This window comes from Ipomoea nil, unplaced genomic scaffold (assembly GCF_001879475.1).
Source record: "Ipomoea nil cultivar Tokyo-kokei standard unplaced genomic scaffold, Asagao_1.1 scaffold1509, whole genome shotgun sequence".
Taxonomy (NCBI): domain Eukaryota; kingdom Viridiplantae; phylum Streptophyta; class Magnoliopsida; order Solanales; family Convolvulaceae; genus Ipomoea; species Ipomoea nil.
In genome coordinates, this window is record NW_017617937.1 from 142,469 (window position 1) to 283,653 (window position 141,185).

Here is a 141,185-nt window from a genome sequence, read left to right on the forward strand (position 1 = left end):
CCCAGTCCACGAAGCCACGAGAGCGCTTCTTTGACCGCACAGGCCTCCGCCATTAGCAGATTGTGATTGCAGACCAGCCGGTCGTTCCTTGCCACCACGAAACATCCATCGTGATCACGGATTGCCGCCCCGAAGCCTACGCCGTCAGCCAGAATCGCCGCATCGACGTTACATTTCAACCAGTGCCGCATCGGTGGCTCCCAAATCGCACAATTATCACTAACACGATCTCTAACAACTGCTGGAGTATAGCCTTCGTACCATGTAGAAATCAACAGTCAGATATGGTTGCACAAAGCATCCACTGTCCACACTTTGTTTCGCCACACACTATCATTCCTTGCCGTCCACAGCATCCAAAAGACGGCTGCCATGTGTACAACTTTCTCCTTGTAACTGGCTAGAGATGCCTCAATGAACGCCTGGATAGAAGCGCCCTGCAGCACGTAATCACACTCCTAGACTTGCTTTGCAAACCAACACCCCCCAAGCAAGTGTTCAATTGTTTCGTCGTACTGCATGCACAACGGACAGCCTCCCCCGATCCAAATCTGCTTCGTTTCAGGTTTTCACGGACTGGTAGGATCCCCTGAGCGCACCGCCAGAGTAAGTTGCGTACCTTAGGTGGAACATGAAGTTTCCAGAGCTTTTCCCATGCATGGAACGACCTAGGGATGTCGTTCAGATGAGGACCAGCTGTAAGGATCTTGTACCCATGACTAACAGTATACGCCCAATGAATGTCACCCATCCAACGCCATGCATCCGGCAAGTGAGCAGCTATGAGGGTTCCCACTGTAATTTCTGTATTTGTGTTAAATATTGTGTCTAGATAATATTTCAGTATGATTCTGTTTGAGTGATTGACTTAGCACTGTCGTAGATCAGTGAATAGTCTTGGTGCGGAAATTAAATCAAACAGAAAAGACACAAAATATTGTTTACCCAGTTCGATACAGTGTGTATCTACGTTTGGGGGACCACCATCAGTGAGTCCAATCCACTATCACAACAGCAAATCAAACAGACGGTAAGAGAAACCTTCTCACCCAATATGTGTTACACACCACACGGTAATATCCAATCTTTTGAAAGCTATAGAGGATTGTCGAGCTCGGAGATCCGTGCTTCAGCGTCCAAAGTCCCTTTGGAGATCCGTGCTGTTGCTGTCCGTCTCGCTGACCCACTCACCACTGTTCCCACAGTTGTATGGAATACGGTCCACTAATTTAAGCTCTGTAGAAATTCTCCCCAAGAGTCTTGTTAAACTCAGATCATCAATGGTGTCTTGAGAAGATGATAACTCAAAGTATTTTCTTTGTAATTCGTGGAGAGAGATTTTTTGACATTCAAATCTTGAAAGATATTTTTTGTAAAGCTCCTCTCTATTTTTTTTCTCTCTCACCTTTTTCCCATGTAAACAACTAGTATATATAAATCTTTGAGACTTGGATGACAAGTAATCTTCTACGGTTTCCTTGTAAACCAAGATTACTTGCCATTTTTCCTTTTTGCCAATCCTGACTTCATCAAGAATGGTTTCTAAAATCATCAATATGGTAACTGCATTGCTGGTCATAAGGGCTGCAAAATCAACAGCTAATTTCTAAAACTCGACTGGCGTAGTGACTGTTCAGCAAGATCATCACTCAGTGACGGTAACAGACACAACTTGACCTAACTAGTTTTGCCATAATAATTTGCCAATTACAAGTTGGGGTTTACAAAATTTAAACACTAACACCCACAATTCTGCGTACGTCTGTTTTGTTGAAGAGATCACGGAGAACTTCCGCATCCCACTGCCCATGTGCATCCATTAACCCGCTGACGGTAGCCTCATTCAGAGCTTCCACACGGGTGGTGTCTAATCGGATGATATTACAAAAATGTCTCTAATTTTTTTTTTTTTTTGGGGGGGGGGGGGGGGGGGGGGGGGGGGAATTTGGCTAGGAGAATTTTACTTTTAATTTTATATATATATATATATATATATATATATATATATATATATATATATATATATATATATATATATATATATATATATATATATATAGATATAGATATAGATATAGATTATCTTTATTTTCTACAATTCAAAGATTCCTTACCTTCAAATTCATTAATTAAAGATGGCACGCCGTATCAATAGCAAGGGAGCAGAATTCCGTAGCGGATCATCTCGCATATTACTCCAGAAATTTCCCTCCTGGAGTCCACATTTTGAACTCACCACCGGACGATATACTGAGCTTCTTAGAAGATGATATAGCTGGTTTCCCTTCATGGAGATTTATGTATAACTCTCACTAATTCTGAACTGTAAATATTGGGTTTCCCCCTTCTTTTCAAAAAAAAAAAAAAAAATTCATTAATTAATTTTTTTTCATTAATTAATTATATTACACTATCTTGTAATTAAATATCAAAGTTATAATACAAAATATGTTATATATTTATTTACTAAGTATTTTATATAATTATATTAAATATTAATATTTTGTTCAATATTTTCACATGATAATCTACGACACACATCTCACAACACATAAAACATGTGAGGGGGAAACTACTACTGCCAAATATCAACAGGCCGGCGTTTGCAACATAATCTCAATCATATACACAACAAGGCAAATCTAAAACTTCCTACACCATAATCTCATTGCATGACGCTGACATCTATACTATCACCAATAACCCAATTGACATACACACTATCAATAAAAAGAAGAGGACAAGTACTAAAGATGAACACAATGACAATGCTAACCAAAAGAGAATTAAGAAGACTTAGAAAAATTTAAACCAAAAGTAGTATTTATTTAGACTATCATTTGTAGACTATCGTTATTACAAAGTTGCAAACATTTATTTTAGTAACAATTATAATCAATCTATCATATTGTAATACCCAATTTCTTATAAATGCAATTATGCTTAAGTTTTATTAAGTGAAGTCAACAAGTCAAAGCTTCTTATTTTGATATTGGATAAAATTACCAAATCACCCTTCTTTACCCTTAAAGGTTAAGGAACCACATGAGTCTTGGATAAGCATCATATTTGAAAGAAGACAAGGAGAGCTAATTAGAGAGAGTTAGGGGAAGGGAAAACCTTGAAGCTTGGATCTCCATCTTCTTCAAGCTTAGATCTCTAAGATATTGGGTATTCTAGGTGAGTTTAACCTCTATCTTTTACTCTTTATGAGTGGATTTATCTTTGGAGCCCTAAGATTGATATTTGAAAATATTAGGGATTTTGACAAGGAGTATTTGGGCAAGCTAAATAGCTAAGATTTGGATGTTTTAGGTAAGTGTTTATTCCTCTCAAAACTATTTTTACCCTATACTATAAATTAAGCTTGTGTTCCGAATTGTTATAATGAAGCTTGAGCTGCGTATTTTTGGACTAGAAACGTTGCTATGTAATCTGGACTGGAATTGTTGTAAACTGTGTTTCTGGACAGAAAGTATGGTCTTATTTAATCTGAACTGGAATTAACACCATGTGTAGTGATGGTTGAATGGTTTATGGCTGCTGTGCTGGTAGCAGTTGGTCCAGAGTTCGAATCTGCTTTGCTAAAAAGGCTTTATGTTTGTTTTATATACGTAATATATGACTTATGTTTGTTTTATATATGTAATATATGCTTACAAAATGAATTATTTGTTTAAAGTGAGACTTGAACTCTTAACCTCTTGCTTATTAATTTAAGTTTTTTTTTCCAACTAAGCCATTTCAATCCCTTTGAAATTACTTTGGTTTAATAAATCATTCTATGATTTTTAAAGAGTTATGTACTAAGAAAATTATTATTTTGAGAATGATTTATACCTTGCATATTTCTTAGTTTGATAAACTTATTATCTATTTTGGAAATAGGTACTTTGTTACGTGATTTTAAAGAAATGATTTTTGCTACATCGGGCTATTTGATTATAAGAACTATTTGGATCATTTGATAAAACTCATGAGGCAACCTACATTTTGTTGTTTGTTTTGTTTGGCTTGGAACGTTCCTAATTGCTCATTCTGAATCGTCGAGCTTGACTCATTCCGAATCGTCGAGTCTTTTGAATTATTTGTTGGAACGTTCCATCCGGCTCATTCCGAATCGTCGAGCCTGGCTCATTCCGAATCGTCGAGTCTTTTTGGACCATTATACCAATAATGGCATGTGCCACAAAATATAATTGTGGTTGTAGGTTGCCAATGGGTCATATGTTAAGGAATGATTTGTGCTTTTGAAAGTCTTTTGTTATGAAATATTGTTGATGCCCATGTAGCTAAAGTTTCTTGTTTTGTGAGCTTATGTATTGTATGATGGAGTATATTATGACTTCGATATGGTTTAAAGATCAAGTTTTGCCTCTAGTTGTTACTCTAAAGCTTTTTGTATTATATTGGGGTTACTTGATCCGGGGTTGAGAGGAGTACCACTTACTGGGCATTAGCTCATTATTTGTATTTGTTTTTCCTCATGTTTCAGAGTAGTTAAGGACATGTGAATAGCACGAGCACAAGTGGTGGGGTCTCGAAGGTGACTTTTGGAAACTAGGAGACTTAGTCCTACTATTGGAGCTTATCACAGATTTTTGTTTCTTTTGGATATTCCCGTTGACCCTTTGTATTTTGGTAAACCATTGTGCTTGGTTTTGGTGCTTGTAATGCATTTTGTCATGCTAGTCTTGATTGTAAATATTTAATAGTGGTGATTTGGTGAGTTTTTGGGAAGAACTAGTTGTTTATATTGGCCATAAAAGTGAGGAATTGTTATGTATTAAAGTGTTGTTATGAAGGTTCCGAGAGGTATATATGGCTAGGCTTCGTATTGTTACAGGCTTTCGTGTAGCGATACGGCCGGGTCATGTCCTAGAAGCGGGGCGTGACACATATATTATCTTGAATTTATATACTTTGAATTACTAATTTAAATAAAAAAAAAAATCAACATTCAAACATTCGTGCAATACGCGTGAAAAACTGGTATGTACATATGAGGCAATGATTAAATAAAAAGTGGAGGATTATGGAATTTTTGAATTTTTCAGGTTCCTTTTGTTTTCTTTCCCTCTCTCTTTTCTCTGTACAGTTTTGGATGATGTTCTAAGTATATGATCACAAGATTCATATGAAAATACACTATATTTTATAACATGTTATCAGCACGAGACTCTACCTAAACGATCTCAAAACCTTCATGATTGTCTCATCATCATAGATGGCCAGCTAGTACAGTTTTCCTTAAACAAAGAAATAAAAAACAAAACAAAAAAAAACAAAAAAACAAAAAACAAAAAAAACAAAAAACAAACAAACAAAAAAAAAAGCGTTGAAAACCACCAAGAAAACCTTCTTCACAATAACATGTGACGTCTCCGCCGTGAGCCACCAGTCCATCGCGGCGGACCTAGACGAGACGATCTTGATCGGGAGGTCATCCTTCCTGTACTTCATGCTGGTCGCGATCGAAGCCGGGAGCCTCCTCATAGAGCCGATCCTCAGTTTAATTTCTACATAATTGTTGAGTGGCATTATAATTTAATGTGTATGCTTATTTTGAACATATATGATTGCGTACACTTTTAAGTACTTCATATGTTGCGATATTCTTTCAAAATTTAAAGACGGAATATTTTTAAATCTTGTTGGACATCATACATATGTCAAACAATATAATCCCTTATCCACATACTTATTTTATAAAACATGTGTGAAGGAAATATTGCTAAATTATCTGTTTTGTTTTGGTGACATCCAACTTGATATACTTTTGTTTTATTTTAGGGACATCCAACTTGATATACTATTATTTTAAATCTAAATGTGATTCATTACATATCGTGATTATAGGCAGCGAATTTTATAAAACTAAATTCACATAAAAGCTTCCAGAACTAATATTCCTTCTCAGTAATCCTAAAAGGTAAAACAGTAGATTTCCAACAGCTCGGACCTCTAAGCTTTATCTGATGCTTCTCCTTTTGGATATTTTAACTTTGCAGCATGGATGAATGACTTATCAAGTTCTCCCATTCTCTTAACACAAATGTTGGCACAAAAGTCCTTCAAGCCCAATCATAAAAAACCCAAAATTTGGAACATTAGTCTCTACAGAAGCATGCAATAACACAAACCAAATCACAATGAATAGCTCGGGAACATTCAGCTTGTTCATTGAATCATCTGCAACATGATTGCATCCATTCTTCTAACATTCAGATTGTTCATTGAATCATCTGAACTGTGTAGCGAAAGCACTTTAAAGAATGGGAATTAGCATAAAGTGGCACATAACTCATCTCAGTAAAGCATTGCATCCATTCTTCTAAAATTTCAGATACCAAAAGAATAATTTGAAGAACCAAGGATAAAAATAAATAAATAAATATTTAAAAGTAGGGAAAGTACTCTATCATTTCTATGGAACTAAACTCAAAAAAAAAAAAAAAATGGATATACAAAAAAAGAATTCCGAAACAAAAAGATAAAAATAAGGCAAAAAAAGACATTGTCATTTGCCAAGCGCTACATGCTCTTGTCCACTTCATGGTTAAATGGCAATGGCACAGACTTGAATGCTCGATATTTTCCAACATTATTCAGATGCTCATTCTCCAACCTGAACACCCAAAAACACACACCATTAACAGACCTTCTCAACAACCTCATATTCATATTGTTATTTATTTATTTTTTTTTTTTGTGTAACGAACGAAATCGCAGCCACTATCTTAGGGTATGCACAGATAAACTCGATCTTGTAATCCCAATTGACTAAGGATCACAAGGAGGTGAATTATACTATAAAAGACTAATAGGCCACTCTCATTGGGGTTGAACTTGCAACATTGTAGTTAACAAATCAACAACTTAACCAACTTGAGACACATTCATACTGTTTTGTTGGCCTATGTGACTATATACTAACCTGAAAAAGTTCCAAATGCCGCGGCGGATGATTTCCAGACAGGCAACAATGGCAGCCGTGGCTTTACTATGGAGGAACGGAAGATTAAAACCCAGAATCAGTTGCATCCATAACAGCCTCAAAATGATGTTCACCACCTGCATTTGGACCAGCAAAGAACATGAAGATTTCAAGAAAATAGACTACCATTTTCATTATGGTTTTCTTATACTTACAATTGCAGCAAAGTAAACAGCCTTGTTTGGAACAAGGAGCTTGTCCCTCAACCAAGGGTTCTTGGAGTTCCTCTGCAACAAACCCCAATCTCTAACAATGTCCCAGTACGTATTGGCGATGGTCGTGATCCCAGAAAAGGCTGCTGCCAGGACTCTCAGGGCTGTTCCTTTCTTTTGCTCATACAGTGTTCTTAGCACCAGTGCAGCCACTGTTGTGAAGTACTTGAGACCATTCAGCCCTTGGCTATTGTCTTTCTCCTCGAACAAGCGACGAAGGCACTGCATATCAACACCGTACCCATGCCAATTTATGAGTTCTTGAATCTTTTTAATTAGTTGTTAACCAGGCTGGTTATTAGCTAGCATACCTGAAGTAACCGAACAACGAATGGGATTGCTGCTACAATTATATAAAAGAGTTTATACACATCACTGTCCTGACATGTGTTTGATCTTTGTCTGAAGTTTCCCCATCCATAGTAACAGATATAGAATTCAAAGCTCCTGATGGCCTGAACCTGTAACACAAGATCAGAGCGGTTAATGATGTTTGTAGACATTAAGGTTGATGGAATCTAAGGCTAAAAGGAGGAAACCTGGCTGGTAAGTTGATCTGCCAAGAAAAAATCAGGCAGGGTCACCTGTAAAAACAGGAAATTTCAGATTGTCTGAACATTAACTTTAAGATTCTTATGGTCTGTTCTAAAATGTGCAGATTGGCATACTTTAAAAAGAGGAGCACAGATGCAGTGCCAGGCGCATGTGATGAGGAAGAAACGACTTGATCGATACATAATGTTGAGAGGGCAGAATGTTATTATTAGCAGAACCTGGAAATGACAAAAGTAAGAGAATTTTATGGTCAAAATAGAAGTTCCATAGTACAATGTTAAAATGCAATTAGGCTGCTAGACTTACAGAAATCAGGATCAATGGAACCGACTCGGTGAGCACATTATAACTTCTTGTTACAGGGTCCATTTCCATATCCAAGTGTGACAGTACAGCAGCCAAAGCAAGCACAGAAAGGCCTGAAGCAATGAGGAGAACTTGTCGATAACCAAGTTCTGTTCCTTGCTTGAAGCCAAATATAAAGGGGTAATTTATGCGGTATCGCCTCCAAAAGTATATGTCCCCAGCATACATGATCATATGTAGGACAATAAATCCAAATAAACTACATAAATTAATTGCAGATTATTAGTAATTTGTTTGGTGTTCATACTGCATATTATACATTATCAGAATTCAGAAGGCAAGCAGGGAAAGGAAATAAGACAGACAGACCTGTAAAGTGGAAATATATTTTCCATAAACTTAGCACTCCCCTTGTGTTGAAGAAGATTTCTAGCACGTATTAAAACAATAATAGCTATAACTAATGCTACTGAACAGCCCGAGAACATGCCTGCAAGACAAAAACCGAAGGGCTCTTTAGCAAGTGTTTGCTTTATAATTTAACTCAGTTAGTTTCACAATCTCACCAAGAAAAAATGCGATTCTGTGCTTCTCGCGCTTCACATGAGGCCTTAAAACACTCATTCCTTTCCTTCTATTTCCATTGGCAAAGTGCTTTATGAATGTGGCTTCTGTTCTTTCCATCAGTCTACTAACCTGGGAATTGAATGGAAAGATGGAAAGAGAACCAATATGTCATTGCAGGTCTAATCTTAATCTGAAAACGAAATCCATGCTATGAAAAGCAGACAAACCTCATCAGAGCTTCCAAGATTAGACTTATCAACCATCTCTAGGTATGACCTTGAAGCTTTCCTTGAAGTGATCTATACAATACAAACATGAAAATGAAAGCTGAGCAGAGGTTGCAATTAGACTAATTAAACCTCAATATGATAATGGGGGGATATATATACATATATACCTTGTCATACTTCTTCATGATCTTGGAAAATGCCAATGTGTTCAAGAAACTGGTGCAATGAACAACAGATTTTTTAAATGAATTCAGTGTAAAAACAGTCACTCCATAAATGCTGATCAGAAAATGCATTATTATTATTATCACAACTCACCAGTAACTCTTGAGAAGTCTAAGCTTTCCATAGAACTCAATGAATGCTGTTCTCAATCTTTCTTCAGCATTCCTTAGCTCGGCCCGGTTGTACTTGAGTTCAGAGTTTGATGCCTTCAAAATGTTCTTCAAAGTGGAGATGGGAGTTTCAGGCTGGATGTTGACTCTTACGTCGTTCAACACGTGTAACGGAGCAGGCCTGAAATCTGTGAAGTTGTTAGTCTTCTCTTCTTCAATAATCCTTGTGTTCTTCTGATCATCCATTCCTGCAGATGTTCCACCATCTTCTACACTCTCTTCACCACTCATCTCAATTTCTTGTATTGCATCCATATGTGACTGAGCTTCAATGACTGCAGAATCTCTTGTCTGGGCGCCATTGATATCCACCGGCACCGAAGGTTTTTCTACGACGAACCGGAGAGCTATAAGTGCATCCATTTGCTTGCTTAGCTCATCCGCCTCCTTCCTCACTTCCTCCACCTTCTCTCTGTAAAACCTAACAACTTTATTGAATTCATCGTCAAGCCTTCTGAAGAACACCAGATCGTATTCTCCTCCGGCTTCTGACGACATAAGGAACACTGTTTGGTACTGCGGCGCTCCAATAATCCCTTCCTGCTCCACAGCATTCACCAGTATAACTTCATCTTCATGATTGCTCCTGGGAGTGCCTCTAGGGCTGCCCAAATTCGTCAACCCGCTGAAAGCCCGGTACATGGACACCCTTCTCTTCAATGAATTCTTGCGCGTTGCCGCGGTTCGCCGCTGGAATCTCGAGATATCTTTGAGAACTCCCTTTAGAAAGTTGTAATCCATGTAGGCTTCCCCCCATTCTTGCACCATCTGGGAAGCCAGTTCCTTCCCGAACTTCATCTTTTCGCAGAGAGCAGAGCAGAAATGGCTGTCCACTACGTATATGTTTCTATCAATACTACTTTGAATAAGAAACTATAATAGCTGTTGTGTAGCTATCACATTTCCATATACATACATCTATTCATATGGACATTCGTACAAAATAAAATCTGTTTTCTATTTAGAGATCACACGTTCTAATGATTGCCCATAAAAACGAGTAGGGGTAGGTAATATTTAATGTAAAATAATATGGAGCAAAAGTAAACGGCCATTTTTTATTTTTGTGGCTTCGTTTCGATAAATAAATGAGATCCTACCAAAATCACAATCTTTATAATAAATATAGTATTTTTTTAATAATAAGGTGCTAAAGTGTTTTTGTGCGCAAAGAAAAACAAAAAAATATATTATGGAATAAATTATAATTATTATAATAATAATAAAAATAATAATAATAGTAGCTCAGTGCAGTAGCCCAGCTTGCACAGCATAAATCCGACCCTGCAGTTTTGATTAGACATTTGGACCTGATGGATAAGTGCAAGAACCCCGTCTACATATGAAAAAAAAAAATACATGTACTCTCTTTTTTACTCTCAATTTCTACTCTCTGGACAAGGTTAGTTTGCGATTAACAAGGACGGATGTAGCTCTGCCAGGAGTTGTTCTACTGGTTGCGGTGCAGACGTGGAGTCATTAGGAACAATCACGAGGATTGGATCATGGGGTTTCAGCGTAATCTTGGCGATTGCTCTACGAACGTTGTCGAAGCCTGGGCGATTCTCTTGGGTCTTAAAGTGGCTTGAGAGTCTAATCTTCCAAACGTTATTATTTAGAGTGACTTACCAAACATGGTTAAATGAATTAACAACCCTTGTCCGCATGGGTAGCTCAACTGGTCATAGAGATGAAATTTTGGAAGAATGACCAGGGATCGAGTCTCACCAGCGGCAGTGTGGGAGCAACCTCTCAAAGTAAGGGGGACTCCTTGTGCGCAGTGAGGCCATATTTTGCGGGAATAGAACCAAGTGACGGATTGACTGGCGAAGAATTATGGTCTTAACCCTGATTTGACTCTGTTTCATTTTTGCATATTTTGCGGGAATAGAACCAAGTGACGGATTGACTGGTGAAGAATTATGGTCTTAACCCTGATTTGACTCTGTTTCATTTTTGCCCGAACGCCAACCTTGTGGGTTGGGTTCATAGGGATCGTATCGGGGTTCCTTTTGCTCGTGGTGATTAATTTTTTGTTTCGTCCCCCGGGGCTCCGCCCTTCCCCTTTTGTAAAAATTAAACAAAAAAAAACTTTTACTCTCTCCCACAAATTCTTAATATAGACACTTTTTGCTAAGATTACATGATGAAAAATCCAATTCTTGTTTACAACATAATGAAATAAAAGTGAGGTAGTATATAATTTGGGAGTACATGTAGTATAACTTGTTTACATATAGCATGGTTCACCTATGGAAAGATGATATATGGACTCTCGTAAAGTAAAATTTTTAAGCAGGAATTTTATTGGTAAAAGAAAAATAATGATAATAAAAGTCATCCTTGTTTTTTTGTATGGATCAAAATATTACATGTCAACATAGAGTAAAAATTAAAATAGAAATTGTAGTATTACTTTAACTTACACCTTATATATTGTAAATGAAGCGGCCCGAAATTGGGCTAAAGCTTTTGGTATCTTTTTCTTTTTTTGAGTAAGTTTTTGGTATCTTTTTTTTTTTTTTTTTTTCGTATTATTGATTCTATTATAATGTAATAACCTATTTGATGTAGTAAATATGGGGATTTCTACTCATTCGGAAGGTACTAAAGATGTTGTAATGTGACAATTCAATGACTAGTTATAAATTATATTCTTATCCACTCACACGGTGCAAAAACCAAGTCTAATTAAAGTCCTATTAATTTTATAAAAGATCTTGGTTTCATTCAAATGTCATTTTAGAATCATTATTTTGTCATGGATGGTCTCAAAATGTCTCCTAGCTTTACATATAAAAACTCGTTCAACTACTCCCTAGACCATCAATAAAATAAAACTTTAAAAAAATACTTTTTAATCCAAAAGACAATTAAACAAACAAAAACATAAGCAATATGTAAGGAATATAAGAATTAAAATAATATTCAAAAAAATAATTAATAATGATATATGTGATGGATTTAATTACCCAGGGTGGACCCGAATTATCAAACCCGGTTAAGAACGTAAACAATAGAATGATAGAACGACGTCATTGCAAGGTCGCGGGGACCGTATATTGTATTAAATATCGCTAATAAGCTATTACAATGAAAGTAGTGAACATGTCTCAATTGGACAAAGGATGGGCCTTTTATACAAGCCACGAGCCTCCTAACTGCCCGCCTAACTCGAGGGAACAGTTGTCCCCCACTTTGACCGCGCCCGGTCCGGAGACCGGGCGACGCGGCCAAGGTCGGATGCCGACCTCGTGCCAAGGTCTCACGCCGAGGTCTTGTCGAAGTCTTCTACCGAGCTCCTGCCGAGGTTGCTGCCGAGGGCCTCACGCCGAGGTCCTGTTGAAGTCTTCTACCGAGCTCCCGCCGAGGTGGCTGCCGAGGCCTTGCGCCGAGGTCCTGTTGAGGTCTTCTGTCGACCTCCCGCCGAGGTGTCCGCCGAAGCCTCGCGCCAAGGTCCTGTAGAGGTCTTCTACCGATCTCCCGCCGAAGCGGTTGTCGAGGTGTCCGCCGAGGTCCTGTGCCGAGGCGGGCAGATTGGGCACGTAACATTGCCTCGGGGCCCCGTTCTTGCTCCGTGCTCTCGGGTTGGCCCGACTCCATTCGTAATATATCCATCAATATATATCCCAAAATTATTTACACTATCCATGGTTATCATTGTTGTCCTGTTGGGATTATTATAACTGATTCAAATAACCCTATACTACTTGATCACGGGGCAATCCAAAACAGTGTATTGATGCCTATGGAAGAAAAGAAATAATTAGTGATTTAATTAGTGAAGGATTTAAAATGAATGAATCATATGTAATTAGAGGATAATTGACTAAATATTAGTATAAAGAAATTATGTATATTAGAATATATTATTACCTTGTATAGTTAGAATAATTTTAGTAACTTAATTATTATAGGTGTTAGTAATTTAGTATAAATAGGTTCATTGTATATAAATATCAAGAACCAGCAATTATAATGTGAACCGTGGTCCACAAAGCTTTGTGGCACGGAGTCCAAAAATGGTGTCGTTTCTTTAAGTAAAGAAATGACGCGTCATTACAGTTAAAGGGATGCGCATGTTTTGCGTATTGATTACCAACTGAAACTACAGTGTATCTAAACTGACACTGTCTCACGTATTATTTTTATATTATCAAATGAAACTGTAATTGAATTGAAATGAAACTGTAGTTGTGTTAAAATAAAACTGTAGTATATATAAAATGAAACTGAATAACATTTCACATATTTGAGTATGTATTGTTCAATGAAACTGTAGTTATATTGAAATGATAATGTAGTCGTGTTTTAATGAAACTATAGTGTATATAAAATAAAATTAAATAACATTTTCACATATTTGAGTGTATAAATATCGAATGAAACTGTAGTTATATTGAAATGAAACTGTAGTTATGTTGAAATGAAACTGCAGTATATACAAAATGAAATTGAATAAAAGAGTTACTTTTTGTGGAACGGTGCGAAACGAGTGCCGTTTCTTTTTATTAAACAAAACGATGTTGTTTAGAAGCTCGGTGCACCGCGTTACACGATATAATTTGCCACCAGAAACCATTTAGAAAAATATATTGTTATTAAACTATTTTAGCTATTCTACTTGGAGCCAGAAGCCTGCTCAAAAGATTTTCTATCCATTACGGTCCTATCTAGGGTCGTAACATGTATCCTACTAGTTTGCCGGCTAGTCAAAATAGAAAACTCATATGATTAAAAAAAAAGAAAATGTTACATGTACTCTCATTTTGTACTCTCAACTTGTACCCCCACACACAACAACATTGATGTAGACACTTGTATTGGGACCTACATGAAAAAAATAACTTATCAGAATTTGTCACATCAGGGAGTAAGATTATGGAGTACATGTAGTAGAACCCATTAAAAAAAATAGAAAACTCATATGATAGATAGGTGGTGCCGTGGTGATGATAGTAAATGAGTAAGAGCATCAATATCTGTGGTTATTTGGGAGATTATGGCAGAGAAATAACTGACAAATTAGAAAGGGAATGTGAAAGAGAGGGGAAATCAGTTCATCTGCAAGCTTGAGATATTGGAACAGTAATTTGAAGTGACAAGCTGAAACAAACCGTTAGGCGCATCAGGCGCGCTGAGACTTTCTGTATTTTATTTTATTTTTTAAAAACAGTTGTCTTTTATTTTATTTTTTTTTCTCTCCCCTCCCATGTTCTCTTTCTAACAAAACTTACAAAAATTTCTTAAAAATCACAAAATATCTCCGTTATTATGGATAACATAGCGTAATTGGCTCTTGGGACGGCATAGCGCCACAGCGATTGGAATAATTCTGTTGTGACTCGGTTTTCTTGTCTTCTTTGTCCAAAATACTTCTTCTTTAATTGACAGTCCACGATTTGGTGGCCGGTACAGGCGTACAGCTGGTACACCTAATAATGTAAGTTGATAATTGATATGGACGGGCGAGGAAAGGGGTAATTTCAGTGTTTTTTTTTGGGAAATAAAAACAATTCATTAACCATAAATATAAACGATTATAACAAAACTCGATAGAATGATTATTCATTCTTTACAATCTGACATAAAAATATTTTTTCTAATTCAACTATAAAAAATTTAAATCGCCGACTATTTCACAAATTGAAAGCTTTTTACAAATTGAAAGTTAAGATCCTTGTAGGAACTTAATGCTTCTTTAGAATCAACAATGATCTTGCTAAACATAGACAAGACTAGATGAAGAGTCTTGCACATCGTACTCATCTCCATTCTTCTATTCATTGACAATATTCTCTTCTGAAATGTGACCGATTTATCAGAGGGCAATTTATTGAACGAGCTAAAGAGCATATCATAGTTCAAAGACGTTTTTTTATTGTCATCTTCGTTGCTCAAGATGAGTTTCGTATACACCAAGACCATTTTTAATATAACATGCTCCATAAAAACCTCGTCAAAGAAACGAAAAGAAGAAACTCGTCAAAGAAACGAGATGAAATTAACAAAGTCTTGATAAAGTAAGAGAGTGAAAAAGGCAAAGAAAACAAGCAATCGTTACGCGTTGGACCCGTGTCCAACATGCTTGCTGGACACGGGTAACAGTGCCGTTAGGCACGGCACTGTTATCTTTTTTTTTTTTTTTTTTTTTTTTTTAAATTTCAGACCGCTTCGTTATAGGAGTATATGTTCATAATTTTATTACTATATGTTAATAACTGTACATTCATAACTCCAAACTGTACGTTCATAACTCTATAACTGTACATTCATAACTCCATAACTGTACATTCATAACTCCATAATTGTACATTCATAATTTTCGAAGCTCTATGTTCACAATTTTAGAGCTCTATGTTCATAATTTTATCACTATATGTTCATAATTGTAAGTTCATAATGTTAGAGCTCTGAGTTCATAATTTCATAATTGCATAACTGTACATTCATAACGGCATAACTGTACATTCATAATCCAAAAAAAAATAACGCCGTTAACAGCAAAACGTGCGCGATTTTTTTTTTTTTTTAATAACTAAATGACGCGTTTTTTTTTTAAACGACGTCGTTTTGGGCACGTGTCCACAATTCATTGTGGACACGGGTCCAGTGCATAATTTGCCGAAAACAAAAGATAGGCAAAAGCAAAAATGGTGATGAATTTAATTAATCCGGGTAGACCGAATCAAATAATCCGATAATAAAGAAATAAATAATAAATAATAAATCATAAATAATAAATAATAAAGAAATAATGATATGAAAAGATAAGATATTGAGCTTGAGCGAACAAGACTCGTATTAATGAAGAGTGTAATGAGATTACAAGATGCCATTGAACATGATTTGTAATGCCTAGGGGTTTTGGCGAACAGAGCTTTCGGTAAACTACTCGTGTTCGTGTTCGGTAAGCGTTCGTTTATTAAGGTAAACAAACATTAACAAACAAAATTTAAAGCTCGGTTATAAACGAACAGAGTCTGAACAGTTGTAAGCTCGTTTGCTAAGAGATCGTGAACGAGCTTGTTTGTGTTCGTTTAGTAATGTTTGCGAACAAACTCGTTTAGTGTTCGTTTAATAATGTTCGTGAACAAACTCGTTTGTGTTCGTTTAATAATTGTTTGTATTCTCTTTGTAGTTGTGTTACTTGTTTGGTTATTTTTCATGAATATATATTATTTCTTATTCACGAACGGAGTGTGATCATGAACATGTTCATATGTTTGGTTATTAAGCATTCACAAACATGTTTATGAACCTGAATGAACATATTCGTAATTATTAATGAACATGTTTTTCATGAATATATATTATTTCTTATTCACGAACGGAGTGTGATCATGAACATGTTCATATGTTTGGTTATTAAGCATTCACAAACATGTTTATGAACCTGAATGAACATATTCGTAATTATTAATGAACATGTTCATGAATGTGCTTGTTAACAAGTATGTTTGTGAACGTGTTCGTTAATGTTAATGAACATGTTCATGAACGTGTTTATTGATGTTAACAAACACGTTCGTGAACGTGTTCGCTAACGTTAAGAAACACTAATGAACGCTTAACAAACGAACACGAACACTCCACAAACCTTAACAAACGAACACAAACAACTTCCGTTTGTTTATGCTCGGTTCGTTAACAGCCCTAGTAATACTGAGACAATGCAATATTTATACAGGACACGAGCCAACAAACTCCCCTAAAAGTCATGGACTCATGGTAGACCACAAGATCAAGTCGAAGCCCACCTAGTAAACCCACGAGACTAAGTCAAGGCTCATCATTTTGGGCCTTGACCGCTCAGACCATCTTCTTTGATTTGTAGCTATGCACTCCTGTCCTCCTACCGTCGATCAACTCCTATTACAAAGAGTAAACTGTGCGAGCCTTTGCCCTCTATGTGAAACTTTCGATGAAACAGGCATGCATATTTTCATGGAATGCCCATTTGCTATATACAATTTTGGGCATCACCCTCCACCATATCATCCCCTCCATTTCTTTATAATCTTTTATCTTCGGACCTTAGTTGAATGAACATTGTCGTTTACTTTCAACTAAGTTTCAAGAAAAAAAAATGGTTATGCTATGATTTTTACCCTCAATGTCTTATATGAGGACGGACTATAAAGATTGTGTTGCAGAAATGAGAAATTGATTTTTAAAGTAAATCATTTAAGATTAAAAAATTGAAAAATAAAATAGTGCCTAGCACTTCTGGGTGCTTATTTTTGTAGTGGATTATTTGGTGCCTTAATGCACCTTCCGATGCTTTGTTCATTCGTTGCACCATTCGGAACTTGGATGCACCTTTTGGTGTTTTTAACAAAAGGTTTGGATTTCTTGGTCACGAATTTTTGAAATGCATCATCTGGAATTCATCATTCGGTGTACCATTTTGATAGCGTATTAATCCAGATCAATTTTTCAAAATTAAAATCTATTAATTCTGGTTTAATTTTATTATATGATTGGTAGAGAATATACTCCGATTTCTCATTCCCAGGACCTGATCGGATTCAGACTGCCTTCTCAGACCCTTTACTGACCTGAAAGCCTCGCCTGGCGGACTAGACCTAAAAGACAGTTGGCCTTTTTTTTTTTTTTTTTTTCTTTTTGCATTATCCAGTTATGAGGCGTTTGGTCCATTAAAACATGAGTTCTACTATGTAGACTCCCAAAATTTTACTCCCTCATTTATACTCCTTGAGGTGGCAAATCAGGATTAGTTATTTTCATCATGTAGGTCCACAGAAAAATGTCTACATCAAAAGCATGTGAGAGGGAGTACAAGTTGAGAGTTTAAAATGGGAGTACACTAAGTATTTTCCTTAAAACATATATGTTACTAAATGACATGGCAATATACAAAAAAGAATTCCAAAAAAAAAAAAAAAAAGATAAAAATAAGACAAAAAAGACATTGTCATTTGTCAAGCACTACATGCTCTTGTCCACTTCATGGTTAAATGGCAATGGCACAGACTTGAATGCTCGATATTTTCCAACGTTATTCAGATGCTCATTCTCCAACCTGAACAGCCAAAAACACATACTATTACCAGACCTTTTTAACAACTACATATTCTTTTTTTTTTTTTTTTTTGTGTAACGAGGAAAAGCGCAACCACTATCTTAGAGTATGCAGTTATGCACGGGTAAACACGGCCATGTGATCCCAGCTAGCTAAGGATCACAAGGAGGAGAATAATACTATAGAAGACTAATAGGCCGCTCCCATTGAGAGTTGAACTTGTAACACGTAGTGTACATGTAGTTACCAAATCAACAACGTAACAAACTTGAGACATATTCATACTTTTTTGTTGGCCTATGTGAGCTGTGACTATATACTAACCTGAAAAAGTTCCAAATGCCACGGCGGATGATTTCCAGACAGGCAACAATGGCAGCCGTGGCTTTCGTATGGAGGAACGGAAGATTAAAACCCAGAATCAGTTGCATCCATACCAGCCTCAAAATGATGTTCACCACCTGCATTTGGACCAGCAAAGAACATGAAGATTTCACGAAAACAGACTGCCATTTTCATTATGGTTGTTTTATACTTACAATTGCAACAAAGTAAACAGCCTTGTTTGGAACAAGGAGTTTGTCCCTCAACCAAGGGTTCTTGGAGTTCCTCTGCAACAGACCCCAATCTCTAACAATGTCCCAGTACGTATTGGCGATGGTCGTGATCCCTGAAAAGGCTGCTGCCAGGACTCGCAGAGCTGTTCCTTTCTTTTGCTCATACAGTGTTCTTAGCACCAGTGCAGCCACTGTTGTGAAGTACTTGAGACCATTCAGCCCTTGGCTATTGTCTTTCTCCTCGAACAACCGACGAAGGCACTGCATATATATGAACACCCATTGCATGCCAATTTATGAGTTCTTGAATCTTCTTAATTAGCAGTTAATCAGGCTGGTTATTAGCTAGCATACCTGAAGTAAACGAACAACGAATGGGATTGCTGCTACAATTATATAAAAGAGTTTATACACATCACTGTCCTGACATGTGTTTAATCTTTGTCTGAAGTTTCCCCATCCGTAGTAACAGATATAGAATTCAAAGCTCCTGATGGCCTGAACCTGGCTGGTAAGTTGATCTGCCAAGAAAAAATCAGGCAGGGTCACCTGTAAAAACAGGAAATTTCAGATTGTCTCAACATTAACTTTAAGATTCTTATGGTCTGTTCTAACATGTGCAGATTGGCATGCATACTTTAAAAAGAGGAGCACAGATGCAGTGCCAGGCGCATCTAATGAGGAAGAAGCGACTTGATCGATACATGATGTTGAGAGGGCAGAATGTTATTATTAGCAGAACCTGGAAATGACAAAAATAAGAGAATTTTATGGTCAAAATAGAAGTTCCATAGCATAATGATAAAATGCAATTAGGCTGCTTGACTTACAGAAATCAGGATCAATGGAACCGACTCGGTGAGTACATTATAACTTCTTGTTACAGGGTCCATTTCCATATCCAAGTGTGAGAGTACAGCAGCCAAAGCAAGCACAGAAAGGCCTGAAGCAAGGAGGAGAACTTGTCGATAACCAAGTTCTGTTCCTTGCTTGAAGCCAAATATAAAGGGGTAATTTATGCGGTATCGCCTCCAAAAGTATATGTCCCCAGCATACATGAGCATATGTAGGACAATGAATCCGAATAAACTACATAAATTAATTGCAGATAATTAGTAATTTGTTAAAGTTTACGCACTGCATATTACACATAAGGCAAGCACACCTGTAAAGTGGGAATATATTTTTCATAAACTGATCACTCCCCTTGTGTTGAAGAAGATGTCTAGCATGTATAGAAACAATAATAGCTGCAACTAATGCTATTGAACAGCCCGAGAACAAGCCTGCAAGACAAAAATCGAAGGGCTCTTTAGCAAGTGTTTGCTTTATAATTTCACTCCATTAGTTTCACAATCTCACCAAGAAAAAATGTGGTTCTGTGCTTCTCGCGCTTCACATGAGGCCTTAAAATACTCATTCCTTTCCTTCTATTTCCATTGGCAAAGTGCTTTATGAATGTGGCTTCTGTTCTTTCCATGAGTCTACTGACCTGGGAATTGAATGGAAACATGGAAAGAGATCAGAACCAATATGTCATTGCAGCTTTGCAGAATTGCAGGTCTAATCTTAATCTGAAAACGAAATCCATGTTATGGAAAGCAGACAAACCTCATCAGAGCTTCCAAGATCAGACTTATCAACCATCTCTAAGTATGACCTTGAAGCTTTCCTTGAAGTGATCTATACAATACAAACATGAAAATTAAATCTGAGCAGAGGTTCCAATTAGACTAATTAAACCTCAATATGATATATATACCTTGTCATACTTCTTCATGATCTTGGAAAATGCCAATGTGTTCAAGAAACTGGTGCAATGAACAATAGAGTTTTTAAATGAATTCAGGGGAAAAACAGTCACTCCATAAAATCTGTTCAAAAAATATAATGCATTATTATCACCACTCACCAGTAACTCTTGAGAAGTCTAAGCTTTCCATAGAACTCCATGAATGCCTTTCTCAATCTTTCTTCAGCCTTCCTTAGCTCGGCCCGATTGTACTTGAGTTCAGAGTTTGATGCCTTCAAAATGTTCTTCAAAGTGGAGATGGGAGTTTCAGGCTGGATGTTGACTCTTACGTCGTTCAACACGTGTAATGGAGCAGGCCTGAAATCTGCGAAGTTGTTAGTCTTCTCTTCAATAATCCTTGTGTTTTTCTGATCAGCCATTGTCGCAGTTCCTGCAACCTCTTCACCACTCATCTCAATTTCTTGTATTGCGTCCATATGTGACTTAGGTTGAACGAGTGCAGAATCTCTTGTCTGGGACTGGGCGCCATTGATATCCACCGGCACCGGCACCGGCACCAGAGGTTTTTCTACGACGATCCGGAGAGCTATAAGTGCATCCATTTGCTTGCTTAGCTCATCCGCCTCCTTCCTCACTTCCTCCACCTTTTCTCTGTAAAACCTAACAACTTTATTGAATTCATCGTCAAGCCTTCTGAAGAACACCAGCTCGTATTCTCCCCCAGCTTCTGACGACATAAGGAACATTGTTTGGTACTGCGGCGCTCCAATAATCCCTTCCTTCTCCACAGCATTCACCAGTATAACTTCATCTTCATGATCGCTCCTGGGAGTGCCTCTAGGGCTGCTCAATCGATTCGTCAACCCGCTGAAAGCCCGGTACATGGACAGCCTTCTCTTCAATGAATTCTTGCGCGTCGTCGCCGGAGCAGATGATTGCGCCGCCGCGGTTCGCCGCTGGAATCTCGAGATATCTTTGAGAACTCCCTTTAGAAAGTTGTAATCCATGTAGGCTTCCCCCCATTCTTGCACCATCTGGGAAGCCAGTTCCTTCCCGAACTTCATCTTTTCGCAGAGAGCAGAGCAGATCAGAAATGGCTGTCCCAACTGCCCAACCAAATTCCAATTAAGATTCAACTACGCTAGCTGCTGTGTATAGTACCTATCACCTTTTCAAATACATACATCTATTTATATGGACATTCGTACAACAGAAAAACTGTTTTTTATTTTGAGATCAGACGTTCTATTCTGAAGATTGCCCATTAAAAAACGAGTGGGGGTAGGTACTAGGTAATATTCAATGTAAAATAATATTTCAAAAAAAAATTCAATGTAAAATAATATGGAGCAAAGTAAACGGTTTTGATTAGACATTTGGACATGATGGATAAGTACAAGAACCCCAGTCTACATATCGAAAATAGGATGGATAAGTACAAGAACCCCAGTCTACATATCCAAAATAGGAAAATATTATGAGCCGTTTGATAAATAGTTGTTAGTTGATAGTTATTAGCGGGTTGAGTTAATGAGTTTAACTAGTTAATAGTATTAGTTTATTGTAAAAATATCGTTGGTAAAGTAGCGGTTGGCTGATAGCTCATTACATACAAACTTATTTGGTAATGGCTATTAGCTTGTTAGTTGATAACATTAGTTGATTATCAAAAGGTGTTTGGTAAATAAGTAAATTAGATGTTAGCTGATAGTTGTTTGGTATAATTTTTTTTCTCAAAAAGTTAATTTAAAAGTTGCTTGGACAGTTTTTTGAATTTTAGCATTTTGAAGTTTAAAAAAAAAAAGAACTAATTAACCAAACACTTATCCTGCTTGGTAAATGGCTGTTAGCTGTTAGCTAATTGGGTTAAGTAGAATGTATAACTAGTTGATAACATTAGGTTGATTGTAGAAAAGTGTTTGGTAAATTAACTGCTTTGTATAATTTCATTTCTCAAAAAATTGTACCGTTTTTAAAAGCTTTTTGAATTTTAGCATTTTGAATTTACAAAAAGCTAATTAACCAAACACTTATATTGATTTTTTAACCAAGTCAAACAAATAATAGTGGTCAAATAAGTCCTAAGCTAACTATTTTATCAAATAGGGCCATTGGTTTTTTAACCAAGTCAAACAATTAATAGTAGTCAAATAAGCCAAAATTGGTTGGCTAATATTTTACCAAACAGGGCCTAATGCGTTTCTCATAAAGCTTATCGATAAAAGCTACTTTGAACAACTTTTTGAATTTTAACATTTTAGAGTAATAAATTGTTACAAAACAAACACTCATATTGATTGTTTAACTAAGTCAAACAACTTTTTACCAAAGAAGGTTATATGTGTTCTCCTATTTTTTACCCCCAATTCAATTTTTACTCTCACATCTACATTTGTACTAAACCCACATAAAAATAAAAAAAATAAAAAATAAAAAGTTGTTTATCCGTGTTTGTCACATCATGAAGTAAAATTTAGTGAGTAAGATTTGAGAGTCCATGTAGTAGAACTTGAAAATACTACATGAACTCTCATTTTTTACTCTTAACTTCTATTCCCTCTCACAAATTTTTTATGTAGACACTTTTCTTGAGACCACATGATGAAAATATCCATGTCTTGTTTGTCACATCATGGAATAAAAGTGAATGAGTATAATTTGAGAGTACATGCAGTATATCTCGTCTATATATAGCGGGATTAGCAGGTTTCACCTATGAAAAGATGATATATGGACTCTCGTAAAGTTAAATTTGTATGCGGTGATTTTATTGATGAAAGAAGAAGAATTATAATAAAAGTTTGGGTTTTTTTTTTTTTTTTTTTTTTTTGTATGAATCAGAATATTACATGCCAACATAGAATAAAAATTAGAATAGAAATTGAGAGTACATGTAGTATTATTTCAACTTATACGTAATGTATTGTAAATGAAGCGGCCTGTCAATCTACTTGAGCATAATTCTAGTTGACCAACCACAGGATCCAACTATTTGAAGTTTATGATAACATTTAAGATCAATTGTATGATTTGATGCTGGGTGTTCCAATAAAAATTGGGGCCCTGTGCAATATTTTAATTTGAGACATTTTCTCCAGTAATTTCTATATATAAATAATAGCTGTTTAAAAATTTGTATCAAAATATAAATACTGTATAAAAAATACATCTAAAATTTTATTTAAAAAGTGAAATGCGATGTGCACATTTAGACGCAAAATCATCTATCAAACTTTTGATATCAACTTCTTCCAAAAGCTCATTTTCAATGGACATTAAAGCTATTCCATTGATCTCTCTTGCAACACACTTGATCATAATTAAGATTTCAACAATTTCAACTTTCAAAAACTCCTTTCTGCAGAGGCAACAGTAATTGCGATAGTCAATAATATTCGATATACAATGGTAGCATTTGGAAAACAACCCATCTGATTCAATAGTGACTTCAATATAATCATTGTCCCTATCTTTTCTTTCGATAAAATCTCTCTAAGCAATTTTCACTACAAGAAAAATTGCGAATCACGACGGAAACATTGCGAAGGAACATAATCCGTTGCCGATTTGCAACAGTTTTTGCAACAGAATGTGTTCCGTTGCAATTTCATGATGGAAATGGTGACGAAATTCAATTCCTAGCGATTTTTTGCGCAAAGTGAATAAAAACTCGAGAAACTTTGGCACCCACATTTTGGTGACGAATTTTGCGACGGAATTAAGTCCTGTCACCACAATGACGACAGAAAAGGCAACAATCGATATTTCTGTCGCGATGTTGCGACATAATCGGCGACAAGAATGAATTCCGTTGCGATACTCCCACATAATCTTTCTGCCAATAAATTGACGACGGAGGGTGACAACAGAAATTGCGACAGTTATTTTTTTCCGTCGTGAAAATATTTAATTTTTAAGTAAAGTTTATTTTCGCTACAGAATTGGACAACAGATTCAATTTCGTCGCAAAATGTTGACATATTAGCAACAAAAAATGCGACGCCCTACATGTCTGTCGCGATATGGCAATGGAATTGGCAACGAAAATTAATTCTGTTGTGATGTTTGGCCCGAAGAGAGATTTGACGTTTGAGGTTGGCGACGGAACTTATGACGATCATTCTTTCCGTTGCAAAAATATTTAATTTTTTTAAAAAAGTTTATTTTTGCTATAGTATGGGACGACGAAATCAATTCTGGTGCAATATGTTGACACATTGGTGACAGAAAATGTGACGCCATACATGTTCGTTGCGCTATGGAATACAAAATTTATGACGGAATACAAAATTTGCAACGGAAAAGTTAACGACGAAATCGTGACAATAATTATTTTCGTCGTTATACTTCATGACAGAAATACGCAACGAAATATGAGTTTTGCGACATAATATTTTTTCACGTGATGGCGACAGAAAGAAACTTTTCCGTTGCAAAAATCGCGACGGACTTGCGATGGAATTACTTTCGTCGCCTACTTTGCGACGGACAAATTCCGTAACCATTTTCCGTGGCCACAGCTCGCGACGGATTATTTCCGTCACGAAATAAAATATGACAAGCCTTGACACAGACAGAATGGATTCCGTCGCAAAAGTATAAAAAATTCCGTCACAAAACGTAATTGGTGACGGATTTTTGGGTTTTCGCGACGGAAATTTTTCGTCGCAAATTGCGATTTTTCTTATAGTGTTTAGCTCAATATACAATTCATTTCCATAAATATCACCACACTGTTCATCTATCTTAAGAGGTGCTAATTGATATTTGAGAATTTAATTAAAAAATACAAATAATGGTAATTGCTAATTAGCATAAGGTCCCGATCGAAGATGCTTAATTGTTATTTGAAAATTTGAATTGGGAATTGTCATTCTTAATTAACAATGGTACCTGTCAATTGAGATTTAGCAAAATTGAGAACCGCCAAAAGTATTGAAGGGAATCAAGTGGTTAGGATATATATATACATACATTTTTTTATGTATATATACACATACACACACTTTTTTGGGGGGTTTTAAACCAATTGCCAATTGAACTCAATTTTCACCTTATCACAAATTGGTTCAATCTTCTTGCACTTAACCTGAAATCATGTATACTATATACACAAATATTTTTTTTTTTTTTGGGGGGCAAGTAGTGTGTATGTAAGGTGTCCCCTTATTCCTTATAATAATAAAAAACATTTTTTTTTTAAATATGGGACCCTAAAAAATTTGGGACCTTGTGCAGTCGCACATGTTAGACATGCTCAAAATCGGTCCTGATTTGATAATGTACATTTATGAAAAATATATATAATATAGTGTTACTGTTCTTCTCCCAAACAATAGTGTTACTGTTTTAGTAATTATCATATCGAATCTTATGAAACTAGTTCGATGGTAATGGAGCCACACAAAAAAGGGCATGAACTAACTTAAATGCATTGATGAAGAGAGATCAGGGAGATGTAATGCAAATGAGGAGCATAAGTTAAATTAGTGTAGAATTTGCACGCCCTCCCCCCCACCCACCCCCACCCCCCCCCCCCCCCCGCCAAAAAAAAAAAAAAAATTAAACTAGTGTAGAACAAATTAAACTTTGCAGGAGGGTAGAATAAATATTGGAGAACTTGTAAATTTGATGAGGTAGGAGTGAGATCGATTTTAAAAAATGAGAGAGATTTGCAGGGATAATGATAACCTTATATTATAAATATTCAGATTTACTTTATATTTTGAACCTTGATTCAAAATAACATCCATGTAAAAAAATTTAAAAATACATAATTTGTTAATTACATGCACAATATATTAGGTGCAACTGTTAACATATTATATGTATATAGTTAATAAATTATGTATCTTTAATTTGTTTACAGACACATAATTTATTAATTAAAAACATATAATATATTAATTATAACATATAATTTTTGAACCAAAATCAAACCTGATCTGTGGTGTAACAATTCTATAAGCAATGCTAACCTATTAATTTATTAATTATGTCTTCGATTAAAATCGCAAGTACACTGTGCAATTTTTTTTTTTTTAAACGATGTTGTAATGTGACAATTCAATGACTATTTCTAAATTCTTATCCATTCACAGTGTGCAAAACCCAATTCTAATTAAAGTCCTATTAAAATTTTTTCCCTATTTTCTAAAGATCTTGGTTTCATTCAAATGTCGTTTTAGAATCATTATTTTGCCCTGATGGTCAAAAAATGTCTCCTGACTTATATCAATTAAAATCTCGTTCAACTACTCCCTAGACCGACAATAAAATAAAACTTAGAAAATTACTTTTTAATCCAAAAGACAATTAAACAAACCAAAACATAAGAAGTATGTAAGGAATATAAGAACTAAACCCGCATGAACAGCTTAACTGGTCAGGTGAAAGTTAGAAAGAATAATCAGGGATCGAGTCTCACCCGTCACAGTGTGAGAGCAATCTTTCAAAATGAGGAGACTCCTTGTACGCAGTAAGCAAAGAGGTTAAATAATGATAAAAATACCGGTTTCCTCTTATTATAACTGATTCAAATAACCCTCTTGATCACCGGGCAGTCCAAATCAGTGTATCCTATTAGCTTGCCGGCTAGGCGGCTAATCAAAATAGAAAACTGATATGAGAGGTCGGTTTCCTCTTATTATAACTGATTCAAATAACCCTCTTGATCACCGGGCAGTCCAAATCAGTGTATCCTATTAGCTTGCCGGCTAGGCGGCTAATCAAAATAGAAAACTGATATGAGAGGTAGGTCATTGGTGATGACAGAGAAGTAATTGGCTCTTGGGACAGCATAGCGCCAACATACAGCGATTGGATTAATTCTGTTGCGACTCGGTTTTCTTGTCTGATCTTCTTTGTCTGAAAGACTTCTTCTTTAATTCTGTGTAATGATTTTGATTAATTGATGACCGGTACTGCTACACCTAATAATGTACGTTAAGTCTATTAGGGCAACTCCAAAGGACGCGGCAAAGTACCAATTTGGAGGAAAAAATGGCGATGTTGCGCTGCAATGAATGCGCTATTGCGCCGAAAAAATGGCGATGTTGCGCTGCAATGAATGCGCTATTGCGCCAAAAAAATGGCACACCATGAACAGTTGCACTATTCATCTCCCACCATTTATGTCCTTTGGATTAGTTTTAATGTATTTGTATATTTTGTTAAATTGTTAAATATAAAATTTATATTATTAAAAATAAATTATATCATTTGAAAGATCTCATTAAGATGATTCATACCAATTAAAAGCTAAGATTCTTGTGATCTAATTCAATGGTTGAAAACAATTGTCTTTTGAGATTTAGGAAAGATATTATATCGAATATATAAGTACATGGCATACAAACTTATCGTTCATCCCTTCACCAGAACAATCATGAGATATGAATCCCCTACACCCATTTGCATCCTCACTCCTAAACCCATCTTCGTTATCGTAAGGGGATGACGATGATCTCATTGCTACAATACAATCACAACAACAAGCACTATTAAGTACGTATGCTCACAACAACGCTGCCATGACTTGCTATTTGGAGATTATGTCTACTCAAGCCGTCAACCAAGTCATGTAGGTTTGATTCCCGGGCATAGATACCAGTAACCAACAGGTTACCGATAAAATTAAACCGTTGACTATTATTTTTCGCCGTTAATCGACAAATTTCACTGAAAAAATTGGCAATGGACCAAAAGGTCGACCAGAGACGGTCGCCTTCTCCAGGAAAAGATCGTCTTCCCCAAGAGAAGGGCACCAGAGATGGTCGCCTTCTATGGAGCCATTGTTGCCAGAGATTCATCGGAATATAAATGACCGCTTATAACATGTTTGTGATTGGTTGTTGGACTTATTTGATCAAAAATAACATGTATGAAGGTTTAATTGCACTTTTTAAAAATTTAGGGACCTAATTGATTTTTTATGTAAAGTCTAGGGACTTATTTGATCATTTTCTATATTTTTATTACTTTGTATTTTTTTATTTTTTTTTGGATGCAGAAAGAAATTGCATGCAGTCACTATCTAACAGTATATATTGAGTAAATATCACTTTTATGCAATAGTCCATAAATTATACATAAGAGACAAATTGTACTAGGAATATTTTGTATAGCAAGCTCAACCCAAAATGAGATAATTCGCAAACCACACAAGAGTGATTAACCAATTAGTTTCAACATTTTGATTATTCTATTTTTACAATTTCAATTGGAGAAACTCAGAAAAGTAAAGTCTTTATAATTGAATTACATGCATGTATGTTGTGAAGCTTAATTTTCCAATATTCAATTGTTCATATTTTCTTAATTGGTCATTGCTCACGTTTCCAACACACTTTAGGAGAGAAAGTCATGCAGATTATTCACATATATAATATTCAAGCTCCGACCGGGTAATTCTAACCACTTATAATAGGTTGGAAAAATAGCATTAAAATAGCATAAAATGGTATGTTAAGTGGCTATTTTGTGATACAATTATCAGTGGGGTCCATTTTCGATTTGAGTCGGGTCAAAGTGGATTCGGATTCTTCGTAGTGAAAAGAAGAGATTGATATATTGTACGCTCAAAACGGATAATGGGTGAATGAGATATTGATTCTCAAAGTAGACTCATTGAGTTGGAAAAATGAAGGGAAAAAGTGAGCTTCTGTCCCACATTGATTTGGGAAGAGGATTTGCGCCACTATTTATACAAGAGTCTTTTAAAAGCTTATTGAATGTATAACATAGAGGTTCTTACATGTGTAGAGTGGGGTGGTGCAAATCAAATCCCAAACTAAGATCAAAAAGGCTTGAGCTTGTGTGCGTCGGCACCGGCCACAATTGTTGTCCAATATCATATATATATCACATTTTTTCCAATGCATTCGGCCTCTGGCCGAACCGAGCTGCCATGGCTCAAAGGCCGAAAGTTGGCCTTGGCCGAGACCATGGTCCAAGGCCGAAAGTTCGACCTTGGGAGGTCAAAGGCCGAAAGTTCCGAAAGTTCGATCAGCCTTGAGGCCGAAAGTTGGCCTTGGCCGAGACCATGGTCCAAGGCCGAAAGTTCGACCTTGGGAGGTCAAAGGCCGAAAGTTCGATCAGCCTTGAGGCCGAAAGTTGGCCTTGGCCAAGACCATGGTCCAAGGCCGAAAGTTCGACCTTGGGAGGTCGAAAGTTGCAGCCAGGCCGAAAGTTGGCCTTGGCCGAGACCATGATCCAAGGCCGAAAGTTAATTCGACCTTGGGAGGTCGAAAGTTGCAGCCACGGCTCGGCTTTGAGGCTGAAAGTTCGATGGGAGGTCGAAAGTTTCCTTGGCTGAGAGTAATCATGTCCGCCAACAGTCCGTTGTGAGGTTAAATTCATCAGTTAACGGAATTAATTGTCCATTAATTCCAATTTTGAATTTTGAATTTTGAATTTAATTCTCTGTTAATGGGGCTGCTATTTCAGGAGTTACAAAGGAGGTTTGAATGCCAAAATTAAATGCTATTGATCCTTCACATCCTATATAAGAGTGTTGTTGGAGCAGCAGGTTTTCCACGAGAAGTAGTGAAGAACTACGAACAAGAAAACAACACACACACAGAAAATAAGTTTTCTACTCTTCCAAAACTCTGCTCCTACTCCATTCTTGAAGCTGTGTTCTTCCTGTGCTCTAGTTTGTCGAATTCATTCGTTTGGATGCTCAAATGTCGAACCGTAGTACGTTTTATCCTGGGAAGCCTAGGCCACAATGCTCTTAACACTTTTGTGAGGTGACAAATAAGGTTTTAAGGAAAAAGAGCACTTCGCCTGACTCGTACTTACCTTCTTTCTTCCTCTTCTTCTTTCGTGTTGGATTATGCTCTAAGCAAAAATCCTCTCTTTTTTGTTGTAGTGATTGGATTGGATTTATAATCCGAGGATTATAAGTTCCAATTTTTTTGGTTGATATATATTTGTATATCTTTTTCGTAGATATATATGTATATATAACTTTTGGGTCCGTTTTATATATATTTGTGTGTATATATATATATATATTTCGGATATATATCTAATAATATTTTATATATTTTCGTGTGTATATATAATATTATTTTGGGATATTAAATCGACTTTTGGTTCATTATTCCCAACATAATATACTCAAATTCTTAGGGAGGTGATTTAACATAAAACCTATTGATAGTGTTCTACTAAGGTTTGTTTTTTAGGATTGAAAATCTAGAAGAAAAACTATAAAAACACTTTTAAATAGTATAATAGAACAACGATTTTTTGGTATATTGAGGAGCGGTTGTCCTTTATGCAACTCCGATGCGGAAACGATCATTCATCTCTTTTGTGAGTGTCATCTTGCTTTTCAGATTCTCTCAATGTGTTGCAAGGATCTCCTTTTGTGGTGTTCGCTGAGAATATGTTACGTACGGAGAGCCGGGAAAATGTTATGTTAATGTCTGCTAGGTTATGGGTTTTGTCGCTTGTGCGAAATGAGCTGAGGCTGTTTGGAATAATAGCGAAAGAGGCTGTTTTTCCTCCCCCAAATCAGCAACTTATCATTACATGGCAGAAACCAGCCCGGGGATGGATTAAAATCAATGTTGACGTTGTTGTTGACACTCAAAGACGTTGCATGTGTGTGGGTTGGATTTTAAGAGATGCAAATGGTGCCTTCATTAAGGCCAGGTCTGCCCCAATTCTAGGCCTTTATTCACCTCCTGAGGCGGAAGCCATGGGTCTCGGGAGGTTCTTAGCTGGCTAAAGTACCAGATCCTCACCCACCTCCAAATTGAAATTGACTCTCTACAGGTTGTTCACGGGCTGAATTTTAGGACTCTTTATTCTCCCTTTGACTTGCTTTTACTTGATATTAAAGACTTACTACGTAATTTTCCTTTTGCGTGTATCTTGTTTGCTAAACGATCAGTGAACAGGGTTGACCACTTGTTAGCTAGAGAAGCGCTTTCTTTGCCTGATTGTATAGATTGGGTTGATCATCCCCTTCCTTTCTTTGTAATGTTTTGTGTTCGGACCATACTTGAATTAACATCGTCGTTTACTTGCACACAAAAAAACAAAACAAAAAAAAAAAAAAAACAAAAAAAAAAAAAAACAAAAACAAAAAAAAAACAAAACAAACAAAACAAAACAAAACAAAACAAAAACAAAAACAAAAAAAAAACAAAAAACAAAAAACAAAAAACAAAAAACACACACACTAAACTGGTTATGCTATGATTTACCCCTAGTGTCCTATATGAGGACGATAAAACTTATGTTGCACAAATGAGAAATTAATTATCAAAATAAACCATTTAAAGTTGAGAAACTAAGAAATTAAATGGTGAGTAGCACTTCTCGATGCTTGTTTTGTAGTGCATCATTTGGTGCCATAATGCACCTTTCGATGCTTATCTTTATGGTGCACCTTCTGGTGTCTTGTTCATTCTTTGCACCATCCGGAACTTCGATGTACCATTTGGTGTTTTTAACGAAACGTCTTGATTTTTTGATCACGAATTTTTGAAATGCATCATCTGGAATTCATCATTTGGTGTACCATTCCAGTATCGTATTAGTCCTGATCAGCTTTCTAAAATTATCTTCTATTACTTTCCGTTAAATTTTATTAGCATAGATTTTTGAAGTTCTTGAGTCCTGTTCCGAACAACTTTATCTGGAGACCATATACATTTGATAGAGAATATACTCCGGTCTACGATCCTTCTCATTCCCAGGACCTAATCGGGTTCGGACCGCCTTTAGACCCAGACCCTTTCCCAACCTGAAAGCCTCGCCTGGCCTACTCGACCTGAAAGACAGTTGGCCCTTTCTTTTCCTTTTTTTTTTTTTTCTTTTTGCATTATCCCGTTATGAGGATTTTGGTCCATTAAAACGAATATTTTACTAAATGACATGGCAATATACAAAAAAAGAATTCCGAAAAAAAAAAAAAAAAAAAAGATAAAAATAAGGCAAAAAAGACATTGTCATTTGTCAAGCGCTACAAGCTCTTGTCCACTTCATGGTTAAATGGCAATGGCACAGACTTGAACGCTCGATATTTTCCAACGTTATTCAGATGCTCATTCTCCAACCTAAACAGTAAAAAACACACAACATTACCAGACCATCTCAACAACCTCATATTCATTTTTTTTTTTGCCACTATCTTAGGGTATGCACGGGTAAACTCAGCCTTGTGATCCCAACTTAAGGATCACAAGGAGGTGAATTATACTATAGAAGACTAATAGGCCGCTCCCATTAGGAGTTGAACTTGTAACACGTATTTTGGTTACATTCCAAATCAACAACTTAACCAACTTGAGACATATTCATACTGTTTTGTTGGCCAATGTGACTATATACTAACCTGAAAAAGTTCCAAATGCCGCGGCGGATGATTTCCAGACAGGCAACAATGGCAGCCGTGGCTTTCCTATGGAGGAACGGAAGATTAAATCCCAGAATTAGTTGCATCCATAACAGCCTCAAAATGATGTTCACAACCTGCATTTGAACCAGCAAAGAACATGAAGATTTCAAGAAAACAGACTGCCATTTTCATTATGGTTTTTTTATACTTACAATTGCAGCAAAGTAAACAGCCTTGTTTGGAACAAGGAGCTTGTCCCTCAACCAAGGGTTCTTGGAGTTCCTCTCCAACAGACCCCAATCTCTAACAATGTCCCAGTACGTATTGGCAATGGTCGTGATCCCTGAAAAGGCTGCTGCCAGGACTCTCAGGGCTGTTCCTTTCTTTTGCTCATACAGTGTTCTTAGCACCAGTGCAGCAACTGTTGTGAAGTACTTGATACCATTCAACCCTTGGCTATTGTCTTTCTCCTCGAACAAGCGACGAAGGCACTGCATATATATCAACACCCATGCCAATTTATGAGTTCTTGAATCTTTTTAATTAGCTGTTAATCAGGCTGGTTATTAGCTAGCATACCTGAAGTAACCGAACAACGAATGGGATTGCTGCTACAATTATATAAAAGATTTTATACACATCACTGTCCTGACATGTGTTTGATCTTTGTCTGAAGTTTCCCCATCCATAGTAACAGATGTAGAATTCAAAGCTCCTGATGGCCTGAACCTGTAATATAAGATCAGAGCACAGCAGTTAATGATGTTTGTAGACATTAAGGTTGATGGAATCTAAGGCTAAAAGGAGGAAACCTGGCTGGTAAGTTGATCTGCCAAGAAAAAATCAGGCAGGGTCACCTGTGAAAACAGGAAATTTCAGATGTCTGAACATTAACTTTAAGATTCTTATGGTCTGTTCTAACATGTGCAGATTGGCATACTTTAAAAAGAGGAGCACAGATGCAGTGCCAGGCACATCTAATGAGGAAGAAGCGACTTGATCGATACACGATGTTGAGAGGGCAGAATGTTATTGTTAGCAGAACCTGGAAATGACAAAAATAAGAGAATTTTATGGTCAAAATAGAAGTTCCATAGCACAATGATAAAATGCAATTAGGCGGCTAGACTTACAGAAATCAGGATCCATGGAACCGACTCGGTGAGCACCTTATAACTTCTTGTTACAGGGTCCATTTCCATATCCAAGTGCCAGAGAACAGCAGCCAAAGCAAGTACAGAAATGCCTGAAGCAAGGAGGAGAACTTCTCTATAACCAAGTTCTGTTCCTTGCTTGAAGCCAAATATAAAGGGGTAATTTATGCGGTATCGCCTCCAAAAGTATACATTCCCAGCATACATGAGCATATGTAGGACAATGAATCCAAATAAACTACATAAATTGCAGATTATTAGTAATTTGTTAAAGTTTACACACTGCATATTGCACATAAGGCAAGCACACCTGTAAAGTGGGAATATATTTTCCATAAACTGATCACTCCCCTCGTGTTGAAGAAGATGTCTAGCACGTATAGAAACAATAATAGCTACAACTAATGCTATTGAACAGCCCGAGAACAAGCCTGCAAGACAAAAACCGAAGGGCTCTTTAGCATGTGTTTGCTTTATAATTTAACTCGGTTAGTTTCACAATCTCACCATGAAAAAATGTGATTCTGTGCTTCTCGCGCTTCACATGAGGCCTTAAAACACTCATTCCTTTCCTTCTATTTCCATTGGCAAAGTGCTTTATGAATGTGGCTTCTGTTCTTTCCATGAGTCTACTAACCTGGGAATTGAATGGAAAATTGGAAAGAGATCAGAACCAATATGTCATTGCAGGTCTAATCTTAATCTGAAAACGAAATCCATGTTATGAAAAGCAGACAAACCTCATCAGAGCTTCCAAGATAAGACTTATCAACCATCTCTAAGTATGACCTTGAAGCTTTCCTTGAAGTGATCTTTACAATACAAACAAGAAAATGAAAGCTGAACAGAGGTTGCAATTAGACTAAACCTCAATACGATAATAGGGGGATATATATGTACCTTGTCATACTTCTTCATGATCTTGGAAAATGCCAATGTGTTCAAGAAACTGGTGCAATGAACAACAGATTTTTATGTGAATTCAGGGGAAAAACAGTCACTCCATAAATTCTGATAAGAAAATGCATTATTATGATTATCACCACTTACCAGTAACTCTTCAGAAGTCTAAGCTTTCGATAGAACTCCATGAATGCTTTTCTCAATCTTTCTTCAGCCTTCCTTAGCTCGGCCCTGTTGTACTTGAGTTCAGAGTTTGATGCCATCAAAATGTTCTTCAAAGTGGAGATGGGAGTTTCAGGCTGGATGTTGACTCTTACGTCGTACAACACGTGTAATGGAGCAGGCCTGAAATCTGTGAAGTTGTTAGTCTTCTCTTCTTCAATCTTTGTGTTCTGATCAGCCATTGTCGCAGTTCCTGCAGATGTTTCACCATCTTCTGCAACCTCTTCACCACTCATCTCAATTTCTTGTATTGCATCCATATGTGACTTAGCTTCAATGACTGCAGAATCTGTTCTTCTCTGGGACTGGGCGCCATTGATATCCACCGGAGGTTTTTCTACGACGATCCGGAGAGCTATAAGTGCATCCATTTGCTTGCTTAGCTCATCCGCCTCCTTCCTCACTTCCTCCACCTTCTCTCTGTAAAACCTAACAACTTTATTGAATTCATCGTCAAGCCTTCTGAAGAACACCAGCTCGTATTCTCCTCCGGCTTCTGACGACATAAGGAACATTGTTTGGTACTGCGGCGCTCCAATCCCTTCCTGCTCCACAGCATTCACCAGTATAACTTCTTCATCCTCATGATTGCTCCTGGGAGTGCCTCTAGGGCTGCTCAATCGATTCGTCAACCCGCTAAAAGCCCGGTACATGGACAGCCTTCTCTTCAATGAATTCTTCCGCGTCGCCGCCGCCGCCGGAACAGATGATTGCGCCGCCGCGTTTCGCCGCCGGAATCGCGAGATATCTTTCAGAACTCCCTTTAGAAAGTTGTAATCCATGTATGCTTCCCCCCATTCTTGAACCATCTGGGAAGCCAGTTCCTTCCCGAACTTCATCTTTTCGCAGAGAGCAGAGCAGAAATGGCTGTTCCAACTACCCACCCAAATGCCAATTAAGATTCAACTACGATCACTGAAAGAAAATAGTACGGAGTATATGTTTCTATGAATACTACTTTGAATAAGAAACTACGCTAAAGAAGCTAGCTGATGTGTACCTATCACCTTTCCAAATATATACATCTATTTATATGCACATTCGTTCAAAAGAAAAACTGTTTTTTATTTAGTAATCAGACGTTCATTAAAAAACGTGTAGGGGTAATATTCAATGTAAAATACTCCGTAATATGGATTATGGAGCAAAGTAAACGGCTTTGATTAGACATTTGGACATGATGGATAAGTATAAAGAACCCCTGTCTATTCCTAATAACTTTTATTCTCTCTCATAAATTCTTAATTTAGACATTTGTTTTGAATTACGTGATAAAAATATCAAATTTTTATTTGTTACATCATGAAATAAAAGTGAAAGATTATAATTTGAGAATACATGTAATATAACTCATCTACATATAGCGGGGTTCACCTATGGAAAGACGATATATGAACTCTCGTAAAGTAAAATTTGTATGCGGTGATTTTATTGGTAATTTAATTAATTGAAGGCACATAATATATTAATTGTAACATATAATTTTTGGACTAGGGTCGAACCTGATCTACTGTATAACAATTGCTACTCCCGTTAGGGGTGAACATCAGTCAATTTTCGGTTAATAACCAAAATTTTGACCGAACCTTCATAACCGATCGGCCAACGGATGGTTTTCGGTGGGTTATAACCGATCTTGACAAATGACAACTGTGAATTTAGTATTCTTGCTAATCAGAAGTTTAATGACAAAGTTTTTAAAGTTGTTGCTCACAACATAAGAAAGGACTTGATTAAAGATGGTTAAGAGTTAAGACACATGTATATCCTTCCTTTCCTCCCAGCTAAATACTGCTCAAGTTCAAGTCTCTTTCGAAAGAGTGGGATCAGATAAGCAGTCCTTTTTTGGCTCACCAGCAAATTAAAGCTTCTCATTTTAGAAAACATCTGGTTACTTCTGTGAACATATATGCATGAGGAGGATGGCTACAATAAATTCTTTGCTCTCTTATCGCTTTAGTAATCAGAACATCCAATTATTGTGCAAGCCACGTGAAGTCAGTTTCAATTCCAGCTTCATGCCCTACATATATAAACAGTCTTGACTGTGTTACTTTTTTTTTTTAAAAAAATACAAAGGAAGGGCCGAGTCCCAAGAGGAATAAAAATAACAATCAATCGTCGCGGGTGTAAGGAACCCCGATATTATCACTGTGGACACGTGGCGCAAGTTCGGTGTTGGGGCAAAAATACAACAAAACCAAATCTGGCTCAGAACCATGATTTCTAGCTAACCAATCCGCGACATGATTTTGTTCCCTAGCACATGACGGCAAATGGAAGTTGCTTCTTGCTAGCCTTTCTTCCCTAAAGGTCGATCACACTTTTACCAATTCTCCAGTTCACTTGTTAATGTACTGCAACTTCATGCTTAACCAGACTTTAAAAAATTGCTTTGGTTTATTTTATTTATTGATTAACGCTAAGGGGGTTTTGGTTCACGGAATGTTAGATTCTTGTGTTTAGTTTAAAACTAAGATATGTAAATAAAACAACAATAATAAGATAAATTGATTAAAACGTCCAAAACCCAACATTAGTAATAAGACAAGGGAATGTGAGATTACCTAAGAAATTGGAGGGTATTTCACATTCCCTCCAATAGCTAAAAACTTAATGCGGAGGTTATCTGACATTCCTTGGGAAAGTTACATAACTTGAACTAAACATGAGAATCTCATATTACTAAGCAAATATAACATTGGTTATCTTATATAACCTGAACCAAACACCCCCTAAAAACCTAAAACACTAAATTATTTTTTATTTTTTGGTAGGGAAAACACTAAATTATTAAAAAAAAAAAAAAAAAACAATATCTTACTATTTATAATCAATTAAAATTAATGTACTCAAGTACAATAGTAGTTTAGTGAGATATAAATGGATTATATTTATACATTATATGGTTAACAAATGTAAAGGAATCTAATAAGTCATTAAAATTAATGCGATAGATTATGGACCTGCAAAATGTAAATGCGATAAGGTTAGATTTTTTTTTCTTCTTTGTTTTAATCTTCGGTTTTTCGGTCATCTTTCAATTTTCCCTTGATAACCGACCGAAAAACTAAAATAACCGATTTTTTTTAACCTTAATAACCAAAATCTAAATATTCGGACGATTCGATTTTCGATTGATCCAATTTTTTTTACTCTCCCTTAACTCCCGTTGTTTATTAAGCAATGTTAACCCATTAAAATCGCAGGTACACAGTGCAAATTAACACACACACACACACACACAAAAAAAGGATGTTGTAATGTGACAACTCAATGACTAGTTCTAATTCTTATCCACTAACACGGTACAAAAACCAAGTCTAATTAAAGTCCTAAAAGATCTTGGTTTCTTTCGAATGTCATTTTAGAATCATTATATATTTTGTCCTGGAGTGGTCAAAAAATGTCTCATGGCTTAACATATGAAAACTCGTTCAACTACTCCCTAGACCATCAATAAAATAAAACTTAACAAATTACTTTTAAATCCAAAAGACAATTAAACAAACAAAAACATAAAGCAATATGTAAGGAATATAAGAATTAAAATAGTGTACATTTAACAACAAAAAGTCAAATTATTTACACGTACTATTCATGGTTATCATTGTTGGGATTATTATGACTGATTCAAATAACCCTACTTGATTACCGGGCAGTCCAAATAAAAAAATATTACATGTATTTCCATTTTTTACTCTTAACTTTTATTTTTATACATAAATTTTTAATGTAAACATTTGTATTGAGACACATATAAAAAAAAAAAAATACTCATTACATTAAGGAGTAAAATATAAGAAATATAATTTAAAAGTCTATGCAGTAAAACTAGTCCAAATCAGTACGTGTATACTATTAGTTTGCCGGCTAATCAAAATAGCAAAGTCGTATGAGAGCTAGGTGGTGTACTGTGAGTAGTGATGACAGTAAATGAGTGAGTGAGACATCTCACATTAATTGGCTCTTGGGACAACATAGCGCCACAGGACAATTTATATCGTGGACCATTGTACACCATGAATCAAAACGACGTCATTTTGATATTTACTTTTTAACAAATTCTATATATATTCTACATATAGAATTAATACTATTAAGGTACAGAATTTTATAACACGAAACAAAAAAAAAAAAAAAAAAAAAAATCTCACAACACAAGACACATGCATATGTTATATATTTACTTATTCTCAAATCTGATTTATGTAGATAATATATGCCCTATAAGCACATAATAATTTCCTAATACAAGACATAAATTCATAAAATAAGACACACAATATGTTGTGTGTTACACAACTACTAATCTATTTCAGGTACAGAATCCATACGCTTAAGATACAGAATTGCATAAATGAGACACAGAAACACATAACACAAGACACATACACATGTTTTATTTTTACTTTAGTTCAGGTACAAAATCAATATTCTTAAGGTACAAAATTGTATAACATAAGACACAACAACGCATAACACAAGACACAAAAATGCATAGCACAAGACACAAAAACGCATGTTACATTTACTTTATTTCAGGTACAGAATACATACGCTTATGGTACTAAATTGCATAACATGAGATACAGAAAATATAACATATAATATAAGATTCATACATATGCTTTACAGTAAATAATAATAATAATAATAATAATAATAATAATAATAATAATAATAATAGAGTTGTAATGTGAATTGAACAACAAACGTTCGCGGTCGATATTTAAATTCAAAACGGTACAACGATTGGATTAATTCTGTTGTGACTCGGTTTTCTTGTCTTCTTTGTCCAAAAGACTTCTTCTTCTTCTTCCATATGAGAGCTAGGTGGTGTCAGATTTTGATTAATTGACGGTCCACGGTTTGGTATTATCAAATTAATCGAATATAAGTTTTTTCGATTAACCGGACTTTTTTAAATTAAGTTTTACATCCTAAAAATAATACCTATAATTATAAATCCAATTAAAACAATACATATAATATCCCATAATCTTCTCCCACTATCACACCATCTCCCTTATTTATGATGTTAAGTGTAACATTTACTTTGATATATCTAATCTAAAAACATAATAAGTCTCAATCAAAGTTTATGCCTATGTTTTTAATGCTAATCATTTTGTACATTGTACTTTTAGAGTTGTACTATATAATTTTTTGGACAAAAATATTCCTACAGTTATAACTTCCGTTATCTTTTCCATTATTGTTACTATGCACATGCATCCACCATATATTTTTTTTATATTATTTAATGATAATAATATTTGTAGACATTATATATTGGATTATTATAATAAATAAATTTGATTTCATATAATTTTAATTAATAGGGATTTGTTAGTTATTTTAAAAATTATAAATATTGGGCAAACATAATGATGAGCTAGATATTTTCTAAATTTTGTTGGAAATCATACATATGTCAAACATTATAATCCATTATCCACATAAGTATTTTATAAAACACGTGTGAAGGAGAAATTACTAAATTATATGTTTTATTTTGGGGACATCCAACTTGATATACTACTATTTTAAATCTAAATCTGACTCGCTGCATATCGTAATTATTCTCCCTTACATCTAATACGTGGTTCTGAATCAAACATTTCTCAATATGTGTTTCTATTATTAGTGTGCAGTTCATTTGGCTGTATCATCACCATAACATATATCTAGGGGCTATTATATGATATAAGGGGTTGGATATATTTGGTAAGAATTGGGTGAGGGGCAAAAAGGCAATATATGGTGTAATGGATAAGGGAGAGGATGAGATGGAAGGAAGAGAAGAAGAGGGTTGGAATGCAATAAAAACGCCATAAAGATGATGTAAAATGCGTGAAGGAATTACCAACCAACCCTGAGTGCCTTCGTGCAGCGCAGCGGTGCAGGCCGCAGGGGGTACCATCCCCTTACCAACCTAACATTTTTGTCTTTGGAGTTTGGACGTGACCTAACCAAGGCAACCTTTAGGGGTGGTTTACTAATTGGAAATTTTCAAAATCTGAAAAATAAAAAACAAAAAACATGTTTACTAACACAGTTTTTCATTTTGAAAATTGAAAATAATTTCTGAAAATTTCTGAAAAACTGAAATTAAACACACTTAAAAACTGTTTTCGAAATGGAAAACAGAATCATCTATCATTTATTTAGTTATATGTCACTATAACCATTATCATCTTATTTTACTTATCACTATCTTCTATCTTTTCTACTTACTTTACTTATTTAAACATAATTTATTTGCTTACACTTTAAAGTTATATATTATTTACATTATCAAAATTAAGAATTAAACTCTATATAATGTTTTAGATTTGGATTGAACTCAATAGATTATTAGTTCAAATATTTTTAATTACGTTACATCATAATATAAGTTCGGTCCAGATATCGGACATTGAAATCTCACATATATTAGAATTCAAAGTAAAAGTTATATATTAATATACATGTCATTCAAATGAATATATCCAAAAAAAATATTTTAAATATTAGCTCAAAAATATTAATATTAGTTAAACTAAATTTTAGGTGAAAACTGAAAAATTAGAAAACAGAAAACAGAGAACAATTTTCAGTTAGTAAACAAGTTTTTTAAATAGAAAGCAGAGAATGGAAAATAGAGAATAAAAACTGAAAAATTAGAAAACAGAAAACAGAGAACAGTTTTTTGTTGGTAAACGGACCATATATCTATACCCTAATTATTTGGGTATCCATTTTTATTTTTTACTTTTGTTTGTTTTTAATTTGAACGCCTGCAGTAAATAATCATTCATGGTAAAAGTACTAGTTGGGTGGGAAGGCTCCCCACCCTCACCCCTACCCTACACCCCAAAACTTTTTTCTTTGGTATATATGTGATAATGTAAATACTATTGAGTATGTGTATATTAAATCGGATAGTACGGTAGTAATACAATAGCCTTTTTATTCTATACTAGGCCGGTGATTAGGTACTCGAGAAATGAACTCTGGATGATGTGACAGAGGGTCAGAAGGTCCCGAGCATAAAATAATATAACTACGTGAAGTGAACCAAAGAATCCCTCCTCCCTGCATTTAATGTGCTATTTATGGGAGAGTTAGGGGAACACATGTCGGAAGCTCAACATGTGTGACACGTGCTACTCATGCAAAGAGACAGACCGGAAGCCTCGCTGATTCCCCCAGGTGCACAAAGGTTCCTGACTCCCTTGTTTTTGTCGCCGCCGAGTTTGGCTAAAGGGATTGTTGTCCTATTCTCAGTGAGGGAGGTCGGGTTCCTCGCCTCGTCCCAACCTAAGAAGATCAGGAAAGCTCCGAGACCCGGGAAGAAAGGCCGCTAATCAAGCCCTGGTCGACACTTTACAGTATGTCAGGTCGGGTTGTCCTAGGTCGGTAGGTGATTGGGAATAATATCTTTGGTGATCGTCCGTATACCGAGTAAGTATACGATACGTTTCAGGTATGTGTCCGGGGATATATTCCCATCAAGCTCGACCCAAAGTGAGATAATTCATAAACCACACAAGAATGATGAACTGCTTATTAGTTTCGATCAACATTTTGATTATTCTATTTTTACAATTTCAATTGGAGGAAAGTAAAGTCTTTATAGTTGAATTACATGTATGTTGTGAAGCTTAATTTTCCAATATTCAATTGTTCATATTTTCTTTGGTCATTGCTCACGTTTCCAACACACTTTAGGAGATAAAGTCATGCATATTATTCAAGCTCCGACCGGGTAATTTTAACGACTTATAATACACTCAAATTCTTAGGGTGGTGATTTAACATAAAACTTATTGATTGTGTTCTAACTTCTAAGGTTGGTTTTTGAGGATTGAATATCTAGAAGAAAAGCTATAAAAACACTTTTAAATAAGTATGCATTTGATAAATTTTTAAATAATGATAATGGTCCTGTATGGTAACCTAGTTAGTTTATCAGTTAATTTCCATTTATTTGGTCACTATTAGCTGTTTGACTTGGTTAAAAAATCAATATGAATGTTTGATAAATTTGTTTTTTTTTTTTTTTTTGGTAACAACTTATTGCTCCAAAATGTTAAAATTTAAAAAGCTGTTCAAAATAGTCATTTTTATTAACTTTTTGAGAAAGTCATTTTGCATGTAATCAGTTATCGACTAACAACTAATTTATCAAACACTTTCTACAATCAGCTAATGCTATCAACTAGTCAAATTCACTAACTCAATCAGCTATCAACTATCAGCTAACATCTATATACCAAACACCCCCAATGTGTTCTTTTTTTCTTTTCTTTTTTGAGATTGTATATGTTTTGAGTCTAATACAAATTATTGTTATTTATCAATGTTTAATGGCCAAATAATGCTAAGAAAATGAGAACTAGGGAGTTACAATCTAAGTATTATATATCATATAGGTATTGTTCGCTAAGAGTTTGAGGTTCCTGGTCATAACTTATGACTTGGCACTTGTCATCACTTGGCTATGGACAAGAGAAGATGACCTAGCACTTGCCACTTGAGTGTAGGGGTGACCACGACTTGATTCGAACTTTCAGTTTGAATCGTAACCGTTACTGTAGTAATCGGAAGTGAACTGGAACCGTCTATACGGTTCCGATTTCAGTTCCTAACCGGGACCAATATGGTTCCGGTTAAGGTTCAAAAAATTCTAGAACCGGAATCGCCACCCAAATCATGAAAAAAAAAAAAAAAAGTCAAGTGGCCAGGCTCAAGAGATTCAAACTTCAATTCTTTTTGAAGAACTGAAGCTTGAATCTTTCAAAAAGGAATTATAAATTTGTTATAAATAAATAAATAAATAAATAATATAATAATGATTGTAGGGAACTAAAGCCTGAAGGATGTGTATTTAACTATTTAACTATTTATAGAGTTAGAAATAGATTGTAAATAATATTTTTACAACATAAGTATAGCTAAGCAAGTTAGAAAAATTGGCTTGTCACTTTTACATAGCATCCAATATTACTTGAGGACACGTGTTCGATTCTCACCTTCATGACTTATCTCTTTTCTTTGAAACGAGTAAACTAATTGTATTGAACATTAAGTTTAATAGTTCTACATGTAAGTATTAACACAATTGTGTCTATAGTTTAGCATCCAATATTACTTGAGGACACGTGTTCGATTCTCACCTTCATGACTTATCTCTTTTCTTTGAAACGAGTAAACTAATTGTATTGAACATTAAGTTTAATAGTTCTACATGTAAGTATTAACACAATTGTGTCTATAGTTTAGGTTGTAAGGCTCTTGTTTTCTAAGGTTCAAACTTTATTTTGGACATCTACTTTGTTTGTTTATTTTGTTGGGAGTATAATTGTGCACAACAAAACATACAAATAATAAATAAATAAATAAATAAATAACAGTTAGAACCGGCGATTCTAACTGGAACCTTAATAAGGTTCCGGTTTGGTGGAACCGTGAAGTGCTGGTTCAGAATCGAACCATGGTCACCTTTACTTGGGTGACAACAAAAAAAAACAGAACTTGACACGTATTATTTGACTTTGACTGATGACAATGAAAGAATGAAGAATTGGCATATGCCATGTGGCAGGAAGAAGACTCTCAACTTATTTGGTTGGTGAAATAGAATTGAGGATCAATTAAATTTTGAATTGTTGACCGATAAAGGGTTGCCCGTAATCGAACTCATAATTTTAAATTAGTCAATAATGCAATGTCTATTGGTAATGTGTCATGTGGCCGTCATCCTAATGAAAAACTAAAAGAGGCATTCTAATTTCAACTATCTCAAACTAAACTTTATTGATTTTGAACTAAGAAATCAAAATTGAAATTAATTTAACTTTAAAAAATATTTTAATTTGTTGGGTAATAAAATATAATTTTCCCATGCAGCCATGACAATGTATGTATATACAATGCAAGTTGGCTATAACGAACTAGCAAAGAAATAGGAATGCTCATAAGTTCCGAAAGAAGATCGAGACATCTGAGGTACGTAGGGTGATGATACTTACAGCTCCGATCCAGATCGAGTGATCTGATCATCAAACAGTTGGTGTGCGTGGAAAGGACACAATAATGGGGAGAACGAAGACGGAGATGTTGATGACGACGGTTGCGCTGCTGATACACATAGAAGCGTCAGTGGTGGAGGCGCTGCGAATCGACGTGAAATCCGGATCAACGAAATGCATCAAGGAGGAGATGCAACTCAACACCATGACCATCGGCAAGTACGCCGTCGTCAACCCTTTTATCGACCACGACGTGCCGGACACCCACAAAATCACCGTCCGGGTTTGCCTCTTCCCTCCGTTCATATCTCCGGCCAATATTACTACATTTTACATTTGTTTTATCCTCGATCGAGATCGAGATCGAAATTACTGACTACGCCATTACAGGTGACGTCTCCATTTGGGCAGTACTATCACTATTCGGTTGATACAGATCACGGCAATTTCGCATTTACAGCGTCGGAAGAAGGCGACTACACGATTTGTTTCCGAGCAGCTGATCACAAACCTCCTTACACTGTTTCCGTTGAGTTTGAATGGAAGTCTGGCTACGCCACGATTGATTGGTCCAAAATCGCCAAGAGACGCCAGATTCAAGTAATCAATCATTCACTATACACGCATTGTCTATATATCAATCCCGATCGATCAATCCGGTGACTCAATTTTACGTACAGGTAGTGGAATTCGAGCTCAGAAAAATGTTCGACACTGTGCTAAATATCCACGATGAGATGTTCTACCTCCGCGAACGGTAAGATCGAAGAAGATGATGAAATCATGCATACCTTCCATCATTCCGCCCTGCATCAATTTGTAATGTGTTCAATTATTTCTTCCATTTAGGGGGGAAGAAATGCAGAAACTGAACAGAGCAACGAACACAAAGATGGCAACCTTCAGCTTTCTGTCTCTCCTAGTTTGCTTGTCCGTGGCCTGTCTGCAATTATGGCATCTCAAGAAATTCTTCGAGCGAAAGAAGCTCGTCTGATTCCAGAATTTCTTTTAATTTGTTGCATCATATGATATTTTGCTATAAATTATTAATCACTTACTTCTCATACAATCTTGCTATTCTTCTGCTAGTGTAGTTTATGCCCATTTTTTTTTTTTTTTCTAACACTCATGATTATTTACAAGATAGTATCTGCTCTATACTTGTATCATCACACTACATATATAGTAATTGGCTCATACAACTTTTAGCAGCATATGTAATTACTAAATATTGTACCTTTGAATACAATCTTGCTATTTACTAGATGATGAAATCATGCATACCTTCATCATTACTAAGGGTGTGTTTGGTTGGCAGGTTTAGCACTCAGGTATGAGTATGAAAGTAATTGTTATTGTTTGGTTGATTGGTTTTACTATGGGTTTGGAATATCCCATTAATAGAAAAACTCATTGCCTTAATTTACAAGAGTTTTATCTCATTATTCATCCTTAGCCTAATCATTACTTCCAAACATGCAAAATACTTTCACTAAAACCCATTACTATTACCAAGTATTTGATACCCATCCCTGATTTTGATTTTCATGTGCGAACCAAACACATCCTAAATACCGTTGTAAATTACCATCCTATTAATTTAGTTGGAGTTGAGGTGGTAAGTAAAGCTGAGGAGTCAGCAACGCGTGGGACCGATTTCCACGATTTGGCTCAAAATGGATGCTTCAATGTGCCATTAAATGGTGCCACGTCAGATTGGGAAGCGCTATTAACAGATATGGTTTGTCTTCCATCATCTTCCTCACGTACGCCTCTGTAGCTCATCTCTATACCATCTTCTCTCCTGCATTCTCAGTTCCGTAGTTGGAGTGATTTTTGAATTTTGAGTTGGGGGAAAAGGAGAGCAACGATGGAGGTTGCGGCTGCTGCTTCGTCGTGCCGGAGCAGATTCTTAACGGAATGGTGCCGGAAGCGGGAGCTGAATACGAAGTGGCATTTTAATGCTTTACGGGGGAAACAGAAACCGAAATTGGTGAAGATGAGGACGCAGATGGTGAATGCTTCGACTTACTCTTCCAGAATCAGCACCGACATTCCTCTCTATGAAGTCCCCGGGGTAATCACATCTATATATAACTATGATGTTTGGTTTTGGTACAATGCCTTACATTGAATTGCTAGCGCATCGTTCTATGATTTCTATGTCGGTAGTGGTGGTGTGAAATTGAAATTGAAATGGAACATTTGAAACTGCAGGCTTCGTTTGATCGATATCTGGAGGATAAGCCCCGAGTTTTCAAGGCTATATTTCCAGACAAAAGGAGGAGTCAACAACTCAATGAGGTAGAGTCAACGTCCCCTTATCTATGCCTGCATTTCTACATATTGTCAAGTTTTGTTGATTACAATGCATTTTTGGAGAGTCCTTATCTCCCTTGTTGTAACGATACTGCAATTGTATATAAAACGCTAGGTGTAGTAGAAACAAACTAAGGATAAGAATTAGGGCATATATGGGTGGTGGTTGTAAATCTGCCTTGTCTTTCTAAGGCAGGGGACATACTAATAAGCACAATCTGTCAACACTCATTGGAATAATTTCTCTCTGATTTCTGTGAACCAATCCTCATGTACTTACATAGACACTGACTTGTGGAGTTAAATCATCAAAGGGAGGAGGAGCCCGAAATGGGCGGAACATGATTTTCCTACTAGAAGGGTCCCGGATTGGATTCTTACTACTTAGTAGCATCCTCTGCTGTATGGTTTTGTGGTTTGCGGGCAATTACGATTAATCTGCATCTTGTTTTTGGGTTTTGTAAAATAATTACAATTCTGTATTGGTCTAGATGATGTTTATGTGTATGTGGAATAATTATACAGGGTAAAGGAGGAACAAGAAGAGGTATAGTAGAAAGTAAAACTTTGATAAAAAACAGCATGCACTTCATCATGAGAAGTGCATAAGTGCTTAATGTAGTATGCTCGGTATTGTGATGGCTGAGTATTAGTTGCATTCAGGAGGAATGGAGAAACCACATGCTACCCTACCCATACAGTTCCTATTCCTAACTGTCTGCCAATAATTGACATGAGATTGAGATGTAAATCCCAAGGAATAGGATACCTACTGATGCTAACAGCATGCAGTTCATCATGAGAAGTGCATATTTGTGCTTAATGTAGTGTATACTCATGAATTGTGATGGCTGAATATTAGTTGTATCCAGGAAGAATGGAGAATCCACATGCTACCCATAGAGTTCCTATTCCTAACCGTGCTGCCAGTAATTGACATGAGATTGCAATGTAAATCCCAAGGGATAGGATACCCGCCTGGGGTTCCTACTGATGCTTCTAAGGTCCTTGAGCTTGACATTGTAAGTATCTTGGTAAACCTCATCATAGTTTCAGTCATTGAATCCCCGTTTCCTCTAAACTTGATGCAGAAAATTAAACAAACTACTCATTCCATATTATTGTGCAGATCAGATGGGAGCTTCAGGGGCTGGATGACATGCTGAAGCCATCTCAGTTCTCACTTGGCGTTAAAGGCGCCCTATACCCCGACAGACGTGGACTGAGAAGCAGGCTTAAGGGCCAGCTGCAGTTGAGTATAAGCTTTGTTCTTCCTCCTGTGCTTGCTCTGGTCCCTGAACATGTTCGTCAAGATGTCGCAGAGTCGGTTAGATTCTCGATCACCACCTTTAAAATTTGTGTTTTTTCCTATCTGTATTACCCAAAAGAATTCCTATACCTGCAAATTAAAATCTTTCTGACCCACATTTTTGTAAATAATTATATTAATTCTGCGTAGGTTCTAAAAAGACTAGTGGAGAACATGAAGACCAAAGTAAATGGTAGCTTGCTTGCAGATTATAGTGAGTTCAAGAGGGAAACCTCAAGATCGAGTTTAGTCTGAGGTGAGGTGTTGTTTAAACTTTAAAGCAGATGATAGAGTTTAGTCGACACAACTACATATTGAATCCCCGTAGGAATTGAATCAGACAAGATCGAGGTTGAGAACTCAAAAGTTCTGAAGACTTTTAGGATGCAGATCAGAGACTCTCAATATGTGTACAATTTGAGTAGATTTCATTTCGGATGTCGGACCTTAATTACACTGTAATGAATATTGTTCATATATGTTTTCAACATTGTTCATAGTCATGACGAATGTTTTTTCTTAGATATACAGTTATCACGTCATTTTATTTGATGTGTGATGTTATACCCATCTCAATGTATTTAAAGAGAATAATACTTGGGGTCTCGCAAATAGTGGGTGTATACTTGTAATTTCATATAAATAGTACAAGTGACTTTCATTAAAAAACAAAAAAAAAAAAAAAAGAATAATTTAATGACCCAACCAAGTTGGTTAAAATATTACCTTTGTGACTACAAAATTTTAAGTTTTAACTTCTATGCTAATGATATGTAGTCTAGTAACATTTCGAATCTTGGTAGGGACGGTATTAACTCTTTGGATCATTTTGTAATTTTATTTAGTTATTAACTGGTCAACTATTAATAACTCCACTCAGTTAATCAGATTAATTATTTAGTAATTACAAAATGATTTTAAGCTCAACTCTAGTTGACTTATCTGTTTGATAAGCTATTGACAATTTTAGTTAGTTTACTTCTTCTATCAATTCGAGTTATAGAACAAATTTTTCTCAAATAATAATCCAGAATTTCCATAATAATAATAATAATAATAATAAAAGTCTTAACATTTTGTATTGAATATGACACGTGTGATAAAAAATATGACACGTACAGTAATATGACGACAGGTTGACTGAAAGGCGTGTAGCGAAATTTCCAGTTAGCGTGCCGCGAGTATCGCAACTCTCAAATCTCAAAGTGAACTGAGCCCCGCCCCCGCTTTCTTCCATAGCTTATTTTGATTCCTCTTTAGAAAAGAGAAGAAAGTAAGAAAGGAAGCTGTGTATTGATATTGATGCTTCTGCTCAGCAATCACGAATTTGTTTACCGTCTAGGGTTCATGGTTGCTTGTAGTTGTTTTGACTTTTGAATTCGACTTAGCAGCTGCTGTGCTCAAGGATTGCGAATGATGCTTTTCTCTGCGCTTCTTACTTCAGTTGGAATCAACCTCGGCCTTTGCGTCTTGTTCTTCATTTTGTATTCTGTACTGAGGAAGCAGCCGGGCAATGCCGACGTTTATGCTCCGCGCTTACTTGCCGATGGGAAATCTCAGCGGAGAGTTCATTTTGACTTGGATAGATTACTGCCGTCTGCTGGTTGGATTACAGGGGCCTGGCGACCCTCAGAAGCTGAGCTCTTGTCGGTTTCCGGTTTGGACGCTGTAGTTTTCATGCGAATTTTTATATTCAGGTATTAAAGTGTGTATTGGCATATTTTGGTGATCATCTTCTGCTAACTGCTAATTTGGTTTTTGTTTTATCTCGATAAATCTTTCAGCTTTAAAGTGTTTGCATTTGCTACGGCAGTTGGGGTCTTCGTTCTCCTTCCCATCAATTACATGGGGAATCAGCTTAGTCTTGATTTTACTGACCTACCAAACAAATCCCTGGAATCATTTACTATTTCAAATGTTGGTGATGGGTCAAACAGGTGATTACATAACAGTAGCAATGGAATTCCAATGGAGTGAAACATGTTTAGATGACAAAAGCATAAATGCCAAATTTAATGTGTAAATCTTTCTGTACATGGGCAACTCACCAGTATTCAATGAGTTCCCAAAATTACTCATAGAGTGAAATTTAGTTCTAGGTAGCAATCATTTGACTGTAAAACTAAAAGTTGTCTCTTTTGGTCTTTCTAAGGTTATGGATTCACTTCTCTGCTATGTATGTGTTCACGGTGTTTGTTTGCTATCTTCTTTATGCTGTGAGTATTTCACCCATCTTTACTTATTTTATGGTTACTTGTTGCTGAATGATGTGAAACTCAACTTGTTGCTGAGAATCTGAGATGCTATATAATTTGCAGGAATATGACTATATTTCATCAAAAAGGCTTGCTTCTTTCCATTCATCAAAACCTAAGCCACATCAATTTACGGTTTTAGTTAGAAGCATTCCACCATCCCCAGGGAAAAGCTACAGTGATGTTGTTGAGAGCTTTTTCACGGAGTATTATCCTTCTACATATCTCTCCCACTGTGTTGTCCGCAGAAAAAACAAACTCAAAGGCCTCATTGTAAGATTTTAATGTGGCATATTTAACCATCATTCAATGGATATGAACCACTCCATAATATTGTCTATGATTTTATTCTTTTTATGTAACTTTGAATGATATGTTTATTTGATACGTTCATTGTAAGACTTTAATGCTAATGATGCAAAAATGTTATTGCACTATATTAATTAAGGAATGAACTGCAGAATGATAGACTTTAATTCATTCTTTGCCTTGATAATTAGGGATTTATAGCAACTATATACTTGCATTTTAGATGCTAACTATATTTCCCGTTTCTTTCAATGCATCTAAGTTCTGTGCAATATGCATTGCAGAGTGATAGAGCGGAACAATCTTCAGTGGTGGTAAAGGTAATTTTGAAACCTCTATGATTGTTCTATTAGCCATATAACTTGTTTTTGAAATATCTAATATTTGGCATTCAGTGTAGTGTACTGAGTTATACTATGCTCGTTTGTATGGATTTGATTTGTTGTCGACAAACATATACAGTTATCCCTTCATTTTTTAACTTCAGGCTTTATGAGAACATCTAATTGTTTGTTATTGACTAAACCTTCTTTAATGTTAGGAAGTGGCAGCGGCCTTTGTATCTTTCAAAACACGGTTTGGGGCAGCAGTAGCTTTGCACATTCGGCAAGGCATAAAGCCCACAGAATGGGTTACTGAGCCAGCTCCAGATCCAGAGGATGTATATTGGCCCTTTTTTTCAGCATCATTTGCTCAAAGATGGTTGTTCAATGTTGCTGTTTATATTGCATGTGTTGTTCTCACAGTTCTGTTCCTTGGACCTGTTCTCCTAGTGCAAGGTCTTACCCATCTGGAACAGCTGGAGATTTGGTTTCCCTCTCTAAAAAGTGTATTGGAAGTGTAAGTATTCAGTTCTATTGTCTTAGTTTCATGCAACTCACCGGTTTAAGTTTCATTGCAATCTCAATTCTCAAATGTATCCATGTGACATGTATATTTCTAAATTCTAACCCTTGGGTGTTTAGTTGGATGGAGAACTTTTTCCTTCCTTAAATTTGAGGAAAATTAGATTTTCCTATGTTTGGTTCATGGAAAACTTTTTTTCATGGGAAAATGTTTTCCTCGAGAATGAGGAAAAAGTTTTCAACTCCTCCCCCTTGGTATTTTATTTTTCATGGAAAATTAGTAGGACAAATTTTGCCCTCTAGAACTTTAATTACCATTATTATTATTATTATTATTATTATTATTATTATTGTTATTATTATCATTATTATTGTTGTTATTATTATTATTATTATTATTATTATTATTATTATTATTATTATTATTATTATTATTATTATTATTATGTAGGGGTATATTGGTCTTGATACTCATTATTCTTTATATTTCCAAACCCAACCAAACAATGGAATCAATATTCCCAGTAATTTCTTTTCCACCGACCAAACCATGTAATTAATCTTCCTGATAATTTCTTTCTATGGAATTTCAATTCCATTCTTCAAATATTTCCGCGAATCAAACAGGCCTAGTTCCTGTTTATCTTTACCATGTTTATTTTGTGGTGCTCTCGCGTTGAATAGCTTAGCCATTTTGCTGCAATAATACATGCATCTCTAAATGTAATCTTTTCTTTGACTTTCATGCAGAAAATTTGTTAGTCAAGTGATTACAGGATATCTGCCTAGTCTCATTCTTCAGATGTTTCTCTCACTAGTGCCACCCATTATGATGATTTTCTCATCCATACAAGGTTATATTGCACTGAGTCAGATTGGAAGAAGTGCGTGCTTCAAAGTTCTGTGGTTTACAATTTGGAACATTTTCTTTGCAAATGTTTTATCTGGGTCGGTTCTTTACCGTGTTAAAATATTTCTTGAGCTGAAGAACATCCCTAGCATATTAGCCGTAGGAGTTCCGAGTCAGGTAAGTGCATACTGGTCATCAATGTTGTAGAAGGCTCTAGGTGCTAGTCGGGCACTTGGGGGTACCTAGCGTAGGGGCGCCTAAGCCGATTTTTACAACAGTGCTGGTCATTGACTTGAATTGTTTAATAAAAATTTAAAATCTTCTCTGAGAATTTTTGACTGTCAAATAACTTGTTACAAAGAACAAACTCAACCTTGAGAAACACAGAAGTAAGAAGGATGATAAAAGAAATCTTAGAAATAGGAACGAGATTGCACTTTTGGTATTTTGCTAAATATCAATATTTCTTTCCCTCTTTCCTTTTGTTTTGGCAGGCATCTTTCTTCATTGCCTATGTTGTGACATCTGGATGGACCAGCACAGCCTCTGAAGTTTTTCGGCTAAAACCTTTTCTTTCAAGTTTTTTTAAGAAGAGGTTTTGCAAAGCATCTAATGAAGATTTTGAGGTTCCATCAATGCCATACCACAGAGAAATTCCACGACTTCTTTTATTTGGTCTTGTTGGTGTAATATACTTCTTCTTAGCGCCCCTAATCTTGCCATTTATTGTTCTTTACTTCTGTTTGGGATACGTCATTTATCGCCACCAGGTTGGTAGATTACATACTGCTCCTAGACTCCTAAATTGCTCAAATATTTTTCTATTTATGTAACTTTATATTGGATTTATTCTTTTTATTATTATTATTATTATTATTTTTTGCAGCTACTAAATGTATACGCACCCAAATACGAGACAGGTGGACAATTTTGGCCTATAGTGCATGATTCAACAATAGTTTCATTGATTCTGATGCATGTTATTGCCATTGGAATATTTGGGTTAAAGAAGCTTTCATTAGCTTCCAGCTTAACCATCCCTCTTCCAATCCTCACTCTTATTTTTAATAGCTACTGCCGGAGAAGATTCTTACCGATATTCTCGTCTTTTTCCGCTGAGGTATGTCTATCATGAAAGTAATTTGCTTATTTACTAAGGTTATAAAGTAATTTGCTTATTTGCTAAGGTTATAATATTGTTTAGAACTGCATCACAGTACACGTATTAGTAAACAGTCCCCATGTTTTATATCCTTTCCCTCACCCCTAAATCATGATTACACACTCCAACTGCTATATTCTGTATGTTAAGAGTCCCACATTGAAGATATAAGAAAGTGCACATGTGTTTATAAGGGCAATTTATATCGTGCATCAGGGCGCGCATTGCATTGTGCGCCCTGATGCAAAACGACGTCGTTTTACATAATTGTATAAACAAATACACATAATTGTATAAACAAACACACATAACTGTATAAAAAAATACACATAATTGTATAAATAAATACACATAATGATATAAACAAATACACATAATCACATCAACTCCCTTCCGCGCCTCTCAAAACGACGTCATTTTGGGAGGTGCAGGGTATAACGATTGGTTTATAAGGTCATGGGTTACACTTGCTAATTGATTGGATTTAATCTTTAGTGTGCATTGGCCCATGTGCATTATAGCCCATTTAAGTGTCATTGGCCTAAGCCTACTTGTACTTGTTCGTTTCGCGTTCCGCAAAAAGATAAAGATATTTATACACTCAAATATGTGAAAATGTTATTTAATTTTATTTTATATACACTATAGTTTCATTAAAACACAACTACATGATCATTTCGATATAACTACAGCTTCATTGCACAATATACAATCAAATATGTGAAATCTTATTCAGTTTCATTTTATATACACTGCAGTTTCATTTCAACTCTACGACAATATCATTTTGATATAACTACAGTTTCACTGGGTAATATACACTCAAATATGTGAAATTGTTATTCAGTTTCATTTTGTATACACTGCAGTTTCATTTCAATACAATTCATTTTTTCACTTGATAATATAAAAATAATACGTGAGGCGTCAGCCATCAGTTTAGATACACTATAGTCTCAGTTGGTAATTAATACACGAAACATGCGCGCTCCGTTAACTGTAACGGCGTGCTGTTTCTTTACTTAAAGAAACGGCACCGTTTTTTACCGCGGTGCACATGCACCGCAGTCCACGATATAATTGCTGTACTTGTTTTCAAGTGGTCAACAGGTAAGAAACTGAATTAACAAATCTTGATCTTGACTTCTTGACTAGCAAAATTGTGTTTTAGTGATGATAAAAGCAACATACTTCACGTTAGATTGCATTGCATTTTATATTTAATTATTTATTATTGAATAAATGGTAGCCATGGCTGAAAAAGCTTATGGAAGTCTTAAAGCTAAATGCGTTTTTGTTCAGATCGATTACAAGCTTCTCAATGAATTCCGACTTGGCTGCCTTAACTATTTTCTTTTCTTCCTCGAATGTTTAGCTAACTGTTTCCTGTCCTGCCATGGATTGTTTCTTATGATACAGAGTTTAATAATGAAGGACAGAAGTGATGAAAAAGATCCTACAGTATCCGCTTTTCACAATGAACTTGCGACTGCCTATGAAGATCCATCTCTAATGCCAGCCAGTTATACTGGAAACAATAACACACATACAACTCCACTTCTCCATACGCTATAGGCCGACAGTCGAAAGGTAAATGGTTAAAACTACAAATCGTTGCATGGAAGCTGTGGTCACTTGGAAGCTGTGGTCACTTGTAACTTGTAAGGTACTCTGCTAGAGAGATACCGAAGCTGTGGAGGAGAAAAAGTGTTTTTTGTGTGTTTTCTCTGCCCTACACCATTGTAAAATATTTGATATTCCATGCGTATTTCATTTACTTTCTATTGACATTAAGCTTTTATTGTACACTGTCTTATGTAATTTACAGGTTTTTTTTTTCTTTGTATGTATACCAGTCATGCTTTCATTTTCAGTTCCATTTTCTCCCTCCCAACTGGAAATGTTCATCACAACTGCAAGCAATGATTCATCACTGTACAGTTGAATGTCCATTTTACTTGCTGAGTCTTAACCTACCAAATGGTCATCATAGTGCCTGTAATCTGTCTTAAAATATGCATCTTATTGTTTGATGATTTCCATTTGGCTATGTCATATGCTTAAGCTAATAAAGCAATTGAGTCACATCTGTAGTGCCAGAAGTTTGACATTTTTTGCTTGAAATTTTATGCTTCTCATCTTCCCAACATGCATTTTAAATATACCAACATTTTTTTTTAAGATGACAAGGGAAACTTCACAAACTATCGAGGGTTCGAATCCGCCTCTTTCCTTTTTTGCAACCCTTTCGGGTGTAGATAAACTTTATCTTGTGGCCTTAGCCGGTAAAGGACAACAAATAAGTAAATCAAGGTTATTCATAGTTGACCGGTTCAAACTAAGAAGGCAAGGATTCGAACTCATGAACTTGTTGTTATAAATATAGATCTCTTGCCATCTTGGCCGGGTTATCCCACCAAGATTCTCTTCTTGTTGACATGGTGCTTTGTCACCAAAATCTAATATGATCCTTGAGTCACTATCTTATGTAACAACCTTATTTGTGACCCAAGAGTGTTTCTTTTTCTTTTTTTGGGTTGATGAGGAAAGAGGGGGGCATTGTTGTATATGGGTTGGGTTTTCTTTTCCAAACTACATAGGTGTCTGCATCCTACGAAATGCAACTCTTCTTAGGGCCTTGCTATTATACGTGAATTCGAGCGAAGATTTTTAGATTTTTTTCCTTTTACATATTGCATTGATATTCACATCTCGCAAGATGAGACGAATTCAACTAACCTTTCATCAACTCCATTCAAAACAAGTCTCTGAAGGGCATTGCTTTAAACACATGAATGGAGCTCAATCAAGACTTTTTCAGTCTGCTTGTTATTACCCACATATATTACCCTGAGTATGACTTAGGGTATGATTTGAAAATGGGAAATTTGGAATCTTTTGGTATATGCGGCTGAAATACGCCACGGTGAATGAGACTAATGGATCATTGCTGAGCGTCCAGGTGGAGAAAGAAGAGTGGGCATTGACATTTTCTATTCTTTGAACTAATCAGACAGCAGCATTAAGAGTTGTGCTTACGGCTGCGTTACAAGAGAATCAAATGAATAACACCAGCAGATAAAACATGGAATTGAAGACAGGTACTTCTTGTTGTGGTTGGCGTCCTACACTTTATTTTGTGTGGTTTCCCTTTCTGTGTATGCATTTCCTCGTACGTGAATATCATGAAGGCATGATCTGAGTTAACCTAGCATATTCCTTGAAAACCCTTCCTTAAAACGGCAAATATCGTCCCACATAAGTTACTAACGAAAATTTGGATCGATATTTAAGATACCGAGTCAAACTTAACTTTTGTGACGGAGTTAGAGCTTGGATTTGTAACAACACATCCAAGAACCTAGTAAGTAGTATTTTTTTTTTTTTTTTGGTGACAAGAGATACCTGTAGGCTGCACAGGGTAAGCCCGCTTTATTACCCTAGCCAGCGAAGGACCATAAGGTAAACCAATCAAGGTTGTGGACCAGCTTAAATGCTTAAACCAAGAAGGTCAGTAGGTCACTCTCACTGTGAATTGAACCTGAAACCTTGCGGTTACCAAGGCAACCGCTCTACTAACTTGGTTGGAGTTGCTCAAAACAGGTGACTTGTTTTGTGTGATATGCTGAGGCTGAACAGTCACAGATGTATGCATCCATTGGAAATTTCAGAGATGGAAGAATGGCAGAAATTGTTAATAGTAGTTGTTGCTGTCAAGCAGAGAGTAGAGGGCAATCTATGCTCACTGTTGCGCCGCTTTGAAGAAATCGTTTTCCTTGTCCTCCATCAATCACTGACAAATGGAAACATATGCATTTTAATCTCTTGTTTTTTTCTCTTTTACTATGGTTAATAATACAATGCTCTGCAATTGACCTTTCTGTGCACAAGGTGAGAGTGACATCCAAACAGTTTTACTCCCCCCACAGAGGTGAAAACTGGAAACAGCTTTTATACAGTTTTATCTAGTGAAAGGAAGTGCCACCATGCTAAGGTTGACAGATAATATAATTGCAAGGTCGGAAAATCAACACTTGTGGCGGTGTGCCATGTTAAAGAGTTATGGGGTTTAGCCTTTTCCCTTTGATTTACGGGGAAGTCAGCACCCGAAGGTGCATTCTAGGTGTAACCCGCCTTGTGACATTAGCCTACAACAACGAGATAAACCAACCTATACTGTCTTTGCTGACCGGCACAAATAAAAAAGGCTAATAAACAGTTCTCACCGAACTTGAAACTTGTGATTACCAAGCCAACTGTCCCCAGTTAAGCTTTTTCCCCGAATAAGAGTCATCTGCAGGAGTGGCTGAGGCCGAAACCGGATTAGTCTCAAATGCTGTATGCAAGATGCAGAAACACAAACCATATTGCCCACCCTGTGAGATTGTATTAGTGACAGCAGTAAAAATTGCAGCTGCAAATTTCACTTGAAACAGTGATGCAGTGAAAATGGACGGATGAAGAAGTCATTTTCATGCTGTGATGATTTCAAGGTTTTTTCCCCTTCAAGATTGAAAAAATCACTTAAAAACTAGTGATAGGTGACATGATCTTGAATTAATTATTGCACATATAACAGTAATAAGAGACAAGTTGTATAAGAAAATAAGAAAGAGGAAACATTTCATGACAGAGAAGACAGAATCTTAAAATAATGAAAATGGAAGAGTAGGCCAGAAAACAATACTAATAGTATATTTACACACCACACTGAAAACAATATCTTTATATTATGCATAAGAGCCCTCCATATGTAACAATGAAAAGATTGAAAATGAACAAATTGTATGTTACCTTTTCTTTTGTCAGCTATAATTAGTCTGATATGCCCTTTGACATGATCTCCCCTCTCTGGATATAAATATGTGTTGTGTGCATATCAGCTCAGCAGTAAGCATAAGCTAGAAAACACTCTCAGATCATCCCCGAGAACCGCGAGAAAGATCATTACAGATAGAATGGCTAGGAAGAGAAAGGGTAGTGAAGGTTTGGATGAAGGGAATGTTGCAGCATGGGAGGAGGCAGCGTTGGGGGGCGGTAGGAGGGCACGGAAGAGATTCGTGGGGGTGAGACAAAGGCCATCAGGGAGATGGGTGGCTGAGATTAAGGATACCATTCAGAAGATAAGGGTGTGGTTAGGGACCTTTGACACAGCTGAGGAGGCTGCAAGGGCTTATGATGAGGCGGCCTGCTTGCTGCGAGGAGCCAACACGCGAACCAATTTCTGGCCTTGCTCCTCATCATCTTCTTCAGCCCCAGCTCTGCCATCAAAGATCACAAACCTGCTTCTCACCAGGCTGAAAGCGAGAAACAATTCGTTAGCTGGGAATGGTGCTCCCTCTTCTGCTCCTGCCTGTTTTCAGCAGGTGAATCAAGTGCAGGATGATGAGTGCAGAGATGAGGCAGCTGAGTTTTCTGAATCACACTTCACTGATTATCTCAATGATCCTGATGATTGCACTGCTGAAAGCTCCATGATTATCCCAGAAATCAGCCTCGAATCGTGCAATTTAACAGAGACTGTTAACAGTTGTGGAGCCACAGAACAAGGCTGTAACTATGAGAGTCAAAATTGTGCAGTTCAAGTTCATGATGAAGCAGAGGAAGAGGAGGAGATCGAGGAAGAAGAAAACAGTGATGATCTTAGCGTTGTAGACTTTCAGTTCGTCGATGAAATCGGATCGTGCTACTTTTCGCCATTTGAGATGGCGGAGGAGATTTCAGAATCAATGGAGCATCAGCAGGCAGTCTACGGGGAAGGGGAAGGGGAAGAGCTATCTATGATTAGCGAGACGATGAAGAGGATGAACTATGAGAGAAAATTCTCAGCTTCTCTCTACGCCTTCAATGGCATCACGGAATGCTTAAAGCTGAAGCTCAAATCCGGGCGTGAAAGGTCCGATCAACTCTCCAGGCTCAGAAACGCATGCAAAATGAGCAGAGAAAAGGAGGAGATGAAGAAGGATGAAGAAAAGGAAGAGATTGTTGTTGAGAAGAAGGAAGAAGAAACAGGAGATAATGCTTCTTCTTCTCCTTCTTCTTCTTCTTCGTCTTCAACCGCTTTCGACAACGAATCCTCCATGTGGAGCTCCATTGATCTTCCACCAATATGCTTTGTTACTTAAACTGCGAATCCTATCATTTTTAGTTATCTTCGGTGCTTTTAACTATAGGTACTAAGTTTCCATTGTGTTTACGCAGAGAAGGGTTTCGTCCTCCATTAATGGAGTCGCATGTATGTTACCTTCCTCACATGTGTTTGACTGTAGCATTTGTTTTTGCTTCTGCAATCCTGATTTGAATTTGATCTCCATGCTTCAATCTAATGAAATTATGTTGGAATTTCTTGTCTTCTTCGGAGTATCTTTGATCATGAATTTTTTATTTTTTGGGAGTAAGTATCATTTTTCTTCTTTTGTAAATGGAATATGTCAAGGTCAGGTCGCTTTCAAGTTTCTTGGGGTTGTCGACGATTTCTCCATAACAATTACAAATTCTATCGAGTATGCTCTAATTTAAGTAAATAATAATAATAATAATAATAATAATAATAATAATAATAATAATAAAACAACAACAAATTTAGAAAAGAAAGAAAGCTGCCCGAAATGAATGAATTTTTGAGTTAATATCTAATTTAGTCTTGAATATAGTGATTTTTCTAGGCTGTTAGAATTAAAGACTAAATCGAGAAAAATCACTACAGTCAATGATTAACTTGGGTAAAACTACTATAATCGAAGATAAAATTAAGTATTAATAGATGTGAAATTACCAAATTATTTTAACAGATGACTCAATTAAGTACAAAATGTTATTTATAATTTTTGGGAAAAAAAAAACTGATATAGTCGAAAACTAAATTAAATATTAACTCATGAATTTTCATACCAAAAGGAAGAGATGAAAAATTTCACCATTATTTAAAAAATAAATTTAATTGTCTAATTAAACAATGACATGTCCAAAGAAAATATAAGAGTGTATAACATTATTAGAAAGTTTATAATGAGTAAAAAATGAGTATTGTAATCATGGTTGTAAAATTCGGCCGCACCATTTTCACCCTTAGGCATCACCTAGTAAGCTGACTCGGCCGAGTTATTATCATTTTTTTTTTAATTTTATTTATTGTTTTTTTACTTTTTTATATAATTCTACCCTTAGGCATCACCTAGTAAGCTGACTCGGCCGAGTTATTATCATTTTTTAAAATTTTATTTATTGTTTTTTTACTTTTTTATATAATTCTAAAGTCATGTGTAATAACCTTTTATTTGTGTGTGTTTCTGTGTGTATATATATATATATACAAATACACAATACACTCGCACAACCTTGTTTTAAAAAATAAAAAATAAAAAAATGTGTCTTCCACCTAAACGCACCTTTTGACGCCCAATTAGTGCCTAACGTATTTCACAACCTTGGTATTAATAAATATCGTCATTTTAATAATTAACTGATCAAGGAGTAGATAGTTGTAATGAATAATTGCGTACATACCAGCGTTTGTGTTAATAAAGTGAACATATTTACCCCTAATCTGGTAGTCATCATAAAGCCAGCAGAGAAGAATGCTATAGCAGTTATAAATGTTAACTTGTCGTAACTAAATAAAAAGCCAGCAAAGAAGAATGCTACAGCAGTTTTAAATGTTAACTTGTCGTAACTAAATAAACAACCTTGACCTTGACAACCTACGATCATGTTAACTTAAAGACTACTAAACTTGTATTACAACAATCATTCTAAATGCTCTTTCTATTCATCACATGTAGCAAGAGAATAAAAATAGATCAACCAGTATTAACAATAACTACACTTTGTCATGTACTGGTTTTTAGGCCATATAATAGCAGCAAAGAAGGATAGTCTTGGTGGTTTTCCGGGGTGCAGCTGCCATGTAAGCCCTTAGTTTTAGTCTCTACATAGTTAGACAAGCAAAGCAAACTGCCGATAACACCAAAGACTATCATAGTTGGAAATGAAAAGCAATTTGGGCAAAAGCCACAACTCCTAGTGAGTCGGACAAAAATATTGGCTTGGCACCATACTCACCTCTGAATATCAGGGTGGCACAATTCAGATAAAAGAGAAAGAAAATCAGGTTTAGTCGTTTAGACCGTCACCGTTATGCTGACTGAATGTAAAAGTTAAGGGGAAACAGAAAATAAGGAGGCTGTTAATTGCAATTATGTACAGCATTAATGATATCCTCCTCCACCACCACATGTTTATACTCTCAGCCTGTCTTCACAGCACTCTAAGCTGAGCAAGGAAAGCAGCACAAAGATCCAGGAAGAGGAGCTGTGGCCCCTGAACCTTTTGCAGGTCCAATAGGTACTTATTGTCACGAGTTTTGTAGAGCTGTAAAAGTATTCACAATACTCAACAAATCAGGACCAATTCTTGGAACCATTAATTTTTTAATTTTTTTTCACGGATATACTAAATGAGATAATGTGATCAATGCAAGACACTTTCCATGTAATCACTTCAATTGATAGCAGCTATTGGCTTGAAATATAATGAAATCTCTTCTAAAGATCATAAGCACATTGTTTACAGAGTTGTATTCTCTAAAATTTCAAATTCCCTTTTTTTGTAATTCTTGCATCCATTTAAGTAACTCAGGCTTGGCATCATATCAGAAACAGAACCTCTCATATAATCTGTGTTTCAATTGTACTATTCTAAGCTTTATAAAAGATACTCAGTCCTAGTGAGTCTAATTACTTCAGCACCAATATCCAGTGAAGTATATTCATAACCCTGCACCCACCAACTCTTCCCCACAACAGGGAATAGCAACTACATTGAACAGTTATGGAAACTACACAAATTAATCAAACACACATGATACAATAGAAATTTTATTACCTGAACTTCAAATTTGACCACATTCGCTGCTCTAGAAATGCCATGATTTTCTATGATAGTAGATTCATCTTCAAAGAAATTATTATTGTGCAATGAATTGTTCACTGAACCTTCATGCTGACCAGGTATGCTGGGAATCCACCTGCATTTCATGTTGTAATGCCCAATTTTTTTCCAACACACATTTAGCTCTTGTAGGGCTTTAAGAACTTCAGTCATTATTTCACGTGGATGAGCCCGGGACTACCAAAAGAATCAAAATTTAAAATCAATAATTTTTCTAATAATAAATATCAAAATTAATTTTTTTATCAATCACAACATATACAACTGAAATAGGAATGAGAAGAACCATCTAGACTGCAAGGTTGTACATGTAGGGTGCAATCTACTCAAATCCAACCCTTGCTTTTGATATGATGACAAAACTACTCCTTTAACATTCCAATAAAGTGAATAGGTTAGGTTGCCAAGGAATTCAACCAACTAACCTGGAGCCCAAGAGCCCATTTCCTTTCAACTAGAAACTGTCTTGCACCAACTGGTTGATAATCCATAGTCCCAGGGAAGCGTTGCCCAGAAGGGAATGCCACAAAATCATTTGAGTTCATTTGGTTGAAACCATATTCCTGCAAAAGCACATACAACATCTAAATATTTAGATGTGAGAAAGAACACAGGAAGGCATCGAACCAAATAATATTAACAGTGTTGACTCAGGCTCAAATGTTATTAAGCCCACTAAGCATATCAAAAAGTCAGACAAGAGAAGGCCAGATCCAATTGCACAGCTGAAGCAGAAGCATCAATCATAGAGAGCCCACTGCACCACCCACCCCCACTTAGCCACTCCTCTAGTTCCAAAAACTAAGAAACAAACAAACAAAATTCATCTAATATGTATTATAAGCAAAACCAACGCACCACTGACTCCTGAAATTCAGCACCCAGATAGCCACTGGAAGCACGAAAGCGGTTGTCAAGTAGCAGATAGTAAGCAACAGTTCCCTGAAGCACATGCAGAAAACATGTCAAAATTTGAAGTCTACGAAAAAGCAAAAATAGGTATACAACAAATCAAAGTTACCTCATTTTGAACTCTATTTCGTAGAGACTCAATGATATTGTTTCTTTCGAATCCCATCTTAATCACTTCTTGAAGTATTTCTTCATCAATCTACAATCAAATAATTCAGTCAACTTTCACCAAGACAAATTCTACATAGACACATCCAAAGCAGTAGGATGAAACTTGAAGCTATAAAGTCAACGGAGTACAAGAGAAACATGAATAATGCAGAAACCAGAGCAAGGGCAAAGAGAAACAATTACACAAATACCAAGCATCATGGAAGAAAAATGGAAGCAGCTAGTCTACCTAGCTATTATTTGTATCTAAAAATCTGCTCCACTGTTTACAAACTAAACCCCTACACCAGTCTCATGACTCATTTTTTTACATCCATCATTTTTACACGTCCAACACAAATCACTGGTGCTTAGTACTAATGTTTCTTCACCCTTTCCCGTAGAGAAAGCCAGCAATAATAAATGATAGGTCAGGTCACCAAAGATATATCAGCAACACTGAATTTCATTTAATTGACAGAGTGGGACAATTTGAAGACTTCTCACAATGCCATTTAACATTTAACAAAACTTGCATATCTCAGCCATTAATATAATGAGCAAAATTTTACACACACACTTCAAAGAAAGGAGTAGCAGTGCCACAGTTATAATATAACTTAAAGTGACTGACATAGTTTCAACTTACCTTTTTTGCCTGTTGCATTGTATCTGGAGGAGGAACAGCTAAATAGCGTGGCAGGTGAGCTTGAAACCAAGGGTGCATGCGAATCTCAGGAATAGTCACTCGCTTCATCGGGTCAACTATAAGCATCTTTGGTATCAAATCCCTCGCAGTAGCTGATAAATGACTGGGAAGAGTGTATATCCCACCCTAAAGAATGAATTTGTATGAAGCGAAAGAAAGCATTTCCAATAAAAAAAAAAAATAGCATAGAAACTTTTTCACATAGACAATATCACTCAAATTGAGCTCATTATATTTCAGGTGCTTGCAAAAATAAAGATTGGGCATCACTACAATATTTTAACAGTAAGCATTTGATAAGGTTATCCCATAGATTTCATCAATGCACTACAATCAGAAAGAGAGTAACAACTGAAATAGTATATTAGATCCAAAACTTCAATTATAAAGTTACCTTTATTTTCTTAAAAAGGTTAGGGATATTTTCATCATCAAATGGAAGAGTACCACAGAGAAGAGCATACAAAATAACACCACAGCTCCATACATCTACCTCAGGGCCAGCATACAACTTTCCAGATATAACCTAGAAAGAAGGATACAAACTATAACAATTAGAGCATATTCCACTTACAAATTTCCAACCCCTAATCTGGAGAATTTTTCCTCTTTTGATAAGTAAAAATATCCCAAAATCAAATGCTCAGTGATTCAGTACCTCTGGAGCAGCATAGTTTGGGCTTCCACAGCTTGTCTTCAAGAAATGACCATCACGCATGATGTTACTCAAACCAAAATCAGCAATCTTCACATTACATTTGGAATCCAAAAGCAGGTTCTCAGGCTTAAGGTCTCTATGGACCACCATATTCCTGTGGCAGTACTCCACTCCAGAAATGATCTGCTTTTCAGAAAATCAATGACCCATTAATTTGTGAAATAAAGTAAATATTCATGAAAATCAACAAAAACCAAGCACCTTACCTGTTGAAAGAATTTGCGAGCTTCATCCTCCTGCAAACGGCCCTTCTCTACAATGTAATCAAACAACTCACCTGATTTCACATACTCCATCACAACATAGATATCTGTTGGTGTCTCTATGACCTCGTAAAGCCGTATGATATGAGGATGCATGAACAATCTCAGAATTTTGATTTCCCTTCTAACTGTAAAAAGTCAAGAACATACCCCATATTAACTAAGATGGTAGCTATTATAACAAAGTAAAAATGTCTGAAACAGAGAGCTATTTAATAAATAAATAAAGCAGAACTAGAACAAGCCAAGGATGACCCAAAGCGTCAGAGGTTATAAAAATGAAAGCAGACTTCAGTTAAGTCACTAAACGCCCTTGGGAATATAGTTCCTTAGAGGCAAATCAAAATTGAAAAGGAAAACAGCTCAATGGACGGTTGGATAAGAATAAAGCTTTGCATTAAATTAGCATGGAATCGGTAATAAAGTGGCCAGTGCAAAAAGCAGTTCCGTAAACTACGTTAGAACTGGACCATAATTTGAATGTGTAACAGATAATGAGAAATTAAAGTAAATAGCAGTACCTTTTTCTTCCATTTCCATATTTTTTATCTTTCGGCGATTAAGAATCTTGACAGCAACTTTGTGCCCTGTCAATGCATGTTCAGCTATTTTAACTTTACCGAAGGACCCAATGCCAAGAGTTTTCCCAAGCTTATAGTTCCTCAGGAACGAGTCCACATTACCACCACCTTGGGCACTTGATCCATCCATTCTCCTGTAAAAGAGAGTTAGGTAAGAACCAAAGTAGAATAAACGATGCCTGTTTACTTTATAAACACTTTGTGCATAAGAAAGATACATGAATCACATCCCAATTCAGCTTTTAGGCCCAATATAGTTTAATTTATATAGTAATATAAGTGAGTTCTTTGCCACTTCCACGTTTGGTTCACGGAAAAGGTCTAGAATGGAAAAACATTCCGAGGAATAGACTTATTCCATTGTTTCGTAAGTCATTTTATTCCCGAGAATAATATTCCCAAGAATGAGCTATTCCCCTTGCAAGGGTAATAGCTATTCCGAGGGGGGGAGGGGGGCTAGTATTAGGCTAGGCTATTCCCCAGTTCTCTAGAATACCTTTTTTGGTAATACCTGATTTATCCTTACCTAATTTTATTATATATTATAAAAGATACCTATTTTTATTACGTATTAGTAGTAGAGGTGGTAATAATAATACAATTCTTATCACATTGTTTGGTAAGTCATTTTGACTGCTTATCACATACCTATTCCTTAATTCAACTAAGCACTAGAATAAAATTCCTAAAGTCTATTCATTCGACGAACCAAACAATGGAATAGAATTCCTATTCTATTCCATTCCTTATGGAATAGGATTCCTATTCATTCAAAATTCATTTTGTGTACCAAACTGCATAGACTCATCATTGTAGAATCATAGCCAAAAAATATTCCTATAGAATAAGCTCTGTATATACTGTATGACAAAGTATCCAAAGGATATGCACAAGAAGTGAATATCCAATCTTTTGGAAAAAATCTTTTACTTTATAATGGGTGATCTTCAATGCACATATTTACCATCTCAGCAGATACGACAGATTACGTTAAATAGAAAAGGATCCGAGAAAAAAGAGGAACAAAATAAATACAGTTAATGATTGTCTACCGTGGCATATCACAATATCTGTGGCAATTCAGAAGTGAAAAGAAAGGCTATTAAGTTTGGTGGCACGTGACACTTGCAGTTCAACAGCATTGCAACTATACCAATACAAAATAGGTTTTACCAACAAAGTAGGCTGCAAAGCACATGGCAGTCAAGGAAGCTTGTATAGGATAAGTGTTATTGTGACATTGCTCAATAACAAAAAGTTAATATTATTGCAACTCCATTGACTTCAGTATAATTTCACTCCCTACAATAATTGCTAAGTTTGGCGTCAACACCTTTTTATGTAGCACAGTGAACAAAAATAACATCTGGATGCTCCAGCATTCACTGCTGAAACATTTATAAATCAACAAGCCAAGCATGAATCTACAAAAGGCTTCTCCAAAGAAAATCTATAGAAGAAAAAATTAGTGTTCACTCTTCTTCTAGCTCATAGGGGAAGAGTTTTTGTTCTTTAGGAAGTGCCTGCCCGCTCAACAAAGGACACAGTAGTAGATTTGAACAACTCTGTTGCTTGGAATCTAATATCCTTTTTCATTTTTGGTGAGCAAGTATGTTTCTATAACCCTATCTAATAACCACATCCCATTTCTATGCATCAAAGAAGTTTCAGCTACAAAATTTCCGAATGCTACTAATCGGATCACTTTCATTCTTAGCATACCCTCAAAAGCTATGTTCATCAATCTTATGTTCACAAATCCAAAAACAAAACAATAAAATCTTTTTTGCCTTTTATAAAAATAATAACTCCAGATTAATCAAATTGGAATATCATTTTTATCGAAAAATTCAACGCCAAGCCAAATTGAACAGAAATCCTAATTTCCTTCTCAAAAAATTCACAAAATAGCGCGCATCTTATTGCACCACCGATTGCTTTGTTGCTGTATACTTCAAAAAGCAAAACAACAAAATTAAAATTTTACCGAAAACAAACCAAATCGGTCAAGCTCCTGTTACCACCGCGTTTACAGACAGCAACCCTAGCAACTAAACTACAGATCTGAAGGATTTCGGAAAAAAACAAGATGATTGCAACTTTTCCACAATACTGAACAGTTCTAGGGCATGCACGCCTACCATCCATGCATTTACATCCACATACACACAAACGAATCCGGAAACTCACCGAGACGAAACGAACGGCAGCGAGCTCGGGAGAGAAGAGAATTCCGCGAAATGTATATACTCCTCTCCTATATATTCTTACGGAGTATACTAGGGAGAGAGAGAGAGAGATAGGGGAGTTCGAGAGAGCGCACGTTGAAAGAGTGAACCTCCAACAATGCGGAGAATGTGGCTGGGCAGCAGAAATGAGTTGAGTGCTTTCTGTGTATCGTTAAAATTATGCCCTCGTATTTGCAGATCTTATGATTATTTAATCCTATATTCTAACAAAGCTTTTCACAAATGTCACCTTGCGGTTTACTCACTTGTGCCCTTTGTTTCGGAGATTGTACCATGATTGTTTTTTGTGTTGCGTTATTGTGTTAAAAATTGTCAGATCCACGTCACCAACAATAACAACTAGTAATTTTACTTAATGCACCACGCCACCAACATAATTTTACTTAATAATACGCCAATACAAAAATATTACATAACGTGCTAACTATTATAGCGATCTGGAACGAGTAATTTTACTTAATAATACGTCAATACAAAAATATTACATAACGTGCTAACTATTATAGCGATCTAACGTGTGAATTGACTTTAATTTTCGTTTGAAGTAATTTTATTCGATGGATCAGTAAAAAAATCTTACCTAACAATACTAACCATTATAACGATATATCATGTGAATTGACATTAAATTCTATTTGAAGTGATCTTTCGTAATACATATTAATGAGTCATTCCTTACTTTCAGGGATCATTAAAGCGGTCGTTAAAGTCTTACTACTTAAGGTAATTTATTTCGATGTTTATTAAATAAAAGACAAAATAACTTATTTCTTACAAATGTGTTATTTGGACATAGAGCGAAGGAAGGAAAAAGTAAGAAAAATATAGACAGAATGATCAAATATGCTCATATACTATCAACAAATGTTCAATTACTTTTAAAATAAGATCTAATTGGACACATTTACTTTTAAAATGTTGTTCACTTAGCATTTTTATAGATTTCCCCTAAGTAACCATTCAACAATGCTAACATGAAATTTAAATAAAAATAAGTTGCTGACTTTGTACATTGTTGGCTGTTAAAGTCATTCAAACTCGAAGAAAATCACTACTCTCTCCCTCCTTATCCTCACCGCATCAGCCTTCTCTCAAGATTTCGATCCGAAAACCAACTGCGCCGACAGATTTCATTAACAACTATGTCTCGAATGCACCGACACCGTCTACCTTCCGTACCATGCCAAAATGCAAGAAGTAGAATTCCAGACCCACCCGAAAACGTCAAAGCTCTACCACAACAAATTTTCAAAGATTACCCTAAACGTGATTCATCTGAGGAAGGAGTTATGGGATTTGAGGCAGGGATACTCCAACATACAACGGTAGATAACAAGTTCGAGCATGTAGGTATTGGTACGGTACTAGCTGTGAGAGCCAAGAGGAGCTAGGGGTTTTACGACCGCAGTCATGATTGGGGAGGTACGAGCAAAAGTCGTCAAAGATGGGGTACTAAGAGCAATTAGAGAGGAGGTCGAGGTTGAACCGTGAGGAAAGATGGCGGATGTGGATCATCTGCTTGTTCATTCGATTTCCAAATCAAAATATTAAGAAACAACCACCGCGAAAGTAGCAGTGAAGATGAGGAAGGAGGGAATAATTGTTTTTTCTGAGTGTGAATGGATTTACAATCAACAATGAAACTAAGTCCGCAAATTATTTTTATTTAATTTCATGTCAACACTGTGAAAGGGTTACCTAGAAAAAACATGTAAAAAATGCTAAGTGAATAAAATTTTAAAAGTAAATATGTCTAATTAAATCTTATTTTAATCGAAGGTGTTAATTGAACAGTAGTTTATAGTAAATGGTTGTATTTGACCCTTCTACCAAAAATAAATTAAATGGGGATTGAAAATATGATTTGGCATAAAAAATCATAGATTCATGTATAATTTAGAATAAAGAAAATCGTGTAAGATTACAACTTGAGGAATGAGTTTACTAAGCGGAGAAATGAATAATTGGAGAAAGGAAAAAGGATATGTTTACAGTTTACTAATAACTACACATTTGAAAACTAGAAAATAGAATGCAGAATGATAAAAGGGGAGTAATAGAGAATGGAAATAAACATAACCTATAGCTTTTAACACTAAAACCAAAACCCCCGTCTACAAAACTGGTTGGAGGACGCGGCCAATCTAGACAAAATCGAACTGAAATCACAATGAGACAGCTCCACCATTGGGGAGTTTCTGCATTTTCATTTTTTTTTCCCTTGTTAACAAGAAAATAGTAAAAATGGTCTGAATGCCTGAGCATCAGCAAGACATCAACACTTCAAGTTATGGAACAATTGTGATTAGTTATGCATCTTTATGAAGGTACAAAAACCACCTCCAAATCATAATGGATGATGTCCAGTGGGACTTCAATGATCAAAAGTCGAAAGAGAAAAAGAATGCCTCAATAATCAGGGATCAGAGAAAAGCGGTAGCCTTGGGCACCTCTCCAAGAATAATAAGCAATCCGGGTCTCATAAAAGCCTGGAAAAAAAAAAAAAAATGACACACGGGTAAAAGACGCTAGAATGTGAAGTACGCTAATGGTTATATGATCCATTACAACCTCCATAGTCCACGTAAACTAGCTGTCAGAAAGTGTGTTGACAAACCTGGGATGAAGGAAAGGACCCCTAGTGCACACAAGCCATAAGCTTGCGATAGCTCTCCACCCATGTGGCCAGTGTAGATGAAGAATGAGATGAGAAGAAGCAAACAGCCAAGGCAGAGTAGGAAACATGCTAGGCCAATTGATTTCCATGGGACTTTCTCATATGATTTTGGAACATAGTCATATCTGTGATTATTTGTCCCTGGCCGATCATCATAATCATAATCACCTTCGTCTGTGGGAAGACGGCTGTAGCGAATATTTCGCCTAGTTGCCATATGCGAACAACTTTTTGGTGGTAGGAAATGCTGTTCCAGACCCCAACAATATGAAAACATATATAGCTAAATATAAAGAATCAGTAGCAACTAGCAAATCTAATATAGAGTATAATGTCAAAAAATCCACCATAATAATTGGACACCAAGTGCTTGTTTGGCCCACAGCTTATTATATCTGATCTACTATAAAATACATAGGGCTCTTAAGCAAAATAAGAGACAAAAAGCTTCACGGTTGAAGGGTTTTTTTTTTTTTTTTTTTTTTTTTTTTTTTTAAAACACTCTTTTCCAATAAGCTCCAGTTAGGACAAACAAGCAACAATGGTAATTAAAAACCAGCACTGAGAAACACAACATCAAACCATTCATATCTTATGGAGACCTGCACAATGTCCTTACACCCCTCCTTGATCCTACTAAGGATGTATTGCTATACTTCATTGGAAAAAGTAAAACTTTTTGAGGAAAAAGAACATAACACACTTGTATTTTCTATTAGATATTCAAGCTTTTTGTTACATCGTAATCAAGTTTTTGCCTAAATCCTTCTCTTGATTTTGCTTAGTTGAAAAATAGAGAAACAAGATAGTTTGTGTATTAGAAGACTCCATATCAACTCAAGTGGTATCTTATGCATCTTACACTACCATATGTCACTTCTATCAAATCCTCACATAACAAGATAGCAAATGTGCTATCATAGTTTTCACCCCATTTGCTACTCTACACTCAGTTACTAAAAATGATTAGATGAAATAAAGAAACTACTAAATATAACCTTTATTCTCACAAAAGTCAAGACAAGATATATCCATAAAATTTCAAAGTATGGTGTTCGAGGAGACGAGGATTAGTTTGGTGGTAAGTTTAGCCCCCTTCAATGTATGTGGGCTGGATACACGAATCATATCCCAATCCAGATTTTAGGCCCAATCCAGTCTAATTTATACATTAATATAAGTGAGTTCTTTGCCACTTCTAGAGTCATCATTGTAGAACCATAGCCAAAAAATATTCCCATAAAATTGTTAAAGCTCTGTATGACAAAGTACCCAAAGGATATGCATAGCAAGTGAATATTCAATCTTTTGGAAAAAAATCTTTTAATTTATAACGGGTGATTCAACAGTTAAATGCACATATTACCATCTCAGCAGATAAGACAGATTACGCATTTACGTTAAATAGAAAAGGATCTGAGAAAAAACGAACAAAATAAATAGAGTTAATGATTGTCTAAAGTGGCATATCACAATATCTGTGGCAATTCAGAAGTGAAAAGAAGGGCTATTAAGTTTGGTGACATGTGACACTTGCAGTTCACAGCATTGCAACTATACCAATACAAAACAGGTTTACCAGTAATGTAGGCTGCAAAGCACATGGCAGTCAAGGAAGCCGGTATAGGATAAATGTTATTGTGACTTTGCTCAATAACAAAAAGTTAATATTGTTGCAACTCCATTTACTTCAGTATAATTTCACTCCCGGCACTAATTGCTAACTTTAGCATCAAAGCCTTTTTATGTAGTACATTGAAGAAAAATAACATCTGGATGCTCCAGCATTCATTACTGAAACATTTAGTCAACAAGTCAAGCAGAAATCTACAAAAGGCTTCTCCAAAGAAAATCTATAGAAGAAAAAATTAGGGCATGTTTGGTTCATGGGGTTAGACACAAGGAATGGGAATGAAAATTATACACATTGTTTGGTTGACAACTTTTTAAAACACAAGTATAAGATTTGATTACCCCTATAATTGCAAAACTTATTACCTAATTCAAATAAGGTATCATTCCATTAATTCAGCCTTATCCCTCCTCTCATTTTTTCGTCTCCTCACTTCATCGACTTCTTCGCTGCATTGCCTACTCACTTCATCGACTTCCTCATTGCATTGCCTACTCACTTCATCGCTGCTCTTAAGATCAATTGCCTTGATTTTTTGTTTTTGTATTTTTAAAACCTTAATTCCGATTATAGATCATACATAACCAAACATCAATATTGGTAGTCATTCCAATTTCACCCTACTATCAAACATGCAAAATACTTTCACCAGAACCCATTCCCAAGTATTTGATTCTCATTCCGATTCCGATTCCCATGTTCAAACCAAACACACCCTTAGTGTTCACCCTTGTTTTAGCTCATAGGGGTAAGAGTTTTTGTTCCCTAGGAGTTTTTGTTCCCTAGGAAGTACCTTCCCACTCAACAAAGGACAAAGTAGTAGATTTGAACAACTCTGTTGCTTGGAATCTAATATCCTTTTTCATTTTTGGTGAGAAAGTATGTTTCTATAACCCCTATCTAATAACCACATCCCATTTCTATGCATCAGAGAAGTTTCTTCCCACTCAACAAAGGACAAAGGACAAAGTAGTAGATTTGAACAACTCTGTTGCTTGGAATCTAATATCCTTTTTCATTTTTGGTGAGAAAGTATGTTTCTATAACCCCTATCTAATAACCACATCCCATTTCTATGCATCAGAGAAGTTTCAGCTACAAAATTTCCGAATGCTACTAATAGGATCACTTTCATTCTTAGCCTACCTCAAAACCTACGTTCATCAATCTTCTGTACAAAAATCCAAAAACAAAACAATAAAATCTTTTTTGCCTTGTATAAAAATAATAACTCCAGATTAAATCAAATTGGAATATCATTTTTATCGAAAAATTCAACGCCAAGCCAAATTGAACAGAAATCCTAATTTCCTTCTCGAAAAATATACAAAATAGCGCGCATCTTATTGCACCACCGATTGCTTTATTACTGTATACTTCAAAGAGCAAAACAAAAAAAATTAAAAATTTACCGAAAATTTTTCTATTCACATTGATAACAAGCAAGAGATAGTTGCAAACAAGCCGGAAACAGAAACCCAAACTGGCAAAAAAAAACATCAATAAATGGAACGGAGTGCGCAGAAGAGATTGACTGATTAAAGAAACAGCTAACCGTTTTAACGTTGGAGCCGGCGAACACCGTCGCGAGCGGAGGTTTCCATCAAATGTCAGCAAATCAGCATTTTCCGAATGAGAGTGTTGGGCTACTTGGCTGCAGTTTCGTATAACCGGCGAATCGCCGATGAGGGAATAATGGATTGGATCCGTATTTAGGGTCGGCATATATGGCCCATTCTATATTTAATTTGGGCCTTGTTTGCCCCCAAGGCCCAATTCAATACATCAACACATAGCGCAAATTATGCCGTGGAATCGTGTTCACCGAGAATGGTGAACACAAGTCAAAACGACGTCGTTTTTAGGCAAAAAAAAAATAAATAAAAAATCGTGGATGTGGAGTTAACGGCGCGTTACTGATCAAATTATGAATTTTCTGTTATGAGATTATGAATTTTATGAAAATTCATAATCGCATAACAGAAAATTCATAATCGCATAACAGAAAATTCATAATCTCACAACTTAAAATTCATAATCTCATAACAAAAAATTCATAATCTTATAACAGAAAATTCATAATCTCATGGTTCCAAAGTGAATGTGTAGGCATGGTTCAAAGTGAATGTGCAGGCATGGATTCATAATTTATGAATGTCCGTGATTTCGGACGGGAATATGTAGGCATGGTTCCAAAGTGAATGTGCATGCATGAATTCATAATTTATGAATGTCCGAAACTCCGAAATTATGAATGTAATGAAAATTCATAATCTCATAACAGAAAATTCATAATCGCATAACAGAAAATTCATAATCTCATAACTGAAAATTCATAATCTCATAACAGAAAATTCATAATCTCATAACAGAAAATTCATAATCTCATGGTTCCAAAGTGAATGTGTAGGCAGTCACGTAATTAATTAAAAGAAAAAAAAAAAAAAAAAAAAAAAAAAAAAAAAAAAAAGATAACGGTGCACTAACACCGTTGGAACCGTGTTGGTGAACACGGTTCCATGGCATAACGTCTGAACACATAGTATGTGTGACGTGTCAAAGGCAAATTATGGTGTGGAACCATGTCCACCTTGCAAAGTGAACACAATTTTAAAATTGTTCATAATCTACTATCTATCTACTATCTACTATCTATCTACTATACTAATAAGAGCCCAAGAGAGTTAGGCCTATAATGGGTAGAAAAAATGGCGGTCACATATTTTAATCAAATGAATGGTTCAGATTGATTAAAAGATTGATCAAATTTAAATTTTACACTAAAATTTTCTAAAATACCCACACACCGTTACTAATTCCGTTAAAATTTTAAGAATTGCCGTTAGTTCACCGTTAACTTACTCATTGATTTCAATAAAAAAAGTCTTAGGTTCGAACCTCATCCCAATCAAAGTTGGTATAATTAGTACTCTATTTTACTCTTATTAAATTATATAAATAATAATTTAGTAGTTATAACAAAAAATAATACATATGCATTTCTTTAATTTAGAATTATGTGTCCACAATGCCTTTATTAAAAAAAAATATTTATTATCAATAAATTAAATAAGAGAAATAATTTTATTAGTTATATTGTCTTTATTTTTCTTCAATATAAAAATTCTTTATATTCAAATTTATTAATTGATTATATTCGCTACATTGTCCTTACAATGTCTTTATTCAGTGAAAAAAATTATTATTAATTATCAATAAATTAATTAAAAGAAATATTTCCATTAGTTATATTGTCTTTATTTTTTTCAAATGTAAAAAATTTTACATTCAAATTCATCAATTGATTATATTCACTACATAATCTATTATCTTTTTTGTGCACTATTTTTCTAATTAAATATCAAAGTTATAATACAAAATAATGCTATATATTTATTTACCAAGTATTTTATTAATACCATGAAAAAATTAAAAAAAATATAATTAATAAAGCCAACCATATTAATTACTTGAGAGATTTTGTGACAAAGAAAGTATTCAAATCACACAACAAATTGAAGTGAGAATTACCTCGCAATGTCCTTGTTTGACAATCAGCAGTTAGCGGTTAACATTAACGGATTATACTAGCGGATTTGACTAGCGAATTTATTTAATTATTAACATTGGGTATAAAAAATGACCGCCAAATTATTAAATCAAATGAATGATTCATATTGTTCAGGTTTTAATTTTTTTCTTTTAAGATTTTCTAATTTATCCTTAATTATATGATTATCCATTAGTATGTATTTAAAGATAAAAAATTTTATTAGTTATATTGTCTTTATTTTTCTTCAATATAAAAATTCTTTATATTCAAATTTATTAATTGATTATATTCGCTACATTGTTCTTACAATGTCTTTATTCAGTGAAAAAAATTATTATTAATTATCAATAAATTAATTAAAAGAAATATTTTCATTAGTTATATTGTCTTTATTTTTCTCAAATGTAAAAATTTTTACATTCAAATTCATCAATTGATTATATTCACTACATAATCTATTATCTTTTTTGTGCACTATTTTTCTAATTAAATATCAAAGTTATAATACAAAATAATGCTATATATTTATTTACCAAGTATTTTATTAATACCATGAAAAAATTAAAAAAATATAATTAATAAAGCCAACCATATTAACTACTTGAGAGATTTTGTGACAAAGAAAGTATTCAAATCACACAACAAATTGAAGTGAGAATTACCTCGCAATGTCCTTGTTTGACAATCAGCAGTTAGCGGTTAGCGTTAGCGGATTATACTAGCGAATTTGACCAGCGAATTTATTTAATTATTAACATTGGGTAGAAAAAATGACCGCCAAATTATTAAATCAAATGAATGATTCATATTGTTCAGGTTTTAATTTTTTTCTTTTAAGATTTTCTAATTTATCCTTAATTATATGATTATCCATTAGTATATATTTAATATTTTATGCCCTAATTTTTATTTGTTCTCCCTTATGTCCCGTATTTGGTTTCAATCATACCTATACAATTATTTTATTGACAATTATAATCGATATTGACTATTTTATCTTGCATTTGTAAACTTAGAATTACATATTTAACCCGCACAGGCTTAGCTCAATGGTTTAGTGGGTAGTATTTGGGAGAAGAGACCAAGGTTTGAACCTCGGCGGCGGCAGTGCGGGAATTATGTCCAAAGTGGACAAATTCCTTGTGCGTATCAGCATTTGACCCTGTCTGGGGTTGGGGACTCAACCTTTAGGAGAAGAATTATTTATTTAAATACGCAAATTCAACCTTCAATTATCTATGCATGAACAATTTCAATATAATCCTGTCTTCATATACTTTAAAGTACTTATTTAAAAAAAAGCATTGGGCATTATCCAATCGCGCAATGCGCGTAAAAAACTAGTTATAAATATATAGTTCAAAAGTTATGAGCATATAGTTCTATAATTATGAGCATATAGTCCTGTAATTATGAATATGGAGATTCAATAATTGTGATTTGTGAATATGAAGTTCAAAATTATGAATATATAACTTTATAATTATGAACATATCGTTCAGTAATTATGAACATACAGTTCTGTAATTGTGAATATATATTTAAATAATTATAAATATGAAGTTAAAAAATTATGAATATATAACTTTATAATTATGAACATATAGTTCAGTAATTATGATATAGAACCATGTTCGCCTTGCAAGGTGGACATGTTTCCACAGCATAACGATTGCGTGTCTAACGGCCCACACAGTTGTGTCGACCACAATTCAAAAATACATAAAATATATTATTTTACCCCAAAAATTTATTATTCTAAAATACATATAAAGTGCACATTATTCTAACTCAAAATACATTATCTTACCCAAAAATTTTATTATTCTAAAACACATAAAGTACATCATTTAACTCATAAAATATATTACTTTACTCCATAATATTTATTACTCTAACACACTCGGAGCAAGAAATTTTTTTTAACATCAAAATAATATCGTTTTAGACCCTATTTCATACAATTATTTGCTGTGTGCTAAAGCTTTCTTAAGGGTGAAATTTAAGGTGCATTTGGGAGGTCGTTTGAAGCGGTGAGAGCGTTTTATCTATTGAAATAAAATTTCTATTATATTCCCTAAAATGTATCTAATTTTTTTTTTTATATTCCCTAAAATATTTATCTCTTGAAAATTGGTGGGGCTTGAAAAGGTTTAATGTAAATTGTCTATTCTGAATGTCATGACTTATTGTATGGGCAACCCACGACGAAACTTCAAGCTTCCATAATAATAATGAACTGATTCAATGAACTAGATAATTTTTACTACAAACTGGATGCTGCCCAACCTTTTCACACACCCACTTTAATTTTATCTCTCTTTTCATACCTTTTTCATCGACTTTTTATTAAAATAAAGCAACTAGCGTAGTACAATGATGTTATGTTTGCGCTTTGATGGCATAAATTAGACTAGGAGTTTAGGAATTTGCTATGGTATCATTAGTAAAGTAGAGTGTACATGACTAGTACATTGATCGATCAGTTAAGAAATTCGTGACTATTATGTTGAAACACAAAAGATGTGTAGGTAATATTGTGTATTTTGAGTATCTTTTTCTTTCAATGTTTAAAATTTTTTCTCAAATTACTTGCTGTTGGTAAGAGTTTTTGTTGAATTGGTGTTACACTTCCGGTGAGAATGTGTATAAGATGATCCCTTATGCAGGAACGAGCAAGCTACATATACTATTTTAATACTTTTTCTATATTTGCTTAATGTAGTCTTCCGTTTATTATTCCGTCAAATTGATACTCCGTATTAAATAGATGGATAATTCAGTAATTTCAATATTGATATCTCTTTTAATTTATTTGTAATGATTAAATAAATCACTCATCTTTTATGAATTGTCCTAGTAGTTTCAATTGAATTCTTTTACGAATTGTTACAATAATTTTATTATTTCCTGATTATTGGGTTATCATGAACTTAACCAAAATGTGAAGTAGATTACAATCTACAGTCTAACCAATTCACAAAGAATCAATAAATTTATTCTCACAAGGAATACATCCTTTTCAAGCGCAACATACAATTTCTATTGCATTGCACTCAAATATAATCTTTGAGAGTGCACTTGTTCTCCCCTCCTTGTGTGCTTTAAAATAAATATACAGCAGATTACAATTACGATATAATTCTCACATGTCTCCTTTGTAAACGACAAATTATTTGGTGGATCTAGGTCCAAAGATACACAATTTACATATTAAATATTCACAATTTACTTTTTAAAAATTTACAATTTGTAATGATCATTTATTATATCCACACATACCCAAAACTTAAAAACACAATTTATATTTTAAAAGTTCACAATTTAAATACTAAAAATATACAATTTAATGTCAAAGTCTACCTTGCAAGGTGGACCCTAATCCATGCTATAACAACTGTTTATAAACTCTATAAATTTTTAATAATATATTGAATAATAATTATGAAATTATTGCATAGACACTAACGCATTACATGTGATAGCTTTGCTTCTTTCCGATCATCGCAAGTTTATCTCTGCTTGCAATTTTTTTTTTTTTTGGATTTTGGATTCGTTGGTTACGTACTAGGCAATACGTACTAGGCAATATAAATTGCCTAGTACGTAACCAACGAATCCAAAATCCAAAAAAAAAAAATTGCAAGCAGAGATATCCATGAAACTATCGAAATTTGACAAAATCATAAGATATTTACAAAATTCTCATTTGTTTCATTCCCTTCTCGTCACCACCAATAGTAGTTTGAAAAGTTGAAAAGTTTTTTTTTTTTTTTTTTTTTTAAATATATACTAGTATTTTCACCCGTGCGATGCACGGAATGGAATTGTTGTAATATATTAAGAATATTTAAATTGATATATAATTATTTAAGAGTTAATTTCACCAGAGGTCGTTTATCTTTCCTGACAATTCCAAATTTAATCCTAGACTATAGTTATTAATTATTACAATTTATTCTATGTTACAACTCTTACGTTAATATTCTTACTATTATTATTAACACTTAATTACTTTTAGATTTATTATTATCACTTATATTATATTATTATTATTATTAGTTTCTTTTCAAGTACTGTTAGTATATAATGGTCGTGAGGCACAATAATAATATAACCATAATTAAATATTCTTGTATTGTATTCCGGAGTTAGTGCCATTTTTGGTCCTAGACTTATTGAGGCATTGACACTTTTCATCCTCCATAATAAAAATTGCCACTTAGTAGACATTGTTATTGGTCGTTGGACAGTTTTGATCCTCCGTCAATGAAGCCGTTTGCTGACCGTGAATTAGAAGGGCTTTTCTGTATTTTTATGTTTTATTCTTCTAATCGTGTTTAGACCAGCGCTGCTGTGACTCCTGTGAGTCGAGATGGCGAGACTTGGCGGCAAAGTAGTAACCGTCGATAGTGAGTAGCAGCGAGGTTCTTCTCCGGCGAGTTGTGGGTACGACGGCGAGCATACGAGACAATAACTCCTTCCGGCGACGGAATTATTGTATAGATTGTAACGCAGAATTATTGTACGAATGCGAAAGTAGAAATCAATATATTTTATTAGGAAGAGAGATTTTGTAGGAATTGGGCGGGAAGTTAAAATTTCAGGATTTTGTTTTTATATATAGTATAGATTGTATTACACTATTTTAAAATATTATAATTGAATTTTAACGCAGAATTATTGTACGAATGGAAAAGTAGAAATCAATATATTTTATTAGGAATCGAGATTTTGTATGAATTGGGCTGGAAGTTAAAATTTTAGGATTTTGTTTTTATATATAGTATAGATTGTATTACACTATTTTAAAATATTAGAATAGAATTTTAACGCAAAATTATTTTACGAATGGGAAAGTAGAAATCAATATATTTTATTAGGAAGAGAGATTTTGTAGGAATTTCAGGATTTTGTTTTTATATATAGTATAGATATAGATTGCATTACACTATTTTAAAATATTAGAATAGAATTTTAACGCAGAATTATTTTACGAATGGGAAAGTAGAAATCAATATATTTTATTAGGAAGAGAGATTTTGTAGGAATAGGACGGGAAGTTAAAATTTCGGGATTTTGTTTTTATATATAGTATAGATTGTATTACACTATTTTAAAATATTAGAATAGAATTTTAACGCAGAATTATTGTACGAATGGAAAAGTAGAAATCAATATATTTTATTAGGAATCGAGATTTTGTAGGAATTGGGCGGGAAGATAAAATTTCAGTATTTTGTTTTTATATATAGTATAGATTGTATTACACTATTTTAAAATATTAGAATAGAATTTTAACGCAGAATTATTTTACGAAAGGGAAAGTAGAAATCAATATATTTTATTAGGAAGAGAGATTTTGTAGGAATTTCAGGATTTTGTTTTTATATATAGTATAGATTGCATTACACTATTTTAAAATATTAGAATAGAATTTTAACGCAGAATTATTTTACGAATGGGAAAGTAGAAATCAATATATTTTATTAGGAAGAGAGATTTTGTAGGAATAGGGCGGGAAGTTAAAATTTCAGGATTTTGTTTTTATATATAGTATAGATTGTATTATACTATTTTAAAATATTAGAATAGAATTTTAACGCAGAATTATTGTACGAATGGGAAAGTAGAAATCAATATATTAGGAAGAGAGATTTTGTAGGAATTGGGCGGGAAGTTAAAATTTCAGGATTTTGTTTTTATATATAGTATATATTGTATTACACTATTTTAAAATATTAGAATAGAATTTTAACGTAGAATTATTGTACGAATGAGAAAGTAGAAATCAATATATTTTATTAGGAAGAGAGATTTTGTAGGAATTGAGCGGCAAGTTAAAATTTCAGGATTTTGTTTTTATATATAGTATAGATTGTATTACACTATTTTAAAATATTATAATTGAATTTTAACGCAGAATTATTGTACGAATGGGAAAGTAGAAATCAATATATTTTATTAGAAAGAGAGATTTTGTAGGAATTGGGCGGGAAGATAAAATTTCAAGATTTTGTTTTTGTATATAGTATAGATATAGATTGTATTACACTATTTTAAAATATTAGAATTGAATTTTAACGCATAATTATTGTACGAATGGGAAAATAGAAATCAATATATTTTATTAGGAATAGAGATTTTGTATGAATTGGGCTGGAAGTTAAAATTTCAGGATTTTGTTTTTATATATAGTATAGATTGTATTACACTATTTTAAAATATTAGAATAGAATTTTAACGCAGAATTATTTTACGAAAGGGAAAGTAGAAATCAATATATTTTATTAGAAAGAGAGATTTTGTAGGAATTTCAGGATTTTGTTTTTATATATAGTATAGATTGCATTACACTATTTTAAAATATTAGAATAGAATTTTAACGCAGAATTATTTTACGAATGGGAAAGTAGAAATCAATATATTTTATTAGGAAGAGAGATTTTGTAGGAATAGGGCGGGAAGTTAAAATTTCAGGATTTTGTTTTTATATATAGTATAGATTGTATTACACTATTTTAAAATATTATAATAGAATTTTAACGCAGAATTATTGTACGAATGGGAAAGTAGAAATTAATATATTTTATTAGGAAGAGAGATTTTGTAGGAATTGGGCGGAAAGTTAAAATTTCAGGATTTTGTTTTTATATATAGTATATAGATTGTATTACACTATTTTAAAATATTATAATAGAATTTTAACGCAGAATTATTGTACGAATGGGAAAGTAGAAATCAATATATTTTATTAGGAAGAGAGATTTTGTAGGAATTGGGCGGGAAGATAAAATTTCAGTATTTTGTTTTTATATATAGTATAGATTTTGGTGATCACAGCTTCACTGAATTAATTTTACATCCACAGACCCCGTTTAGAGATAATCGTGAGTTATGTAATCAATCCATTAGTCATACCTTAGTTTTAATGCACGCACAATAAATTCAATTCACATATTTTATTATTATAGGCTATTTTTCCATTCATGTTTCCAAATTCAATTTTTTAATTTTTTATTGAATATTTAAGGTGATTAAAAACGCAAAATTTATAACAATGTTAATTAAACACACTTAAATATATGTAGACATTATGATCAAACGACATAGTTGTGATTATCTCAAATAGGAGGTCAAATCAGAACGCAATCAACTCAAAGAATACTTTTAAAACTCAAATCCTTATCAATTAAAGTAGGGTGTACCTAAATGTACTTTATTCACTATCATTATTAGGCGACTATCAAATCAATCAATTAAAGTATCTCATGTTCAATGTAACTTGTTTCTTACTCTAAATATAAATTTAAAAAAAAAACAAAAACAAAAACAAAAACAAATTCCGTCACCGTGTTTTCATATCTTATTTGGATCCTAAGCTTTTTATCGACGCATCATGCAAGAATGGAGTAATTGATCCGAAAATAGGATTTTTCTTGGAAAAGAAGACCCGAATTAGCGGAAGAGTACGTAGCGTGACAACTAACTAACCATAAAACCATGGACGACAGTGGAAAAATGGGCGACCACAAATGGCTGGACAGACAACTTAACCTTGCTGCATTCATTAGTTGCAAGTCCAATCCCAATGCGACAATATTGTGAGATGGAGAACCTTTATTTTATCTACATTATCTTCAGAACAAAAAGGTGAATGCATCAGGGAGGCCACGTGGACGCTGTGCAGCCTCTACAGGTTCAGCCGAGGATGACGTAGGTGGCACGGAATCAACTTGCATAGGGTCGTCCCGCAACACGGGCTCTGAATTTGAATCTAGATGCACGAAATTCGATGCAGCATTGCTGACGTCATGGTGGAGAATAGATTCCGCCCATAGAGCAGTCTGAGTAGGTGGTGCAGCCTGCAAGGAAGATTTAGTAGCAAAAGGAAATACTTCTTCATCAAATTTGACATGCCTGCATGTGTAAATCTTATTAGCCTGCAAGTCCATGCACTTATACCCCATAAAGGACTCAGGGTAACCTAGGAAGACACAAGGAGAAGACATGTATGACATTTTTTGACGATTGTATGGTCTTAAGTGAGGATAACACAGACAGCCAAAGACACGAAGAAAATAATAGGAAGGAGGAGACTTGTGTAACACATGATGAGGACTATAATTGTTTAAGACACTAGAAGGCATCTTATTAATCAAATAAACAGCAGTCTCAAAAGCAAAATCCCAAAAACGATACGGAATAGAGGCATGAGCCATAAGAGTGAGCCCAGTTTCAACAATGTGCCTGTGTTTCCGTTCAACATGCCCATTTTGCTCATAAGTATATGCACATAACTGTCTATGATTAATGCCTAGTTGCACAAACGAGGAATATAATTTCTTATATTCAGCTCCTAGATCAGATTGAATTGACTTGATTTTACGATTGAATGAACGCTCAACTAAAGCACGAAAATGATCAAATATGACATAAAGATCAGACATCTGCTTCATAGGAAAGTACCAAGTGTAACAAGAATGTTGGGTAATATGGTTGTAAAATCCCAAAATAATAATAATCCTACGGAAAGATTAATATTATATGGGAAAACAGAAAGACAGGGAAGGAAAAGGTTGAGTGTTTGGGTAAAGGATTTAGCACGAGTTCGAACACAAGTTTCTTTTCCTTAAAACCTTATTTGCTACCTCCCACAAGTGCTAGGAGTGTTGTAGTCTAGGTTTCCCAGGATAAAACGTGCTACGACTCTTTGTTTAAGCACCTAAACAAAGAGCCCGACAAACAAAGCAAAGTTTGAACACAGATTGGCTAAAGAAGAGAGTAGAAGCAGAAGTTTTGAGATGAAAAGTTACTGGAATTCCCTTGTTTCTCACTGTGTAAAAGGCTACTGCTTCTACCTCTCTTTATATAGGGATGTTGGAGTGATAGCATTCAACATGGCCATTAAATTGGTGTTAAAACCAATTGTGTAACACCTGTAACGTCACCACTAAGTAGGATTAAACTCAGAATTTAAAAAATATTAATTCCGTAACAGATGAGTTTAATCTTCTGCACTTTCGGGTTTCAGACCGTTGAACTCTCGTGCTGTGGTACACCACGAGAGTACACCTCTTGTTTTCGATTTTGGCCGAGCCATGCACCACAACCTCTCGTGCTCTCTGTAGCACGAGAGTGGAGTGCCGACCCATTTCCGGACGACATTCGTGCCCGCAGGTGCCGGCGCACGCGAGCTCGGGCTTGATTTCAAGCCTTTTTGATGTCCTCTAGTTGGATTTTGATTTGCACCCCCCCCCCCTCCCCCCGCGCGAGAGAGCCTCTATGCTATACAATTCTACAAGCTTGAAAAGAGCTCATGTATATAAGGGGGGCAAATCTTGTTTCCAAACCAATGTGGGACAAAGTCCTACATTTTCCCTTCATTTCCCAACTTAAATGGGTCTACTTTGAGAATCAATATCTCATTCACCCATTATCCGTTTTGAGCGTACAATATATCAATCTCTTCGTCTTACTACGAAGAATCCGAATCCACTTTGACCCGACCCAAATCGGAAGTGGAGCCCACTGATAATTGTACCACAAAATAGCCACTTAATATGCCATTTTAAGCTAATTTTTCCAACAAAGAATAATCATCAACAAATATGACAAAATAACGACAACCATTAGAAGATAGTAAAGAAGCTGGTCCCCAAATATCAATATATATCAAATCAAGAATGTCTGAAGTGCTAGACTCAACACGTGCCAAAGGAAAACGTGCAGATTTACCCAATTGACATGCTGAACATAAATTAGAATCACAACGAATACTACGAATAGACCCACTAACCGAACATGACGGAAGAATTTGACTCAGGATACGCTGATGAGGGTGACCCAGACGATCATGCCAAATTGAAGCGGAAGCACGAGCGGAGAGAAATGAATTTGGAACAGGTAAAGTGTATAGGCCACCCGAATTACTGCCCCATAGGAGGATTTTCTTGGTGGTGATATCTTTCACAAGAAAAACGGACGGATGAAACTCAAAGAAGACATTGTTATCTGTAGCAAAACGCTGAACAGATAATACAGAGGTAGCCAGACTAGGAACATGACATATATTAGACATTGTAAAAGACCTAGAAGGGGTATCAAAAGTAGCATGACCAACACGACTAATAGACGGGCACATATCATCACAGACACATAAAGTGTCATTACCAATGTACTTCTCCCATGTAGAAATGGCAGCTATGTCTGGAGTTGCATGATTTGCGGCTCCAGTGTCTAGAAGCCAAGTATGAGACTTTGGCGATGTGTTAGCACCAAAATCATTCTGAAACACCAAATTAGTCTGAGTACCCGAAGCCCCTGAATAACGCCGAATACAAGTGACTCTTGTGTGATCAAAACCTTTACAAATTTGACACTGTTCATCATAACGCCGAAAACAATTGACTTCCGTGTAATCGAAATTATCACAAATTTGACACTGAATATTAAAATCACGCCCGCCACGCTGTTGACCTCGATGCAGACTGCCACGAACCATCCCTTCCGTTACTTGATGATCACGATTCAAGGTGCTCTCTGTTCGGAAAGTAATCTGTGGTCCGGCGGTGAAGTCTGATTCGGCAATAGTTCGTAATTCCAGCAGTGGTGACAAATTTCCGTAGGTGGTGTGGTGTGTGGAAAACTAGCAAATACTTTTTGTGCTTGTGAATTTCAATTCGTCAATTCTGGACTCATCTACTCAATGCGCCAAGAATTTCAAGAATTTCTTTTTGGATGGAAAAAATCAATGACAATATTAATTATCATGAACCATTAGATGAGAACGGAATGAATTGTATTAAATGAGATGTTTTTAATAACCGTACAAATTAGAGAATATATATACAAAGAAATCATAGGGAAACTAGGATAGTGAATCATAGTTTGACTCAAATTAGAGTCCTAATAAATTATTTGCGGTGTGCTAATGCTTTCTTAAGGGTGAAATTTAAGGTGCCTTTGGGAAGTCGTTTGAAGCGGTGGGAGCGTTTTATCTATTGAAATAAAATTTCTATTATATTCCCTAAAATGTATCTAAAAGAAATTATATTCCCTAAAATATTTATCTCTTGAAACTTGGGCTTGCAAAGGTTTAATGTAAATTGTCTATTCTGAATGTCATGACTTACTGTATGGGCAACCCACGACGAAACTTCCAGCTGCCATAATAATAATGAACTGATTCATGACAAATGTTTAGCCTATGTGATTCATATTCAATTGTGTTATTATGATTTATATCTTCCTAAATATTCTGTCGAGTGGGGGGTATAGGGACATTTAGGATTGGAATTCAACCTTGTGAAAAGAATAATGAACTAATTCAATGAACTGGAAATTTTTTACTACAAACTGGATGCTGTCCAACCTTTTAAATTCACACACCCATTTTATCTCTCTTTTCATGCCTTTTTCATGACTTTTTATTAAAATAAAGCAACTAGCGTAGTACAATGATGTTACGTGTGCGTTTTAATGGCTAAAGTAGAGTGTACATGAGTAGTACATTGATCGATCAGTCAAGAAATTCGTGACAATTATATTAAAAAACAAAAAATATGTCTGTAATATTGTGTCTTTTATGTCTCTTTTTCTCTTTATATTTAATTTTTTTTTTCTCAAATTACTTACTGTTAGTAAGAGTTTTTGTTGAATTGGTGTTACACTTCCGGTGAGAATGTGTATAAGATGACCCCTTATTTAGGGACGATGAAGCTACATATACTATTTTAATACTTTTTTCTATTTTTGTTTAATGTAGTCTTCCGTTTGTTATTCTGTCAAATTGATATTAAATAAAGAGACAATTCAGTAATTTCAATGTTGACATCTCTTTTAATTTATTTTATAATAATTAAATAAATCACTCATATTTTATGAATTGTCCTAGTAATTTCAATAGAACTCTTTTATGAATTACGAATTGTTTCAATAATTTTAATATTTACTGATTATTGGGTTATCATGAACTTAACCAAAATGTGAAGTAGATTGTGTACCTACGGTCCAACCAATTCACAAAGAATCAATAAATTTGTTCTCACAAGGAATTCATCCTTTTCAAGCGCAACATACAACTTTCTATTGCATTGCACTCAAATATAATCTTTGAGAGTGCACTTGTTCTCCCCTCCTTGTGTGCTTTAAAATAAATTAAATATACAGCAGATTACAATTACGATATTATTCTCACATGTCTCATTTGTAAACGGCAAATTATTCGGTGGTACCACGTCTAAAGATACACAATTTACATATTAAGTGTTCACAATTTACTTTTTAAAAATTCATAATTTATAATGATGTTGTATTTTATTTACAAATTAAACTTCCAGAACTTAAAAACACAATTTATATTATAAAACTTTACAATTTCAATACTAAAAATACACAATTTAGGACAGTGGTATAATAACTATTTATAAACTCTATAAATTACCAAGTGGCTTGTAGTCCACTGGTATCGGATTGCTCTCTTATGTGGGAGGTTTAGGTTTTGAGCCTCAGTATAGGCATAAATTGTATGGGTGTCCCCCTTCCAATATAATAAAAAAAAAATAAACTCTATAAATTTTTTAATAATATATTGAATAATAATTATGAAATTATTGCATAGACACTAACGCATTACATGTGATAGCTTTGCCTCTTTCCCATCATCGCAAGTTTAAGATTACAATATAAATTGCCTAGTAACCAACGATGATTAACGTGCATTACTTTATTGTTCATCATCTCTTCTCTCTCTGTGTGCATTTTGAGGTATCACAACATTGATTAAGGATCACATGATCTGCTTTAATTTCCCATGATCATTCCAAAATATTCCTTTTTTTTTTTTTTTATAGAACTAGAATATAGTATTCCTAATCAGGGGCGGAGTCAGAAAATTTGGGTTGAGGAGGCCAAATTTAAAGAAGAAATTTATATATTAGTCGATATTAGTACCAACTATACAATATCATTATATATATACACCATATATGATTGTGTCGATTATTATTGATAATTATTAATTATACTAGGTGCAATAATATATGAAATATATAATTATATGAGTAAGATCGCTAATGTTGTCAAATATTACTTTTGAATTTTTCATATAACACAAAATATATACAATACTAAAAAATATGGAAAATTGCAATTCTTGTCCATAATTAAGTTATAGGGAAATTGTAAAATTCATCTCTAATTATTAGTCGTACTCACTTATCGTCTTTAAAATATACTCCGTAAATGATGTTGCAAATTTTGTCTATTTACTAACAAAATATTTGAGACAAAATTTACAACGTTAGTATAACTCTGAGACTAAAAGTAAGCACAATCTATTATTAAAAGGACAAAATTTGTGATGTTAATTATAGCTTAGGGACGAAAAGTGAACACGACCAACAATTAAAGATGAATTCTATAATTATCCCATAACTTAAGAACGAAATGCATAACTTTTTCAAAAAATTAGGAGGGGCCAAAACTATAATTTATCCATATTATAATAATATATACATATATATAATATATTTACTAAAAATGGGGGTGGGGTGGGGGCCCCTGTCCCTGATATGTTTTATTTTTAATGTGTCATTTACGAGTTATTATGCATGAGTAATATTTACTTGGTTCACATTCTTGGGTAATGATGTGAGTTTTGCCCGGTCATTAAAAAAAAAAAAAAAAAAAAAAAAAACTAAAAAATACTAGATATACAACAATATGAATAAATTTTAAATCATTAGAAAACTTGATCAGTTAGGTCAATGGTGTGTTCCTTTAACTTTTTTGGCAACCATGACAAATATGTTTTTGCCCAAATCCAAATAAATAAATAAATAAATAAAAAATTGCAAGCAGAGATATCCATGAAACTATCGAAATTTGACAAAACCATAAGATATTTACAAAATTCTCATTTGTTTCATTCCCTTCTCGTCACCACCAATAGTAGTTTGCAAAGTTAGAAAAGTTTTTTATTTTTTATTTTTATTTTAAATATATATTTTGGTGATAACAGCTTTCACTGAATTAATTTTACACCCACAGTTCCGTTTAGAGGTAATCGCAAGTTATATAATCAGTCCATCAGTCATACCTTAATTTTAATGCACGCACGATAAATCCAATTCACATATTTTATTGTTATAGGCTTTTTCTCCATTCATGTTTCCCGTGAGATTCAATTTTTTAAATTTTTATTGAATATTTAAGGTGATTAAAAACACAAAATTTCTAACAATGTTAATTAAACACACTTAAATATAAGTAGACATTATGATCAAGCTATATAACTAGTTATCTCAAATAAGAGGTCAAATCAGAATGCAACCTACTCAAATAATACTTTTAAAACTCAAATCCTTCTCAATTAAAGTTGGGTGTACCTAAGTATACTTTATTCACTATCATTATTAGGGCGACTATCAAATCAATCAGTTAAAATATCTCATGTTCAATGTAACTTGTTTGCTTACTTTAAATATAAATTATAAAAAAAAATAAGGAATAAGGGTCAAATAGGCCATCGAACTGCACACGATAAAACAATTAGGCCATTGAACTTAAAAAACCAACAATTAGGTCCCTAAACTAATCAATTTCAAACAATTCTTTCAATTTGAAAGTTTCCAACAGGTCAACAGGTCATCTCCCAAATTAATTATTTTTAAAAAAAAAATAAATTTTAAAAATTAATTATTTATAAATTAAATATAAATATTAAAAAAAAAAAAAAAAACTGGAATCTTGTCTCCGGCTGGAACCAGTTTTTTTTTTTTTTTTTTTTTTTTTTTTTTTAATTTAAATAATTAATTTTTAAAATTTAAATTTTAAAAAATAATTAATTTGGAAGGATGACCTGTTGACCTGTTGGAAACCTTCAAATTGAAAGAATTGTTTGAAATTGATTAGTTTAGGGACCCAATTGTTTGTTTTTTAAGTTCAGTGGTCTAATTGTTTTATTGTGTGCAGTTCGATGGCCTATTTGACCCTTATTCCAAAAAATAATAATAATTCCGTCACCGTGTGTTCATATCTTATTTGGATCCTAAGCTTTTTAACCACGCATCATGCAAGAATGGAGTAATTGATCCGAAAATAGGATTTTCTTGGAAAAGAAGATCCGAATTGGCGGAAGAGTACGTAGCGTGACAACTAACTAACCATAAAACCATGGACGACAGTGGAAAAATGGGCGACCACAAATGGCTGGACAGACAACTTAACCTTGCTACATTCATTAGTTGCAATGCGACAATATTGTGCATGTTTTCTTTAATCCAACAACGTCAAATCTCCATTCCCGGAAAACCAGACCTCGACGACGTTGCTCGATCTCCTTTTCCTTCATCCTCGTTTCTATTAATTTTTTTTTTTTTTTTTTTTCAGTTCGTAATGTAGCAGGAGATTGTTTGTGATTTTGTGATTGTTCCTTGGATTATCCGCTTTCTCCCTCTCTGGTGTTCTTGATATCATCCTCTTTCCAGGGAGAGGGAGAACCTTTATTTTATCTACATTATCTTCAGAACAAAAAGGTGAATGCATCAGAGCGGACAGAGCCTGCCTCTCTTACAATTTTGAATCTGTTCATTCCTTTTTATGTGAAAATTTGGGGTTTAATATTGATTTAATGCGTGGGATTTCAATAAAGTTGCTGGCTTTATTTAAGTTCTGCAGAATCAGAGCCCACCCACTGTGCCATTCATTATATTCCTTTGTTTTTCTTGATTTATTTTAGTATTGCCCTCAAAAATATCATCCTTGGTAGTGTCTTGATCCGGCCTCTTCTGTTCTTTTATTGAGTAGTCTCTTTCACTAATGATTTCTGGTTCTGATCTTTGTTGCTTGGTATTATATTATTGGTTTCAGCTCGATCTGCATTTTAATGGTGTGGTTTTCATTGCATCTTGTTTGCTTATGCAGCTCTTCTCTGTGCAAATCACAATAGTTTGGTAATCTTCTGCTTGTTTGTATATATATGCTGTGAATGATTTAAACCACCAGTGAACTGTACTTGTTAATCTTTTTGTACTTTGTCCACTTCGAATGGAGCCATTTTTTCCTGCTCGAACTTTTTTGTTTCTCATTTAGCGTCTTTTTATTCGTATTCAGACTTGGAAAGTGATTCCACCAAGGTTATGTTCATGCCACTGCCTTTTCTTACTAAATAATTAGACATGTTTCATAAAGGTTAAAAAGGAGAGACAAAGGAAAAGAGCCAACCACATTTGTTTAGCCTTTTTGTGATCTGTGTCTGTTTTTTTGCCTTTTGTTATCTGCACATGGAAGTGCAGAGCAGTGTTCCATGTATCTGTACACCTGTTTATCCATGGAATCCTCATATTCTGTGTATAATATAAAGTATGGTTCTTTTTGAGTGTTTCTTTATGAGTTTCGTTGCTTTTTAGATGAGGATTGCGTTTTTCTTTTCGTACGAGTCTTGTTGTACTGTCATGGCCTTATTATGAGCTAGCTGAAGTTGATAATGCTCAAACCTTTTCAGTTTTCACGCCTTATGAATTCAGAATCTGTTAACCGTTTTCTTAGTTGAATTACCTGTAACCAGCAGTTCTGTACTTGAAACATTTGTGGTTTGTTAAGGTAAATCCAGGAGTCAAGAGCTAATTAACTTCATAGAACAATGCTTGCAGTTATGTGATTATAAGTATTGCTTAGTCTAATTACATAAATTTCTGAATGGCTGTTCTTTAATGGTCTCAGCTGAATATCTTGCAATTTCTTGGATAGCTGGCAAAGTTGGATTCTTGTATAGTTGTATGTGGACAGCATAATGGGTGCCTGTGTATCAACATCATCCCCGAGGACTCGAGTGAGGAGGAAATGCCATCGTCGCCCCAAAAGGTTTTGTCGAAAGGTTCCAAGTTCTGTTCCGGGAGAAACCAAGAAAAGGAATAGACAAGAGGTTTCTAATCCCGCGTTGCATCTTTCTCAGTTGCAATGGCACCATAGCCAAATAGACGCTACCGGTATGCCCTTTCTTCTATGCTGAATTCTGACGTTTTTTACAATTGTTTAGCATACTTTTTCAATTCCACAGAACTTTAGAACTCGAACCTAATACGAGATTTACTCGCTTCCAGTAATTTGCCAGGAAGAAGCGTGGTTTGATACAGTTAGTGTTTTGGAGTCGGATTCAGACGATGACTTTAGTAGTGTTCATGAAGGTTTTAACAGTATAAAGTGTGACATACGAGACATTGTCTCGGGTCATGAGAAAACCCAAGGGAATGTCTTGAAGTCTGTCTTACCTAAGTTGGTAAATTCTTTAAGTTTCAACGACAAGATCATTAGTGTATCGAGTCCAGGCCTTCACTCTCAAAGAAGGCAATCAACTATCATCAGGCTATCTGTCACGAGGACATCCATTGATGAAGTGGAAACCGATGAATATTGTAAGTATCTCGCCCTTTAAACCTTCATCCTCATCTTGCTGTTTTTTGTCTAAAGTGTTCAGCTAAACAGTGCCAAAATGTCTGGTTGGCAAAAAAATCACCTTCTGTTTTACCCTGAGTGAACATAATTGAAGCATGTGCTCCATCTCAACTAAAAGCCTAAGCTGATACACGCCCCCTCACGTGTGGGGGCCGATACTTTTGGAGCCTTTGGTCTGACTCGGATACCAAATTGAAGCAGTCCATCTCAACTAAAAGCCTAAGCTGATAGTTGGATTACACATTTATGTTTATATTATATTATATGCTCAACAAACAGTGGAAGTCCTGCAGGTGCATCAAAAATGCATCTTTTCCGCCCCAGAGCAGGACTTATAATTCCTCGTTGCAAAGAAGAAAAACCAACTTCAGGAACTTGGTCTGCTATCGAGCCCTCAAATTTTACGCTTCGCAGCAGCAGCTATTTCAGGTATGCTCGTAGTTTCAGTTTATCGAGGGCTCTGCAGATTGATGGCGTGTGGCAACCCGTGTTTTGCAATACATTGACATGTAGTCCATTCAATCTGCAGAGACAAGAAGAAATCCCCGGCTCCAAATACCTGTCCTTACACTCCCATCGGACTTGATTTATTTGTGTGCCCAAGAAAGATCAATCACATTGCACAACATCTTGAGCTTCCTTCTATAAAAGCAGATAGGAAAATTCCTCCGTTACTAATAGTTAACATTCAGGTATGTTTATCCTCCGATCCTCACTCCAAAACGCAAGCTTTTGTTGAACGGGATGCTGCTTCATGTAATGCAAATTCATCCCATAACCCGCGTTTTTACTACAATTTCTTCCAGCTGCCTACATATCCTGCTCCAATGTTCCTCGGGGATGCTGACGGGGAGGGTCTGAGCCTTGTATTGTATTTCAGACTTTCTGAAAGTTTTGAGAACGACATCTCGCCCCAGTTTCAGGATAGCATTAAGGTAATTACGTGGTTTAAAGCTGTTCGATGAACTGCATTGTTCTGTGAAGAGAGAGACAGAAGTCTGATCCTGGTTTATGCTACAGAGACTAGTTGAAGATGACATGGAAAAGGTCAAAGGATTTGCTAAAGAATCCATGGTTCCTTTCAGAGAAAGGCTGAAAATTATGGTTGGAGTGGTTAATCCAGAAGATCTTGTATCAAATTCAACTGAACGGAAACTTTTGAATGCATACAATGAAAAACCAGTGCTTTCCAGGCCACAACACAGCTTTTATCAGGCAAGAATTGACACAATTTTTTGTTTCTTTCATTCATGTAATTTTACCTTAAAAAAACATCTCAAACACACTTTTGCTGTCACGAACAGTTCAGTTGGTTCCTGGGTGGTATACTGTGGCTAAGGACACAAGACCGAGTCTTGGTAGTCGCAATGTTTGAGAGTTACACCCATTGTGGTGGGCTACTGGTCCCACTGAGTCACTGTGATTTACCCATCTAATATCACGTGGGGCCGCCTTTCGTGGGCAAGGAACCCCAACAGGCATTCTTGGAATCCATCTCTTTACATCATTGAATACCCAACAGGGATATAATGGATTCTTGAATGTGATCTTTCTCAATTCTTAGACACTCATTTTCGCCTCCCTGCAGGGGCCGAATTACTTTGAGATTGATCTTGACATTCATCGCTTCAGCTATATAGCAAGAAAGGGTCTTGATGCTTTCAGGGAACGGTTACGAGAGGGAATCCTGGACCTTGGTTTAACAATTCAGGTTTTGCTATACCTTCTTATCTTTTTTTTGTTTTTTTTGATGTTTTTGTTGAGTGAATCATGTTAGTAAGGCCTTCAGTTTTCTTCAGACATGTCAGATTCTTGTTGTTTTTCTTTCTTTATATTACAAGTAAACCATTTTTATGGATCAACAGGCACAAAAACCAGAAGAGTTGCCAGAGAAAGTTCTTTGCTGCATCAGATTAAACAAGATTGACTTCATTGATGGAGGCCAAATCCCAACACTCATGAGGCATGGGGATAACTCTTTCTCAGACTCAGAGTAGCATCTTTAGGAAAAGTTAACGGTCCGGTCCGCAAATACATCTTTATCAATTAGTCCAGATTCTTATTAGTAGTCGATATGAGACGCATACTCGAAAGAGGAGGACAAACCCAATGAATTATCGAACAGCTCATCGGGAGTGTCAATAGCATCCACTCTAGGAATTTAATATTTTTATTTTTATTTTATTTTTTGTTGTTTTTTAGCTTGTTCTAATAAGTTCATTCCTTTCCAAAAATAAGTTCATTGGAATAGTATATGAAAATAAATTCAAATCAACATCGCAAGATTTCTTCATTAACCTATCCAAACATTAAAATAACTAAAAGATCAAAAAGACTCTGCGCAACGAGCTCGATCAAGAGGGAGGATAGCAAATACCAAACTCGTAACTTTCTAGTATAATAATCATGCTCCACCCAATCGTTTACTCCTTTTGGACAACTTTTCCTTGTCTTGATAGTTGAAACCAAATGATGTAGATCTGTTTATAGCATGAATGCAATGTCTGTTTTCAAATACTACAACTGATGTGCTCCAACTTTGTTATAGTTTCCAGCAGGATTTAGGATGGTGCTCGGCCGAAGTTGCGGAAGTCCGTGCCGTCCTTGCCGGGCTCAAAGTCGCGTGGAGTTTGACCTTCTCTAACATCGTGATCCAGAGTGATTCTGTCAACGTGGTCAAGTATATTAATGACCCTCTTTTTGACACCAAAGGTGGTGGAACCCTGTGTAATGTTATTACTGAGTGTAAGGCGTGGATCATGAAGAACTGGAATGTCAAATGCTGCCACATTTTGCGGGAACAAAACCAACCGGCGGATTGGATTGCAAAGAATTATGCTCCGGACAACGAGTTGGCCATCTTGTTTTTTTTGCCCCAATGACGAACTCGCGGAGTATATCCGTAAAGATTGTCTAGGAGTTCCTTTTATCCGCGGTGACTAGTTTTGTTTGTTCCCCGGGGTTTCACCCTTCCTCTGTTTTCAAAAAACTTTGTTATAGTTTTCATTTTGTGATTACATTGATGTTTATGTTTCTTTCAATTACAAACTATTTTACATAGTTTACCTTTGAGAGGAACAACTTGCTCACTATGATGCACATAAACTTTAGAAATAAGTGTTTCCTCAGTTTGAAAATGATTCTACATTTAAAATTCTTCGAAACTCGTCAACTTACAATTCTTTTTGGAAACATTCTATATTTTAAATTCTCTTGGAACTCGTCAACAAATATTTCTATGTTTTTTTATAAAAAAAAAATTAAAAGTTTTCAAAATCATTTTCAAATTGTTTTGTAATTTAAAAAAAAATCAGTTCCTCAACAAAACAAAACAAAAAATAGCACCTTACGTGCCCAATAGGCGCGCTAGGTATGCTTCACGCGTGAAAGAAGCGAAGCAGCCTGTTTTTTCGTAGGACAATGAATTTTACAAAAAACCTACACTTACAATAATTTTTTTCACATTCTCTCCTACATATGCATTAAAACTGCAAAAAAAAAAACCTAAATTGGGTTGCTGTAAGCAAGTCCACCACACACACACGTGTGTGTGTGTGTTTTCACAACATAATAGTGAAACCTCTTTGAGCTTGGTTTAACTTAAAAATACTAGTAGTTTTACCATAGAAATCCCAAGGCAAGCATTTTGTTGAGTGCAATCCAAGAAGTCATCCTATCTTGACTTTGTGCACACTACTATTGATTACATTACACAATTGGTTGTGTCTTTTTTTTTTTTTTTTTTTTTGGTAATAAAAAAATTTAATGTCATTATTTAATAGTTGTGCATTAGATAAATCTCGTTTTTGTGTAATAGTTTACAAACTATACATAAAAGATAAATTACACTAAAATGACTGTGTGACAGACTTGACCAAAAATGTGTTGATAATAATCAAACATGTGACATTTAAGGTACAAAAAGTATTAATCCTATATCCCGTGTCTAGCGGAAAAGGTGGGAAAAGATTGATGGGAGCAAGATAATAGTAAAAATTTTCAAGAAATAAAGAAAGTCGTATATGAAATTAAAGAACCCGCAATTTATTTACTAGTAATACAAAAAGGAATAAACAAATAAGAAAAATGTCCGAAAACTTTCACTCTTTGAGGGTATCCGTGCAATTACAGAATCTGCATCTCTGATCTACATATTGAAGGGCACATTTGATTGGTACAATGTTGTCTTGAACAAGAAGACTAAAAAGGTATCCTTTATAAATCCATCAATTCTTTGTATAATAACAAATATTCTCACGACGCCATAAATATTGTTCAATTTCTGCTGCAAAGGGGATGTTACAAAGATGACAAAAATCATCCCCTAGCAACACTGTTATAAGCCTTGGAAAAATCCCAGCCAAAAACAATGAAAAAAGGTGACACACATACACATATTGAACAATACAATGCAAGAAGGCCTCGATGTCGAAAAGTAAATACAAAAAATTATTAAGTAAAAAAGCGAGATTAGTTGTGAAGAAGCCTGCAGTATCAGAGACATGAACGAATCTACGCATGGCACTCGGGGCTAAGAAGTTGTGAATCGAGCTTTTATGGTCTCACCTCTCTTTTCTGCTGTCCTGTAATGTCGAAGAAGGTTGGTGCAGATCGAAAAATAAACAGACAATGGCCCTCGTTATTAACATCAAATTTCGACGACTTTGAGGTCCAGATAAAGGCGCCTATTCAAGTTAAACATCTGCCAAAATGGAAGGGAGATTTTATTTTGGAGAAACAGTGGGGTTGAACTTTGAAGCTAAGCACAGCAGAATAAAGTTCATTCCGAATTATTGTTTTCGTTTACCTCTGCAGAAACGTGATCTTCGAACTGATTGAGCTGCCTGGCCATCCTGCCTTTTATGTCCCCGGTATGTTAATGGTCCTGAGAACGCCCGCCCATCAGAGTCCTGATTCATTCCGATATAATCAGATCCAAATAAAGCACTGTCATTGATAATTTTTCAAGAATTTCTAATAGTGTGTATAGGTAAAGGAAGAAAGTTAACTACTGATTGCTCGCGTGAATGATATAAATCGGGTGACAGAAAAGGCGGTGGTTGTTCCTCCTGCATACAAGGTATTAAAACATCAATATAGCGGAATGAAGAAAGGCCCCCCGCCCCGGGGGGTAGGAAAAGGGGAAGAACGCTAACCACTGATAACTCCTTTGAGAAGTGATATATATCTGGCGAGTGGAACGACAAAGGTTGCTCCACCTGCTTCATACTCTTCGGCCGAATAGCCAAGCCACCGTCTTGCTCATCTAAGCCCAATGGGTCGTCTTTGGACTGCTGCAACGTGGGGGGTTCTACACCACCGTTCATTGTTATGCTTCTCGAATTGGCGAAAGCATGGAATCTTGCGGCTGCGCGTTCGTGCTTCTTTGGCCATCCATAACTGCTCGATGAGATCATTTGTGCGGGGACCGAGCAAATGCTGTCCCCTTGAGACACCTCGGTTGCAGTCTGGGAGGCTGCCTCCGACACGGTATCATAAGATGATTTCAGTGACATCCGTGCCACAGTGGCGCCTCTAGAACCGCTACCATTGCCTCTACGAGAGCCAAGCATGTTGGCCTCCACCTCCTTCATAGACACAACCACAATCATTAGTCGAGATAAGCTAACAGCTATCAGCTAACAGCCATTTTTCCAAACAGGACCTATATATATATATAGAAAGAGAGAGAGAGAGACCTCAGTGGGAGCCATTCCTTTTCGAAGTCTTCTCATATTTCTTGAAGATCCAGATCCCCTTACAGCGGAACCAGCCTTCCTTCTGTCATTCAAATCGAGACTTTTTGAGTAGCCAAGAAACACCATTTATTCAAAACAAGATCTTATCATTAGAAAACTAAAAGCACTTCACCTCCTAGCTTCTTCGCGGAATTTTGCATCAATCTCTCTGTTTGGTGGGAATTTTGGCATGCTTGATGGATCACAAGCATAGGGCTTCGTATGGAAATACTAAATACACAATATAAACACACACGATTAACGATCTATGGGGTAATAAGGTGTGAAATAACATCGTTTTGCAAGAGATACCTCGGAATTAAGAGAAGATGAAGCTGTTCCACGCTTATAAGGCTCTATCGAGAGAAGCGTTTCTATAAGGTGCACAGCAGATTTTGGCAACTCTTTACATCTTTCGCGGAGGGTACTCTCGTAAGCATATTGGGGCTTAAAGATGGCTGCAAGTGGAAGCTTAGATTGTTCCCAATAGTCATCAGACGGCGAACCACAAAGTTTAAAGATTTTATGCAATTGTTCAACCTGCCAAACAAACAAACAAACAAACAAGAAAAACATAATCTCTAGGAGAACTGCAACAACATAAATCAAGACAGATATCGAGGATAGTTTTAGGAACACACTGACCTCGGTTCTACCTTTCAGAATAGGCCTCCCGAAAAACAGTTCTGCAAAAACACAACCAGCGCTCCACAAATCAACCGTCTCGCCATATTTTGTTGCCCCCAGCAGAAGCTCAGGCGGGCGATACCATAGGGTCACTACTCGGCTGGTCATCGGTTGCTTGCTCCTTGCACTCACGAAATTTGCGAGACCAAAGTCTCCAATCTTCAGAATTCCTTCATTGTTCACCAAAATGTTGGATACTTTGATGTCCCTATGCATTATCCCTTTTACATGGCAGTGTTCCAGCCCAGACAATAGCTGCTTCATGAAGCATTTAATCTATCCAAGAAAGGAAAGGGCAAAAGAAAGATGAACACCGCAAATCTTGAAGCCAAGAAACTAAAAGCCATTCATCAAAAGATTTCAAGAATGAACAAACCTGTGAATCACTGAACTTGATTTCAGAGCAAGACAACAGCCCAGAGAGATCATGTTCCATGTACTCAAATACAAGGTATATGCTGCAGGATGACCTAGAAGTAATAATGCCCTCCAGTTTCATGATATTGGGATGATCAAGTCTGCGCAGGACGGTTATTTCTCGTGCCATAAATCTAACACTTTCGGGTTGGAAATTGTCAAACCGAACCTTCTTCAGGGCAACCATTTTGCCATTATCAAGATCACGAGCCTTGTACACACTGCTGTATGTACCTTGTCCAATCTGCATATAAATATAAAGAATGGATCTTTATCAGATCAGAGTATGTTTTGTTCTTAGGTAAGGTGAAAGCAACGAGGAAAACCCACAACCACTAAGTAAGGGTAAACCAGCTTTGTGGCCCTATAAAACAAAGGACCACAATGAGATAAATAAGCCTAGGTTGTCCATAACTATGACCGATATCCTAGATTCACATTAGGTAAATCAGTCTAGATTGTCCATAGCCATGACTGATAGCCTAGATTGCACGGTAGGTAAATCAGTCTAGATTGCACGGTAGGTAAATCAGCCTAGATTGTCTATAGCTATAATTGAAAGCCTAGATTGCATAGTAGGGAAATCAACCTAGATTGTCCATAGCTATGACTGATAGGTAAATCAATCTAGATTGTCCATAGCTATGACTGATAGCCTAGATTGCACATAGGTCGTCTCAAATCAAGAAAGGACCACAAGGAGACACCATAGCTGATTGGCTTAATCCAAGAAGACCAATAAATCGCTTATGTTAAATAGCATTATGGTTACAAAGCCAATCGCCAGACCAACATGGCTAGGGTTGCCTAAGAAAAAAATGGGTTCTTGATTTGATTCCAGTTATGCAATTATATGAGAGATATTTGGAGTACCTTTTCTAATCTCTGAAACTTGTCCGATCGGAGGGGAAGCCATCCCTCGACGGCTTCTCCGGCGACGGCAGAGAGCCAGCCAGGCCACCCAGCAGCTAAGTGTTCAGATTCCGTTAATCTCCCGAATTTGATACTAAACGCAGCCTTCTTCGCAGGATTATGCCCCTTCTTCACGGCCTTGGGATTCTCAGAAATTTTCCGGGAAGGGGAAGAATGTTCGTCCTCTCCCTCCTCAGACTCCTCTCGGATCTTCTCCAGCCCTCCCAACCCGACCGTAGAGTGACTCGGACCTACCTGGGCGCGGCGTTGGCCGCCCTTCCGGGCGGAAACGGCGGCGGAGGCATTCGGAGAGGAAATGGCATCGCGGCGGGCCTGTTTGGAGCTGACGCAACCCATGACCTGACCTCCCAAAACCCATCAACCGGTGATAAGATTTTGGGGGATCGGATCGGATGCCGGCGTTAGAGACTCATTGGGCTTGCGCCAGAGATCCCCAGAAGAGACAGGGAAGAGAGGACAAGGGTGGGATGGCCCAAGACCCAAGAGAATAAAGCAAATATCAGGATTTCGCGCTCTCGTCCATTTCCGACATACGCGGAGAACAGTGGACGACATCAACATCATCATCAACCTCTCCGAAGGATGAGGAGCGCTTCACAACATTCAAATTCTCGTTATCTGTTTTTATAGTTATGGTTGAAAATGTTTTTTTAAAGATCGACCCCTGAAGTTACTGATATTACAAATTAAACCGCATACTGTTTCATAAAATACGCTCAGACCCCTTAAACTTATATACGGAGTATTTGTTTTTAATTAGAGTTTTTTTTTTTTTTTTTTTTTTAAATTTAGTTCTTTATTATTTAGTACATGACTATTAAATTTCTTCAGTATTCAATATTTTCGATCAATTCTTTTGCTAACTTTAGGTGTAATATCTTATATGATATTCATATAAGTTATTTGAATTACGCAACATCTAGACAATACAATAACAAAATGGAGTATAATGGTATTGATGTTAGCGTTGATGATAATCAAATAAATTTGTTGATTTGAAGGATTAAATGTGACAGAAATTTGATAATAATATACAAAATGTAAAAAAATTAAAAAAATTAATAGCCAAATGTGAAAGAGGTACAATGATCGAAGGACCAAAAGAAAAAAAAAAACTCTATTGATTATTTCCATTATATGGAGTATTTATCTATTTAAAAGTGTACTATTTTTCCAGTGAGCATTTATTTAATTGTGTAATGCTCGATATTTGACTAGTAATCTCTCTTTTTTTTTTCTTTTTTTTTCTTTTTTTTTTGGTTCCAGAAATAGGAAGAATAAAAAATATATATAGTTATATGTGTTGGGTTTTGGACTCGAGATGTTAGAGTTAAGTACTTGATGTAACAAATACGTGTATATATATGTACTAAGTTATAGTGTATAGTCTCGGGTAGCTATACGTAATGTCAGACGTTCCTGAGCTTAGGTCATATATTGTCTAAAGTCCTTCTGCAAACATTTAATGCATCTTATATAGAAATATAGAGGGAACACATGTCAGGCTTCCAACATGCCGACCACGTGTCCTCCGTGCATCGATCTTGATGAGGGCATTCCTAGTGGTTTCACGTGCCTTAAGATTCATGCCACTTGCATAAAGATGATGTGATCATACTTTTCTTTATTAATAGGGTCTCGTACCCAGGAACAATCTTCTTGACCAAATGTGGTCGAGAAGACTATTTCGGGTGGAAAACATGCTCAATTAACCCGAAAAACCTTTCTCCCGACCAAGAAACATAAAGGTAGTCGGTTATGCTCAAGAAATGAACCTCACAGTCCCCTGTACAAATACTGAGCGCATGTATAAATATACGAGTAGGGTATAATTCCTACCAATACTGATTTGATTCCAAAATTAAGTAATTGATTTACAAGACCATGAGATAAATACCAAGAAAGCTCTTGATTGTATTGTTTTGAATGCCAAGAAAGCTCTTAATTGTATTTTTTTTTTTTTTTGAATGACGAGATAAACTCGCAGTCAATATGAATGTGCACTAAGTAAACCCCGCTTATGTGGCTCTTGATTGTATTGATCAGAGACCATGAGACTTTGATCAGATCATTAAAATGATACATATTCTTCCCTCAAAAGGGCACAAGAATTTTAGTTAGACATGTCCAGGGAGAAGAAAACAGGCATCCTAGTTCCAATGAAATTTTAGCCAGACAGACATTCAACATTAAAGCTTGCAACTTTGCAAGTAAACATTCACTTGGATCCACCACATATGAAACAAAATACACAAGATTGAGAGCTCACAGATCTTCACTGTGCACTACTACTTATTTATCAAGCTTACAACCTGATGCAAACTAACCATGGGAAGCATCAAGCAAAAGAGGAAGGCGAAAGCTTACAGGTAACACAAACTGTGTGTAAAGGAGCCAATGGACATCTGCAAACAGGTTTTGCAAGAAAACGAAGAATTGGGTTATCGCCATCAACTTTCAGCTGTTAACTGCGAGCGTGCTTTCCTGCTTCAGTTGTAGAACGTTAGCGTTAGTTTGGCTGCGGTTGCTGTTCCGCCCATTAGGGATATCGTGATTGTGTTTGCCTTCATACGTAGTTATAACTGCTTTGGGATCTGTTGAAGCCCTTTCAACGTGTTTGCGAACACTGCATCCACTGTATGTACATCTATAATAACTCCTGCAGTATAAAGTTGAAAGGGTAAGAGATGATTCCTGTAAAGATATAAAAAGAATAAGAAACCCGAATATTTGTGTATTCGAAAAATGATACAAAGTAGCAATCCAGTGTCATTACAAGCCCGAATATTTACTTTTTAACATATATGAATCTAGAAAAAGAAAATGCACAGAAAGCTGTTTTGTTTTTTCATACACATCCACGAAGTATTTATTGTCTCCCTGTTTGCTTGGATGACAAAATAACTCGAGTTTGGTAGGATAGCAATCTTCTAACGGTGTTCAACAATTGGCAACCGATTTAAAGTTTTTCCTTTTTGAAACAGAGCCATTTTAAACTATGAAGAGGAATTTTCTTGCTTGATGCAAAGCATAGGAGAGAAGTTTTCATACTTCCAAACTGTCATGATGTGGCACAATCAAGGTAACAGATCTAAACTCAAATTCACTTTCATAGTAGTCTCCAGATCTATCTGGAAATGTAGGTTAGAAATACTATTACTTCAAGAACGTCAACCATGACGTATTCTACTAGGTATTATGCCAAATTGTCAAACTACGCATAAAAATCAGTACTTTAACAAATGAAACTTTCTTCCCAAAAAAATACCTTGGATTAGCATTCCCCTTTACTACTTTCTGCCCATATTTTCGCCACTTGTACCCATCATCCAAAAGGTCAACATCACTTCTTGTCTGCACTATGATTCTGGATTCAGTGACCGTTTTAAGAGATGAAGGCATAGCAGATGACACAACCTCTGAGCTCCTGCAGTCCAAGAAACTTAAATCATATTTTAATACCAATACAAATAATAATTGTTCTCGTTCTAACTTCTAAGCTCAATATCTTGGTGTTATTTCGTACTGCAAAACCAACAAATGAATGAAACAGTTCCAAAGGTTTACCTTTTCTTAGGATTCTGTACATCATCCTCATCTAATGCCATTGCAGTCTCCTCCATATCATCAAGGTCACACCCCACATCGACTTGTTCAGATGGCAATTTGGTGGAAAACTGGGCAGACTCAGAAAACTCAGCCTCGTTTGATGTGTTCATTTCAGTCCAACTATGAGAAGCAATTTCAGAATTCACTTGGATGTTCTCTCCACCGTCCAGATCACACTCATCTTTCCTTCTTTTGTTCGGGTTAGGAAGTTCGTGGTTGTGCTGCCCTTTATATGTGATCTCAGTTATGTGCCCACCAACGGATCGTTCAACTTTCTTTTTGACAGGACATTTGAGGTGCGTGCATCTATAGTAACTTCGCGGACAGTCACTTCCCTTAACCACCTTCTGTCCATATTTCCTCCAGTTATAACCATCTCTAGCAGGCCTCTCCAGGGCACCGGGAGCAGGTTTTCTCAGCGATTGCGAGACCTCTACTGGCTCACTCTTCAAACTCTCCGGGTCCAACATGTCATAAACTTGAAGTTGGAACGAATCATTTGGCATCAAATCATGCTCAAACGCATCTCCAGGTGAGGATTGTTGCTGATATTCGGTTTGCATTTGCCTGTAAGACTGGTTTATCGCTGCCTGAGCTGTAACATGCGCCAGTGCTTGTTGGTGAGACATCCCAAAAGGGCTCTGCATGAAATGCAAGGAACAGTCAATACATTTATGCTACTGAAAGTAAATCCATTGACAAACCAATCATCGGACATGTTCACATGTAGCATAGCTTCAATAAGTATCTGGAAATCTCATTCCCAAAATTTACATAGCAAATGAAGAACACTTGCTTACAGCCTGCATTTTTCTTGATTTTTCTTGAGTGACCGAGAGAAACCCACAGTTACTGTCCGAGGGTGTATACCAGTAAAGGAGCAAAAGAGCACAAGGGCAAGGAGGTAAATTAGCATTGTCCATAGCTGAATAACTCAAACCAAGACCAAGACAACATGCCAGTCGAACTTGTAACCTTGTGATTACAGGTCAAACTGACCAACTTGGCTGGGCTTGCCATTACAGCAAGCATTTTGTATGCACATTTTAACAGATAAATCAAGAATCTTTAACATAGCCTTACATTAGCAAGAACAAAGCATGCCATGAAAAGAGGAATTCTAGCAGTAATCTATGGCAGCATAAAATTCAGGGAAGAAGAAAACAAAAAAAAAAAAAAAAAAAAAAAAAAAAAAAAAAAAAAAATCTTTGAGTGAGGAATTGAAACCCAAAGAAGGGGGAAAAAACAAAAAACAAAAGCTAAGAACATAAAAATAGAGAAGCCATCGTAATAATCAATGAAATTGAGCAATTGAGCGAATTACCTGAATCGGAGAGAGGAACCCAGGTGAATTGAGCAACCCGGAAGGACTTAACCCCGGCGGGACAACTAACAACGGCGAAAGAGCAGCCGCCGCCAAGCTCACCGGCCGATTCTGCTTATACCCGGATTGTTTCTCACTCCCCTTCTTCGATGAGCTATCCTCCAAAAGACAGGGTTTCGCGAGCGGGGAAGCCATGGCTCCGGCCAGCAGCTGGGAGAAAGAGCAGGCATCGGAGTCGGCGAAGAAGCTGGACACAAGGGTCATAGGACCCGGGCTGAAACCGGGTATGAACCCATCGTTGAAGAAGCTCTCCAATGGCGGCCGGGGTGCAATTGCAAGCGTAGTAGGGCGCGAAGGCCCAGCAATGGTTGAACCTCTCTCTCTGATTTCGCTCATTCCAGAAACATAAAACTCTTTCTTCTTCTTCGGAGTTTCTGCTACTAATGATCCTATCCTATCCTCCTACTTCTTCTTCTTCTTCTCTTATAGAAACTTCAGTTCATTAATGGAGTACCCTCCCATGGAGTGCTGGTACCGTATACACCCACACCCACTTGTCGACTTCACTTCACACTTGCATTTTTCTTATGTGATGTTATTGTCATCTATTGATCTTGCTTATAATATTGTTTTTGTATCAAGATTTGCACCTAAAATACGATTCCAACCTGTATAAATATCAATCTTTAAAATATAATCTGAAAGGGAATACTAATATATTATATGCTTTATAGTTTATACCCTCCATCACGTGTCCAAATTAATTTTTTTTTTTTATGAGCTCTCTCGATCATCCATAATAATAGAGTATTTTTTGAAAAGTTTTTGTAAGTGAAATTATAAAAGAAAATATGAGAGAAAAAAGAGTGAAAAAAAAACTGATTTAAAAAAATAAATAAATAATATATATATATATATATATATATATATATATATATATATATATATATAAACAAACTAACAAGCGTGCCCGGCGTAGCTTTGCTATGCCCAAATGCACACCAACTTTGGTTGCTTTCTCTGATGATTTTACTGTTCCAAAATGTTATTTTTGCGTAAACTTCCATTTTATTCTCTCTCTTGCTTTCTCTCTCCCCATGCCATCATTTACTGTACTAAAAAATCCAATAATATCTTATAGTATGGATGCTCTAAGCAAATACCAAATTGAATAATGTGATTTCTAAGTAAATATAATTTCACTGGGACTCTTTAAATCGGTAAAAAATTTAGTTGGGGCATAATTTTATCTATTTAGTATGTTACTATTGAATGGCGTTGATTAGGCTTTCATGTATACTACAATTCTGATGTGGTAATTATTTGATATCTAATGTAGTAGTGACTTGGTATAACTTTTTTAAAAAAAATTAAAAGTTCAAAAAGTAAAAAAGAAAAATAAAACTATATGAGACTACTAATCTCCATATGGTAGGCGAGGGGCGACTAATGGTTGTTCTTCGTGTGCAATACCCACTACTCGAAGGTGTTTATGGTAAATCTCACTCATGTATAATAGTCTACAAAATCATACAAAATCCCTTACGACAATAGTCGATAAAAAACTAGAATGAAGTAGATCAACTTAGCTTGCCATAACTAAGTAACTCAAATAAATCGCTTTTATTAAAAGTCAAAAGTTAAAATATTATAATTATTAAAATTAATAATTCAATCTATTTGGTTGGCATTGTCCTTAACTCATAATTATTTTATCACTATTGATGCTGTGACTTACTTATTTAGTTGCCACTTGCCACTTGCCACTTGCCACTTGCCACCATGCAATAGAAATATAAAAGAAATTAAAAAAAAAAAAAAAAGAAAAAAAAAAGGCAACAAAAAATATAATAAAATAAATTGGTAGAAACAGACAGGTCTTCAACTTGCCAAACGTGAAACGTATTCGTCTCTGGGACAGACAATTGTGTCGTCGTTCAAATTTGGTCTTAGATAACAACACTTGTTTACGTTCAAACTTTGAGGACGTAATATTTTAGTTTAGATTTAGATGGAGAAAGATGTTGCAATAAAATAAAATATAGTGGTTTTCAAGAAGAATTCTCTCTATTTTTATAATTATTTTTAATATTACAGAATATTAAATTTTAATATTTGTAAGTAATATGTAAAGTGAACTATTAAAAAAAGTAAATTGAAAGTTTATATCAGGAACACATAAATTAACGTCAAGTGGGTTGAATGGAAACCTCCGTTTATTGTTTGAATGCCATATTGGAAGACCGAAACGGACGTTGTCCACCCTTTAATTCAAAATAAAAAGACAGAAGTGTTAAATATGCTCATTTACTATTGCGAAGTGTTCAAATTCCACCACGAATTAAATTAAAGTCTAATTAGTCACACTTACCAGCTAAATTTGTTTGATTAATTTTTTTTTATTATTTTTTTTTGCAGGTTGCTAACCGGTTGCCTATTCAATTATTTTAAAAAAAAAAATAATAAAAAATAGAAATAAAGGAATTTCAGCCACCCGCTGTCCAGCGAGGACAGCCGGTGGCCGCGTATTTCACAGGCAACCGTGGCTGTCTGACGAGGATAGCCGGACAGCCACGGCTGTCAAACATGAGGTCCATATCAGCCGGTGGCTGAAATTCCTTTTTATTTTATTTTATTTTATTTTATTTTATTTTAATAATTAACTAGGCAACCGGTTAGCAACCTACAAAAAAAGTCAATCGAACAAAGTTAGCTGGTAAGTGTGGCTGATTAGACTTTAATTTAATTCGTGGTGAGAATTAAGCACTTCGCAGTAGTAGATGGACCTATTTGACACTTCTGTCAAATAAAAATAAAAAATTAACGCATGAACAATAATTGAAGGCAATTTATATTGTGTACCAGGGCGCGCATTGCATTGTGCGCCCTGATGCAAAACGACGTCGTTTTACATAACTGTATAAAAAAACACACATAATTGTATAAACAAATACACATAATTGTATAAACAAACACACATAACTGTATAAAAAATACACATAATTGAATGAACAAATACACATAATGATATAAACAAATACACATAATCATGTCGACTCCCTTCCGCGCCTCCCAAAATGACGTCGTTTTGGGAGGCGCGGGACGCACAGTGCTGCGCGCGCCGTGGTGCACGGTATAACGATTGATAATTGAATAATTACATGCTTAAAGTGGTAATTTGTAATATCTTTTTTCATAATTATTACTCACCCCATCCTAAAATAAAAATATTACTGAGTATTTGTTTTTGCGATGGTTGTCAACTTTTTAACCAAACAAATGAGTTTTTTTTTTTTTTTTTTTTTTTTTTTCCTTTTTCAAAATTTACCCTTTTTTTTTTTTTTTTTTTTTTTTGGTTTGGTATACGGCATTTGGTATTTCCACCAACATTCTACTGTAAAAATAGTTTGAATTCAAGTTGAGACATATTTGTATTGTTTGACTCATATGTAAGGATCACTACAAGAGTTGATCATTTGACCTTACATTTACATTAGTCGTCCGCTTACTAATTGTTTCAAGTTGTTAATTTACCCTTCATCCTTTTTTACTTTAAAAAAATGAGACATCATATGAAAACTTAAAAGGATAATTAAAAAAATTATCAGTGTTTAAATTAGAAAAAAAGGAATAAGCCCTGTTTGGTAAATGACTGGTAGCTGATAGTTGTTAGCTGATTAGGTTAGAGGGTATAACTAGTTAATAACATTAGCTGATTGTAGAAAGGTGTTTGGTAAATTAGTTGTTAACTGATAACTATTTAGTATAATTTCTTTTCTCAAAAAGCTAATTGAAAAAGTTGCTTTGAGCAACTTTTTGAATTTTAGTATTTTGGAGTTACAAAAAACTAATTAACCAAACACTTGCATTAATTTTTTTAACCAAGTCAAACATTTAATAGTGATTAAATAAGTCAAAATTAAATGATAGGCTAATTATTTTACCAAATATGATCATTGTAAGACATGTTATACAAATTAGTACAATTATAGAGGTTTTTAAAAAATGAAAAAGGTCTTTAATGTTTGTATTGAAAAATTGTATAAAGCAAGTGGATAATTACTTAATTAGGCCTCTGGAATGGATTCTTTAAGGTACAAAAACCTTTAGAGCATTCTGGAATGGATTCTTTAAGAGTATTAAGAAAGTGAAGGTGGGAGGGGAGAGAAAAAAAATTGAATTAAAAAAAATACAAAAAAATAATAATAATAATAATAATAATAAAGGAAGTCAGGCGCCGACTGGCGCGCACGCGCCAGGCTTTTGGCCAAGCTATGCGCCGCACAGCGTTTTGTTTTTTCTTTTAGTTCTGACATTATTTTCTAATTTGCAGAAGAATTCTTTTTTTTTATTATCTCCTTCCCACATTAATTTTACTCCTTATTTTGGATGAGTTCATTCTAAAATATCTTGGAAAAAGTTTCCATAGTGGATGCTATTTGGGGTTGGCTACTTGGCTGGTGGGGACAACCACCGATGTAGCCTGTAGGTTCTTGTCATTCAATTCAAATGATCATGTGTGTTATTACAATATTGATTTTTAAATACTTTTTATTTATAACAAAAAAAAAAAAAAAGTTGTGCGTATTAATTAATGAGATAAAAATAATATTTAGAGATTGAACATGAAAAATAATTATAAATTTTAATATTCAATTAAAAATTAATTAATAAATATTAAAATAATATATATTTTTGGGTGAGAAAAAAAAATTATAACCATTATTCGAGAATATTTGCTGAATAAATCTCATAAGATGTGAATATGCATATGTATTGTTATCTAGCTACGCAAGATATGACAAAAGGCAACAACTTGGCAACAATGTGCACATAGCAATTAGGATGAACATTTTTGGATCAGATTTAGCCATTTCAATAAAATTTTATAATAGATAAAATAGATCACACACATTTCTAATTTATTTTTTGAATGACGTAGAAAACTGCATTATCTATTCAAAACATGGATAAATTATATTTTATGTAATATCTTACAAATTATACAAGAGAAATAAATCGCACCAAGAAAATCCTTATGCATCGTGTTCGACTGAGAAAGTGTTATCAAGAATCGAACTCGTGACGATGTCACTAGGCCACTCATTCTAAAACCACATTTCTAATTTAGAATTATATCAACGCAAATATTTTTACGCTTTTACAAATAAATTTTGTAAAGTAGAAATGTGATATATTCTGATTATTTTTTCTTTTAAAAATTTGGTTCAAACAATCAAATGTGGTTGAAAAAAATGGAATGTTACAGAAGCACTCCGTATAATAATTAAAGACCGAATCTGAAAGTGACAAGGCAAGAGACTAAAGTAGAAAATTAAAATATTTAACATTCAATTCAAAAATTAATAAATATTAAAATAATGAATATAATGTGTGCGTACTAGTGTACTACGTAGGATGGACATTCGCGTACTGTCATTTAAATGCGCAAGCTATGACGAAAGGTAACAACTTTGTCGGTTCAAATTTCAACCGGGTTAAGACTTTAAAGTTGATTAATTTTTCCTAATAATAATAATAATAATAATAATAATAATAATAATTATTATTATTATTATTATTATTATTATTATTATTATTATTTCCTTATCTGACATAGGAGATAATCATTGATTTATTGCAGTTGCCCGTAGGGCGAAGAAACTGGCAATACAGTGAGACTGAGAAGAACAGGAACAGCAAGTTGTCCACAAGTTTTCACTCCGTGCCAAATGTCAAGTTGCAAAAAGGTAAAGATTGGCGGAACTCCGGGAGGGGGTAGGGGCGTAGGGTGGTGGGGCACTGGGGTGGCTGACCTCGTGCCCTCAACAAATTATACCACCTTGATTAAAGTAGACCATAAATTAATAATTCCAACCTTCCTATAAGTGTAATATTATCTATCCCCTCACACTTTTCATTTACCTAATCAAAGAAAAATTACAATCACTACCGTAATCCGTTTTATAACTTTTATTGATAAAAAAAATTACAAAGTGAACTAAAAATTTTTAATTATTCTTTTCTTCTTCCTCCAATAACATCAAAACAAATACAGAATTTTACTCCATAAGAATCCACTTATTCTCTTTTTCCTTAAAAAAATGCTTTGGTTCCTCCAAAGCAACAACTAGCAATCTCAATGTCAGGTTGACTGACATGTTTTTACACCAAATTTTGATACTCAATCATAAACCTTTAATTCTTTAATAGTTATATTAAATTTCGACTAATTTAAAGTTTACCAATTTCCAATCCAATGAACAACGGAGGCTCCTGCCAACACGTCCCACCTAAACGGTAAAAATTTAAAAGAAAAGAAGGAAAAAAAATCAATTCCTTAACAACTAAGAACATCCTCAATAGGCCAAACACATTGTGCTCAGATGGCACATCTGTGACCCCCCTTGAGGGAAGATAATACGATCAAACTTTAGTGGTGGGGTATTAACTCTTTGGTCTTCAACAGTTAGAAAAAGTATAGAACAGATACTACCTTGTAATAGAGTTAATAGTATTTTAAAAAAATAAATAAAAAAGACCATCCTCAATAGGTATAGTTTTTGAAGAATTTTTGCAGTGTGACTAGGAAAGAGAAGATGAGAGGAAAATGAAAAGAAAAAAAAAAAACAAAAACAAAAACAATTTAACGCGCCTAGCGAGCACGTGTACTGTACGAGCCCGACTGTGCGCTTTTGGTGTGCTTCACGCACACAAGAGGATTGGGTTACTTTTTTGAGTGGGGTCACTTTTACAAGCACCTAACATCTCCTCTTTCCTCTCATCTCTCCTCCATATAAACAACCCAACCTGCAAAAACCATTCAAAATTCCCCTATTGCGAATGCTCTAATGATTGCTTGTCATGACAAAATTTGAGCTTCTTTTAAACTTGATAGGAGTGAAGTTATAGTAAGGTTGGGATTATCCCAACGAATTTGCAATTGATAAGATGATGTGACATTTTGCCCCACACACACACACACACACACACACACACATATATATATATATATATATATATATATATATATATATATATATATATATATATTTAAATGTAATTGATATAAATTAATAATGTTATTTTTATATATTGAGGCCCACTTTGCAAGGATGTAGTGTGAATATTAAATAATTTACAAATTGAGTGATGTGAAAGTGAGATCCATTTTAAAAAATAAAAGAGATTTACAGGAATAAAGATAATCTAATATACATATAGCTAATTTTTTGGTGCCAAATTCTGACTACTAAGATGATAGTGCAATCATTATTATGTGGACCATGGTCCATATAAGTTGTATGGACCATATTTGTATATAGTAAAATAAAATAATATACATTCAGTACAAAAATAATATACATTGTATTAAGGAAATGTACATTATTTTTGTACTGAGTGTACATTATATTGTATAATGTATATACAATACAAAAATAATATACATTTAATATATTAAAAATGTACATTTTATTATGGTCCACGTAACACTATGTGGACTATTGTCCACCCAATAATTTGCCGATGACAGTGTTAGTGGTGTCAAATGGACTACGCTAACTACTCTCACTGGACAGACTACATTACAACAAAAAGGCAAAAGTTGTTGGTTAGGGTGCAACTTGTGAGCTTATACCTACCCTACACCCGTTTTACATCACCGATGCAGAGAATTGAGACTTTATGACAATTGACAACCGACTTAAAAGTGTTAAACCAAACATGCAAGTTGCAACTAGTTCAAGAATAGTACATATCAACAAGTTGACTATAAATGAATTCATGCTTACCTCCATATGCGCAGTCACCTACTGCCCCATCATGTAATTAAGGCCAGAAGATAAACTGTCGACAATTTTGTCGTCTGGCTCCCCAGCTCAAAATCAGCTTTTCATGCGAAAACCAGTTCAGCAAAACCTGGGGCTCATAGGACAAAACATTGCGATTAATATAATGTAATCCAAAGAAATAGTTACAAGAAACAACATGGCAGGACTGGTCTCTATCAAAGATGAGAAGGGAAGAAATCTCGCCATACAATCATAACGAAATAATATGGTCTCTATCAAAGATGAGAAAAGAAAACAAAATTGAACTTCAACATTCAACTATGTACAGCCATAACAGATAACAGATATACATTCCAATTGGACTTAAACATTCATAACAGATAACAGATATACAATGACTATTTTTGAGGTTTTCATTCTTATGATACTTTCAGTGTTAAGATTACACGGATCAATTGGGCAAGTCAAGAATTTGCACAAGGCAATAGTGGTAGTAATACAACCTTTTATGAATCAGAATATTGAAGCCATGGAAGTGTAGAAAATAATACTTAAAGTTTTGTCTCAAAGAAATATGTTGACGATACGGCCAAGCCTTCCATGTCGAAAGTGCGGACCAGTCTCTGTCTCTTGTCAGGTGATTCGAGCCAACAGAACTCCAGATGAAATGACTTGGATTCATGCACACTTTTTGCGAGATCAGTTGGGCATCCCATGTACATGCCACCTGGTAATAATATAAACTGGAAAGCACCATCATCAAATGAGACCAAGTTGCCAGAAATGGTACCAGTCCAACGTAGATTAGTGGTAACATTCTTTGTAGAAGATGTGGAAGTAATATCCTGCATACGAGAAGGCAATAAAAGGAAATCAGCATCAAATATCACAACTTCTTTCTTGAGATATGATATAAAAATTGTTAATCACCAAACAGGTGTCACATCAAGAGCCTTTTAGAACAAAGTATTAGCCTCCATAGTATTGATTGACAGAGTGCATGACAAGGCAGGAAATAAAAAATAATGCCTACATCTACTTTCATTAAGATAATGATGATTCAATAAGAGAGTCCTAAGAGATCTGCACCTCCACATAATGCTATTTCCTGGGCCATAAAGTGAATGAAGCACACTTTAGAGCAATCCCAATGGCAGTTTTTTCACAGTTCTCCTGAAATTTTTGCTGATTTGGAAGAGAGAGGAGGGAGGAGAGAAGAATTGGGTTTTACTGCAATAGCTTGGGTTTGTGTCAGGAAAGGAGGACAAAAAAAAAGAAGAAAAAAGTCACACCAGGTCAACTTGGGTTTTACTGTGACTTTTTTGTTTTTTAAAATTCTTTTTCCTGTTTTGAAGCTTCAATATCCACATGAAATAAAAAACTCTCCAAAAACCTCGAACTATTGAGGTTGCTCTTATAAAGTGAATACAAAGCATATTTGAGCAATGGCAGTCCAAAAGATGTGACAAAAAATAGGTGCTTATCAGTCTGGAGTATAGACTTATTCCTCAAAAAGAACTTTCTGCAAGTTAACAAACCTGGATTAGTTGACCATCCTTGTTCATTTCAAATAAAGCAATTGTATCTGCTTCCTCTACTGTTGCTCCATAAACACCAGTACGCTTAGTGATAGAGTAACCATTCCATTTACCAAGATGTGGGGAAATCCTGTTTACTTCATCCTATTGGGGAAAAAGATATCAGCAAAGTTGTTTCTTAAGCACAAAAACTGCATGTAAAATTATAGCAGTTGAATGAATGAGAAGATGGGGAAGTTTCCACATTGATGTAAAGTACCTTAGATTTGTCAAAGGTAGGATGGGTAAGGTCTCTACCACCTCTTTCTTCGAGGAAAACTAGAAGCATTTCTGGGATACCTTTTGGGTCCATGATATGAAATGCTCTTACACGCATGTCCTTCTCTACTGAATAAAGACAACTTTCACATACAATAGAAGGTTTTTTGGAAGGAATCTTTAGGTTTCTGAGGAGAAGAATTAAGAAACAAAAACAAAACAAACAAAATTAGAGTAAAGTGATCAAAGATAGCAGGCCATATATACTATATATAACATCAATACATTTTAAAGCTCGTTGCCTTATTGGCAAGAGAAGAGGACCTACCTAGGTGACTCTTCCTCAACATCATCTTCACCCAACACTCCTTGTCTTAATGCTGTTTCTAACATGCCAGCCGTTTGATACCTCAATGCAAATGCCTTCTCCTTTGGGAAAAAGCCTATCTGAAAACTACTTCCAAGGGTAAATAAAATGAAAATGAGAAGTAAATGTTCAATATTTCTACAAAGGATGAGCAACAAGAGAATGTCCAGCTTTTTGTACAAGTGCCCTTACCTGCTGATATTTATCCACAGTAAACAGGTTTGTTTCTTTAATTTTGTACTCATACCACTCTGTTTCATAATCTTCTCCTGAGAATGAAGTGGTGGATTGAGGTTGTCTGATATATAACCTAAAATTTAAAACCTGTAAGTACTTGACATACTGAGCTAAAGCAAAATATAATGTCCAAGGTTAGGTGATTATTGGCTCCTTGTGCAATGGTGCATAGTAGGTTAGAAAGGCATGTAGGAGCCTTGGTTACCCCATTTTTCTATAAAGTTAGACAGGCATTTTCTAACTTCCCCCTCTTAAAAAAATGTTAAGAGCAATACAAAATACTGAAGTGCAAATGGAGATGCCGCCTTCTTCAAAAAACCAAAGTTTGAACAGCAGGCACATTGAATTTGAATGCATTATCAGTTTTTTTTTTTTTTGTTTTGTTTTTTTTTAAAAAAAAATCCATTAACAAAATCAATTAATCCCTGAACAACAAATAACCCTTGTGTTATTCATTATGCATTCAGATTTGCTTTGGTGTGTCTAGCATGTGGACTTGCAAATTAGTATACTGTTTCTTCAGTTCAAGAGTTCAGAAAAAGGCAGCCTATGCAAGAATTGGCAGATGTTATCTCGACTCTTAGCCTGAGAAACCACAACAACCAAACCATTTGGCAGTACTTAGCTTCCAGCTTAAGAATATCTTTAGTATTTAACGATTATAAACAATTATATCTTCCTATAACAATAATAGGATATACACAAAAAATAAACCAGCACCATAAATAATTAACGATATGAAACTGAAAGAGTCTAAGAAGAAAGCTCGCATACGTTTGAATTAAGCTGATGAGTTCATCTTCACCGTAAGATCCCACTGCAAGCTTCGTACTAATACTGTGCAGCAAGTTCCCGTGACTATCAAATTGCTGCAAAAATCAACGGAAAGTATTTAAAAAACGACATAAGAATCATATTGCTACTAGTTACAATGGAAGCGAAATGCGTCGAGAAAATCATGCTAACATGGAAAGAACCGGTCCAGTTGCCCTTATTAAGATCGATGAAGCGCTGGAGAGCGTCGATGCCTAACGATTCTTCAACTGCGGTGGCGCCGGAGGCGGAGCACGACGGCGGCTTCGCAGTGACCCGACCTCGGGACGGGGAAATTTCACGAATGAATAGCTTGCCGTTTTGGAAATGCAGAGAGGGAGTTCGAGGTTTGAAGGGAATAAGGGGTGAATTGAGCGGAATTGGAGGAACTAGCATTGAAGAGATAGCCGTTGCCGCCATGGAGGGAATGGAGTCTGCTTCCTCCCGGCGAAGCACACTTTGCAGGAATATCTTATCCCAAAACACTGTTCAGCTGAGCTTCTTTGGGCCCAAGTTTCAGTTTTGGGAAAATTTCAATTGGGCTTCATGGGCTTTTTTATCCAAAAGTGGTTATAAATATTTGAGAAAAGAAGAGTTAAAGAGGCAAATTATATGGTGCACTATGTGTATTATGTATTATGTTAGGTTGTGTGTATTATATTAAAAATTTATGTGTATTTTACTATACAATTATATACATACGAAATAATGAATTTTTATATTGTGCGCTCTGGTGCACAATATAACAATTGGTTATGCGATAGTTATAATGTGGACAGGGTATAGTATGTGTACTATAAATTCTGATTCAGATATTTGCAGCTAACTTATTATGTGTATTTTGAACATATTAAATGTAAATATATAATATATGATCATAGATAAATAAACTAAGAGCAACCACACCAATGAATAATATGGGGATAATGTAAGATTAATTCTCTCATGTTGAAAAGAATAATTGATGTGGAGAGGAAAGAATAGCAAAATAGTTCTCCTGCAAATGAAGGGAGAATGGCAGGAAAAAAAAAAAAAAAAAAAAAGTGAAGCAAGCATCTAACGCACGGACTGCGCGTATCGCGCAGTCCAAGAGGAAGGCCGGGCGCGTGCACTGCACGCGCCCGGTGGCGCGTCAGGCGCGCCAGTCGCCGCGCCTGACGCGTCTGATAACTTTAATTTTTTTTTTTTTTATTTTTTTTTTGTTTTATTTTTTCTTTTTTTTTCTCTACCCTCTCACATTCTCTTTCCTAATCACTCTTACATTATCCCCCAATTATCCCCAACCAATGTGGATGCTCTAAGGGCTGTTTGACTCATCAAATGTTGAATTACTTTAGAGAATATTAGATGACTGATAATGTTAAATTTTTGTAATAAAAACTGTTCAAAGAAGCCAGTTGAAGGTACATAAAGGCAATGATAATACAGAAGACCTTTAGGGGGCGTTTGGTTCAGGTTATATTATATAACCAAGGGAATGTGACATTCCCGAGCTTACATTCCTATGTTTGGTTCATTTTCTCTGAGGGAATATAACATTCCCAGGGAATGCAACATTCCCTCCACATAGGATTTTGAAGGGAATGTGATTCCCTTCATTTTGTTAGGTAATGTAAGATAACCTTGCATATTTATGAATTTTGTCATTTTAATTCTAATTATTTATATATTTTATGTTAGCTTATTATTATAATATTATTATTATTATTAAATAAATAAAAGATAACCCTAAACCAAACATGATTATATTACATACCTCAATTTTAAGTTTTTAACCAAACACAGGAAACTAACATTCCTAGTAATCTAACATTCCCAGCAATATAACATTCCCTAAAGTAATCTAACATTCCGTGAACCAAACGGCCCCTTAGGGCTAATTAGTCGAAGAGGAAACATACATCATTATTAGTTGCTAATTTACTTTCATAATTTTCCTTAATTGGCGCAAACAATCAAACACCTTGAGCTCCATCATTGTTGATCGCACTACTGCTCTATAGTATCAAGTAACTAAAATCACTCTCCGTTTTATCCGTCGGGTATTCTACTGATAACGATGTACACTACGGAGTATTCTAATCACGAGAAATGTACAGGAAAGGAGAGATCGAAGGAGGGAGGAAGAAAGCATACAAAGCCAGTCGCCGAGGTAGAAGTACTTGCCGCGTGCCCAAACGGTGTAGTTCACATTAGGAGACCAACCCATGTTAGCTCCGACGGTAAAACGAGTTGACAAGACTTCCGGCAGCATAACAACCAGTAGGGTGCATGTTAGCACCGCCGCCGCTGTCGGCCAGGCCGACGCTGTTTGCCATTTCCCCATTTCTCTAGCACTTTCCAGTGTTTACTACTCCGGTGAAAATAAGAGAAGTTTGATTGCTTAATAGATGTATCCAACTGTTTCTACAAAAAAAAAAAAATGTATCCAACTGTCAAACAGTTTGATTGCTTAATAGATGTATCCAACCGCAAACCGTTAGTTATTCCAGGAGATAATTAATTATCCACAATTAGTTCATTAATTATTATTATATATAAATTTTTTTTGTTTAATTACGAGTAAAGTAATAGTTTTAACCGATCACTAACAAATTATGTTAATATTAATAATGTCTTTTGATAAGAATTATTTCTAACGTCGTAGCATATGCTTAGTGAGTGTCGAGCTCACTTACTGGGCAGAATCGGACTCGAGCATGATCGACTTTGCAGCGCTCTTGCACGATCTAAATCCCCGACCGAGCGTAATTCTCACTGGCTTGGTAGGTCAGGACAAACATTCAAGATGTGAATGATGTGATACTTAGAAACCTAAGCAAAGTCCTCTCAACTCAATTCAGTAGCGGTGGGTTCGGTGGAGTCAAGAATCTCTAAACACATGGAGAGAGGCCTGCATGGGCAGCTTAGTTGTCATATGAGTACAGTTTGGGAAGAATGGAGAGAACAGTCAGGCTTCCGACCTTGTCCTGTGCCACGTACCAGGCCACGTTCCACATGCCATACATGCCAAGAGACCGGCATGTGCTTCTCAGGACTCCTATAAATACCGCATTAAATGCAAGAAAGTGGGACTTTTGACACTTTCTATATACTAACATTTAGCTCGGAAACCTCTGACCCACTCACGTATTCTGAGCCCAAAAGCTTTAACCAACAAGCAGGATCTTCGGACCCATACCTTACGAATTTGTTGGAATTTTCATATTTACTACATCACCTTTTAATTTTTTAAATTATTGAAGAACACCTACCTTAGTCATTTTTTATTTATATTATTTTGTATTCAATAATTAATTAATCGTTGAGATTGACAAACACATGAGTGTATCTAAAATTTCAAAATTATTTTGATTTTCAAGTTTATTAAATATTACTGGTTGAAATAAATATTGAGGGTCTTTGGTAAATGAGTGTTAGCTGATTGAGTTAGTGAGTTTGACTAATAGGTAACATTAGCTGATTGTATAAAACTGTTTGGTAAATTAGTTGTTAGCTAATTTCGTACAAAATGACTTTCTCAAAAAATTAATTGAAAAAATTATTTTGAGCAGCTTTTTGAATTTTAGTTGATAGTACTAATTCCACCGTATACAAGGCGTATGTACTAGATGTATATATATGTAAAAGAATATAGAAGAACAAGAAGGAAGAACCCAAGAAATAGATGAAAGTGGTCTTTTTATTCATATGAATATTTGTATGTTTCTCTATATTATAGAGAGAAGGGAGAGGGCCGAGAGATGGCCAAATGGCCTCCCCAAGCCCAAGGACCAAAAGGCCTTTAAATAGGGCCAACCGAGGTGGCGGGTTTGACCCGTCACCTTTGACCCCGACCCGTAGGCCAAGACCCGAACTGCGAGATCTCAACCCGGCTGTAAGCGATGGCACGGACCCGAGGTATATAACTTATCATTAGCATTTTAGAGTTACAAATAGTTAATTAATCAAACACTTATATTAATTTTTTAATCAAGTCAAATAGCTAATAGTAATTAAATAAGCTCAAATTAACTGATAAGCTAACTGTCGTGGCTTGGGCAATCCATGTACAGTTCGAGAGATTGTGGGCCTTGTGTCCAGTAAGAAGCCTGACTTTGTATTTCTAATGGAGACAATGGTGGAACAGGACCATGCGGAAAGGCTCCGTGTGAGGATAGGTTTTGAGGGTCTTTTTTATGTGGATAATGTGAGGAATAGTGGGGGCCTGGCTTTGTTGTGGAGAAAGAATAATACGGCTACACTCCTGAGCTATTCTAAAAACCATGTGGATATTGAGGTGCGTATGCCATCAGGGGAGGTGTGGCGTATGACATGTTTTTACGGCTTCCCTAAGAGTAGTCAAAGGCGAGAATCATGGGAATTGCTGAAGTCATTGGCGGGGAGGTCTCCGCTTCCGTGGGTTGTAATAGGGGATTTCAATAATCTCTTATTCCAGCATGAGAAAAGGGGAAACCATCCACATCCAGAGAACTTTATCCGGGGTTTTAGCGAAGCTGTGGATGAGTGTGGACTACGTCAGCTGCCTATGAGGGGATACCAGTTTACTTGGGAGAAATCCAGTGGAACGGATCAGTGGTTGGAGGAGAGATTGGATAAGGTGTTGGCAACGATGGAGTGGTGTGATGCGCATGGAAGGGCCGGTGTAGAGAATATAATTACTCGTAAATCGGACCATTCAGCTTTGTTCCTTGATATTAATGCACATAGAAGGGGGAGAGAAAGGGTCCCGAGGAGCTTCAGGTTTGAGATGGCATGGCTGCTAGATGAGGGGCGTAGGGAGGTGGTGGAGACTGCCTGGCAGGGGGGAGGGCAGAGGGGTTGTTGAATTGTCAGCAACAATGTGGGGATAGATTGATGCGCTGGGGTGGTGACCATTTCCATAAGTTTGGTGAGCGAATCCGGCAGCTACGCAAGGAGCAAGTGCGGATCCGTGGTAGGAGGGATCCAGCATCTTTGGCAGAGTTCCAGCTTTTAAACAATCAGATCTCTCAGTTAGAAGCCCAGGAAGATGTGTTTTGGAGGCAGAGAGCGAAGCAGCATTGGCTTCGTGGCGCTGATGCGAACACAAAGTATTATCACATGTATGCTTCTGCTAGAAAGAAAAAGAATCTTGTTTCTAAGCTGTTGAATGAATATGGGGTATGGGTGGAGGGACAGGATATGAATAATGTTGTTCTCAACTATTTCAATACAATTTTTGCTACTAGTAATCCTGTGTGTGAGGACCCATTATTTGATGAGTTTGGCCCCCGTGTGACGACTGACCAGAATGAAGTATTATTGAGGCCCTATGATATGGCTGAGGTCAAAACTGCTTTATTTGCCATGTACCCTGACAAGGCACCGGGACCGGATGGAATGAATCCGGGTTTTTACCAGCGGTTTTGGGATGTAGTTGGAGAGGATGTGTCAGCTTTTGTTGTTAATTGTTTGAATACGGGTGAAATTCCAAATGATTTAAATGCCACCAATATTGTTTTGATCCCGAAAAAGAATGATCCTACAACTGTGGCGGATTTGAGGCCTATTGCTCTGAGCAATGTATTGTATAGAGTTATGGCGAAAATGATTGCTAACAGGTTGAAACCTTTGTTGGGAGGTTTAATCTCGGAGTCCCAGAGTGCGTTCATCCCAGGCAGGCTTATAAAGGATAATATACTTGTGGCGGCAGAAGTGGGCCATTTCTTGAATCGTAAACAGTGTGGAGTAGCATGATGGGGAGCACTTAAGCTGGATATGGCAAAAGCTTATGATAGAATGGAGTGACCATTCTTAAAAAGGATGTTGGAGGTAATGGGCTTTGAAGAACGGTGGATTAAGCTGATAATGACATGTGTTACCATTGTATCATATAGTGTTATGGTGAATGGCGTGAGTGGTGGCCAGGTGCAACCAACAAGGGGTCTCAGACAAGGAGATCCACTTTCACCCTTCTTATTTATTATATGTGCTGAAGGTTTATCCATGCTTTTACAGAAGGCGCAGGCAGTAGGATCTATTCATGGATGTAGGGTGGCTAGGGGAGCCCCCCTATATCACATCTTTTCTTTGCTGATGATAGCTTGTTGTTTTTTAAAGCGAATGTCCAGGAAGCTACAGTGATCAAACAGTGTCTGGAGAGGTATGGGGATTTATCTGGTCAGTTGGTAAATTATCATAAATCCAACATATGTTATAGTAAGAATACTGGGGAATGAATAAGAGAGGAGGTTGCTGAGTGTCTGGGCGTGGAGCAGGCACGGAATTTTGGGAAATATCTGGGGCTACCGTCTTTTGTAGGGAGAAATAAAAGAGCTGTTTTCTCTTATGTGGAAGACAAGATCAGACAAAGAGTTTTCTCGTGGAACAAAAAATTACTAACACAAGCGGGCAAAGAAGTGCTTTTGAAAAGTGTGGCTCAATCTATGCCCACATTTTCAATGAGTGTTTTTTGCTCCCTGAATCAATTTGCGAGTCTATTCAGAGGGCCATGAACATGTATTGGTGGGGGAAAGGATCAGACAGAGGGATCCACGGGAAAGCATGGGATAAATTGTGTATCCCTAAGAAGTTTGGTGGTTTGGGTTTTAAAGACCTGAGAACTTTCAATCTTGCGATGTTGGGAAAACAGGCATGACGATTTCTAACTGATCCGGGATCCCTGGCAGCAAGAATATATAAAGCAAGATATTACCCTAAAACATCTTTTGTTGATGCAACGGTGGGAAATAACCCCAGCTTTTGTTGGCGGAGTATTATGGCTGCTCATGATTTTGTTTGTGCCCATGTACGAAGAAGAATTGGAAATGGCGAGAAAACTTTAATATGGGGTCACCCGTGGTTACAGTATAATCCTAGTCCTCTCGTTCAAACAATAATGCCTGAGCCGTTAAGGGATGCTGTTGTTGCAGGTTTAATAGATCACCAAACAAAAATATGGGATCCCCACATTTTATCTGATCTATTTGAACCTGAGGATGTGAATCGTATTCTGAAAATACCAGTGAGTCCAGATTATGAGGATACATGGTATTGGCAAAATGACCCAAATGGTTGCTACACTGTCAAGGATGCCTATAGGCGTCTAATGGGGGAGTTTAATCACACTTTGGGGGAATTTGATAAATGGATCACATTGTGGAAGTTGAAAGTCCCACCCAAATGAAAAACTTTTTTATGGAGAGCGGTGTGTGATATACTCCCAACCACAACAAACTTGATTATAAAGAGGGTGGATGTGAACCCAACATGCATGTTGTGTGGTCTTACTAATGAGAATGTTATGCATTCACTAGTTTTGTGTGATTATTCTAGAGCTGTATGGAATATTTCGGGATTGCCCATTATGAATATTTATTCTTCATCTTTTCCGAGCTGGCCTATGACTGTTATGGATATGCTCACAGGCGAACATATCAGACGCGTTGTGGGGGTCCTCTATTTTTTATGGACGGCCAGAAACGAGGCGGTATGGGATCACGCGGTAAGGAGACCGGAGACGGTGTGGCGCCGTGCAGCTGCGGGGGAGGCGAGCTACACGGCAGTCCATGCTCGCACAGTACCGTCATCTGCCGAGGGGACGCTAGCTGTGGCAGCCGGACTGATGAGGTGCCATTTCGACGCTGGCTTCGACCCGACAACAGGACACGCAACCTACGGGGCAGTCTTACTCGATCACGATGGTTTGTTCAAAGCAGCAACCAATGGAAAGCTCCCGGGGTGTTTTTCACCTCTTATGGCAGAAGCATTAGCATGCAAGGAAGTTTTGTCCTGACTTAAAGACCGAAACAAGAACGAGGTGGATATTCTTACAGATTGTCTTGTTTTAAAAAATGCGGTTCGTGCAGTTCTACACCAAATTTATCTTATGTTGGAATTGTGGTTGAGTATTGTAAGGCAGCTATTAGTAGTTTCCTTTACTGTTCGCTTAGTTTTATATCTAGAGTTTTAAATTTACATGTGCATACTCTTGCTAGTTTAGCCTATGATCAGGATCATTCCATGTATTGGGATTTAATCCCTCCTAACTCTATCATTCAGTTTCTAATTTAATATACTGGTACGTCATATTTCAAAAAAAAAAAAAAAAAAACTGATAAGCTAACTATTTTATCAAATAGGACCATTACAAATTTAAGTATTTTGTTGTTTCCATGTTAATAAGTTACCGTACAATTAAAGACAAACCTTATCCGGTGGTCCCGGAGGGGCTCAAACCCGCGACCTTCGGCTCATAAGACGGTCTAGGGTTTGCTACAATTTCTCTCTAGGGTTTGCTAGAGTTTTCTCCTCCCCTAGGGTTTGCTAGGTTTCCGACGGTTTTCTACGTTTTTTCCGGTGATCATCACTGTTTGGCGACGCTAATGAGTACGCTGAGTTGGAACTGCCGTGGCTTGGGTAATCCACAGACAGTTCGAGAGGTGGTGGACATGGTGTCCAAAAAGCAACCCGACTTTGTATTTCTAATAGAAACTAAGGTAGCGCGAGATCATGCTGAGCGTCTTCGTGTTACGATCGGTTTCGAAGGCTTATTTTATGTTGACAATGATGGTTTGAGTGGTGGATTAGCGTTATTGTGGAAGAAGAATAATACGGCGAGACTCCTTAGTTACTCAAGAAACTACGTTGATATTGAGGTAACTATGACAGGTAATCCGGCCTGGAGAATGACGTGTTACTATGGTTATTCGGACCGTAATAGGCGTGCTGAATCATGGGATTTGTTGAGAATGTTGGCGGCAAAATCGAATCTCCCGTGGGTGGTGGTGGGGGATTTTAATGATTTGCTATACCAGTATGAGAAGAGAGGGGGAAATCCACATCCGAATAGCCTTCTTCGAGGTTTTGGGGAGACGATTGAGGATTGTGGATTGGCCCAGTTACCAATGATTGGATACCCATATACCTGGGAGAAGGGGAAAGGGACTGCAAACTGGATTGAGGAGAGACTTGATAAGGTCCTAGTAACGAACGAGTGGCGCAATATAATTCCCCATGTAAAGGTTATGAATTTGAGAACCAGGAAGTCAGATCATTCAGCCATTTTTTTCACAGTTCAGGAGGAGGTAGGGAGGGATGGGGTTAGAAGAAGGGGTTTTAGGTTTGAGATGGTATGGTTATATGATGAGGGATGTAGGGGTGTGGTGGAGCAGGCGTGGCAGGAAGGGAGATGGCAGGGTTTACAGGGTTGTGTTCAATACTGTGGAAACCGGTTAACACGATGGGGTGGGGATCGGTTCCATAAGTATGGGAAACAGATTGTGCAGCTGAAACGGGATCAACAACGTTTGAGAGGATGCACTGACTCGGCCTCTCTTGTCGAGTTTCAGCGAATAGAGCAACTTCTGAGTCGCACTGAGGCCCAGGAGGATGCATACTGGAGGCAGAGAGCCAAGCAGCACTGGCTCAAGGAAGCTGACGCCAATACCAAATTCTTTCACAGGTATGCCTCTCACCGAAAGAAAAAGAATACTTTACTTAGATTAATGAATGACAATGGGGATTGGTTGGAGGGGGATCCCATGAGAGATATCATTCTGGACTATTTTAAGAATATTTTCAGCTCTGGGGGTCCGGGAACTGGAGATGATTTTTTTGGGGGGATAGAACCCAGGGTATCACAGGCGTAGAATGACTCACTATTACGGCCATTTAATCTGGAGGAAGTAAAGGATGCATTGTTTGCAATGTATCCGGATAAAGCACCTGGACCGGATGGAATGAATCCGGGTTTTTATCAGCATTTCTGGGATGTGGTAGGAGGGGATGTTGCGAGTTTTGTGCTAAACTGTCTTGAATCAGGTGACCTCCCGTCTGGCTTGAATGCGACAGATATTGTGTTGATCCCTAAAAAGAGTAATCCAGAGTTAGTAACTGATTTGCGCCCTATAGCACTTAGCAATGTCATTTACAAAATAATAGCTAAAATGATGGCTAATAGAATGAAGCCTTTGATGGAAGGAATAATATCTGAGACACAGAGTGCTTTTATCCCAGATAGATTGATAACAGATAATATTCTATTAGCTGCAGAAGTGGGGCACTTTCTGAATCGAAAACAGTGTGGATTGAGGGGCTGGGGTGCACTTAAGCTGGATATGGCTAAGGCGTATGATCGAATGGAGTGGCCTTTTCTCCGTAATATGATGATGGCATTGGGTTTCCATGATAGATGGGTTGATTTGATTATGAAATGTGTGACCACAGTCTCCTATAGTATTCTGATAAATGGCTCAAGGAGTGACCCAATAATACCCACGCGTGGTTTGAGACAGGGAGACCCGCTATCCCCATATTTGTTTATTATCTGTGCAGAGGGACTCTCGTTGTTACTACAACAGGCTAACAGAGCGGGATTAATTCATGGATGTAGGGTAGCAAGAGGTGCCCCTCAGATTTCTCATTTGTTTTTTGCGGACGATAGCCTTTTATTCTTTAAGGCTAATGTGGAAGAGGCTAATGAGATAAAGAAATGCCTGACTGTATATGAGGATCTATCGGGACAGGTGGTTAACTACCACAAGTCGAGTATTTGTTATAGCAGGAATACGAGTAATGTGGATAGGGAAAGTGTGGCCCAAGTTTTGGGGGTGGAGCAGGCACCAAACTTTGGCAAGTATTTGGGTCTACCTTCGTTTGTGGGTAGGAATAAAAAGGCAGCTTTTGCATATATTGAGGATAAAATACGCCAAAGAATTGGGTCGTGGAATAAAAGGTTATTGTCTCAGGCAGGGAAAGAAATACTGTTGAAAAGTGTGGCACAATCTATGCCTACCTTCTCAATGAGTGTTTTTTTGCTACCTATATCAGTATGCACGGCTATAGAAAGAACGATGAATAGATATTGGTGGGGTTCTGGGACGGACAACCGAGTTCACTGGAAGGCTTGGGACAAGCTATGTGTTCCTAAGAAGTATGGTGGATTGGGTTTTAAGGACCTACGTGCATTTAATCTAGCTATGTTGGGGAAACAGGCATGGCGAATGCTCACTAAGCCTGATTCCTTAGTAGCTCGTGTTTACAAAAGCCGATATTTTCCCAGGGATACTTTCTTTGATGCGCAGGTAGGAAATAATCCCAGTTTTTGTTGGCGGAGTATAATGGCATCAAAGAGCATAATTTGTAGTGGGGTCAGACGAAGAATTGGGAATGGGGAAACTACATCTATATGGACCCATCCATGGTTACTGGATGACCAGGACCCTATGATACAAACAGAGATGCCTATACAGTTACGAGAGGCCAGAGTAGTGGGGCTAATAGATCAACAAACTGGTACATGGGATAATGAAATTTTATCAGATTTATTTCAACCTACGGATGTCGAGAGAATTATGAGAGTACCTGTATCCCGGGATTATAATGATGCATGGTATTGGTACGGGGACCCGAGAGGATTATATTCTGTGAAAAGCGGGTACAGACGATTGGTGGGAGATTATGAGAATAATCAAGGCCCCTTTACTAATTGGTTAGCTTTATGGAGACTAAAAATTCCACCAAAGTGGAAAATGTTCCTCTGGAGAGCTATTTGTGATATTTTGCCTACAACTACGAACTTGCTTTTAAAGAGGGTGGAGGTGAACCCATATTGTGCTATGTGTGGGATATCACATGAGAATACAATGCATGCATTAGTCTTGTGTGATTTTGCAAGAAACATTTGGGATCAATCCAACCTTACAATCCCCAATATTGTCACGGATATTTTTCATGTTTGGTTTGGGGAACTTCTAAATGTTTTAGATTCTGATGGAATGTTATATGCAGCATCAATTCTATACAATATTTGGAAAGCTCGAAATGGTGCAGTTTGGGAGGCGTTTTTACCACGCCCGGGGTCCCTACTCAGAGCCGCAGCGGCAGCCAAGACCGCATGGACTCAGTCCCGCCCAGCCGTGGCTGCCACTGCCACTGCTACGCTGCCGACAGAAAACCGCCACGCTGCCCAGGCGAGTCCCACCGCCGGCCGCGGTGCTGCCGACGCCGCCGGATCCTCTGTGCCGCCAGTGAGAAGATGCAGGGTCGATGCGGGATATCTACACGAGACAGGGAATGCAACTGTAGGGGCCGTTTTATTAGATGGAGATGGAGCTTATATCTCGGCACTAACCGCGCCGCTACCGGCCTGTACGTCACCACTTATGGCTGAGGCTTTGGCGTGTAAGGAAGTTTTATCATGGCTAAAGGATCGAGGTGAACAGAATATTGAGATCTACACGGATTGTTTGACACTACAACGCTACCTTACATCATCAACCACTGCGTTTCGCTCTTACGTTGGCTATGCCATTGATAGCTGCAGGCAAATTGCCGTTTATTTTCACTCATGTTCTTTTAATTATATTTCTAGATCGGACAATTATTTAGCTCATGCTTTAGCCACTACGGCTTATTAGCAACCTGATACTATGTACTGGGATACTCACCCACCAGACATTATTTCAGCATTTTTCTAATGAAGCACCGTAGAAAATTTTCAAAAAAAAAAAAAAAAGACAAACCTTATCCAAGTGACTCTCTCAAGTGAGAGGTCGTTAGTTCGAGTTTCAGTGGAGACAAAAAAGTTCAATAATATTTAAATAAAAAATAAAAATAAAAATAGACAAACCTTATCCAGCAGTTTACAGTTTACCGTTACACTCACTGCAATGGTGATACACTCGCATCTTTTCCTTAAACCTTAGCTTAAAGCCTTTTTTTCTTAATTTGATTTTACAAATGCAAAGGTGATTTCAGAGTTTTTCCGGCAGCGGTTCTAAGATGCAGATGCCGGCATCAGTTCGAGCGCCGACGTGGGTCTCGAAACGGAGGCTCTTGGAGCAAAAACTCTTAGAAATTCACAAGTGCACAGACCTAAACCACTTGAAGCAAGTTCACGCACTCGTATACAAATCCAATCTTCACGCAGACCCTTTCGTCGCGACCAAGCTCGTCGCCGGCTTCTCGCTCTGCCGCCAAATCGCGGTGGCGGTCAACGTCTTCAGCCAAGTTCTAGAACCCAATGTGCACTTGTACAACGCCGTAATCAAAGCCCATATCCGCAACTCGCAGCCCTCGCAAGGCTTTGCTATTTTCTTGCAGATGCAATGTTGTGGCGTTTTGCCGGACAATTTAACTTACCCTTATCTTTTGAAGGCCTGTTCAGATGAGTCTCGGTTGAATATTTTGAGAATGATTCATGCCCATATTGAGAAAAACGGGTTTAATTCGGATATTATTGTATCCAATTCCTTGATTGACGCGTATTCCAAGTGTGGGAACACTGGGATTTGTTCTGCCAAACAGCTGTTTGGGGTGATGGATCAGAGAGATGTGGTGTCCTGGAACTCTATGATTAGTGGGTTGTTGAAAGCTGGTGACTTGATTGAAGCTCGGAGACTGTTCGACGAAATGCCTGAGAGAGACGTAGTGAGTTGGAATACAATATTGGACGGATATGTGAAGGCTAGAGAAATGAATGTGGCATTCGAATTGTTCGAGAAAATGCCATCGCGGGATGTTGTTTCTTGGTCTACTATGATCTCAGGGTATTGCAAAGCAGGGGATATGGAGATGGCTCGGATGTTGTTTGATAAAATGCCTTCAAAGAATGTGGTCTCGTGGACAATAATTATAACTGGCTATGCTGAGAAAGGGCTCGTGAAGGAAGCCATTGGATTGTACACTCAGTTGCAGGAGGCCGGTTTGAGCCTAGATGCCGGAACATTTGTCAGTATTTTAGCTGCATGTGCAGAGTCCGGTACGCTTGGTTTGGGTAAAAGAGTTCATCGTACTATTGAACTGAGTGGTTTTAGTCGAAATACTCTGGTCTGCAATGCTCTGATTGATATGTATGCCAAGTGTGGAAGCTTGAGTAAGGCATTTATTGTGTTTAAAAGGACAAGAAAGAAAGACTTGGTATCTTGGAATTCCATGATACATGGCTTCGCTGTGCATGGACATGGAAGAAAGGCGCTCGACCTTTTCTCCAGGATGAAGCGCGAAGGGTTTGTGCCCGATAAAGTGACATTTCTCGGCCTTTTGTCTGCCTGCAGTCATGCGGGTTTTGTAGACGAAGGCATTTCGATCTTCAACGCCTTGCAGAGTGATTACGGGGTTAGTCCTGAAGTACAGCACTACGGTTGCTTGATCGATCTCTTAGGCCGTGGTGGACGGCTCAAAGACGCTTTTGCACTTGCCCTTAGCATGCCAGTTGAACCGAACATTATAATCTGGTGTTCCCTTTTGGGGGCATGCCGCATGCATAACGCTGTTGGGTTCGCGCAAGATGTTCTAAATCACTTAGCCGAAGTGGACACAACATATTCGGGAAAAATTTCCATGCTATTAAATATTTATGCTGCAGCAGGTGAGTGGTCCAGTGCTGCAAATACGAGATTGCTAATGAAGGACATTGACAAGCAAAAGCCATCCGGTGTAAGTTCAATAGAGTTGAGTGATAAGCTTCACAAATTCGCTGTGATGGACAGTGTTCATCCCAAATCAGATAGGATTTATCAGATGATAGATGGATTGAGTCATCATCTTAAACTGCTAGGTAGCGCCCCCGCTGCTCTATGTGAGGAACACTGATCGTTTGTTTCTCAACCACACCGCGTTTAGCCTGTAAGTATTCCATCCGAGATGATGACTTGAATACGAGTTGTAATTATATGCTAATACTGTCGATAATCTTGTTGCTAGTGACATATAAGAATCGGTCTTTGATCTTACGGTTACATTATCAACAACTGCCTCAAACTGTTAATGATGCATAGTTTCATTTTGTAGTTTATGGTCAAGTGGCCAGCAAAGTCTCATTTTCTTGGCCTGATGGACCATTCTGTGTATGAGGGATGTGAAGTGGAACCACTCAACATTTTTTGGTGTGTCTTTATTAGGGATTGGGTCATCTAGGATGTGGGATCCCATGTTTTCTCATCTCATTAATGGAGCAGTTGAACTAGGTAAATGTCTGTCTGCAATAACACTCTCAGCATTATTATTTCCTTCATTCAATGCTTAGTTCAATGAAAGCTAAGCTTCTATATACTGTTTGGTCCATCATTCATTCTGGATTCCCAAAGTTGGTTGGCCTGAAACTAAGTCTTCTTGCAGGCCACATCCAGTCCATCAAACTCTACCAGTTTTGCACTGTTGACAATGCCATTACAAATTTCATTCTCAACTCAAAATTAACTTGCTAACCCACACAAAAAGATTTGTGCAATTAAAGTTGAATATGGTTTTAATTCTCATAGAGCATCCCCAATTGGGTTTTTTTCATGCTTTTTGGAACAGTAAAAAGCTCAAGGGTCGGTTTTTAACAAATGTGGAGAGTGGTTTTTGGTTGATTTTTTGTCCTGCAAATTTTAGTTTTTTGTGGGGCCTTCCAGGTGAGAGAAAAGAAAAAACAAAGTCATTTAATCTACGCATGGAGCGCAAGAATCGCGCCCAGTAGGCGTGTGCATAGCACGTGCCTCCTGACTACTGAGCGCGTATTTAGCTTGTTTTCAATTTATTTTTTTTTTAAAAAAAATGCTGTCAGCCCTTTTTTTCCCCTTTTTCTTGCCCTCATCTCTCTTTCCTAATGGCTCTTCAAAAATCGTGAAAAAATCAAGAGCTAATGAGGATGCTCTCCATAATGTTGAGATCATGGGCCCCTGTTCCAATCTAGTCGGGTTAAATGACACATTTTTGCTCAAATCAGTCAAGTTGGTCGGATAATTAGTTTGGTAATTATAAGGTTTCAAGTTTAACTCCTTGTGAGAGATATCTATTGGACTTTTTGATTTGAGCTAGTTTTTTTTTTTTTTTGAAATATGGCGTACCAATATATTAATTCAAAAATTGAATGATAGAGTCAGGAGGGATTAAATCCCAGTACATAGAATGATCCTGATCATGGGTTAATCTAGCAAGAGTATGCGCATGTGAACCTGATTTGAGCTAGTTAGTTATTGCAACCTAAGTAACTAAGTTAGTTTATCTCCTTGTGGTCTTTTGTCAATTAAAGTCAAAATGCGAACTTCACCCAAAGCACACATTTGTGTAACGACTACGAGCTTTTTTGTAAATCAAAGCTTAACTCAATCACATTTGGCCTAGATATGGTCTAAACCTTGAATGAAATAATCCAAAACGTTGTAGTGAGCATGAGTTGAAAAGAGTATTCTTGACATGCGGAGATACAAGGCGCACGAGGGTTTCATTCAGTACCATTATGCGTCATACTAGGATACTTGAGTGGCGCATAAGACAGTCCAAACTACATGTATTTCTACAAACACATTAAAAGGACCACATAAATAATCAAAATCTGGTAGTTGGCTGTAACATTTTTAGTTTCACCGTGAGCCCAAACTACATGTATTTTTACAAACACACTAAAAACACCATATAAATAATTAGAATATAGTCGTTAAGGATCTAACACTTTTAATTTTACTGAGTGACACATAAAATAGCCTACACAATCAGATTGATTCAACAATTTTGATTCTACCGTATCGATGATACCTTTAAAAAACACATCAAATCTAAAAATATTTAGGCCATGTACAGTAACATAGTGACTTATTGTTTATCAGTCAATTTTGACTTATTTGAGATCACTATTAACTGTTTGACTATATTAAACAATCAATATGAGTGTTTGATTAATTAGCTATCAACTAGTCAAATCTACTAATCCAATCAGCTAACAGTTATTTAGCAAACTCACCGTCAATTTGGGATCTCTACACTCCATAGTACTCGTATCCCTAGCCAAAGTACCATCTTTCGGCGGCCATTGTATACTTTGAACAACCCTCTTTATATCTCAAAATTAAACCATCAAACAATGCATCTATTTACTAATTGAATGGATTATAATGAAGTGTGGTAACTGGTAAGTAGTACATAGAATAAGCAGAGGATTGGTCTAAGAAAGGACCACGTCAGTGTGTCTAGGGGAACCCGCCGAACAGATGGAATCACAATTATGAGTGAAAGACCCACTGGATTTGAGATGGGATTGTCCTCTCTTATTTATCTTCTACCCCACCTTGCTTCCTCCTTTTCCCATTTCTTTCATCACTTTAATTTTCCACACACACCTTTTTTCTTCTCTCCTTTTATCTTCTTTTTGGCCCCCTTTTCCCCTTTTCTTGTATAATTTGTGGAAAACAACCATACAATATAATGGACTTACTCGATCTACATAAAGAAAGAGTACGGAATAAATCTTGTTATAAGTTAGACATTCTAAGATTTGAGATAACAATCGAAAATTAAAAATGTAAATCAATTGGTAATAAAAGTTAAGGACAATAATGTTTTATGGAAGTTTGGGTGACACAAAATCAATGTGGGTTGTAACATGATAATCTGTCACTTAGGACGGACAACGAGATTAAGCGTGTTAAAAGCTGTGAGCCCTATCACTTATTACCCGCAGGTGACAATAAAATCTAACAGTCTATCTTTCTTACTTCTTTTATCAAATTCAACATTTCAACGTAACTTCCCTCAATCCTCCACGCACCTTCCCATATAATACTGTTGGGTTGAGCTTCCCTCCTATGTGGTAAATAGCTCATGTTTGGACCAAGCCAATTTTATCCACTATTTTTAGACATGATTATTATTATTATTATTATTATTATTTATATAATAATAATAATAGTTGGGGATATAAGGAGTTGGGGAAGTAGAAGAGTTGAAGTAATTTATTCCCATTTAATCTTCATTATTTCCATGTTCAAGTATTGAGGTTATAAAAGGAGCTTCTCCATTCTTCTCCAAGCATCCACATATACATATGAGAGATTGATTCGGCAGTGAGGTTAAGAGAAGGGAAAAACTATTCTCCCTTCATTCTTTTCATTTGGCAGTGCGAGGAACTTGCCGTGAGTTTGCCGAACTTGTTGGGTACAATCTTCATCAAATGTTTTGAAGGTCAGCTTGTATTTATTCCAGGCATCTTTTGGGTAATCTCGTACTACTTATATTCATTTTATCTTGTTTGTGGTAGTTGAGTATTTTGAGTACGTACGAGATATTATTCATATTTAGCCTGTGAATTTTAAAGGATGTATTTGGCCTAGAATTGGTGTATTTGATGATTTGTGGATTTATGGCTCGTGTGGTAGCCTGAACCTATGTACCCGAGATTTGTTATAGTGGAATTATTGGTGGTGGTGGTCCCGTGGTTTTTCCCCGTGGTTTTGGGGTTTCCACGTAAATCTTGTGTTCCTTGCTTTGTTATTTATTTTTGGATATTGTGTATCATCTTGTGTTTGTGCTCCTGTCGGTTCTGTGATTTTTCATTGTCACAGGAAGTGAGAAATTTCCCAACAAATACAAACTACGCCTACATTCCTTTGTTGTACACTATGTTGCATAGCATATACGCTGCTCATTGTACCTTTTCATTATTCTCTATAGCATAAATGGATATTTTATATGTTGATCACTGTTTGCTTCAAATAGAACTATGTACTATACAAACCACATCGATCAAACTAAAACCCACAATTTGACCACCAATACCCGGAACCAAAACTGATATTGTCAATGCAATCCTAACTAATGAATCCACCCCCCCCCCCCCCCCCTTCCAATTCAGAATCAAAATCGAACCATGATCAACAATATAGATTTAGTTTCTCAATTATTTATGGTTAGAAATTTTTTGAAAAGGGACATATTTGGTCATGATTTTACTAGGATAAAATTCACTATTTTCTTAAAAACGTATGAATGAAAATTACTCACAAATAATTAATGACCTAAATTTATACCACAACTACAAGTACATGATGACTGAAAACGTCATTATAGATGAACATAATTTACCCGTCGACAAATTTCATTAATTAATATTTTTACTATTCGGATAAAGAAGTACACAGTGATACTCGTCAATAAACTCCAAACTATTACTTCGTATTATTTAAATTTTTTTAGTGAGGTGATAATATGTAATTCACTATGACTTTTTACACGATTAATGCATTATGTACTAATTAAGTCATATGACATAATGCAAATTATATAGCATGATGAAGTATAAGTAGATGCATAAATAATGCATTAGAATTGGTGAATGACAGTTGTAAATGATATCCTCCGATTATGATATTTATTTTATTGTCCAAACCAACCCTTAGAGAAAGAGGACATAAATATTAATTTCAGTCATAAAGTGCCAATATTGATGACAGATCTCTTGCCATCGTACAATTGCGTAGTACCAGGAGATCCTTTTTTTTTTTTTTTTTTTTTTTTAAACATTCTTTTAATTGTGTTAACAAAACTATTAACCTTAATCTTTTTTTTTTTTTTTCCTTCCAATAGTGTACATCAATTTGAATTTTGTTAGATGAGATTAATTCAATTTAGTCACAACTGATCTCATATAGATGCCAACACTTCCAAGAAAATGTAGATAAAAACAGAAGAGTGAGACCTTAAATTTCGAATGAAAAAAAAAATCATAGATATTTGTTTAACAAGAAACCCCATAACCCTTTTCAGTATGGGTAAACCTTGCATTGTAATCCTAGTCAAAAAACTTATGCTTACTGCATTGATTGGTTCTTGTGCAACTCTTTTGATTTCCAGGCAAATTTTCATCCCTGAAACATTTGAATTGGTCCTTATGATATTTATAAAAGTTGTAGCCCTTCAATGTCTTTTCTAAGAATCACTTGATTTGAACCTTCATACTCTGAGATATGGTCAAAATACTGAGCAGTGGTCATGGTGTGTGAGAATTTCAATTATTTGATATTTTGCACCACTTTTGCCTTGATCTGTCCATATGATCACAATCATGAAAACACCGCTCTTTGACTCTTGTGAAAGTATTTTAGTCATCTCCTTAGCTTCTCATTGACTCAAAATGCATCCAAAATGCTCCAAAAGCATACAATTGTCTTCAACATAACAATTTATGTACCTAAACGTATAAACAAATAAATTAAGGTACTTTTTGCATAAAACACAAGTATTTATCACTCAAATTAGGTTTATATATGGAGTAAAAGCATGGACGTAAATGCAATTATTAATATTATATTTATTGCAAGCATTATAGTAAATTGATTTATATAATCTAAAATATAACTCTTAATGAAACAAAGTAATCTTATTTATCACAATCTAAACTAAACACACAATGTAATCTTACAATTCCAAAATCTCAAATTATATTTCAAAAGATAATACTATTACTTAAAGTAATTTCACATTTCATTTTCAATTTCTTAAGATAAAAAATAATTATCTTAAATTTTATCTTAATATAATAATATAATAATAAAATCAAATGACAAAGGGAAAATCAAATAAATTAAGTAAATCTGCCAACTACCATGTAGTGTGATGACATCCCAATTATCCATCTAAATAGATGATCATAGGTTCTAAAAAAAAAAAAAAAAAAAAAGCAAATCTACTCCGTATTTAAGACAAATTATTTAATGTATACAAATAAAATTCGTTTAATACTCCGTAACAACTGTATACGGAAGTAAACGATTTTTGTGATAGGAGGAGAGTAGAAGCAAGCGCCACTAGCGCGCGTGGCTATGAATTGATGGGGTCGGTTAGATACTTTTGGGAAACTGTTTGGGTGTTAAAAGTACTTTGAGCTGGGCAGTTGTTGCAAGTAAATCAGCTGTCCATTTTCTCATAATTTTAACAGAAAATAAATAAAAAACTGAAGACTTTTGCAGTCAACGTTAATGAAATTCATTGCCATCCAAATTAATTTATAATATACCAGGACTATGTTGTCTAATGGTATCCGGGTTGGACTTCCATTTGGAAAGTTATAAGTTCGAGCCTCAGTGGAGGTGTTGTTAGCTCTTTGTGTGCTCTTTGTGTTCTAGTAGGTTGAGGAAGTATATGAACAGATACTACAATGTAATAGAGCTAGTAGCATTCAAAAAATTAATTTATAATATTTCTCTTAATGTTATTTAATTATTAGCTCTTTGTGTTCTAGTAGGTTGAGGAAGTATATGAACAGATACTATAATGTAATAGAGCTAGTAGCATTCAAAAAATTAATTTATAATATTTCTCTTAATGTTATTTAATTATGATTGTAATTGAGTCCAGTCGGATTCGAATAATTAAAATCTGAAGTTCAGCACGATTAGAAAAATTAAAGTTCAAGTACGACTCAATTTTAGACAGTGTTACAAAAATTTTGCTTAAGCGCTAAGCGTCGACCGACCGCATAAACATATCACCGGTCTAGGCAATCGACCGGCTAACCTAAGGCAAATTATTTGTGGACCATAATAAAAAGTATATTTTTAATATATTAAATGTACATTATTTGTATACTGAATGTACATTGTATATTATAATGTATACTCAGTATACAAATAATGTACATCTTCTGAATATAATGTGCATTTTTAATATTATTATTTTATAGTATATAAAATATGGTCATGATTGGCGGCCTAAACGCCGCCTAGTCGGCCAATTAGCTATTATTATTTTAAATGAGTTTTTTCACTAAAAAACGACATTATTTTGAGCGAAACAAGCTTAAATTGTTCAAACTCTATAAATTTTTTAGGTTAATATTTAATATTTTAGTATTAACCATTAAAATATTAAATAGATTATAATTATTAGTCTTACAAATTTAAAAATTTAAAAATTTTAAACAATTTTTTAAAAAAAAATACACGGACGCCTAAACACCGATTAATCGCTGTCTAAGTGCTAGATACCTTCCGAGCGCTTGATGAGTGCCTATTGATTTTTTCAACTATGATTTCAGTTTGAGCTTCAACTCAAATATTCTCACTAATTTTTTTTAGGGATGACATTGTTGAAATTGTCTAAGATTCCGTAAGAAATTTTATTGTTTCGAATATTTGTTTTTTTAGAAGAAAACAAAAGGAGAAGGATAAAAAAAATGGGGATGAATAAAAAACAAAAAAATATTTTTGTGTACCGAAAAAGCAGAGGGGGCAGAGAGAGAATCTAGAAAATGTGCTACAAATACCCATGTCTTTCACTTCCTCAAAAGCCCAGAGAAAATCCTTATTTTTTTTTCTTTTCTTTTTCGCATTATTTTTATTAGGTAGATACGTTGTTGTGATATAACTATCACTTGGCCAATCGGGGAAGAGAATGAGTGTGAATCAATGGCCCATAGTGCGAAAGAGAAAAATAAACTACTGTATATAGGATAACAGGGAGACCACATGTTGACAATTTTCAGGTTCCTTGTTCTTTGCAGGGCTTGATTTTGCTTTGGGTTTAGAGAGAGAAACAGTTTTTGGAGAGAGAGAAAGATATCTTAATCCTATCTGGGATCTCTCTATTTTACTTGTTTTGATTGATCCGGGACACCGATGGGTTTTTGTTTGGTATTAAGGTTGTTCTCTTCAATGTATGCAGTGCAAAGATTGCAGCTTTCAGGTTGTGGGGGCCTTTGGCGTTGCCCTTCTTTACTGTAGAGAGGGATCTGGCTTCTTTCTTTGTTCTAAATTCTGCTATTTTTTGAAAGGATTTAGGGGAAGAATTTTGGGTTATAAAGGTAATTCTGTTTGTTGTTTACTGTTCAGAGATATTATATTTCTAATTTTTACTGTGTTCTGATTGTTGAATTTTGCTGTGGGGTTTTCTTGGTGGATTGGAAATTGGTAAAAGGGAAAAGTTTAAGGAAATGATTCAGATATATTGGTGCCTTTTTTTTACTGGAGATCTTCTATTGTAGGGCTAATATGTTTCATGGAATTGATGGCTTCCATGGCTGCTTTGATAAGTTTTCATTGTACACACATAAAAGGGTGTCATGTTTTCTGATCTCTGCTACCTGTTTTGCTTTACATTTTTAAGGAACAAAAAGGTTTCTTTTGCTCTATGCCTTTGTTTCCTTAACTTTCTCCTTAACATCAGGACATAGCTCACAAAATTCAAATTTTCCTTAATTGTCAACATCAAAAAGTTGTTTCTTGTAGTTGCAGGAACTTGCAGGGAACAACCTCTGTGGTTCTTATAATCTCTTCTTGGCTTGTCATAGTTTCTGCTATGTTTGATTGTTTTATCGTGTTAATAGTTTGTTGTTCTTGAAATTATCGTCGTTCGTTTTATGGGTATTGTTGTTGCTATTGCTGATGTAGCATACTCTTGTTTTGCCAGATTGTTGGGATGGGGACTAAGATACAATGTAAGACGGTTTTACCGGCATTCTATTCTGTGAAGGATCTAAATGGCAATGTGAGTAATGGGATGTGTTTACTGAGTCATGATGAACGAACGGTGAAAATTGGTCAGCACTATGACTCATTTTCACCGCGGTTTCCCATGGATGG

The 141,185-nt window shown here is 35.9% G+C and overlaps 15 protein-coding genes across 26 annotated transcripts in view; 7 read left to right on the plus strand and 8 right to left on the minus strand.

Annotated features, from left to right (window-relative positions):
• Window positions 1-6,448: 6,448 nt before the first annotated feature.
• LOC109188948 (phosphate transporter PHO1 homolog 3-like) lies at window positions 6,449-21,732 on the minus strand. Its single transcript, XM_019339609.1, has 13 exons — window positions 21,707-21,732; window positions 9,186-10,084; window positions 9,035-9,083; window positions 8,865-8,936; window positions 8,637-8,766; window positions 8,440-8,560; window positions 8,071-8,329; window positions 7,878-7,982; window positions 7,749-7,793; window positions 7,521-7,670; window positions 7,153-7,431; window positions 6,938-7,074; window positions 6,449-6,628 (listed from the first exon to the last, which is right to left on the minus strand). The coding sequence occupies exons 2-13, from the start codon at window positions 10,058-10,060 to the stop codon at window positions 6,535-6,537; spliced, it is 2,316 nt and encodes a 771-aa protein (XP_019195154.1). The 5' UTR covers window positions 10,061-10,084; window positions 21,707-21,732; the 3' UTR covers window positions 6,449-6,534.
• Window positions 18,102-21,753, minus strand: LOC109188956 (phosphate transporter PHO1 homolog 3-like). The gene is made up of 11 exons (XM_019339619.1): window positions 20,778-21,753; window positions 20,628-20,676; window positions 20,477-20,548; window positions 20,228-20,357; window positions 20,031-20,151; window positions 19,696-19,954; window positions 19,503-19,607; window positions 19,220-19,414; window positions 18,848-19,126; window positions 18,633-18,769; window positions 18,102-18,308 (listed from the first exon to the last, which is right to left on the minus strand). Exons 1-11 carry the CDS (start codon window positions 21,680-21,682, stop codon window positions 18,215-18,217), a joined length of 2,346 nt encoding a protein of 781 aa, XP_019195164.1. The 5' UTR covers window positions 21,683-21,753; the 3' UTR covers window positions 18,102-18,214.
• A 10,720-nt stretch (window positions 21,754-32,473) lies between these two features.
• On the minus strand, window positions 32,474-36,261 carry LOC109188946 (phosphate transporter PHO1 homolog 3-like). Of its 2 annotated transcripts, none has more exons than XM_019339602.1 (12): window positions 35,181-36,261; window positions 35,031-35,079; window positions 34,871-34,942; window positions 34,638-34,767; window positions 34,441-34,561; window positions 34,110-34,368; window positions 33,917-34,021; window positions 33,789-33,833; window positions 33,556-33,705; window positions 33,189-33,467; window positions 32,974-33,110; window positions 32,474-32,695 (listed from the first exon to the last, which is right to left on the minus strand). In XM_019339602.1, exons 1-12 carry the CDS (start codon window positions 36,092-36,094, stop codon window positions 32,602-32,604), a joined length of 2,355 nt encoding a protein of 784 aa, XP_019195147.1. In that variant the 5' UTR covers window positions 36,095-36,261; the 3' UTR covers window positions 32,474-32,601. The 2 variants fall into 2 exon arrangements, with proteins under 2 accessions (XP_019195147.1, XP_019195148.1); XM_019339603.1 differs by lacking the exon at window positions 32,474-32,695 and adding an exon at window positions 32,784-32,899 and having other exon boundaries at window positions 32,932-33,110.
• Window positions 36,262-45,144: 8,883 nt separating this feature from the next.
• LOC109188954 (transmembrane emp24 domain-containing protein p24delta7-like) lies at window positions 45,145-46,353 on the plus strand. Its single transcript, XM_019339616.1, has 4 exons — window positions 45,145-45,557; window positions 45,665-45,874; window positions 45,955-46,031; window positions 46,124-46,353. Exons 1-4 carry the CDS (start codon window positions 45,339-45,341, stop codon window positions 46,266-46,268), a joined length of 651 nt encoding a protein of 216 aa, XP_019195161.1. The 5' UTR covers window positions 45,145-45,338; the 3' UTR covers window positions 46,269-46,353.
• A 655-nt stretch (window positions 46,354-47,008) lies between these two features.
• LOC109188953 lies at window positions 47,009-49,514 on the plus strand. The gene is made up of 5 exons (XM_019339615.1): window positions 47,009-47,351; window positions 47,492-47,578; window positions 48,466-48,615; window positions 48,723-48,920; window positions 49,053-49,514. Exons 1-5 carry the CDS (start codon window positions 47,145-47,147, stop codon window positions 49,155-49,157), a joined length of 747 nt encoding a protein of 248 aa, XP_019195160.1. The 5' UTR covers window positions 47,009-47,144; the 3' UTR covers window positions 49,158-49,514.
• LOC109188951 (SNF1-related protein kinase catalytic subunit alpha KIN10-like) lies at window positions 48,928-69,033 on the minus strand. 2 transcript variants are annotated; one of them, XM_019339613.1, is made up of 12 exons: window positions 68,796-69,033; window positions 66,546-66,739; window positions 65,968-66,152; window positions 65,702-65,884; window positions 65,438-65,569; window positions 64,984-65,169; window positions 64,294-64,383; window positions 64,131-64,214; window positions 63,698-63,835; window positions 63,207-63,449; window positions 62,551-62,693; window positions 48,928-48,940 (listed from the first exon to the last, which is right to left on the minus strand). In XM_019339613.1, exons 2-11 carry the CDS (start codon window positions 66,733-66,735, stop codon window positions 62,580-62,582), a joined length of 1,545 nt encoding a protein of 514 aa, XP_019195158.1. In that variant the 5' UTR covers window positions 66,736-66,739; window positions 68,796-69,033; the 3' UTR covers window positions 48,928-48,940; window positions 62,551-62,579. The 2 variants fall into 2 exon arrangements, with proteins under 2 accessions (XP_019195158.1, XP_019195157.1); XM_019339612.1 differs by lacking the exon at window positions 48,928-48,940 and having other exon boundaries at window positions 61,962-62,693.
• LOC109188950 (CSC1-like protein HYP1) lies at window positions 50,092-56,196 on the plus strand. Its single transcript, XM_019339611.1, has 10 exons — window positions 50,092-50,599; window positions 50,687-50,839; window positions 51,055-51,118; window positions 51,221-51,430; window positions 51,751-51,786; window positions 52,008-52,306; window positions 53,062-53,338; window positions 53,656-53,931; window positions 54,048-54,281; window positions 55,743-56,196. Exons 1-10 carry the CDS (start codon window positions 50,316-50,318, stop codon window positions 55,896-55,898), a joined length of 1,989 nt encoding a protein of 662 aa, XP_019195156.1. The 5' UTR covers window positions 50,092-50,315; the 3' UTR covers window positions 55,899-56,196.
• Window positions 58,724-60,677, plus strand: LOC109188952. The gene has a single exon (XM_019339614.1). The coding sequence runs from the start codon at window positions 59,282-59,284 to the stop codon at window positions 60,446-60,448; it is 1,167 nt and encodes a 388-aa protein (XP_019195159.1). The 5' UTR covers window positions 58,724-59,281; the 3' UTR covers window positions 60,449-60,677.
• Window positions 69,034-70,756: 1,723 nt separating the features above from the next.
• On the minus strand, window positions 70,757-74,951 carry LOC109188955 (transmembrane protein 230-like). 2 transcript variants are annotated; one of them, XM_019339618.1, is made up of 3 exons: window positions 74,720-74,951; window positions 71,472-71,778; window positions 70,757-71,343 (listed from the first exon to the last, which is right to left on the minus strand). In XM_019339618.1, the coding sequence occupies exons 2-3, from the start codon at window positions 71,746-71,748 to the stop codon at window positions 71,264-71,266; spliced, it is 357 nt and encodes a 118-aa protein (XP_019195163.1). In that variant the 5' UTR covers window positions 71,749-71,778; window positions 74,720-74,951; the 3' UTR covers window positions 70,757-71,263. The 2 variants fall into 2 exon arrangements, with proteins under 2 accessions (XP_019195163.1, XP_019195162.1); XM_019339617.1 differs by lacking the exon at window positions 74,720-74,951 and having other exon boundaries at window positions 71,472-71,992.
• Window positions 74,952-91,759: 16,808 nt separating this feature from the next.
• LOC109189146 lies at window positions 91,760-96,449 on the plus strand. 6 transcript variants are annotated; one of them, XM_019339905.1, is made up of 10 exons: window positions 91,761-92,256; window positions 92,591-92,673; window positions 93,443-93,708; window positions 93,823-94,134; window positions 94,468-94,603; window positions 94,704-94,866; window positions 94,981-95,109; window positions 95,195-95,389; window positions 95,763-95,885; window positions 96,040-96,449. In XM_019339905.1, exons 3-10 carry the CDS (start codon window positions 93,513-93,515, stop codon window positions 96,169-96,171), a joined length of 1,386 nt encoding a protein of 461 aa, XP_019195450.1. In that variant the 5' UTR covers window positions 91,761-92,256; window positions 92,591-92,673; window positions 93,443-93,512; the 3' UTR covers window positions 96,172-96,449. The 6 variants fall into 6 exon arrangements, with proteins under 6 accessions (XP_019195451.1, XP_019195450.1, XP_019195448.1 ...); XM_019339906.1 differs by lacking the exon at window positions 92,591-92,673 and having other exon boundaries at window positions 91,760-92,256; window positions 93,470-93,708; XM_019339903.1 differs by lacking the exon at window positions 92,591-92,673.
• Window positions 96,450-98,371: 1,922 nt separating this feature from the next.
• Window positions 98,372-102,541, minus strand: LOC109189143 (probable serine/threonine-protein kinase At1g54610). 2 transcript variants are annotated; one of them, XM_019339901.1, is made up of 10 exons: window positions 101,890-102,541; window positions 100,976-101,260; window positions 100,558-100,875; window positions 100,225-100,452; window positions 100,046-100,143; window positions 99,874-99,955; window positions 99,331-99,762; window positions 99,187-99,243; window positions 98,982-99,084; window positions 98,372-98,876 (listed from the first exon to the last, which is right to left on the minus strand). In XM_019339901.1, exons 1-10 carry the CDS (start codon window positions 102,283-102,285, stop codon window positions 98,869-98,871), a joined length of 2,007 nt encoding a protein of 668 aa, XP_019195446.1. In that variant the 5' UTR covers window positions 102,286-102,541; the 3' UTR covers window positions 98,372-98,868. The 2 variants fall into 2 exon arrangements, with proteins under 2 accessions (XP_019195446.1, XP_019195445.1); XM_019339900.1 differs by having other exon boundaries at window positions 99,184-99,243.
• A 1,540-nt stretch (window positions 102,542-104,081) lies between these two features.
• Window positions 104,082-107,485, minus strand: LOC109189144 (probable WRKY transcription factor 4). The gene is made up of 4 exons (XM_019339902.1): window positions 106,883-107,485; window positions 105,517-106,199; window positions 105,218-105,376; window positions 104,082-104,608 (listed from the first exon to the last, which is right to left on the minus strand). The coding sequence occupies exons 1-4, from the start codon at window positions 107,276-107,278 to the stop codon at window positions 104,407-104,409; spliced, it is 1,440 nt and encodes a 479-aa protein (XP_019195447.1). The 5' UTR covers window positions 107,279-107,485; the 3' UTR covers window positions 104,082-104,406.
• A 7,521-nt stretch (window positions 107,486-115,006) lies between these two features.
• LOC109189147 lies at window positions 115,007-118,401 on the minus strand. The gene is made up of 7 exons (XM_019339910.1): window positions 118,042-118,401; window positions 117,850-117,944; window positions 117,031-117,148; window positions 116,800-116,918; window positions 116,473-116,659; window positions 116,214-116,357; window positions 115,007-115,520 (listed from the first exon to the last, which is right to left on the minus strand). Exons 1-7 carry the CDS (start codon window positions 118,306-118,308, stop codon window positions 115,227-115,229), a joined length of 1,224 nt encoding a protein of 407 aa, XP_019195455.1. The 5' UTR covers window positions 118,309-118,401; the 3' UTR covers window positions 115,007-115,226.
• A 12,146-nt stretch (window positions 118,402-130,547) lies between these two features.
• Window positions 130,548-132,901, plus strand: LOC109188784 (pentatricopeptide repeat-containing protein At3g29230). Of its 2 annotated transcripts, none has more exons than XM_019339407.1 (2): window positions 130,548-132,477; window positions 132,753-132,901. In XM_019339407.1, exon 1 carries the CDS (start codon window positions 130,633-130,635, stop codon window positions 132,442-132,444), a length of 1,812 nt encoding a protein of 603 aa, XP_019194952.1. In that variant the 5' UTR covers window positions 130,548-130,632; the 3' UTR covers window positions 132,445-132,477; window positions 132,753-132,901. The 2 variants fall into 2 exon arrangements, with proteins under 2 accessions (XP_019194952.1, XP_019194951.1); XM_019339406.1 differs by lacking the exon at window positions 132,753-132,901 and adding an exon at window positions 132,643-132,748.
• Window positions 132,902-139,880: 6,979 nt separating this feature from the next.
• The window catches only part of LOC109189230, a 4,224-nt gene continuing 2,919 nt past the window's right edge, over window positions 139,881-141,185 (plus strand). For both annotated transcript variants that reach the window (XM_019340035.1, XM_019340036.1), the window contains exons 1-2: window positions 139,881-140,407; window positions 141,013-141,185. The exon at window positions 141,013-141,185 is cut by the window's right edge and continues 70 nt beyond it. In XM_019340035.1, the coding sequence (XP_019195580.1) occupies window positions 141,022-141,185 (164 nt within the window). In that variant the 5' untranslated portion in view covers window positions 139,881-140,407; window positions 141,013-141,021. The remainder of the gene's footprint in view (window positions 140,408-141,012) is intronic.

Bases quoted from the DNA above. Each gene is read 5' to 3' on its own strand.
- LOC109188952 (XM_019339614.1), top strand. From the start codon at position 59,282: ATGGCTAGGAAGAGAAAGGGTAGTGAAGGTTTGGATGAAGGGAATGTT.
- LOC109189144 (XM_019339902.1), bottom strand. From the start codon at position 107,278: ATGAGCGAAATCAGAGAGAGAGGTTCAACCATTGCTGGGCCTTCGCGC. The intron at 106,200-106,882 runs GTAATTCGCTCA...CATTTCATGCAG, and splicing joins GGTTCCTCTCTCCGATTCAG to AGCCCTTTTGGGATGTCTCA. The intron at 104,609-105,217 runs GTATTTTTTTGG...TTTATACTGCAG, and splicing joins AAGGGGAATGCTAATCCAAG to GAGTTATTATAGATGTACAT.
- LOC109188956 (XM_019339619.1), bottom strand. From the start codon at position 21,682: ATGAAGTTCGGGAAGGAACTGGCTTCCCAGATGGTGCAAGAATGGGGG. The intron at 20,677-20,777 runs GTGAGTGGTGAT...TCATTGCACCAG, and splicing joins AGACTTCTCAAGAGTTACTG to TTTCTTGAACACATTGGCAT. The intron at 19,127-19,219 runs GTATGCTAGCTA...ATATATATGCAG, and splicing joins TCGTTGTTCGTTTACTTCAG to TGCCTTCGTCGGTTGTTCGA.
- LOC109188950 (XM_019339611.1), top strand. From the start codon at position 50,316: ATGATGCTTTTCTCTGCGCTTCTTACTTCAGTTGGAATCAACCTCGGC. The intron at 53,932-54,047 runs GTTGGTAGATTA...TATTTTTTGCAG, and splicing joins ACGTCATTTATCGCCACCAG to CTACTAAATGTATACGCACC. The intron at 54,282-55,742 runs GTATGTCTATCA...CTTATGATACAG, and splicing joins TCTCGTCTTTTTCCGCTGAG to AGTTTAATAATGAAGGACAG.
- LOC109188951 (XM_019339613.1), bottom strand. From the start codon at position 66,735: ATGGATGGATCAAGTGCCCAAGGTGGTGGTAATGTGGACTCGTTCCTG. The intron at 65,570-65,701 runs GTACTGAATCAC...CCTTCTTTCTAG, and splicing joins CAAACTATGCTGCTCCAGAG to GTTATATCTGGAAAGTTGTA. The intron at 64,215-64,293 runs GTAACTTTGATT...CATGTGCTTCAG, and splicing joins GAAATAGAGTTCAAAATGAG to GGAACTGTTGCTTACTATCT.
- LOC109189147 (XM_019339910.1), bottom strand. From the start codon at position 118,308: ATGGCGGCAACGGCTATCTCTTCAATGCTAGTTCCTCCAATTCCGCTC. The intron at 116,358-116,472 runs GTACTTTACATC...TTTCCCCAATAG, and splicing joins CTACCTTTGACAAATCTAAG to GATGAAGTAAACAGGATTTC. The intron at 115,521-116,213 runs GTTTGTTAACTT...TCTCGTATGCAG, and splicing joins AGGATGGTCAACTAATCCAG to GATATTACTTCCACATCTTC.
- LOC109188954 (XM_019339616.1), top strand. From the start codon at position 45,339: ATGGGGAGAACGAAGACGGAGATGTTGATGACGACGGTTGCGCTGCTG. The intron at 45,875-45,954 runs GTAATCAATCAT...TTTTACGTACAG, and splicing joins CCAAGAGACGCCAGATTCAA to GTAGTGGAATTCGAGCTCAG. The intron at 46,032-46,123 runs GTAAGATCGAAG...TCTTCCATTTAG, and splicing joins ATGTTCTACCTCCGCGAACG to GGGGGAAGAAATGCAGAAAC.
- LOC109188946 (XM_019339602.1), bottom strand. From the start codon at position 36,094: ATGAAGTTCGGGAAGGAACTGGCTTCCCAGATGGTTCAAGAATGGGGG. The intron at 34,768-34,870 runs GTTTGTCTGCTT...TTCAATTCCCAG, and splicing joins ATCTTGGAAGCTCTGATGAG to GTTAGTAGACTCATGGAAAG. The intron at 32,696-32,973 runs GTTAGTATATAG...TTTACTGTTTAG, and splicing joins GGCATTTGGAACTTTTTCAG to GTTGGAGAATGAGCATCTGA.
- LOC109188955 (XM_019339617.1), bottom strand. From the start codon at position 71,808: ATGTTTTCATATTGTTGGGGTCTGGAACAGCATTTCCTACCACCAAAA. The intron at 71,344-71,471 runs GTTTGTCAACAC...TTTTTTTTCCAG, and splicing joins GGTCCTTTCCTTCATCCCAG to GCTTTTATGAGACCCGGATT.
- LOC109188953 (XM_019339615.1), top strand. From the start codon at position 47,145: ATGGAGGTTGCGGCTGCTGCTTCGTCGTGCCGGAGCAGATTCTTAACG. The intron at 47,352-47,491 runs GTAATCACATCT...TTGAAACTGCAG, and splicing joins CTCTCTATGAAGTCCCCGGG to GCTTCGTTTGATCGATATCT. The intron at 48,616-48,722 runs GTAAGTATCTTG...ATTATTGTGCAG, and splicing joins AGGTCCTTGAGCTTGACATT to ATCAGATGGGAGCTTCAGGG.
- LOC109189146 (XM_019339906.1), top strand. From the start codon at position 93,513: ATGGGTGCCTGTGTATCAACATCATCCCCGAGGACTCGAGTGAGGAGG. The intron at 93,709-93,822 runs GTATGCCCTTTC...ACTCGCTTCCAG, and splicing joins TAGCCAAATAGACGCTACCG to TAATTTGCCAGGAAGAAGCG. The intron at 95,390-95,762 runs GCAAGAATTGAC...GCCTCCCTGCAG, and splicing joins CACAACACAGCTTTTATCAG to GGGCCGAATTACTTTGAGAT.
- LOC109188784 (XM_019339407.1), top strand. From the start codon at position 130,633: ATGCAGATGCCGGCATCAGTTCGAGCGCCGACGTGGGTCTCGAAACGG.
- LOC109189143 (XM_019339900.1), bottom strand. From the start codon at position 102,285: ATGGGTTGCGTCAGCTCCAAACAGGCCCGCCGCGATGCCATTTCCTCT. The intron at 100,876-100,975 runs GTTTGTTCATTC...TTTCTTGGATAG, and splicing joins TCAAGTTCAGTGATTCACAG to ATTAAATGCTTCATGAAGCA. The intron at 100,453-100,557 runs GTCAGTGTGTTC...TTTGTTTGGCAG, and splicing joins TTCTGAAAGGTAGAACCGAG to GTTGAACAATTGCATAAAAT.
- LOC109188948 (XM_019339609.1), bottom strand. From the start codon at position 10,060: ATGAAGTTCGGGAAGGAACTGGCTTCCCAGATGGTGCAAGAATGGGGG. The intron at 9,084-9,185 runs GTGAGTTGTGAT...TCATTGCACCAG, and splicing joins AGACTTCTCAAGAGTTACTG to TTTCTTGAACACATTGGCAT. The intron at 7,432-7,520 runs GTATGCTAGCTA...GTTGATATGCAG, and splicing joins TCGTTGTTCGGTTACTTCAG to TGCCTTCGTCGCTTGTTCGA.